Raw genomic sequence first — 138,072 nt, 5'->3', positions numbered from 1 at the left:
GTCAATTCAATTGTTTTCAAAACATTATCCAGGCATATTTTAGTCCTATAGTAGGTTGCGAGCATTTTGGCAGAAAATTAAGCATATTTGGACTCCGTGCTGATATTGTTTTGGTTAGTGCAAAACACAGCCTCACCCTGCCGGTATCCGGAATTTTCCTCCAGCTTTCTCGGTGATGGTGCTCCTCCAAACGGCCAGGCTGCCGTTTTAATTTTTGTAGTCCAAAAGTGCTCTGAAGCATTAGAAGGTCACGCGACGGAGCCTCGCCAAGCGGCTCCTTAATGCAGTCTGCTTCCCTGCTCATTCATTAATTCAATTGCCAACGCGTTTCGGGGAACAACCCCTTCTTCTCGGGCTGCCAGTAATGAAAAACACATTGAGCCTCGCACTCCTTTACTGTGCAACTTTATTCAGCTTGCCCCCAGTGGGCGTGTACTCAATGCAAAAGTCTTAGGTGTATGCTGGGACATAGAGTCCTGAGTGCGAGCGTTAGTGTTCTCTTGTTGTCAATTCAATCGTTTTCAAAACATTATCCAGGCATATTTTAGTCCTATAGTAGGTTGCGAGCATTTTGGCAGAAAATTAAGCATATTTGGACTCCGTGCTGATATTGTTTTGGTTAGTGCAAAACACAGCCTCACCCTGCCGGTATCCGGAATTTTCCTCCAGCTTTCTCGGTGATGGTGCTCCTCCAAACGGCCAGGCTGCCATTTTAATTTTTGTAGTGCAAAAGTGCCCTGAAGCTTTAGAAGGTCACGCGACGGAGCCTCGCCAAGCGGCTCCTTAATGCAGTCTGCTTCCCTGCTCATTCATTAATTCAATTGCCAACGCGTTTCGGGGAACAACCCCTTCTTCTCGGGCTGCCAGTAATGAAAAACACATTGAGCCTCGCACTCCTTTACTGTGCAACTTTATTCAGCTTGCCCCCAGTGGGCGTGTACTCAATGCAAAAGTCTTAGGTGTATGCTGGGACATAGAGTCCTGAGTGCGAGCGTTAGTGTTCTCTTGTTGTCAATTCAATTGTTTTCAAAACATTATCCAGGCATATTTTAGTCCTATAGTAGGTTGCGAGCATTTTGGCAGAAAATTAAGCATATTTGGACTCCGTGCTGATATTGTTTTGGTTAGTGCAAAACACAGCCTCACCCTGCCGGTATCCGGAATTTTCCTCCAGCTTTCTCTGTGATGGTGCTCCTCCAAACGGCCAGGCTGCCGTTTTAATTTTTGTAGTCCAAAAGTGCCCTGAAGCTTTAGAAGGTCACGCGACGGAGCCTCGCCAAGCGGCTCCTTCATGCAGTCTGCTTCCCTGCTCATTCATTAATTCAATTGCCAACGCGTTTCGGGGAACAACCCCTTCTTCTCGGGCTGCCAGTAATGAAAAACACATTGAGCCTCGCACTCCTTTACTGTGCAACTTTATTCAGCTTGCCCCCAGTGGGCGTGTACTCAATGCAAAAGTCTTAGGTGTATGCTGGGACATAGAGTCCTGAGTGCGAGCGTTAGTGTTCTCTTGTTGTCAATTCAATTGTTTTCAAAACATTATCCAGGCATATTTTAGTCCTATAGTAGGTTGCGAGCATTTTGGCAGAAAATTAAGCATATTTGGACTCTGTGCTGATATTGTTTTGGTTAGTGCAAAACACAGCCTCACCCTGCCGGTATCCGGAATTTTCCTCCAGCTTTCTCGGTGATGGTGCTCCTCCAAACGGCCAGGCTGCCGTTTTAATTTTTGTAGTCCAAAAGTGCCCTGAAGCTTTAGAAGGTCACGCGACGGAGCCTCGCCAAGCGGCTCCTTAATGCAGTCTGCTTCCCTGCTCATTCATTAATTCAATTGCCAACGCGTTTCGGGGAACAACCCCTTCTTCTCGGGCTGCCAGTAATGAAAAACACATTGAGCCTCGCACTCCTTTACTGTGCAACTTTATTCAGCTTGCCCCCAGTGGGCGTGTACTCAATGCAAAAGTCTTAGGTGTATGCTGGGACATAGAGTCCTGAGTGCGAGCGTTAGTGTTCTCTTGTTGTCAATTCAATTGTTTTCAAAACATTATCCAGGCATATTTTAGTCCTATAGTAGGTTGCGAGCATTTTGGCAGAAAATTAAGCATATTTGGACTCCGTGCTGATATTGTTTTGGTTAGTGCAAAACACAGCCTCACCCTGCCGGTATCCGGAATTTTCCTCCAGCTTTCTCGGTGATGGTGCTCCTCCAAACGGCCAGGCTGCCGTTTTAATTTTTGTAGTCCAAAAGTGCCCTGAAGCTTTAGAAGGTCACGCGACGGAGCCTCGCCAAGCGGCTCCTTAATGCAGTCTGCTTCCCTGCTCATTCATTAATTCAATTGCCAACGCGTTTCGGGGAACAACCCCTTCTTCTCGGGCTGCCAGTAATGAAAAACACATTGAGCCTCGCACTCCTTTACTGTGCAACTTTATTCAGCTTGCCCCCAGTGGGCGTGTACTCAATGCAAAAGTCTTAGGTGTATGCTGGGACATAGAGTCCTGAGTGCGAGCGTTAGTGTTCTCTTGTTGTCAATTCAATTGTTTTCAAAACATTATCCAGGCATATTTTAGTCCTATAGTAGGTTGCGAGCATTTTGGCAGAAAATTAAGCATATTTGGACTCCGTGCTGATATTGTTTTGGTTAGTGCAAAACACAGCCTCACCCTGCCGGTATCCGGAATTTTCCTCCAGCTTTCTCGGTGATGGTGCTCCTCCAAACGGCCAGGCTGCCGTTTTAATTTTTGTAGTCCAAAAGTGCCCTGAAGCTTTAGAAGGTCACGCGACGGAGCCTCGCCAAGCGGCTCCTTAATGCAGTCTGCTTCCCTGCTCATTCATTAATTCAATTGCCAACGCGTTTTGGGGAACAACCCCTTCTTCTCGGGCTGCCAGTAATGAAAAACACATTGAGCCTAGCACTCCTTTACTGTGCAACTTTATTCAGCTTGCCCCCAGTGGGCGTGTACTCAATGCAAAAGTCTTAGGTGTATGCTGGGACATAGAGTCCTGAGTGCGAGCGTTAGTGTTCTCTTGTTGTCAATTCAATTGTTTTCAAAACATTATCCAGGCATATTTTAGTCCTATAGTAGGTTGCGAGCATTTTGGCAGAAAATTAAGCATATTTGGACTCCGTGCTGATATTGTTTTGGTTAGTGCAAAACACAGCCTCACCCTGCCGGTATCCAAAATTTTCCTCCAGCTTTCTCGGTGATGGTGCTCCTCCAAACGGCCAGGCTGCCGTTTTAATTTTTGTAGTCCAAAAGTGCCCTGAAGCTTTAGAAGGTCACGCGACGGAGCCTCGCCAAGCGGCTCCTTAATGCAGTCTGCTTCCCTGCTCATTCATTAATTCAATTGCCAACGCGTTTCGGGGAACAACCCCTTCTTCTCGGGCTGCCAGTAATGAAAAACACATTGAGCCTCGCACTCCTTTACTGTGCAACTTTATTCAGCTTGCCCCCAGTGGGCGTGTACTCAATGCAAAAGTCTTAGGTGTATGCTGGGACATAGAGTCCTGAGTGCGAGCGTTAGTGTTCTCTTGTTGTCAATTCAATTGTTTTCAAAACATTATCCAGGCATATTTTAGTCCTATAGTAGGTTGCGAGCATTTTGGCAGAAAATTAAGCATATTTGGACTCTGTGCTGATATTGTTTTGGTTAGTGCAAAACACAGCCTCACCCTGCCGGTATCCGGAATTTTCCTCCAGCTTTCTCGGTGATGGTGCTCCTCCAAACGGCCAGGCTGCCGTTTTAATTTTTGTAGTCCAAAAGTGCCCTGAAGCTTTAGAAGGTCACGCGACGGAGCCTCGCCAAGCGGCTCCTTAATGCAGTCTGCTTCCCTGCTCATTCATTAATTCAATTGCCAACGCGTTTCGGGGAACAACCCCTTCTTCTCGGGCTGCCAGTAATGAAAAACACATTGAGCCTCGCACTCCTTTACTGTGCAACTTTATTCAGCTTGCCCCCAGTGGGCGTGTACTCAATGCAAAAGTCTTAGGTGTATGCTGGGACATAGAGTCCTGAGTGCGAGCGTTAGTGTTCTCTTGTTGTCAATTCAATTGTTTTCAAAACATTATCCAGGCATATTTTAGTCCTATAGTAGGTTGCGAGCATTTTGGCAGAAAATTAAGCATATTTGGACTCCGTGCTGATATTGTTTTGGTTAGTGCAAAACACAGCCTCACCCTGCCGGTATCCGGAATTTTCCTCCAGCTTTCTCGGTGATGGTGCTCCTCCAAACGGCCAGGCTGCCGTTTTAATTTTTGTAGTCCAAAAGTGCCCTGAAGCTTTAGAAGGTCACGCGACGGAGCCTCGCCAAGCGGCTCCTTAATGCAGTCTGCTTCCCTGCTCATTCATTAATTCAATTGCCAACGCGTTTCGGGGAACAACCCCTTCTTCTCGGGCTGCCAGTAATGAAAAACACATTGAGCCTCGCACTCCTTTACTGTGCAACTTTATTCAGCTTGCCCCCAGTGGGCGTGTACTCAATGCAAAAGTCTTAGGTGTATGCTGGGACATAGAGTCCTGAGTGCGAGCGTTAGTGTTCTCTTGTTGTCAATTCAATTGTTTTCAAAACATTATCCAGGCATATTTTAGTCCTATAGTAGGTTGCGAGCATTTTGGCAGAAAATTAAGCATATTTGGACTCCGTGCTGATATTGTTTTGGTTAGTGCAAAACACAGCCTCACCCTGCCGGTATCCGGAATTTTCCTCCAGCTTTCTCGGTGATGGTGCTCCTCCAAACGGCCAGGCTGCCGTTTTAATTTTTGTAGTCCAAAAGTGCCCTGAAGCTTTAGAAGGTCACGCGACGGAGCCTCGCCAAGCGGCTCCTTAATGCAGTCTGCTTCCCTGCTCATTCATTAATTCAATTGCCAACGCGTTTCGGGGAACAACCCCTTCTTCTCGGGCTGCCAGTAATGAAAAACACATTGAGCCTCGCACTCCTTTACTGTGCAACTTTATTCAGCTTGCCCCCAGTGGGCGTGTACTCAATGCAAAAGTCTTAGGTGTATGCTGGGACATAGAGTCCTGAGTGCGAGCGTTAGTGTTCTCTTGTTGTCAATTCAATTGTTTTCAAAACATTATCCAGGCATATTTTAGTCCTATAGTAGGTTGCGAGCATTTTGGCAGAAAATTAAGCATATTTGGACTCCGTGCTGATATTGTTTTGGTTAGTGCAAAACACAGCCTCACCCTGCCGGTATCCGGAATTTTCCTCCAGCTTTCTCGGTGATGGTGCTCCTCCAAACGGCCAGGCTGCCGTTTTAATTTTTGTAGTCCAAAAGTGCTCTGAAGCTTTAGAAGGTCACGCGACGGAGCCTCGCCAAGCGGCTCCTTAATGCAGTCTGCTTCCCTGCTCATTCATTAATTCAATTGCCAACGCGTTTCGGGGAACAACCCCTTCTTCTCGGGCTGCCAGTAATGAAAAACACATTGAGCCTCGCACTCCTTTACTGTGCAACTTTATTCAGCTTGCCCCCAGTGGGCGTGTACTCAATGCAAAAGTCTTAGGTGTATGCTGGGACATAGAGTCCTGAGTGCGAGCGTTAGTGTTCTCTTGTTGTCAATTCAATCGTTTTCAAAACATTATCCAGGCATATTTTAGTCCTATAGTAGGTTGCGAGCATTTTGGCAGAAAATTAAGCATATTTGGACTCCGTGCTGATATTGTTTTGGTTAGTGCAAAACACAGCCTCACCCTGCCGGTATCCGGAATTTTCCTCCAGCTTTCTCGGTGATGGTGCTCCTCCAAACGGCCAGGCTGCCGTTTTAATTTTTGTAGTGCAAAAGTGCCCTGAAGCTTTAGAAGGTCACGCGACGGAGCCTCGCCAAGCGGCTCCTTAATGCAGTCTGCTTCCCTGCTCATTCATTAATTCAATTGCCAACGCGTTTCGGGGAACAACCCCTTCTTCTCGGGCTGCCAGTAATGAAAAACACATTGAGCCTCGCACTCCTTTACTGTGCAACTTTATTCAGCTTGCCCCCAGTGGGCGTGTACTCAATGCAAAAGTCTTAGGTGTATGCTGGGACATAGAGTCCTGAGTGCGAGCGTTAGTGTTCTCTTGTTGTCAATTCAATCGTTTTCAAAACATTATCCAGGCATATTTTAGTCCTATAGTAGGTTGCGAGCATTTTGGCAGAAAATTAAGCATATTTGGACTCCGTGCTGATATTGTTTTGGTTAGTGCAAAACACAGCCTCACCCTGCCGGTATCCGGAATTTTCCTCCAGCTTTCTCGGTGATGGTGCTCCTCCAAACGGCCAGGCTGCCGTTTTAATTTTTGTAGTGCAAAAGTGCCCTGAAGCTTTAGAAGGTCACGCGACGGAGCCTCGCCAAGCGGCTCCTTAATGCAGTCTGCTTCCCTGCTCATTCATTAATTCAATTGCCAACGCGTTTCGGGGAACAACCCCTTCTTCTCGGGCTGCCAGTAATGAAAAACACATTGAGCCTCGCACTCCTTTACTGTGCAACTTTATTCAGCTTGCCCCCAGTGGGCGTGTACTCAATGCAAAAGTCTTAGGTGTATGCTGGGACATAGAGTCCTGAGTGCGAGCGTTAGTGTTCTCTTGTTGTCAATTCAATTGTTTTCAAAACATTATCCAGGCATATTTTAGTCCTATAGTAGGTTGCGAGCATTTTGGCAGAAAATTAAGCATATTTGGACTCCGTGCTGATATTGTTTTGGTTAGTGCAAAACACAGCCTCACCCTGCCGGTATCCGGAATTTTCCTCCAGCTTTCTCTGTGATGGTGCTCCTCCAAACGGCCAGGCTGCCGTTTTAATTTTTGTAGTCCAAAAGTGCCCTGAAGCTTTAGAAGGTCACGCGACGGAGCCTCGCCAAGCGGCTCCTTAATGCAGTCTGCTTCCCTGCTCATTCATTAATTCAATTGCCAACGCGTTTCGGGGAACAACCCCTTCTTCTCGGGCTGCCAGTAATGAAAAACACATTGAGCCTCGCACTCCTTTACTGTGCAACTTTATTCAGCTTGCCCCCAGTGGGCGTGTACTCAATGCAAAAGTCTTAGGTGTATGCTGGGACATAGAGTCCTGAGTGCGAGCGTTAGTGTTCTCTTGTTGTCAATTAAATTGTTTTCAAAACATTATCCAGGCATATTTTAGTCCTATAGTAGGTTGCGAGCATTTTGGCAGAAAATTAAGCATATTTGGACTCCGTGCTGATATTGTTTTGGTTAGTGCAAAACACAGCCTCACCCTGCCGGTATCCGGAATTTTCCTCCAGCTTTCTCTGTGATGGTGCTCCTCCAAACGGCCAGGCTGCCGTTTTAATTTTTGTAGTCCAAAAGTGCCCTGAAGCTTTAGAAGGTCACGCGACGGAGCCTCGCCAAGCGGCTCCTTAATGCAGTCTGCTTCCCTGCTCATTCATTAATTCAATTGCCAACGCGTTTCGGGGAACAACCCCTTCTTCTCGGGCTGCCAGTAATGAAAAACACATTGAGCCTCGCACTCCTTTACTGTGCAACTTTATTCAGCTTGCCCCCAGTGGGCGTGTACTCAATGCAAAAGTCTTAGGTGTATGCTGGGACATAGAGTCCTGAGTGCGAGCGTTAGTGTTCTCTTGTTGTCAATTCAATTGTTTTCAAAACATTATCCAGGCATATTTTAGTCCTATAGTAGGTTGCGAGCATTTTGGCAGAAAATTAAGCATATTTGGACTCCGTGCTGATATTGTTTTGGTTAGTGCAAAACACAGCCTCACCCTGCCGGTATCCGGAATTTTCCTCCAGCTTTCTCGGTGATGGTGCTCCTCCAAACGACCAGGCTGCCGTTTTAATTTTTGTAGTCCAAAAGTGCCCTGAAGCTTTAGAAGGTCACGCGACGGAGCCTCGCCAAGCGGCTCCTTAATGCAGTCTGCTTCCCTGCTCATTCATTAATTCAATTGCCAACGCGTTTCGGGGAACAACCCCTTCTTCTCGGGCTGCCAGTAATGAAAAACACATTGAGCCTCGCACTCCTTTACTGTGCAACTTTATTCAGCTTGCCCCCAGTGGGCGTGTACTCAATGCAAAAGTCTTAGGTGTATGCTGGGACATAGAGTCCTGAGTGCGAGCGTTAGTGTTCTCTTGTTGTCAATTCAATTGTTTTCAAAACATTATCCAGGCATATTTTAGTCCTATAGTAGGTTGCGAGCATTTTGGCAGAAAATTAAGCATATTTGGACTCCGTGCTGATATTGTTTTGGTTAGTGCAAAACACAGCCTCACCCTGCCGGTATCCGGAATTTTCCTCCAGCTTTCTCGGTGATGGTGCTCCTCCAAACGGCCAGGCTGCCGTTTTAATTTTTGTAGTCCAAAAGTGCCCTGAAGCTTTAGAAGGTCACGCGACGGAGCCTCGCCAAGCGGCTCCTTAATGCAGTCTGCTTCCCTGCTCATTCATTAATTCAATTGCCAACGCGTTTCGGGGAACAACCCCTTCTTCTCGGGCTGCCAGTAATGAAAAACACATTGAGCCTCGCACTCCTTTACTGTGCAACTTTATTCAGCTTGCCCCCAGTGGGCGTGTACTCAATGCAAAAGTCTTAGGTGTATGCTGGGACATAGAGTCCTGAGTGCGAGCGTTAGTGTTCTCTTGTTGTCAATTCAATCGTTTTCAAAACATTATCCAGGCATATTTTAGTCCTATAGTAGGTTGCGAGCATTTTGGCAGAAAATTAAGCATATTTGGACTCCGTGCTGATATTGTTTTGGTTAGTGCAAAACACAGCCTCACCCTGCCGGTATCCGGAATTTTCCTCCAGCTTTCTCGGTGATGGTGCTCCTCCAAACGGCCAGGCTGCCGTTTTAATTTTTGTAGTGCAAAAGTGCCCTGAAGCTTTAGAAGGTCACGCGACGGAGCCTCGCCAAGCGGCTCCTTAATGCAGTCTGCTTCCCTGCTCATTCATTAATTCAATTGCCAACGCGTTTCGGGGAACAACCCCTTCTTCTCGGGCTGCCAGTAATGAAAAACACATTGAGCCTCGCACTCCTTTACTGTGCAACTTTATTCAGCTTGCCCCCAGTGGGCGTGTACTCAATGCAAAAGTCTTAGGTGTATGCTGGGACATAGAGTCCTGAGTGCGAGCGTTAGTGTTCTCTTGTTGTCAATTCAATTGTTTTCAAAACATTATCCAGGCATATTTTAGTCCTATAGTAGGTTGCGAGCATTTTGGCAGAAAATTAAGCATATTTGGACTCTGTGCTGATATTGTTTTGGTTAGTGCAAAACACAGCCTCACCCTGCCGGTATCCGGAATTTTCCTCCAGCTTTCTCGGTGATGGTGCTCCTCCAAAAGGCCAGGCTGCCGTTTTAATTTTTGTAGTCCAAAAGTGCCCTGAAGCTTTAGAAGGTCACGCGACGGAGCCTCGCCAAGCGGCTCCTTAATGCAGTCTGCTTCCCTGCTCATTCATTAATTCAATTGCCAACGCGTTTCGGGGAACAACCCCTTCTTCTCGGGCTGCCAGTAATGAAAAACACATTGAGCCTCGCACTCCTTTACTGTGCAACTTTATTCAGCTTGCCCCCAGTGGGCGTGTACTCAATGCAAAAGTCTTAGGTGTATGCTGGGACATAGAGTCCTGAGTGCGAGCGTTAGTGTTCTCTTGTTGTCAATTCAATTGTTTTCAAAACATTATCCAGGCATATTTTAGTCCTATAGTAGGTTGCGAGCATTTTGGCAGAAAATTAAGCATATTTGGACTCCGTGCTGATATTGTTTTGGTTAGTGCAAAACACAGCCTCACCCTGCCGGTATCCGGAATTTTCCTCCAGCTTTCTCGGTGATGGTGCTCCTCCAAACGGCCAGGCTGCCGTTTTAATTTTTGTAGTCCAAAAGTGCCCTGAAGCTTTAGAAGGTCACGCGACGGAGCCTCGCCAAGCGGCTCCTTAATGCAGTCTGCTTCCCTGCTCATTCATTAATTCAATTGCCAACGCGTTTCGGGGAACAACCCCTTCTTCTCGGGCTGCCAGTAATGAAAAACACATTGAGCCTCGCACTCCTTTACTGTGCAACTTTATTCAGCTTGCCCCCAGTGGGCGTGTACTCAATGCAAAAGTCTTAGGTGTATGCTGGGACATAGAGTCCTGAGTGCGAGCGTTAGTGTTCTCTTGTTGTCAATTCAATTGTTTTCAAAACATTATCCAGGCATATTTTAGTCCTATAGTAGGTTGCGAGCATTTTGGCAGAAAATTAAGCATATTTGGACTCCGTGCTGATATTGTTTTGGTTAGTGCAAAACACAGCCTCACCCTGCCGGTATCCGGAATTTTCCTCCAGCTTTCTCGGTGATGGTGCTCCTCCAAACGGCCAGGCTGCCGTTTTAATTTTTGTAGTCCAAAAGTGCCCTGAAGCTTTAGAAGGTCACGCGACGGAGCCTCGCCAAGCGGCTCCTTAATGCAGTCTGCTTCCCTGCTCATTCATTAATTCAATTGCCAACGCGTTTCGGGGAACAACCCCTTCTTCTCGGGCTGCCAGTAATGAAAAACACATTGAGCCTCGCACTCCTTTACTGTGCAACTTTATTCAGCTTGCCCCCAGTGGGCGTGTACTCAATGCAAAAGTCTTAGGTGTATGCTGGGACATAGAGTCCTGAGTGCGAGCGTTAGTGTTCTCTTGTTGTCAATTCAATTGTTTTCAAAACATTATCCAGGCATATTTTAGTCCTATAGTAGGTTGCGAGCATTTTGGCAGAAAATTAAGCATATTTGGACTCCGTGCTGATATTGTTTTGGTTAGTGCAAAACACAGCCTCACCCTGCCGGTATCCGGAATTTTCCTCCAGCTTTCTCGGTGATGGTGCTCCTCCAAACGGCCAGGCTGCCGTTTTAATTTTTGTAGTCCAAAAGTGCTCTGAAGCTTTAGAAGGTCACGCGACGGAGCCTCGCCAAGCGGCTCCTTAATGCAGTCTGCTTCCCTGCTCATTCATTAATTCAATTGCCAACGCGTTTCGGGGAACAACCCCTTCTTCTCGGGCTGCCAGTAATGAAAAACACATTGAGCCTCGCACTCCTTTACTGTGCAACTTTATTCAGCTTGCCCCCAGTGGGCGTGTACTCAATGCAAAAGTCTTAGGTGTATGCTGGGACATAGAGTCCTGAGTGCGAGCGTTAGTGTTCTCTTGTTGTCAATTCAATCGTTTTCAAAACATTATCCAGGCATATTTTAGTCCTATAGTAGGTTGCGAGCATTTTGGCAGAAAATTAAGCATATTTGGACTCCGTGCTGATATTGTTTTGGTTAGTGCAAAACACAGCCTCACCCTGCCGGTATCCGGAATTTTCCTCCAGCTTTCTCGGTGATGGTGCTCCTCCAAACGGCCAGGCTGCCGTTTTAATTTTTGTAGTGCAAAAGTGCCCTGAAGCTTTAGAAGGTCACGCGACGGAGCCTCGCCAAGCGGCTCCTTAATGCAGTCTGCTTCCCTGCTCATTCATTAATTCAATTGCCAACGCGTTTCGGGGAACAACCCCTTCTTCTCGGGCTGCCAGTAATGAAAAACACATTGAGCCTCGCACTCCTTTACTGTGCAACTTTATTCAGCTTGCCCCCAGTGGGCGTGTACTCAATGCAAAAGTCTTAGGTGTATGCTGGGACATAGAGTCCTGAGTGCGAGCGTTAGTGTTCTCTTGTTGTCAATTCAATTGTTTTCAAAACATTATCCAGGCATATTTTAGTCCTATAGTAGGTTGCGAGCATTTTGGCAGAAAATTAAGCATATTTGGACTCCGTGCTGATATTGTTTTGGTTAGTGCAAAACACAGCCTCACCCTGCCGGTATCCGGAATTTTCCTCCAGCTTTCTCTGTGATGGTGCTCCTCCAAACGGCCAGGCTGCCGTTTTAATTTTTGTAGTCCAAAAGTGCCCTGAAGCTTTAGAAGGTCACGCGACGGAGCCTCGCCAAGCGGCTCCTTAATGCAGTCTGCTTCCCTGCTCATTCATTAATTCAATTGCCAACGCGTTTCGGGGAACAACCCCTTCTTCTCGGGCTGCCAGTAATGAAAAACACATTGAGCCTCGCACTCCTTTACTGTGCAACTTTATTCAGCTTGCCCCCAGTGGGCGTGTACTCAATGCAAAAGTCTTAGGTGTATGCTGGGACATAGAGTCCTGAGTGCGAGCGTTAGTGTTCTCTTGTTGTCAATTCAATTGTTTTCAAAACATTATCCAGGCATATTTTAGTCCTATAGTAGGTTGCGAGCATTTTGGCAGAAAATTAAGCATATTTGGACTCTGTGCTGATATTGTTTTGGTTAGTGCAAAACACAGCCTCACCCTGCCGGTATCCGGAATTTTCCTCCAGCTTTCTCGGTGATGGTGCTCCTCCAAACGGCCAGGCTGCCGTTTTAATTTTTGTAGTCCAAAAGTGCCCTGAAGCTTTAGAAGGTCACGCGACGGAGCCTCGCCAAGCGGCTCCTTAATGCAGTCTGCTTCCCTGCTCATTCATTAATTCAATTGCCAACGCGTTTCGGGGAACAACCCCTTCTTCTCGGGCTGCCAGTAATGAAAAACACATTGAGCCTCGCACTCCTTTACTGTGCAACTTTATTCAGCTTGCCCCCAGTGGGCGTGTACTCAATGCAAAAGTCTTAGGTGTATGCTGGGACATAGAGTCCTGAGTGCGAGCGTTAGTGTTCTCTTGTTGTCAATTCAATTGTTTTCAAAACATTATCCAGGCATATTTTAGTCCTATAGTAGGTTGCGAGCATTTTGGCAGAAAATTAAGCATATTTGGACTCCGTGCTGATATTGTTTTGGTTAGTGCAAAACACAGCCTCACCCTGCCGGTATCCGGAATTTTCCTCCAGCTTTCTCGGTGATGGTGCTCCTCCAAACGGCCAGGCTGCCGTTTTAATTTTTGTAGTCCAAAAGTGCCCTGAAGCTTTAGAAGGTCACGCGACGGAGCCTCGCCAAGCGGCTCCTTAATGCAGTCTGCTTCCCTGCTCATTCATTAATTCAATTGCCAACGCGTTTCGGGGAACAACCCCTTCTTCTCGGGCTGCCAGTAATGAAAAACACATTGAGCCTCGCACTCCTTTACTGTGCAACTTTATTCAGCTTGCCCCCAGTGGGCGTGTACTCAATGCAAAAGTCTTAGGTGTATGCTGGGACATAGAGTCCTGAGTGCGAGTGTTAGTGTTCTCTTGTTGTCAATTCAATTGTTTTCAAAACATTATCCAGGCATATTTTAGTCCTATAGTAGGTTGCGAGCATTTTGGCAGAAAATTAAGCATATTTGGACTCCGTGCTGATATTGTTTTGGTTAGTGCAAAACACAGCCTCACCCTGCCGGTATCCGGAATTTTCCTCCAGCTTTCTCGGTGATGGTGCTCCTCCAAACGGCCAGGCTGCCGTTTTAATTTTTGTAGTCCAAAAGTGCCCTGAAGCTTTAGAAGGTCACGCGACGGAGCCTCGCCAAGCGGCTCCTTAATGCAGTCTGCTTCCCTGCTCATTCATTAATTCAATTGCCAACGCGTTTCGGGGAACAACCCCTTCTTCTCGGGCTGCCAGTAATGAAAAACATATTGAGCCTCGCACTCCTTTACTGTGCAACTTTATTCAGCTTGCCCCCAGTGGGCGTGTACTCAATGCAAAAGTCTTAGGTGTATGCTGGGACATAGAGTCCTGAGTGCGAGCGTTAGTGTTCTCTTGTTGTCAATTCAATTGTTTTCAAAACATTATCCAGGCATATTTTAGTCCTATAGTAGGTTGCGAGCATTTTGGCAGAAAATTAAGCATATTTGGACTCCGTGCTGATATTGTTTTGGTTAGTGCAAAACACAGCCTCACCCTGCCGGTATCCGGAATTTTCCTCCAGCTTTCTCGGTGATGGTGCTCCTCCAAACGGCCAGGCTGCCGTTTTAATTTTTGTAGTCCAAAAGTGCCCTGAAGCTTTAGAAGGTCACGCGACGGAGCCTCGCCAAGCGGCTCCTTAATGCAGTCTGCTTCCCTGCTCATTCATTAATTCAATTGCCAACGCGTTTCGGGGAACAACCCCTTCTTCTCGGGCTGCCAGTAATGAAAAACACATTGAGCCTCGCACTCCTTTACTGTGCAACTTTATTCAGCTTGCCCCCAGTGGGCGTGTACTCAATGCAAAAGTCTTAGGTGTATGCTGGGACATAGAGTCCTGAGTGCGAGCGTTAGTGTTCTCTTGTTGTCAATTCAATTGTTTTCAAAACATTATCCAGGCATATTTTAGTCCTATAGTAGGTTGCGAGCATTTTGGCAGAAAATTAAGCATATTTGGACTCCGTGCTGATATTGTTTTGGTTAGTGCAAAACACAGCCTCACCCTGCCGGTATCCGGAATTTTCCTCCAGCTTTCTCGGTGATGGTGCTCCTCCAAACGGCCAGGCTGCCGTTTTAATTTTTGTAGTCCAAAAGTGCCCTGAAGCTTTAGAAGGTCACGCGACGGAGCCTCGCCAAGCGGCTCCTTAATGCAGTCTGCTTCCCTGCTCATTCATTAATTCAATTGCCAACGCGTTTCGGGGAACAACCCCTTCTTCTCGGGCTGCCAGTAATGAAAAACACATTGAGCCTCGCACTCCTTTACTGTGCAACTTTATTCAGCTTGCCCCCAGTGGGCGTGTACTCAATGCAAAAGTCTTAGGTGTATGCTGGGACATAGAGTCCTGAGTGCGAGCGTTAGTGTTCTCTTGTTGTCAATTCAATTGTTTTCAAAACATTATCCAGGCATATTTTAGTCCTATAGTAGGTTGCGAGCATTTTGGCAGAAAATTAAGCATATTTGGACTCCGTGCTGATATTGTTTTGGTTAGTGCAAAACACAGCCTCACCCTGCCGGTATCCGGAATTTTCCTCCAGCTTTCTCGGTGATTGTGCTCCTCCAAACGGCCAGGCTGCCGTTTTAATTTTTGTAGTCCAAAAGTGCCCTGAAGCTTTAGAAGGTCACGCGACGGAGCCTCGCCAAGCGGCTCCTTAATGCAGTCTGCTTCCCTGCTCATTCATTAATTCAATTGCCAACGCGTTTCGGGGAACAACCCCTTCTTCTCGGGCTGCCAGTAATGAAAAACACATTGAGCCTCGCACTCCTTTACTGTGCAACTTTATTCAGCTTGCCCCCAGTGGGCGTGTACTCAATGCAAAAGTCTTAGGTGTATGCTGGGACATAGAGTCCTGAGTGCGAGCGTTAGTGTTCTCTTGTTGTCAATTCAATTGTTTTCAAAACATTATCCAGGCATATTTTAGTCCTATAGTAGGTTGCGAGCATTTTGGCAGAAAATTAAGCATATTTGGACTCCGTGCTGATATTGTTTTGGTTAGTGCAAAACACAGCCTCACCCTGCCGGTATCCGGAATTTTCCTCCAGCTTTCTCGGTGATGGTGCTCCTCCAAACGGCCAGGCTGCCGTTTTAATTTTTGTAGTCCAAAAGTGCCCTGAAGCTTTAGAAGGTCACGCGACGGAGCCTCGCCAAGCGGCTCCTTAATGCAGTCTGCTTCCCTGCTCATTCATTAATTCAATTGCCAACGCGTTTCGGGGAACAACCCCTTCTTCTCGGGCTGCCAGTAATGAAAAACACATTGAGCCTCGCACTCCTTTACTGTGCAACTTTATTCAGCTTGCCCCCAGTGGGCGTGTACTCAATGCAAAAGTCTTAGGTGTATGCTGGGACATAGAGTCCTGAGTGCGAGCGTTAGTGTTCTCTTGTTGTCAATTCAATTGTTTTCAAAACATTATCCAGGCATATTTTAGTCCTATAGTAGGTTGCGAGCATTTTGGCAGAAAATTAAGCATATTTGGACTCCGTGCTGATATTGTTTTGGTTAGTGCAAAACACAGCCTCACCCTGCCGGTATCCGGAATTTTCCTCCAGCTTTCTCTGTGATGGTGCTCCTCCAAACGGCCAGGCTGCCGTTTTAATTTTTGTAGTCCAAAAGTGCCCTGAAGCTTTAGAAGGTCACGCGACGGAGCCTCGCCAAGCGGCTCCTTAATGCAGTCTGCTTCCCTGCTCATTCATTAATTCAATTGCCAACGCGTTTCGGGGAACAACCCCTTCTTCTCGGGCTGCCAGTAATGAAAAACACATTGAGCCTCGCACTCCTTTACTGTGCAACTTTATTCAGCTTGCCCCCAGTGGGCGTGTACTCAATGCAAAAGTCTTAGGTGTATGCTGGGACATAGAGTCCTGAGTGCGAGCGTTAGTGTTCTCTTGTTGTCAATTCAATTGTTTTCAAAACATTATCCAGGCATATTTTAGTCCTATAGTAGGTTGCGAGCATTTTGGCAGAAAAATTAAGCATATTTGGACTCCGTGCTGATATTGTTTTGGTTAGTGCAAAACACAGCCTCACCCTGCCGGTATCCGGAATTTTCCTCCAGCTTTCTCTGTGATGGTGCTCCTCCAAACGGCCAGGCTGCCGTTTTAATTTTTGTAGTCCAAAAGTGCCCTGAAGCTTTAGAAGGTCACGCGACGGAGCCTCGCCAAGCGGCTCCTTAATGCAGTCTGCTTCCCTGCTCATTCATTAATTCAATTGCCAACGCGTTTCGGGGAACAACCCCTTCTTCTCGGGCTGCCAGTAATGAAAAACACATTGAGCCTCGCACTCCTTTACTGTGCAACTTTATTCAGCTTGCCCCCAGTGGGCGTGTACTCAATGCAAAAGTCTTAGGTGTATGCTGGGACATAGAGTCCTGAGTGCGAGCGTTAGTGTTCTCTTGTTGTCAATTCAATTGTTTTCAAAACATTATCCAGGCATATTTTAGTCCTATAGTAGGTTGCGAGCATTTTGGCAGAAAATTAAGCATATTTGGACTCTGTGCTGATATTGTTTTGGTTAGTGCAAAACACAGCCTCACCCTGCCGGTAACCGGAATTTTCCTCCAGCTTTCTCGGTGATGGTGCTCCTCCAAACGGCCAGGCTGCCGTTTTAATTTTTGTAGTCCAAAAGTGCCCTGAAGCTTTAGAAGGTCACGCGACGGAGCCTCGCCAAGCGGCTCCTTAATGCAGTCTGCTTCCCTGCTCATTCATTAATTCAATTGCCAACGCGTTTCGGGGAACAACCCCTTCTTCTCGGGCTGCCAGTAATGAAAAACACATTGAGCCTCGCACTCCTTTACTGTGCAACTTTATTCAGCTTGCCCCCAGTGGGCGTGTACTCAATGCAAAAGTCTTAGGTGTATGCTGGGACATAGAGTCCTGAGTGCGAGCGTTAGTGTTCTCTTGTTGTCAATTCAATTGTTTTCAAAACATTATCCAGGCATATTTTAGTCCTATAGTAGGTTGCGAGCATTTTGGCAGAAAATTAAGCATATTTGGACTCCGTGCTGATATTGTTTTGGTTAGTGCAAAACACAGCCTCACCCTGCCGGTATCCGGAATTTTCCTCCAGCTTTCTCGGTGATGGTGCTCCTCCAAACGGCCAGGCTGCCGTTTTAATTTTTGTAGTCCAAAAGTGCCCTGAAGCTTTAGAAGGTCACGCGACGGAGCCTCGCCAAGCGGCTCCTTAATGCAGTCTGCTTCCCTGCTCATTCATTAATTCAATTGCCAACGCGTTTCGGGGAACAACCCCTTCTTCTCGGGCTGCCAGTAATGAAAAACACATTGAGCCTCGCACTCCTTTACTGTGCAACTTTATTCAGCTTGCCCCCAGTGGGCGTGTACTCAATGCAAAAGTCTTAGGTGTATGCTGGGACATAGAGTCCTGAGTGCGAGTGTTAGTGTTCTCTTGTTGTCAATTCAATTGTTTTCAAAACATTATCCAGGCATATTTTAGTCCTATAGTAGGTTGCGAGCATTTTGGCAGAAAATTAAGCATATTTGGACTCCGTGCTGATATTGTTTTGGTTAGTGCAAAACACAGCCTCACCCTGCCGGTATCCGGAATTTTCCTCCAGCTTTCTCGGTGATGGTGCTCCTCCAAACGGCCAGGCTGCCGTTTTAATTTTTGTAGTCCAAAAGTGCCCTGAAGCTTTAGAAGGTCACGCGACGGAGCCTCGCCAAGCGGCTCCTTAATGCAGTCTGCTTCCCTGCTCATTCATTAATTCAATTGCCAACGCGTTTCGGGGAACAACCCCTTCTTCTCGGGCTGCCAGTAATGAAAAACATATTGAGCCTCGCACTCCTTTACTGTGCAACTTTATTCAGCTTGCCCCCAGTGGGCGTGTACTCAATGCAAAAGTCTTAGGTGTATGCTGGGACATAGAGTCCTGAGTGCGAGCGTTAGTGTTCTCTTGTTGTCAATTCAATTGTTTTCAAAACATTATCCAGGCATATTTTAGTCCTATAGTAGGTTGCGAGCATTTTGGCAGAAAATTAAGCATATTTGGACTCCGTGCTGATATTGTTTTGGTTAGTGCAAAACACAGCCTCACCCTGCCGGTATCCGGAATTTTCCTCCAGCTTTCTCGGTGATGGTGCTCCTCCAAACGGCCAGGCTGCCGTTTTAATTTTTGTAGTCCAAAAGTGCCCTGAAGCTTTAGAAGGTCACGCGACGGAGCCTCGCCAAGCGGCTCCTTAATGCAGTCTGCTTCCCTGCTCATTCATTAATTCAATTGCCAACGCGTTTCGGGGAACAACCCCTTCTTCTCGGGCTGCCAGTAATGAAAAACACATTGAGCCTCGCACTCCTTTACTGTGCAACTTTATTCAGCTTGCCCCCAGTGGGCGTGTACTCAATGCAAAAGTCTTAGGTGTATGCTGGGACATAGAGTCCTGAGTGCGAGCGTTAGTGTTCTCTTGTTGTCAATTCAATTGTTTTCAAAACATTATCCAGGCATATTTTAGTCCTATAGTAGGTTGCGAGCATTTTGGCAGAAAATTAAGCATATTTGGACTCCGTGCTGATATTGTTTTGGTTAGTGCAAAACACAGCCTCACCCTGCCGGTATCCGGAATTTTCCTCCAGCTTTCTCGGTGATGGTGCTCCTCCAAACGGCCAGGCTGCCGTTTTAATTTTTGTAGTCCAAAAGTGCCCTGAAGCTTTAGAAGGTCACGCGACGGAGCCTCGCCAAGCGGCTCCTTAATGCAGTCTGCTTCCCTGCTCATTCATTAATTCAATTGCCAACGCGTTTCGGGGAACAACCCCTTCTTCTCGGGCTGCCAGTAATGAAAAACACATTGAGCCTCGCACTCCTTTACTGTGCAACTTTATTCAGCTTGCCCCCAGTGGGCGTGTACTCAATGCAAAAGTCTTAGGTGTATGCTGGGACATAGAGTCCTGAGTGCGAGCGTTAGTGTTCTCTTGTTGTCAATTCAATTGTTTTCAAAACATTATCCAGGCATATTTTAGTCCTATAGTAGGTTGCGAGCATTTTGGCAGAAAATTAAGCATATTTGGACTCCGTGCTGATATTGTTTTGGTTAGTGCAAAACACAGCCTCACCCTGCCGGTATCCGGAATTTTCCTCCAGCTTTCTCGGTGATTGTGCTCCTCCAAACGGCCAGGCTGCCGTTTTAATTTTTGTAGTCCAAAAGTGCCCTGAAGCTTTAGAAGGTCACGCGACGGAGCCTCGCCAAGCGGCTCCTTAATGCAGTCTGCTTCCCTGCTCATTCATTAATTCAATTGCCAACGCGTTTCGGGGAACAACCCCTTCTTCTCGGGCTGCCAGTAATGAAAAACACATTGAGCCTCGCACTCCTTTACTGTGCAACTTTATTCAGCTTGCCCCCAGTGGGCGTGTACTCAATGCAAAAGTCTTAGGTGTATGCTGGGACATAGAGTCCTGAGTGCGAGCGTTAGTGTTCTCTTGTTGTCAATTCAATTGTTTTCAAAACATTATCCAGGCATATTTTAGTCCTATAGTAGGTTGCGAGCATTTTGGCAGAAAATTAAGCATATTTGGACTCCGTGCTGATATTGTTTTGGTTAGTGCAAAACACAGCCTCACCCTGCCGGTATCCGGAATTTTCCTCCAGCTTTCTCGGTGATGGTGCTCCTCCAAACGGCCAGGCTGCCGTTTTAATTTTTGTAGTCCAAAAGTGCCCTGAAGCTTTAGAAGGTCACGCGACGGAGCCTCGCCAAGCGGCTCCTTAATGCAGTCTGCTTCCCTGCTCATTCATTAATTCAATTGCCAACGCGTTTCGGGGAACAACCCCTTCTTCTCGGGCTGCCAGTAATGAAAAACACATTGAGCCTCGCACTCCTTTACTGTGCAACTTTATTCAGCTTGCCCCCAGTGGGCGTGTACTCAATGCAAAAGTCTTAGGTGTATGCTGGGACATAGAGTCCTGAGTGCGAGCGTTAGTGTTCTCTTGTTGTCAATTCAATTGTTTTCAAAACATTATCCAGGCATATTTTAGTCCTATAGTAGGTTGCGAGCATTTTGGCAGAAAATTAAGCATATTTGGACTCCGTGCTGATATTGTTTTGGTTAGTGCAAAACACAGCCTCACCCTGCCGGTATCCGGAATTTTCCTCCAGCTTTCTCTGTGATGGTGCTCCTCCAAACGGCCAGGCTGCCGTTTTAATTTTTGTAGTCCAAAAGTGCCCTGAAGCTTTAGAAGGTCACGCGACGGAGCCTCGCCAAGCGGCTCCTTAATGCAGTCTGCTTCCCTGCTCATTCATTAATTCAATTGCCAACGCGTTTCGGGGAACAACCCCTTCTTCTCGGGCTGCCAGTAATGAAAAACACATTGAGCCTCGCACTCCTTTACTGTGCAACTTTATTCAGCTTGCCCCCAGTGGGCGTGTACTCAATGCAAAAGTCTTAGGTGTATGCTGGGACATAGAGTCCTGAGTGCGAGCGTTAGTGTTCTCTTGTTGTCAATTCAATTGTTTTCAAAACATTATCCAGGCATATTTTAGTCCTATAGTAGGTTGCGAGCATTTTGGCAGAAAAATTAAGCATATTTGGACTCCGTGCTGATATTGTTTTGGTTAGTGCAAAACACAGCCTCACCCTGCCGGTATCCGGAATTTTCCTCCAGCTTTCTCGGTGATGGTGCTCCTCCAAACGGCCAGGCTGCCGTTTTAATTTTTGTAGTCCAAAAGTGCCCTGAAGCTTTAGAAGGTCACGCGACGGAGCCTCGCCAAGCGGCTCCTTAATGCAGTCTGCTTCCCTGCTCATTCATTAATTCAATTGCCAACGCGTTTCGGGGAACAACCCCTGCTTCTCGGGCTGCCAGTAATGAAAAACACATTGAGCCTCGCACTCCTTTACTGTGCAACTTTATTCAGCTTGCCCCCAGTGGGCGTGTACTCAATGCAAAAGTCTTAGGTGTATGCTGGGACATAGAGTCCTGAGTGCGAGCGTTAGTGTTCTCTTGTTGTCAATTCAATTGTTTTCAAAACATTATCCAGGCATATTTTAGTCCTATAGTAGGTTGCGAGCATTTTGGCAGAAAATTAAGCATATTTGGACTCCGTGCTGATATTGTTTTGGTTAGTGCAAAACACAGCCTCACCCTGCCGGTATCCGGAATTTTCCTCCAGCTTTCTCGGTGATGGTGCTCCTCCAAACGGCCAGGCTGCCGTTTTAATTTTTGTAGTCCAAAAGTGCCCTGAAGCTTTAGAAGGTCACGCGACGGAGCCTCGCCAAGCGGCTCCTTAATGCAGTCTGCTTCCCTGCTCATTCATTAATTCAATTGCCAACGCGTTTCGGGGAACAACCCCTTCTTCTCGGGCTGCCAGTAATGAAAAACACATTGAGCCTCGCACTCCTTTACTGTGCAACTTTATTCAGCTTGCCCCCAGTGGGCGTGTACTCAATGCAAAAGTCTTAGGTGTATGCTGGGACATAGAGTCCTGAGTGCGAGCATTAGTGTTCTCTTGTTGTCAATTCAATTGTTTTCAAAACATTATCCAGGCATATTTTAGTCCTATAGTAGGTTGCGAGCATTTTGGCAGAAAATTAAGCATATTTGGACTCCGTGCTGATATTGTTTTGGTTAGTGCAAAACACAGCCTCACCCTGCCGGTATCCGGAATTTTCCTCCAGCTTTCTCGGTGATGGTGCTCCTCCAAACGGCCAGGCTGCCGTTTTAATTTTTGTAGTCCAAAAGTGCCCTGAAGCTTTAGAAGGTCACGCGACGGAGCCTCGCCAAGCGGCTCCTTAATGCAGTCTGCTTCCCTGCTCATTCATTAATTCAATTGCCAACGCGTTTCGGGGAACAACCCCTTCTTCTCGGGCTGCCAGTAATGAAAAACACATTGAGCCTCGCACTCCTTTACTGTGCAACTTTATTCAGCTTGCCCCCAGTGGGCGTGTACTCAATGCAAAAGTCTTAGGTGTATGCTGGGACATAGAGTCCTGAGTGCGAGCGTTAGTGTTCTCTTGTTGTCAATTCAATTGTTTTCAAAACATTATCCAGGCATATTTTAGTCCTATAGTAGGTTGCGAGCATTTTGGCAGAAAATTAAGCATATTTGGACTCCGTGCTGATATTGTTTTGGTTAGTGCAAAACACAGCCTCACCCTGCCGGTATCCAAAATTTTCCTCCAGCTTTCTCGGTGATGGTGCTCCTCCAAACGGCCAGGCTGCCGTTTTAATTTTTGTAGTCCAAAAGTGCCCTGAAGCTTTAGAAGGTCACGCGACGGAGCCTCGCCAAGCGGCTCCTTAATGCAGTCTGCTTCCCTGCTCATTCATTAATTCAATTGCCAACGCGTTTCGGCGAACAACCCCTTCTTCTCGGGCTGCCAGTAATGAAAAACACATTGAGCCTCGCACTCCTTTACTGTGCAACTTTATTCAGCTTGCCCCCAGTGGGCGTGTACTCAATGCAAAAGTCTTAGGTGTATGCTGGGACATAGAGTCCTGAGTGCGAGCGTTAGTGTTCTCTTGTTGTCAATTCAATTGTTTTCAAAACATTATCCAGGCATATTTTAGTCCTATAGTAAGTTGCGAGCATTTTGGCAGAAAATTAAGCATATTTGGACTCCGTGCTGATATTGTTTTGGTTAGTGCAAAACACAGCCTCACCCTGCCGGTATCCGGAATTTTCCTCCAGCTTTCTCGGCTTTCACGGAGTCCAAATATGCTTAATTTTCTGCCAAAATGCTCGCAACCTACTATAGGACTAAAATATGCCTGGATAATGTTTTGAAAACAATTGAATTGACAACAAGAGAACACTAACGCTCGCACTCAGGACTCTATGTCCCAGCATACACCTAAGACTTTTGCATTGAGTACACGCCCACTGGGGGCAAGCTGAATAAAGTTGCACAGTAAAGGAGTGCGAGGCTCAATGTGTTTTTCATTACTGGCAGCCCCAGAAGAAGGGGTTGTTCCCCGAAACGCGTTGGCAATTGAATTAATGAATGAGCAGGGAAGCAGACTGCATTAAGGAGCCGCTTGGCGAGGCTCCGTCGCGTGACCTTCTAAAGCTTCAGGGCACTTTTGGACTACAAAAATTAAAACGGCAGCCTGGCCGTTTGGAGGAGCACCATCACCGAGAAAGCTGGAGGAAAATTCCGGATACCGGCAGGGTGAGGCTGTGTTTTGCACTAACCAAAACAATATCAGCACGGAGTCCAAATATGCTTAATTTTCTGCCAAAATGCTCGCAACCTACTATAGGACTAAAATATGCCTGGATAATGTTTTGAAAACAATTGAATTGACAACAAGAGAACACTAACGCTCGCACTCAGGACTCTATGTCCCAGCATACACCTAAGACTTTTGCATTGAGTACACGCCCACTGGGGGCAAGCTGAATAAAGTTGCACAGTAAAGGAGTGCGAGGCTCAATGTGTTTTTCATTACTGGCAGCCCGAGAAGAAGGGGTTGTTCCCCGAAACGCGTTGGCAATTGAATTAATGAATGAGCAGGGAAGCAGACTGCATTAAGGAGCCGCTTGGCGAGGCTCCGTCGCGTGACCTTCTAAAGCTTCAGGGCACTTTTGGACTACAAAAATTAAAACGGCAGCCTGGCCGTTTGGAGGAGCACCATCACCGAGAAAGCTGGAGGAAAATTCCGGATACCGGCAGGGTGAGGCTGTGTTTTGCACTAACCAAAACAATATCAGCACGGAGTCCAAATATGCTTAATTTTCTGCCAAAATGCTCGCAACCTACTATAGGACTAAAATATGCCTGGATAATGTTTTGAAAACAATTGAATTGACAACAAGAGAACACTAACGCTCGCACTCAGGACTCTATGTCCCAGCATACACCTAAGACTTTTGCATTGAGTACACGCCCACTGGGGGCAAGCTGAATAAAGTTGCACAGTAAAGGAGTGCGAGGCTCAATGTGTTTTTCATTACTGGCAGCCCCAGAAGAAGGGGTTGTTCCCCGAAACGCGTTGGCAATTGAATTAATGAATGAGCAGGGAAGCAGACTGCATTAAGGAGCCGCTTGGCGAGGCTCCGTCGCGTGACCTTCTAAAGCTTCAGGGCACTTTTGGACTACAAAAATTAAAACGGCAGCCTGGCCGTTTGGAGGAGCACCATCACCGAGAAAGCTGGAGGAAAATTCCGGATACCGGCAGGGTGAGGCTGTGTTTTGCACTAACCAAAACAATATCAGCACGGAGTCCAAATATGCTTAATTTTCTGCCAAAATGCTCGCAACCTACTATAGGACTAAAATATGCCTGGATAATGTTTTGAAAACAATTGAATTGACAACAAGAGAACACTAACGCTCGCACTCAGGACTCTATGTCCCAGCATACACCTAAGACTTTTGCATTGAGTACACGCCCACTGGGGGCAAGCTGAATAAAGTTGCACAGTAAAGGAGTGCGAGGCTCAATGTGTTTTTCATTACTGGCAGCCCGAGAAGAAGGGGTTGTTCCCCGAAACGCGTTGGCAATTGAATTAATGAATGAGCAGGGAAGCAGACTGCATTAAGGAGCCGCTTGGCGAGGCTCCGTCGCGTGACCTTCTAAAGCTTCAGGGCACTTTTGGACTACAAAAATTAAAACGGCAGCCTGGCCGTTTGGAGGAGCACCATCACCGAGAAAGCTGGAGGAAAATTCCGGATACCGGCAGGGTGAGGCTGTGTTTTGCACTAACCAAAACAATATCAGCACGGAGTCCAAATATGCTTAATTTTCTGCCAAAATGCTCGCAACCTACTATAGGACTAAAATATGCCTGGATAATGTTTTGAAAACAATTGAATTGACAACAAGAGAACACTAACGCTCGCACTCAGGACTCTATGTCCCAGCATACACCTAAGACTTTTGCATTGAGTACACGCCCACTGGGGGCAAGCTGAATAAAGTTGCACAGTAAAGGAGTGCGAGGCTCAATGTGTTTTTCATTACTGGCAGCCCGAGAAGAAGGGGTTGTTCCCCGAAACGCGTTGGCAATTGAATTAATGAATGAGCAGGGAAGCAGACTGCATTAAGGAGACGCTTGGCGAGGCTCCGTCGCGTGACCTTCTAAAGCTTCAGGGCACTTTTGGACTACAAAAATTAAAACGGCAGCCTGGCCGTTTGGAGGAGCACCATCACCGAGAAAGCTGGAGGAAAATTCCGGATACCGGCAGGGTGAGGCTGTGTTTTGCACTAACCAAAACAATATCAGCACGGAGTCCAAATATGCTTAATTTTCTGCCAAAATGCTCGCAACCTACTATAGGACTAAAATATGCCTGGATAATGTTTTGAAAACAATTGAATTGACAACAAGAGAACACTAACGCTCGCACTCAGGACTCTATGTCCCAGCATACACCTAAGACTTTTGCATTGAGTACACGCCCACTGGGGGCAAGCTGAATAAAGTTGCACAGTAAAGGAGTGCGAGGCTCAATGTGTTTTTCATTACTGGCAGCCCGAGAAGAAGGGGTTGTTCCCCGAAACGCGTTGGCAATTGAATTAATGAATGAGCAGGGAAGCAGACTGCATTAAGGAGCCGCTTGGCGAGGCTCCGTCGCGTGACCTCCTAAAGCTTCAGGGCACTTTTGGACTACAAAAATTAAAACGGCAGCCTGGCCGTTTGGAGGAGCACCATCACCGAGAAAGCTGGAGGAAAATTCCGGATACCGGCAGGGTGAGGCTGTGTTTTGCACTAACCAAAACAATATCAGCACGGAGTCCAAATATGCTTAATTTTCTGCCAAAATGCTCGCAACCTACTATAGGACTAAAATATGCCTGGATAATGTTTTGAAAACAATTGAATTGACAACAAGAGAACACTAACGCTCGCACTCAGGACTCTATGTCCCAGCATACACCTAAGACTTTTGCATTGAGTACACGCCCACTGGGGGCAAGCTGAATAAAGTTGCACAGTAAAGGAGTGCGAGGCTCAATGTGTTTTTCATTACTGGCAGCCCGAGAAGAAGGGGTTGTTCCCCGAAACGCGTTGGCAATTGAATTAATGAATGAGCAGGGAAGCAGACTGCATTAAGGAGCCGCTTGGCGAGGCTCCGTCGCGTGACCTTCTAAAGCTTCAGGGCACTTTTGGACTACAAAAATTAAAACGGCAGCCTGGCCGTTTGGAGGAGCACCATCACCGAGAAAGCTGGAGGAAAATTCCGGATACCGGCAGGGTGAGGCTGTGTTTTGCACTAACCAAAACAATATCAGCACGGAGTCCAAATATGCTTAATTTTCTGCCAAAATGCTCGCAACCTACTATAGGACTAAAATATGCCTGGATAATGTTTTGAAAACAATTGAATTGACAACAAGAGAACACTAACGCTCGCACTCAGGACTCTATGTCCCAGCATACACCTAAGACTTTTGCATTGAGTACACGCCCACTGGGGGCAAGCTGAATAAAGTTGCACAGTAAAGGAGTGCGAGGCTCAATGTGTTTTTCATTACTGGCAGCCCGAGAAGAAGGGGTTGTTCGCCGAAACGCGTTGGCAATTGAATTAATGAATGAGCAGGGAAGCAGACTGCATTAAGGAGCCGCTTGGCGAGGCTCCGTCGCGTGACCTTCTAAAGCTTCAGGGCACTTTTGGACTACAAATATATATATATATATATAGATATACATATATTACCCGAGTGAAGCTCATGCATTTGTCAGACCCGTTTTGTACCAAGACGGGAGTGGTGGTAATGTTTAAATGCGGAGGTCGGCTCTGCATTACTGGCACGCCTCTTGTTCAGGAGCTCCGCATATGGCCGACAAAAACTGTGGTTTACGTGCACGGACTGCACAAATGCGGCGCCCCCCCAGCCTGGATGGAAGTGTAGGCACTGGGGAAAGAGCAACAGTCTGTCTGTTGGTGAGCTGAGCTCGGGTGAGGAATTCCGCCATGGATTGTGCCTCACGTAAGGAAACAGGGCGCTTGGATGGCTGACGAAGTCGGGGCATAACTATATGTTTGAGGAGATCACTGCATCAAACTCACGTGTCCTAAGCAAACTTTTCCTTTTTAAAGCACGATCTACGCACTGGAGAAACCTCGGCACCAGAGAGGGGAAAAGTACTTGTGCTGTGCGGAACTTTCCCTGTCCTCTCTCTGTGTGAACACCTGCCGTCCAATGAGGTCACTCACCTGGCTATTTGAACTGCCTGCGAAAGTCTTAGCAGATTTTCCCCGTCCAACTCGCAACCGGCACTGAGGAAAGCACAATGCTGAAACGCGTCTGCCAGAAGTTTGCCAGGAGATGGGGGACATGACTTCGTTAATGTGCTACAGTGCTTTAATGGTGGCAATAAATTTACCCTAGTGAAGCTCATGCATGTGTCAGACCCGTTTTGTACCAAGACGGGAGTGGTGGTAATGTTTAAATGCGGAGGTCTGCTCTGCATTACTGGCACGCCTCTTGTTCAGGAGCTCCGCATATGGCCGACAAAAACTGTGGTTTACGTGCACGGACTGCACAAATGCGGCGCCCCCCCAGCCTGGATGGAAGTGTAGGCACTGGGGAAAGAGCAACAGTCTGTCTGTTGGTGAGCTGAGCGCGGGTGAGGAATTCCGCCATGGATTGTGCCTCACGTAAGGAAACAGGGCGCTTGGATGTCTGACGAAGTCGGGGCATAACTATATGTTTGAGGAGATCACTGCATCAAACTCACGTGTCCTAAGCGAACTTTTCCTTTTTAAAGCACGATCTACGCACTGGAGAAACCTCGGCACCAGAGAGGGGAAAAGTACTTGTGCTGTGCGGAACTTTTCCTGTCCTCTCTCTGTGTGAACACCTGCCGTCCAATGAGGTCACTCACCTGGCTATTTGAACTGCCTGCGAAAGTCTTAGCAGATTTTCCCCGTCCAACTCGCAACTGGCACTGAGGAAAGCACAATGCTGAAACGCGTCTGCCAGAAGTTTGCCAGGAGATGGGGGACATGACTTCGTTAATGTGCTACAGTGCTTTAATGGTGGCAATAAATTTACCCGAGTGAAGCTCATGCATGTGTCAGACCCGTTTTGTACCAAGACGGAAGTGGTGGTAATGTTTAAATGCGGAGGTCGGCTCTGCATTACTGGCACGCCTCTTGTTCAGGAGCTCCGCATATGGCCGACAAAAACTGTGGTTTACGTGCACGGACTGCACAAATGCGGCGCCCCCCCAGCCTGGATGGAAGTGTAGGCACTGGGGAAAGAGCAACAGTCTGTCTGTTGGTGAGCTGAGCTCGGGTGAGGAATTCCGCCATGGATTGTGCCTCACGTAAGGAAACAGGGCGCTTGGATTGCTGACGAAGTCGGGGCATAACTATGTGTTTGAGGAGATCACTGCATCAAACTCACGTGTCCTAAGCGAACTTTTCCTTTTTAAAGCACATCTACGCACTGGAGAAACCTCGGCACCAGAGAGGGGAAAAGTACTTGTGCTGTGCGGAACTTTCCCTGTCCTCTCTCTGTGTGAACACCTGCCGTCCAATGAGGTCACTCACCTGGCTATTTGAACTGCCTGCGAAAGTCTTAGCAGATTTTCCCCGTCCAACTCGCAACCGGCACTGAGGAAAGCACAATGCTGAAACGCGTCTGCCAGAAGTTTGCCAGGAGATGGGGGACATGACTTCGTTAATGTGCTACAGTGCTTTAATGGTGGCAATACATTTACCCGAGTGAAGCTCATGCATGTGTCAGACCCGTTTTGTACCAAGACGGGAGTGGTGGTAATGTTTAAATGCGGAGGTCGGCTCTGCATTACTGGCACGCCTCTTGTTCAGGAGCTCCGCATATGGCCGACAAAAACTGTGGTTTACGTGCACGGACTGCAGAAATGCGGCGCCCCCCCAGCCTGGATGGAAGTGTAGGCACTGGGGAAAGAGCAACAGTCTGTCTGTTGGTGAGCTGAGCTCGGGTGAGGAATTCCGCCATGGATTGTGCCTCACGTAAGGAAACAGGGTGCTTGGATGGCTGACGAAGTCGGGGCATAACTATATGTTTGAGGAGATCACTGCATCAAACTCACGTGTCCTAAGCGAACTTTTCCTTTTTAAAGCACGATCTACGCACTGGAGAAACCTCGGCACCAGAGAGGGGAAAAGTACTTGTGCTGTGCGCAACTTTCCCTGTCCTCTCTCTGTGTGAACACCTGCCGTCCAATGAGGTCACTCACCTGGCTATTTGAACTGCCTGCGAAAGTCTTAGCAGATTTTCCCCGTCCAACTCGCAACCGGCACTGAGGAAAGCACAATGCTGAAACGCGTCTGCCAGAAGTTTGCCAGGAGATGGGGGACATGACTTCGTTAATGTGCTACAGTGCTTTAATGGTGGCAATAAATGTACCCGAGTGAAGCTCATGCATGTGTCAGACCCGTTTTGTACCAAGACGGGAGTGGTGGTAAAGATATACATATATATGTATATCGAATACCAGTCCAACTTTCGCTCCAAAGAAGGCGCTAACACCGTGAATAATGTCCAAAGCAAGATTACTTTATTCCGATCGCATGATCCAGACGCGTTTCGGCGGTATGCACCGCCTTGCTCACTACATATATATATGTATATATATATATATACATATCTTCTGGTGGTTACCAGTAGATAGTTGTAGCTAGGACCTAGTTTCCATAGGAATAGTGTAAGAAAGTGGCTCTATATATACTGGACCAAAGTAAGGTACAGTGTGTATAGAGTCCCCAATCTCCAGAGGTATAACAGAGGTTAAAGTCAGATCTGACCTTACTCTCTAAAGTGGTAGCTTGGTTGAGCAGTAAGGCAGTGTCAGAGGAGAGTGTAAGCATTTGTTGTACACATTCAGTCAGCAAAAGGTTTCACACACTCAAGAACTGAGCTCTAGGCCAATTATTTTTATATCAAAAGATATGGTTTTATTTTAGAACCAACAGGTATCAAAATATACTTTTCTCAATATGATTGAGTTTTGGAAATTACTTTGCAGTGAGGCAATAGACTTGGTAAGTACAATAGTTACTGGGGTTGCAATATGCCACACAGTTCTAAACACAATTTCATATTGAGCTCAATGGGTTTTTCTATAAAAATGCAATTGATTACTTTCAGGATTACTTTGCTAACCACAGGACTGGATCCTGGATTCAGTCCCGGGACCTAAGCAGTAAACAGTTAAGTAAAAGCGTTTTGGTTACAGTTGTAATTTCTAAAGGATATAAATGTATTTTCAAAGTTGACACTTAGAAACTTTTCAGAGAAAAACTAGCAATGTTATCCTATAGCAGGAAATTCAAGTCACAGGTAAAGTAGGTTCTCGTTACTTTTGTGATCCAGTACTGGTCTCCTAGGTCCAGCACTGGGACCTCTACCTAAGACAGGTAAGTATTTACGTTTCAGTAGTCGGTGCGATTTTTAAGGAATATTTGTAATTTGCAAAAATCGACACTAAAAAGACATTTCTGAGAAAATCAGTCAATGGTTTCCTATGGGAGAAAATGCAGGTAACTGGTAAGTACAGTTAAGATTACTTTTGCAGTTCAATACTGAACTAGAAAGTACAGCACTGGCTTCTCTCCTGATCCCAGGTGAGTATTTCGGAAATCGCTATTTGGCTGATTTTAGAAGAATATTTTAAAGTTTCAAAAATCGACACAGAAGAAATTTCAGTGAAAACCAGTCAATGTTAGCCTATGGAAGGAAAGTGAGTTATCGGCTTTCAAGTGAGTACTCGACTGGTGAGGTTAAGGTTCTGGACATAGACTCAGGGGTCTCCCAGGGTCAGAAAGGTACAGTTGTTACACCCTCAGCGGCACAGGGGCAGCCGGGTGCAGAGAGAGTAGGCCCAATGCAATCCAATGGAGGGTAGAGGGCCTTTGGTTGGTGGCTGCAAGCTGGCAGACCACGCGGCTGTGGGAGCGGAGCTCCTGGTCACTTACTCAGGGCAAGTGGGGAAGTAGAGTAGGGTTGTAGTGGCACTTCCAGCTGCACTAAGGTGGCTGGGTGCAGGGTGCTTTTGAGCCGTCAGGCACTCAATGTTATCCAATGGAAAAGTTACAAAGTGAACAAAGGCTGCAGGCTCGGGGACGGAGATTCTTCAGGTGCGACCACCACTTCGAGATGTAAGTTGGGTTCTTGGAGAAGAGGTAAGTACCCCAAAGGAGGGCACAGGGGGGCAGTGGGGCGCCGGGGTGTCTTTGGGTGTCGGGAAATCTTACCCTCGGCTGGTCGCGGTTGGAGGGGTCCCTGGTTCTGAGGCTGCAGGCGTCGTCTGGGTCATCGAGGAGGGTCTTTGGGCACTGGAATTCGGGTGCCTGTCGCCGGGGACATCCTCGTGGTCTTGGGTCACTCGGGCACAGGCCGGGCTCGGCAGGTGCAGAGTGGGCAGGATTCGCAGTTCCTGGCTGGCACCAGGGGTATGGTTGTTGGAGCAGAGCCTCTGCTCAGGGGAGTCCCAGTCTTTGAGAGGGTCAAGGCAGGCAGGTCCTCCGGGTTGTCCAAGGTTGCTGTCTGCAGGAGTCGCCGGGATTTAGCAGAGGCTGGTTCCAGGGTCGACAGGCCGGTAGGGCTGGGGCCAAGTCAGTTGGTGTCGTCCTGTTGTTAGCAGCTGCACGGCGGGTCTTCTTCTTCTAGATCTTCTTTCTTGTTTTCTTATCGGGATCTGAGGAAGGAAGGTTCAGGGTGCCCCTAAATACTGAATTTAGGGGCGTTACAGGTAGGGCAAGGGCAGGGATCAATAGGTCCCTGTCCAGGGGTGGATACACTCCTTAGTCTGCTCCTCTCCTGTGGGAGGGGGGCAGGAGCCTAGCTGTGATTGGGCAGGGCTCCCCATCTTCAAGATGGCCGGAGCCCGGGGTCGTGTTTCACCTCGCCTCCCCCACCTGCGGGGTGGAGTTGGCACAGGCTGGCACACCCCACTTCCTAATGTAGGGTTTCCCGCCAGTCTTCCAGCCAGAGTGGGGGTCAGAACTGGTGGGGGCCCGTTGCTGAGTACAGCAAGTGGTCTGGAGAAGCTCACAAGGGTGGCAGGCCTTTGAAGCTTCCTCCAGCCCATCCTGGGGGAGGAGACCTAGCACCTTGCCGAGGATGTGCATTGTTGCAGGCCCAGGAGAGCGCGGGCTCTCCATCCAGGGGTCCAGCAACATGTCTGCTGTGTGGCAGCCTAAGCAGCCTCTCAGTCCAGACGTGGATTGTAGGTTAGGTTTTCAGGGGGCATCTCTAAGATGCCCTCTGGTGCATTTTAAATTAAATCCCACACTGGCATCAGTTAGGGTTTAATGTGCTGAGATTTTTGATATCAAACTTGTCAGTCTTCAGTGTAGTCATTATGGTGCGGTGGAGTTCGTAATAACAACCTTTCAGTACCATGTACTTTTAATGGCATTACTGCACTTATAGTGCCCAGGAATGGCCATGGGTACTGTAGGGGCACAGGGCTTATGCACCTGTGCCCACACCGCTGGCATAGGGCACCCAGCTAGAGGGGTGACTGAGGTATGACAGGGCAGTGGGTTTTATGGGCATGGCACACAGGGATGTGTGCCATGTCTACTCTTTGTTTAGTTCTGTACTTAGACACTCAGCCTGCAAAGGCAGTGTGGGGATGTCATGGCACAGGGCCCCTAAGGGTGGCACAATAAGTGCTGCAGCCCTTTGGGGTCTTTTCTGGTCACCATGCTCTGGGTACCTAGGGTACCATTTACTAGGGGCTTACAGGTGGCCAGAGATGCCAATTGGGTTTTAGTTTTAACACAGTTTTAGGGAAGGAACACAGGCCCTGGGCACCTGGTTGGCAGGAGCCCAGGGCACACTCAGTCAAAGCACATCAGCAGTTCAGCAAAAAGTGAGGGCATACCAATGCAAGAAAGATGGCACTTTCTCACACAATCCCCCAAACAAAAGGTGATGAGACTAACCTTGACCTAGGGAGTCTTCATTGTCTAAGTGGAAGAACCTGGAAAGTCCATCTGCATTGGCATGGGCAGTCCATGGTCGGTGTTCCACTTCAAAGTCCATTCCTTGTAGGGAGATGGACCATCTTAGTAGTTTTGGATTTTTCCCTTTCATTTGCATTAGCCATCTGAGAGGTCTGTGGTCAGTGTGAACCAGGAAGTGGGTTCCAAACAAGTAGGGTCTCAACTTCTTCAGGGGCCAAACCACAGCAAAGGCCTCCCTCTCAATGGCACTCCAATGCTGCTCTCTGGGGAGTAGCCTCCTGCTTATAAAAGCAACAGGTTGGTCTTGGCCTTCCTCATTGATATGGGATAGGACCGCTCCTATCCCTTGTTCAGGGGCATCAGTCTGCACTATGAACTGCTTGGAGTAGTCTGGTGCTTTTAGAATTGGTGCTGAGCACATTGCTTCTTTCAGGGTGTCAAAAGCCTTTTGGCAGCTAACAGTCAAGTTTAATTTCTTGGGCATTTTCTTGGATGTGGGTTCTGTGAGGGGAGTCACAATGGACCCATATCCTTCCACAAACCTCCTGTAGTACCCAGTCAAGCCAAGGAATGTCCTGACTTAGGTCTGGGTTGTTGGAGCTGCCCACTCCATGATGCTCGGGATCTTGGGCTGTAAGGGGTCTACCTGGCCTCCACCCACAAGGTGGCCCAAGTACACCACAGTGCCCTGCCCTATCTGGCATTTGGATGCCTTGATAGTTAGCTCTGCAAATTGCAGGGCTTGTAAAACCTTCCCAGGGTGGATCAGGTGATCCTGCCAGGTGGAGCTAAAGACAGCAATATCATCAAGATAAGCTGCACTAAAGGACTCCAACCAAGTCAGGTCTTGATTCACGAACCTCTGGAAGGTGGCAGGGGCATTCTTTAACCGAAAATGCATAACAGTAAACTGATAGTGCCCATCAGGTGTGGAGAATGCTGTTTTCTCTTTTGCTCCTGGGGCTATGCCAATATGCCAGTACCCTACAGTTAAGTCAAAGGTACTGAGAAATTTTGCTGCCCCCAATTTGGCTATCAACTCATCTGCTCTTGGAATGGGGTGAGCATCTGTCTTGGTGACAGAGTTGAGCCCTCTATAGTCCACACAGAACCTCATCTCTCTCTTCCCACCCTGTGGATGAGGTTTGGGGACCAGAACCACTGGGCTAGCTTAGGGGCTCTCTGAGGGTTCAATAACCCCTAACTCCAGCATCTTGCTGACTTCAGCTCTGATACTTTCCTTGACTTGGTCTGATTGTCGATAGATTTTGTTTTTGACAGGGTTACTGTCACCAGTGTCCACATCATGGGTACACCAGTTGGTCAGACCAGGGGGTCAGTGAAAAGAGACTAGCATACTGTTGCAAATCTTGCTTGCAGTCAGTCTGCTGATGGGCATAGAGGGAGTCTGAAAAGACTACTCCATCCACTGACCCATCTTTTGGGCTGCAAGAGAGGAGATCAGGGAGAGGTTCACTCTCTGCTTTCTGTTCCTCATCAGTCACCATCAGCATGGTGATGTCAGCCCTGTCATGGTAGAGCTTAAGGCGGTTCACATGGATAACCCTTTTGGGTGTCCTGCTTGTGCCCAGGTCCACTAGGTAAGTAACCTCACTCTTTTTCTCCAGGATCGGATAAGGGCCAATCCATCTGTCCTGGAGAGCCCTTGGTGCCACTGGCTCCAAAACCCACACCTGTTTCCCTAGGTTGAAATTCAACCAGTGCAGCTTTTTGGTCATACCAGTGCTTCTGAAGCTCCTGGCTGGCCTCAAGATTCTTGAATGCCTTTTCCATATACTCAGCCATTCTGGACCTTAGGCCAAGCACATAATCAACAATGTCTTGCTTGGGTTCTTGGAGAGGCCTCTCCCAACTCTCTTTCACAAGACAAAGTGGTCCCCTTACAGGAAGGCCAAACAGAAGTTCAAAGGGGGAAAACCTTACTCCCTTCTGTGGCACTTCTATATAAGCGAAAAGCAGGCATGGCAACAGGACATCCCATCTCCTTTTGAGTTTTTAAGGGAGTCCCATGATCATACCTTTCAATGTCTTGTTATATCTCTCAACAAGGCCATTGGTTTGTGGGTGGTATGGGGTAGTAAACCTGTACTGCACACCACACTCCTTCCACATGTGCTTCAGGTAAGCAGACATGAATTTGGAACCTCTGTCTGAAAGCACCTCCTTAGGAAACCCTACCCTGGTGAAGACACCCAGGAGGGCCTTGGCTACTGCAGGAGCTGTAGTAACCCTAAGGGGAATTGCTTCAGGGTACCTAGTAGCATGATCCACTACTACTGGAATGTTTTTTCCCTGAGGCTATGGGAGGTTCAAGTGGACCCACAATGTCCACCCCTACCCTTTCAAAGGGGAGCCCCGCCACTGGCAGTGGTAGCCGGGGAACCTTTGGGTGGCCACCTGTCTTGCTACTGGCCTGACAGGTAACACAGGAGCTCACAAACTCCTTCACCTTTTGATTCATCTGGGGCCAGTAGAAGTGACTGACTAGCCTTCCCCAAGTTTTGTTTTGCCCCAGATGTCCAGCTAGGGGGCTGTCATGGGCCAAGGTTAGGAGGAACTCCCTGTATTTCTGTGGCACTACCACTCTACTGGGGGCTCCAGGAGTAGGAGTTCCTGCCTCAGGATACAGTAATCCCTCTTCCCAATAAGCTCTGTGGGTACCACTGCCATCTCCCTGTCCTTCTGAAACAGCTTCCTGCCTCAGGCTTTCAAGAGTGGGACAGTCTTGCTAACCCTGGCACAGCTCTTCCCTAGTGGGCCCCCCTGGGCCCAAGAGTTCAACCTGGTAAGGCTCAAGCTCCATGGGCTCAGTTCCCTCTAGGGTTTCCAAGTCCCACAGGCTGGCACACCCCCCTTCCTGACGTAGGGTTTCCCGCCAGTCTTCCCGCCAGAGTGGGGGTCAGAACTTGTAGGGATCAGTTGCTGAGTACAGCAAGTGGTCTGGGAAACCTCACAAGGGCGGCAGGCCTTTGAAGCTTCCCCCTTCCCGTCCTGGGGAGGAGACCTAGCACCTCGTCCAGGAATGTGCATTGTTGCAGGCCCAGGAGAGCGGGGGGCTCTCCACCCAGGGGTCCAGCAACATGTCTGCTGTGTGGCAGCATAGGCAGCCTCTCAGTCCAGATGTGGATTGTAGGTTAGGTTTTCAGGGGGCATCTCTAACATACCCTCTGGTGCATTTTACATTAAATCCCACACTGACATCAGTGCGGGTTTAATGTGCTGAGAAGTTTGATATCAAACTTGTCAGTCTTCAGTGTAGCCATTATGGTGCTGTGGAGTTCATAATGACAACCTCCCAGGACTATATACTCTTAATGGCATCATTGCACTTACAGTGCCCAGGAATCGCCCTGGGTACTGTAGGGGCACAGAGCGCATGCACCTGTGCCCACACTGCTGGCATAGGGCACCCAGCTAGAGGGGTGACTGAGGTATTCCAGGGCAGTGTGTTTTGTGGGCATGGCACACAGGGATGCCATGTCGACTCTTTGTTTAGTTCTGTACTTAGACACTCAGCCTGCAAAGGCAGTGTGGGGGTGTCAGGGTACAGGGCCCCTAAGGGTGGCACAATAAGTGCTGCAGCCCTTAGGGGTCTTCTCTGGTCACCATGCCCTGGGTACCTAGGGTACCATTTACTGGGGGCTGACAGGTGGCCAGAGATGCCAATTGGGTTTCAGTTTCAACACAGTTTTAGGGAAGGAGCACAGGCCCTGGGCACCTGGTTGGCAGGAGCCCAGGGCACACTCAGTCAGAGCACATCAGCAGTTCAGCAAAAAGTAGGGGCATACCAATGCAAGAAAGATGGCACTTTCTCACAAATGTTATGTTTTGTTTTGCTAATAAATTTGCCACAGTTTGACAAATGTTCGTTAATTTGTCAAAAATATTGTGCAACTCACTTCAGCTGCTGTGTAGAAAGTTAAGGGCTGATTCGTCAAGGGAGGGCCAAGAAATAGGGGGGAGAGGGGGGGGGGGCAAGCACCTTTTTCGCATGCAATTTCCAATATGGATTTTAAACATGACTACAGCCCAAACTGCTGAATGGAATTACACCAAATTTGGCAGAAAGCTAGATCTTGATCCAGAAAGAGTGCTTATTGTAATTTTATGTAAATCTTTTTAGTAGTTTTGGAGTTGTTAAAGAAAAAACATGTGTGTATATCTAGAGACACGGATCCACCACTGTGGACTGTGAATGCACGTGACAGCATCAATGTTTGACCGCCACCACTTCAACCAGGAAGTGATGGCCGACATCTTAGGACTCAGTTTACAAGGTTTGTCTGGTTTGCGCCTCAAGTATATATGTTGGGCCTCATTTATGAGGCTGTGAGTCACTTTTACGCCGCCGGTGCGTCACTTTTTGAGACGCACCAGCAGCTTAAAAAATGTTCCTTGCTGCACTGTATTTACAAAGTGACGCATCTAGGTAGATGCGTCACTTTGTAAACCCCTGTGCCACATTATACCGCGCCAGGTATAATGTATGCAGGGGGGGCGTTCTGACACAAGAAAGGGTCATAGAAGTGACGCAGGGAAATCTATGAGATTTCACTGCGCCACTTCTAGGACTCAAATGCGTCAAAATCTTACGCCTGCCTCACAGCAGGTGTAAGACTGATGCAGGCCCTTTCACATGGGGCTTGCCCCATGTGAAAGGATACATTGCCGGAGTTGCGTCACTTTTGTGACACACTCCAGCAATGCGTCACTTTTGCGCCATACAGATACGTCAGAAATACTGACGTATCTGTACCTCCTTGCGCAATGATGCGTCATACTGTAAATATGACGCATCATTGGTGTCGCAAGAAGGGCGCAGTGAAAAGTGAAGCATCGCTGTTTTCATGCAGCGATGCATCACTTTTCATAAATGAGGCCCGTAGTGTTTAATGCCTCGGAGAAAAGAATCCCGAAGTCTAATACGTTTCTTCAGTATCTTGGTTTGTATTTGTTTATTATCATAAGTACTGGAGCACGCATTTGTCCATATGGCCGGCATGCCGAGGGCTTCCATAAGGCTAATTCATTAAGATGAGAGAACATTGTATTTATATTGAGCAGATCACATACAAGTTATATAGGGAAACACAGTGAGTGGTAAGGTGATGTAAAGACATATTCAAAGTGAAATAAATTGAGCATAATAGAAGTAAAAAGTAGAGTAACCTGTGTTGGAGCCCAAATTGTAGAGTGGAAATAGAGAAAAGTCATGTGTCATAAGCCCAGTAGTCCAACACCACAGTAAAACAGGATGGGATCAGGAATAAAGGGTTACCTGAGTGTGGAAGGCTATAGGAAGTTAGGGGATGTGTAGATGCGAGTGGTGGACATAGTAGTGGTCAAAGAGGAGAGAAGCCGGACAAAAAATGAGTTGAAAAGGTAAGTCAACATGAACTAAAAGAATCTATATATTTCAGTTTAAGAGCTTCCAAAAAGAAACATTTTAAATCTAGACAAAAGTACATTATGCTGCAAGGTCATCAAAGTAGGTATTAATAATAGGCATAATGAGGGCAGGGAGACTCATGGCAAAAAGAAATCACATGTATGATACACAAAAAAGTATAGAAAGCGTCCTTGTTTCGGGCTAATTTAGGGTCCGAGGGTCTGGGTTTGTCAAGGAAGGGGTAAGACAATATAAAGCCTAATAATATATACATTAACAGATAAAATTTTCCAAAAGAAAGATTTGCATCTAAGCACAAGTATATTGCGCTGCAAGGTTGTGTAGTCATCAGATTAAAGGCCGAAAGACTCATGGCAGAAAGAGATCACTTATATATATATTACACAATAAGTATAGGGGGCGTCCCTTGTGTCGGGCCAATATAAGGCTCAAGGAATTGATTGTGTCAGGTAAGGGTGAATGGGATTAATGGAACCGAAATAGTGCTAAGGTTATGAAAAGATTCGAGGTCTGTGAAGGGAAGGGGGGGAGAGGTGGTAAGTCAAAGAAATTAAAGGAGAGGGTGAAAGTAGCCACAAGGGAGCTGCAGTTCGGAATACTCCTAACGGGTGTGAGATGGAAAATACTCTTGCCTGCTGGGAGCGGACATTTCATCTGTTTCCCTGCCTGCACTGAAGTGGGTAGGGAAACAGATGAAAACATTTCCCCTGCCCACAGGGAGCAGAATTTTTAGCTGCTCCTTGTGGGAAGGAGCAATGCCTCGCCTCGGCTGGAGGTTGGGAGATAGCTGGGGCCATTGGGGCCCTGGGGCTCCCCTCGTGGACCTCAACCATACTGTGGTGAGTGCCCTGGTTGGGCACCAGGGCACTCACCCTTTGTTGGCCAGGACATTGGGGATCGGGTCCCCAGATCCTGAACCGGCCCAAGATGGGGGCTGTGTGCCACTCTCCAACTTTTGTTCAAAAGGCTGGGCCCCGGGTGATGAGGTCTCAGGGGCCAACATATGCCATGGTGACATTGAATGGGGCCCAGGAAAAGGGTCACTGAGGCCGATATTGACCCTCCCCATTTAAATAGGTGCAGGGCTCCGGGGGATGAGGTCCCTGGTGCTAAAAGCGGTCAGGCAAGGGATATACGTGCCCCCCTCCTCCCATTAAACATGCCGGGCACAGAGGATGGGGAACCCGAAGCCAAAATCGGTCCAGGGAGGGGGCCATGTGGGGTGGGGGGTTGGCCACAGGGTTTGTTCGGAGGACAGGTCTTGTGGCCAACCTGCTGCTGCACACGGCTGCAGCATGGGGTTGGCTGCATGGGTGGTGTTGGCTACTGGTTCAGGCCACAGTCTAGACCGTGAGGACAACCACCGCTATGCACGGCTTAAGTCTGTGTGCAGTGTTGGATTGGTTGCATGCGGAGGGTTGGCTGCATGCGGGGGGTTACGTGCTTGGCCTGGTCGCACTATAACTCGTGCTGTAAGGCCACAATAACATGTGACCTCGCCATGCACTGCTAATTACACTACATAGTACATCAGTCATGTTGTCTTCTGTAGCACAATTGATAATATCACTGCAACATTTACAATAAAATTAGTTATGAGTTATAGTTTAATGAAATAACTATAACTGCTGAATTTCTAGCATTTTATGTGTGTAAAATCTGAAGCTTACTTTAACGTCCCTGTAACGTTTGGTTTCTTTGTGAATTTCTAAGGGTTTTTAAATCTATTTCTTAACTATAACATCCCTGTAACCTTTGTTTTTATATATAAATATATATAAATAACCTACTGGCGATAGTAGGTAGTTATAGACAGTTTCCATAGGAAACGCATTTTTTGTTTTGCCAATAACTTTGGTGCTGTTTAATGAATCTTCACAAAACATTCAATACACTTCCCCTTTTTGGCTCAGCTGTTGTGTTTGAAGTTTCAGAGTGATTCTTGAAGTGGGGGCTGAGAAAAAAGGGGATCCCAAAACACATTTTCCTAATGTTATGTTTCATTTTTTAAACAACTACAGCCCGAACCGCTGAACGCAATTACACCGAATTTGACAGAAAGCTAGATGTTGGTCCAGAAAGTGTGCTTTTTGTGATTTGATGTAAATCTGTTCAGTAGTTTCAGAGATATTTAAGTTAAAAAAATATAGATATCGGGGTACACAAGTCCTTTCAGTGGACTTGCCGGATCCTACTGAAATTTGATTGGCTGCCAACACTTCAACCAGGAAGTGTTAGCAGCCGTGTTGGGACTGGGCTTGAAACCTAGTCCCAAAAGAGTTGTAAAAATAAAGAAATGGGGCAGTTTAGGAATAACCTGACCGTCCTTATATGGTGGGGGTCCCTCAGGGACCACCAGCTCCCCCAGGCTTCTTTTTAAACAAATGCAGGGACGGCCCTTACGGCTTCCCTCACTGCCCTGGGGACTGCCACTTCACCAGGCCTTATTTTTTATAAATAGGGTACCTCCTGGACCCTCCCAGCCCCGGGGACCACTACCTCTCTGGGGCTTTACCTTTGGGCAAAGCGGGGGATGTGCGGAGCACCCAGCAGCCCTTGGGGAAGGCACCTACCCAGAGCTTCAATTTTAACTAATGCATGGGGCACACATGGACCCCTCGAAGGCTAGGAACCACCACCTCGCTGAGTCAACTTCTAAGAAACGGAAGGGGGCACCCAGCCCCACTCCTGGAGCCATACATGGCCCTGGGGACTGCCACCCCAGGGCCAGCTTTTGTTATGTCCCGGGGTGCCCACCCCTGTGTCATTGCTATTTGCTATGGCTTAGCAGGAGCATTACCGCTCCCGCCAAGCCATCGTAAACTGTGCTTGCATCGAGAAAGCGAGAGCATTTTTGCTTTTGCTTACTCTTACTTCCCCATACAATTGTAGGTCGTACTAATATTGTTCAAATATAACACTCCAGCAGTGTGCTGCATTTTCAGTCTCTTTTTTTCATACTATTTACAAATATTTTTTTAAAGATTTAGGGCCAGATGTAGGTGGCCAAATAGCGAGCACTAACGCTGAAATTAGCAGAATTTCAGCGTTTGCCATCGCTATTTGGCTGCGAGCAATGTAGGTGAGTTTAAACCTACTAGCAAAATAAGGAATCGCAAAATTGTGATTCCTTATTTTGCTCTTGCATTTAAGGAATCGGTAATTGCGTTTACTTAAATGCAATGTAAGTAGCACAAAAGAAAGTGCACTTTAGCCTTAAAGTTGGTGGTAATTAGCGATTTTCTTTAAAAAAACACTTTTTTTAAAGTGCCATGTGGCACACATTCATGCCCTTAGGGCATGTTTGTGTGCCACATGTGCACACATGCACATTTCAGGGGTGCAACAGGGTGTCCTTTTGACACCATGGCACCCTTGAAATAGCTCCCGCTATTTGGGATTCTTTAATAGCGAATCGCAAATAGTGAATATCTTCCCATTCATTCCTAAGAGCCTCCCAGCCCATAGGAATGAATTGGTAGGTATTCCTTATTAGCGAATCTCAATTTGTGATTCGTTATTAAGGAATATTAAGGAATCGCCAATATTTTAGCAATTCCTACCTACATTCAATTTTGCGAGTCCTTATTAGTGAATCGGTAAAATTCGCTATTAAGTATTCACAAATTTGATTTTACCTACATCTGACCCTTAATGAATTTGTGATTTTCTTCACTTGGGTGAGATAATCACACAGACTCAGTTGTTAGACATTAAGGGCCTCATTATGATGTTGGACGGAAAACCATCTGACAGTTCATCGGAGGCTTTCTGCTATACCTCAGAGGTTTCCTTTTGACCGCCTTGTTACGATATTGGCAGTCGGAGGGAATCCCGCAGGGTGATTCTGCTCCGCTTCCGATAGGCTCACGGAGCCCCTCAGGGCGTCTCTCAGACAGATTATCCCCAAATGCACCATCAGCAGGATTATGATGTCCATTTCTGGCAGCCTTTCCATGTTGGCCTTTCTGACATGGAAAGGCTATGGGAAAGTGACTTTGGGGACCCCTAGCAGGGCCCTGTACCCTTGCTGTCTTCCGTATAATTTCTGGGGGGCATTGGTGGTGCCTCCCAAACTTCAATGCCCCGTGAGACAGGCACCACAGGCATGCCACAAAAGGATAGATGTTTTAAAATTTTATTTTTTCTATTGAGGAATGTGCTGCCACCTGAAGCACATGCCACAATAGAAAATATTCACTCTCCGACCGATGTGGAGGCAGTCGCATCATAATATGGGAAGCGGGACCGCCAACTCCTTGTCGGGCAGTCCCATTTCCGCTATGTCGGACGAACGATCGTCAGGCCAACATTGTAATCACCAAGGAGACTTGTTCTGTTTGTAAGTCCGTGTCTGTGCAGCAGATATATATCCAGGCCTAAAGCCTGTGAAACAGAGACCTGAATAACACAAACAAGCCAATTTGTCAGATTTAGCTTGAGAAAGCTCTATACTTAATGAAGCATGGCAGGGGATTGATTGGGATACTCAGCACAACCACATTAGCTATATTTTAGGGCATATCCAGTCCTATTCTTTGTACCATCTCCAGCTCAAAAATGTTCCATCTTCCAAAAGTCTCCATACATTTGGTGTAAAATATTTATATTGGTATTTTTGTTAATCAGGATAGGGAATATACGTGTGGGGGTGCCTTATGGTCGTTAAGTGTTAGATGTATGTTTTCAGTTCATTAGTAAACTTGCATACTAAGACACTCTTAGTCAGATTGGTATCACATGGTCTTTTCTACTGCTTGGATATCATATTTTTAATAGCAATAAAAATTAAAATCTGAAACCCCCACTGAGCTCTGAATGCCTTAAGAAAAATATGTTCATAATGTGTATAGAACAAACTCATCACATATCATTTCTAGAGTTTTATACTCCATCATGGAAAATTTACAGAAAATGTCCAATAAAGACAAGGGAAATAAAGAAATTACTACTTTTTTTAAATTATTTGTGAAACTTCATAACATTTTCTTTTTTGATGTGTGGGAGTAATTTGATCAAATTATTGCATGGCAGAAATATGCATGTCATTCCTGTGGCTCGTATGAAGTTGTTGTTTTCAAGAGCTAGGTCTGCTTTGTCAAAAACAATAAGTTCCCTTCCTTATTTTCACTGCTTACCACATGTTCCATGCAAGTGTTTTTATTCCTCATTTTTTAATAATTCTTTTAATAGCACATCTAGCATATCCCTCATGTGGATTTTAGGTTTTACTATAAGAACAAAATAGTAGACAGCACTCAGCACAAATCACAGAGTTTCAGCCAATAAATATTCTGAAATCAAAATGTGTGTTTTGTTAAAGCTTTATTTAAGAAAATAACATATATAAAATCTGCTGAGCTATGACAAATGACCAATGCAGTATGTTGGCATAATGTGCTACCTAGAATCACTAAATAAAAAAAAGCGATAATGTTTAGAAATATTAGATGAGAACACTGATACTTAAATGTAAAATGGATATCAATAAAAAGACCAGCAACAAAAGAGGACCTAAGACAACATCACACTGAATTAAATACATGCACCGAAATTGCAGTAAGGAAACTGTGTGAGTGTTTGGGCTATTCCCAATACATTATGCCATAGGGCAGGACATTATTTTTTGTACGATCTGCTTGCAGCTAGAAAACACCAATTGCTCAACAAGAAAGTATACAATAATAAAACATTTTAAAATTCAAATAATGTAGACAAGGTCATCACTAAAACAATAGCCATTATCGCAGTAGAAAATGCTTAGTGTATAGGAAACATAGACCATGGGCCTTTTAAGTGCTCTTGTTTTCAATAAAATAACTTTCAACTGAACAACTGTGGGAGGCAGGGGAGGTTTACATCAGTGAAAATGGAGGGCGAATACTGAATTAAATCCAAAGACTTAGAACGGGGAAGGACTGGCAAGGCCTCACTGTGGAGAGACTGACTGTTAACATCTTTCAACTGCAATGCTGCTGCTGTTGTTTTTGGAAACAAAGCACAGCCCAGAAAGAGCTGATCCATCAGCTGTATTTGAGACAATTCTTATCTGTCTTCAGATGCTTGCCCAGCTTCCAATGGATGACATAAGAAAATATACCTCAATTTATGCCTTAAATGCGTATCGATCTCGGAGAACATAGGGGCTTATTTGCAAGCCCCTTGTGCTGCCAGAGCGTCACTTTTAATATGGGAAAAAGTGACACACTGGTGGCGCGAGTGGCTTGTAAATAAGCCCCATAGAGTACAAGGGAAACACTGCAACTGTGAGTCACAGAAAAATATCCAGTCTGATGCAGAAAGTGCTGTTATCCTGTGGTAAAAGACTATTCAGGGTAGAGGGTCAAGGATGCAAGGGTGAAGAGTCTTTAGAATCGGCATGCGAGTGCTATATGAAGGCCACTTTAGACAGCTGCCTTACAGTGCCTCCACATGAAGCCAAAAGTACATTACAACAAATGTATCAAAAAAGCAAAATACAATGTTTTCTTGTGCTTCGAAAATCCTTCAGCAAAGCAGGGGGACAGTGCTTAACGGAAATACCGTGTTTGTAGCTTTCGTCCCCTTTCGGCATATCTCACCAATGACTCCCCACGGTAACTGATTTAACCCTTTGGGTGCTGGTGACGGAACCACTCTGTCACCAGCCACGGACGGGCTGTGCTAATGATGGAGTGGTTCCGTCACGGCCCCGCCGCCACGCCTGTGCGGCAGCGATTTCGCGCCTGCGCTGAGCGTTCTATTGAGCGGGCGGAACTGTGACGGAACCACTCCGTCACAAGCACAGCGCGCCCGAGGCTCGTGACGGAGTGGTTCCGTCACGAGCATGGCGGCGCCGCGCGGCCCCGCTACCCCCTAGCGCTGCGGCGGAATTACCGCTGCAGCCAAGGGGTTAATTTATTTTGCAGCATTCAAGACAGGAGACTAACCAGTGCATCATTCTTACCAAGTAGCAGACTCCTCCCACTGCACACATGTAGACCTCCTTTAATCAAACCCTCTCTGCTGGGCCCTTGTTTATTTAAAGTGCATTTCAGGAAGCAAGGAGTTGTGACATTTGCACCTTTTGGAGGAATGTAACAGGGAGACAATCCTATTGCCCACAAGAAGTGATTTGTGGTTCCTGGGACTACAAAGACTTGGAAGTATTGTGAGTGGAGAGCAAAACCCAGTCAGGTTTTAATAACTTCCCCAAAAAATATGGCAGAGGAACATGTACGTATAATGAATTTTAGTGCACACTGTTTCATATTTGTTGGTCACTCTGAAACACCAGCAGGAGGTTACTATCATTGATTCATTGAACAAACCTCTAGTGACAAAATCATAACCTTGCAGTGGGTGCATTGTGGCTCTGGAGAGTTATAGAGTTTACAACCTTAAAGGTTGTAGATTTATATAGCGCAGCTTATCACCCATGAAGGTATCCAGGCGCTGTCCATGGGCACCTCAAGGTCCTCAATGATCAGTCAGTGAGTCTCACTGAGGATGCAGGGCGTGCTTTGGCGGTCCCTGTCTGAGGGATCCTACATCTCAGTCATGCAGGTTTCTATCACGCATGGAGCTGCGCCCAGGGATGAAAGAGGGCCTGCCTCTTTCAAGCGTCCTCGCATCCTTGGATACTGAACTGCCGGCAGCTCAATGTACACCATTGTCTTTTCAGCAGAGTCAGAGCAGCTGGTCAATGGCCCATATCTTGCTTTCTCATGGGCTTTGCAGCAGGCTGCCCAGCAGCCCGATGATTGGAGAAACTGGCTGCACAATGTCGTACTCAGCAAAGAGATGGCAGGTATTCTCCTTGGAATCTGTCTGGCTCTTCGCCACGAATCCGAAGATCCTAAGAAATCAAATAAAAAGAGTCAAACGTCTGAGCCTGGACCATGTTTTCCACAAAAGCAAAACTATAAGTGGGAAAACCACACTGACTGAATATTGAATTACATGTTATGCACACGGTAGCCAGCACAGTATCTCATGGTGCCTCTTTGGGATGGCTATCAGCTTTCTAAGAGTATCATGAACTTTGGGTACTAGAGCCTTAATGAAGAGTTTTACCAAAATGATGAAAGAAGGTTGCATGCTGACCTACATTACCTTCGTGCTTGACTATATCTGCCCACTGCCACCATCAGATCTCCTCTCGACTCCCTCTCTCTAACCTACTGACCCTCGATCTCCCTTAATGCCTCTTGCTACTTAATTTTTTCTTGAACCTCTTTTCTGAGTGACCTGATACCCATCTTCCTGCCTGCCTGACCTGCCCCTTCTGTGAATACTTCTTCTTGGATACGTCTTTCATTGCACACTGGCTGCTCTTTTTGCCAAATGTATCATCTGCCCAGCCAAAATAGATGTGAATGTATTCACGGTTTCGAGTAAGGCTGGCAAGACGGTGAGCCTCTGAATATAATTGTACGAGGCTACCTGTCTTTATCCTCTAATGACTTTCTTCGTGGAGAAGTGTGGCTCACTGGTTAGAGGCGGCAGACCCGTAAGCAGAGAACGGCCCGGGACCAGGGTTCGATTCCCGACGCGGCAGGGTCGTGGACCAGGGTCAGCGGACTCGATAATTCTCGCCTCGGTGCCTATTCTAGTCAGAAACCACACTCGGCAACTCTGGGCATCAGCTTGCCTCATCTTCACAACGGCCCCCCCAGACCGCCGGGGATGCTTGGTCGCACCTTAGAGATACCCATCAGGGACCATCTCTCAGGGTGAGCCAGGACGGGTTCCCCAGCGGTCGAAGCGTGGAGATACTCCTCCGGGAGTCGATTCCTAGCGCTATATAAACCCACAATTAAATTAAAATTAAATTAAATTTGTCTACTGACCATTCGATTATGTACTTGTATTTAAAAAGTAGACTCACTATATTTTGCGAGAAACAAACATTATTCTTGGCAAACATTATTCTTGCAGTTTACCATAAATATATTAACACTAAGCATCGGGTGGCATTGTGTACAGTAAAAACTCTACACACATTTCATAACTTTGATAAGTTTGAATTTAATAATGCACTTCATAAAAAATGAATGTAATGCTTAACTTAGTATAAAAAGTCTAAACTGTATTACAATTATTTATTACAACGAATTAAACACATTCTTAAGTGTATTGCAAATTAACTCAAAATATAAATATTAGTTAGGGTGAGTGTTGCTATAAATAATATCTAAAAAAAATAATATTTTTCAACTAATCAACAATTTAACAAAGTTCATTTTAGCATGCAGTGTATTGTATGTGTTCATTTATAATCTTTACTTAATATTTGTTTGAAAAAAAAGTCGTCTATTCTTCCATTAGTTAAATGCCATTTCGTTAAACAGCACTGAAACCTGTCCACACTTCCAAAAATAATTAATTGGAACGGGCATGGTCGAAGAAACGTATAAATCTGACAACCCATATTCATATTACATTTTTACATTAAAATAATGTTATTTAATTTAAGAAAAACAACTTTAATACATTTCCCAATGTTTACCTATATTTTCCTAAATGTAGACAGAGATATCCAAAAACAGGTGGAAAGTTACCAATTGCAAATCTACTATGGTAAATGCAGTTATAAAACTCTCCACCCTTTCAACTAAGTCCACATCTAGGTGTAAATCTCTGCCCACAAATTGTGAATAGCAAAAAAGTGGGGAATTAAACCTGGTTTAGAAATAAATCTACACGTATACACATCTACAAATGCAAACTAACTTTTGTAAATTGGGCCTTTTATTGGAAAGTTTGCAATCCTTTTATAATGAGGGGACATGTGTACATGGTGTTGCAGCTCTGGTAGCTTACCTGGAAGATCGACACTGTTTTTGCCATCTGAAAAAGAGACAAAAAAGTATTTTTAAGGACGTGCATTGTATTAGGAAGCATCTCGCAATGGTAGATGGAAACTTAAACTCGGGCATCATTGAAGGAAGAAGTACATTTCCAGTGTAAATCAATGCTCAAAATAACATTTATGTATGTAATAATGTAAGTTTAACAATAACAAAGATAAAACAGTACATTGCAGAGTGGAGTGCTTCTTCAGAAATAATCCTTGTGTAATTCTGAAGGATTTATTACTGAAGTATGCCAATCCCTAGCATGTTGAATTGAATTTTGAGAACATTTTAACATGACACACTGAAGTAGTTACTTCATACACAATTATAGATGGGCTAGTGAATAACTTGGATGTTTTTCACCAAGGGGTTTGGAGTGAAATCAGATAGACAAAAAGAACAAACTTCGATTTGTCTATGATGTCACCCAGAACCCTGAAATGTAAAACTTTCAGAGTATTCCTTTTTAGCTATCTGTAATTTCATATTATTAATGCAGTGAATAACCAGACTAAGAATCTGGTATTCACCCTCAGGGACAGCCCTACATACCATTTACATTTGTGTACTTTTTTATGGAGTTTGTTTTCTTGTTCTTTGTCCTGCTAAATATGTGATTTTTCATGTTGATGCACCAGAGGGTCCTTGGTCATTCTCACCTTCAGATCCATTTTGATTTTAATATTCAATAAATAGATTTATGTCATTGTTACTTAACATGTGCACTCCATTGGCTGGTTTGTATTGGGATAAATGTGAAGTCTTCATTTGAACCCACTTTAAGATTTGCCTTTGCACGGGTGACAAAGAATAAATTAAAGAAAGCTGCGTTACTAAGATAAAGAGTGAAAAGAGCAATCCTGATGTTTAGTCTTATAACACAATACACTTTTACGCGTTTGTTGGAATATTGAGAGTGGCCCAGACAATCAGGTTACTTGCTATGGCTTCGGAATATCATCTCCAAAATATCATTTCACATTAATATTGTGGTCAAAATACCATAAGTACCAAAATCTCGAGGGCGAAAATATTGAGGTTAGTATATAGCTTTTCATTTGTCAACAATAATATCGATGTTTCAAATATTGCTTTATATATTTTGGTAGTTATTCTAATTTTATGTATTTATTTGTATTGTGTTTTGTTTATATTTTTGTTGCAATTTATTGGGATATATAAATTAAATTATTGTTCTTTTATAATATTAAATGGTATGTATCAGTTATATATGTTATTTTTTCAGGGTCTGGGGTTTATTGTGGTAACAGATGGACATCGTTTTATTAAATAGCTGTACTAAATAATATTCAGTGATTTTTGGGTTTCGCCTGCCGAAGGCTGCGCTCTGCGCAGCTCTTCAGCGCAGGTGAAATCCTATGTCGTCAATAAGGACTCCTGGAACGTCCCCCGGCTCTCATTGGCTAGCTCCATAAATGGAGGCTAGCCATTGAGTGCCGGATCTGTCCATCAAGGCTGGACCAGATTCGGGGGCGTTCCGGAGATTTTTTCCCAGGGCGGAGTTACGTTTTTTCCCGTTCCCTCCCCTTTCACTGAAAGTGAATTCAGAAGCGCTGTCCTCTCCCGCCCCCTCCCGCCGTCCGTCCCGCTCCCTCCCTGTGCCTTTCCGCCCCCCCTCGCTGTCCTGGCAATGTTTCCGGCCGTTTCCGGCCGTCCGTGTCCTCTCCCGCCCCCTCCCTGTGCCTTTCCGCCCCCCCTCGCTGTCCTGGCAATGTTTCCGGCCGTTTCCGGCCGTCCGTGTCCTCTCCCGCCTCCTCCCTGTGCCTTTCCGCCCCCCCTCGCTGTCCTGGCAATGTTTCCGGCCGTCCGTGTCCTCTCCCGCCCCCTCCCTGTGCCTTTCCGCCCCCCCAGTACAGCTCAGAGTCCTGGCTGGTTCCGGTGCACATTGGCTTGAAGCGCCAAGGCAGGGTGAGAGCAGCGAATTCGCACTGCAAGTGGGACTGAAGCAGTGTAGCCACCTGCCGTCACTGCCTGTGTTCACTTCATGACTCTTAACACAAGACTTTTTTGTGTGCGCGAGAGTGTGTGAGAGGCAAGGGGGCGGACGGTCTGGCAGCTCGTTTCAGTGGGGGATGATTTATCTGGAGGAACATTGAGGAGGAAGAAAGGACGGCGACGCCAAGGAACGGACACCCCCCTTGTCAAGCCCCCCGACACTCAGCCGCCGCCTGGGGGCCGCAGTAGGGAGCATGCTGATCTTGCTCTTCTGGATTTTGACTCTCTCGGACACTCTGTCTCAAGGTAGGACCCGAACTTCTGCCATCTTTTGTGCGGGGCTGTGCTTTGTGCTCGAGTCTGGGCGACGTCCCCGCTGCCCGGCTGGGGGTAGAAAAGGCAGTGGGTGCCCCCGGTAAAGGGGGGGGTATGGAGTGTGGGGAGAGAGCCTGTGGTCTCTGAGTTCCTGTGTTTCCACTAGAAGTGCCCCGCATCATGTGCTCGGTGTTAGATACGAGCTGAGACAGCCACAGAAGTTCACACCGATGTCTGGGCGCACATCGCTTGGGGCCGCCTTCAGTGCGCTGAGAGTGTGTTTAGAGCCTAGAGGAGGGGGTAGGAGCAGCAACGTGTCTGACACCCAAGTCACTTATTTACAGATCTGTTGTTGGGGGAATTGTATCCGGGCTTAGGGGGGTATATATGGATTGGGGAGGTCAGAATGTTCCTAAAATGCAGCATTTCTGCTGTTAAGTTGTTTGATGGAGGGAGTGATGTTCCACTACCAGGAGACTTCAGTGTGTGCCCAGAATGATCGTCTCTGTGCGTTAGATCCGTTTGGTGGCGGGGGGTCACTCGGACCAATGGAACTCGAGAAAGGGGCATGTTGTGCCAGTTTTCAAGATTTCGTGCTTCCCTTATTGTGCGGGTGCCAGGCTCGGGCGGGCTCCCTAGAAGAGGCCCCATGAGGGTCCAGCGGTCAGTCCTGGTTCTCCGAGGCAGTTCGGGTCTTTGATATTGCCTCCCCGCTTCCTGTGTCTTTTGGGTGGGAGGAGGCGAGGTGGCAGGCCACGACAGGGTCTGAAACAGAGCGGTGTTGCCTTTACACGTGAAACTTTGCATCTCTTTTGCACGGCGATCACTGATGGGATAGGAGATGGAGTCAACGTTTGCTTTTGTAATTTGTTCACTTGTAATTTTCTCCTCATGTATCACTACTGTTGCTATTGTGAAGCGCTCGGACACCTTCGGGTAAAGTCCGCGCTATATAAAAACGCATAAAAAAAGGAAATAAAAAAACCCAGAAAGAAACACTGCTGATATTCCCCCACCGGTGTCGCCGGCACAGGTGTGGCGTCCTGCATGCGGCCTGCAAGGAGGAACGCTAGAAGCCAGCTGCGCTGCATTAAAGGTACATGCAGATCGGAGACCTCAGTCCGGCCTACTCCCTGGGTGCAGGCCGCTCCAGGTCCGTGCCCAAGCTGCACCCAGTCAGGAAGTGGCAACTGCCCCAGAGCAGCAAGCGGCCCCTCCCCTACCTAAAGGAGTGAGCAATCCCAGGAGTCTGGAGCAACTGCGGGAACAAGGTGTGGGAGAGTATCCTTAGCGTCCAGGGAGAGGTAGTGAATTTACCCACCGGAGTGCGCACAGCCCCCGGATACAAGCAGTTGCATATAGCCTTCCGCGCCCGGTAGGGGCACCTGCATCCCCAGCCAGCGCAGCCAAGGCGTCCGAAGCAGCAGTGGCCATAAACCGCAGCTTCAGCAGGTCGCAGAACCTGCGCTTCCTGGAGAGTAACAGCACCGTGGAGGTGAAGAGTAAGGTGAGTGGGTTCAGCTCTCAATTGCACTGAGGTACTGGTACTCTCTTTCCGTGCAGCTCCTGCAGTCTGGAGACTGGAGGCTGCGGTGTAAATTATACCTGGGAATCCCTGGAATGTCAGGTGCCGGGGCATCTAGTACCAGCTCTCTTTCCCCACTTTGGACCTAACCCCTTCCATATGCGCCTCTGTGACAGGACACAGCAGAGCTGGAGACTAAGATCTCAACATTCTGTATGTTTCTACATTGTTATTTGCAAAGTATCAGTTTGCTTGATAAAGTTCATTGAATAGTGGGGTCTGGCCATATTTGTTACTTGCTTGTGTTCCTGGAGTACACGGTTTCTCAATTTCATTTTGCACAACATAGGCTGTTGCTCAAACATGGAACAGAAGATTGATTGGTGGATATACTTGCCTTTTGTCCACAACCCATTTCTTTGTTAGTAGCTCCGGCCGCTTTACTAAGTCACTTTTTTTGGGTATACTAAGTCTACAGATTTACAATTCACTGTTGTTGCTGTAGGATGAGCGTGTGGGTGGCGGTGGTGTTACCAGTCTCAGTTCGCAAGTCACTGCTGTCTGTGCATCCTCTGCACTGTGAAACATTTGCATCGCTGTACTTGCATGTATGGGAATCTGCTGTTTGGTTCAGGTTTAAGTCTTATGTCCCTCACACAAAATTACCACAAACACAATCCATTTAAGATGGAATCGATCCTGTATTCTAACTTTTTTCACCGCCTCTCACGGCCCACATCAGTGTTAGTTTTCACACGCTGTATTCTTATGGCTCTGGCTATTACTTTCCCAAACAAATTTAATGCAATACTAGTGCATTGCCCGCCTTGTGTAACATGCTGGTGCATTGCAGGAAGGTGTCATATGTTCTCCATTCAGAGTAGGCACGTTTAATGTTTACTTTAGGGACGTCTGGTAGATGCACTTGTGTGTGTGTGTGTGACCCCGTGTGTGAGAAGGCTATGCACAAGGTATTGGATGGCATGGATACTTGTGGCATTGTCCCTTGTTTAGTGTGTGTATATGTGAGGGTGCGCACATGGCACCTGACTGTGTGAGTAGGACGTGCAAAGGGTTATGAGGGTTGCATCTGTTGTGTGCTATGTGAGAGGGTGTGCACATGGCACTAGACGGTGTGAGGAAGCGTGCAAAGTGTTGTTGGGGTTGTATCACTTATTTGATGTATTAGAGGATGTTTCACACAGCACTGGTTGGAGTGAGTAGGACATGCAGCTGGTTCTGGAGGCTCTATACCCAGTGCTTAATTTGATCCAGTGGTTTCCAGTGCTTGACATGGGCACTTAATTTATCAACACCGGCACATCTGACAGTCTGCAACATGGCAGCGCTCATTGTCTAATTTAGAGATGAGCACACGTTGTTTCTTATTTCAATAGAGCAGACCTTAGAAATAACTAATACCTGCCACCCAAGCCACTCTTACAGTTGTGGAGACCCGGAATAGTCCTAATTGTCTCACTTGTAAGAGCGGGGTGGTTAGTAATTGCGTTGGTACTGTCACTGAAAGAGCAGGCAGGGGCAATGGGAGGTGCAAGCTGCAGTGGCCTCCTGATGAAGGCCCTGGCACTTACTTATTTAACAAATTTAGCACCGTCTATCCCTCATCTGGCGCGTGAGAGGGTGTGCACAGGGTGCCCTATGGTGAGTTTTTGAGGCTTTGCCCCTCGTCTGGTGTGTGTGTGCGCAGGTCACTAGATGGAGTAGGTCAATGAAAGGGTTATGAGGGCTGTACCCCAGGTCTAGTGTGCGCGCAAAGTGCACTGGCTATTGTGAACTGGGCACGTATGGGGTTTTGAAGGCTGTATCCCTTGTTGGGTATGTAAGAGGGTGTGCACAGGGTACTGGAAGATGTGAGGGGCTGTACACAAGCTTCTGGGGGGCTGTACTCCTCCTCTGGTGATGGGGAGGGTGTGCACATGGCTTTAGATGGTGTGAGGAGGCTTTGCAGAGAGTTCTGGATGGCGTGTTGCTCACCTGTTGATTTGATTTGGGTATTAAGGTGGTACTGGGTGGTGTGAAGCCATGCATTGCAGACACATCTGGAGGATGTACGTAGAGCGTATCCATTGTGTAGGCTGCGAGAGTAAGCTATTGGCATTGTAAATGACAAAATGCCATTTATTTATCTGTTTTCAAAACCAACTCAAATAAAAATGTTGTCATTAACAATGCCAATAGCTCAGAAAGGGCAGAAAGGGGGCGGCAGGGGAGGGAAAGAAGGAAGGAGGAGGGCAGAAAGAAGGGGAGAGGAGGAGGCCACGAGAGGGAGACAGACAGGGGAGGTTGGAATGAATTGCTCGTCTTGCCAGCTGGAAGGCTCGGCTCCCTGAAAGTTTTCATGGTGTCCTTTCGCTTGTCTTCTATCGGAGCGGACCCTCAAGGTGACTTCTGGCCCGCCCCACCGGCTCCGCGGCAGTGCACACGCCCCTTAGCCCCGGCACCGACCTGCCAGTCGGGCTCCCCGGATGTGGCTCGAGCGCTGTGCCCGGCTTCCCACCTGCTCTCCCGGGTCCGAAGGCGCCTCAAAGCCTTGTTCATCTAGGCTGCATCACATTGTTGCCAGGCTTCAAACCTCCGATTGCCACAAGTCTTACTGTATTTAACCAGCTTGTCTTGCTTTTGCCCAGTTCTTCTCTTAGATACTTTATTCTCTGCGTGGGTTTATTTCGGGTGACGCGCGCTGCTGCGTATCTCCCCTCGTAGCTTGGACCAGCCCGTGGGTTGCAGGTTATATATTTTTTTAATAGAATTTCTATTCTGACTGCCACCGACCCTCCGTTTTTTTTAAACTGGATTTATTTCAAAGATTTCCGGTGGAATGCACGTTCGCTAATCGCCACCCTCAGCCCCTGGCACGGAGCGTCCCAGGGAGTGCCCGGACCTCCTCGTCGCTTCAGTGGCTATCAGTCTGGGGCGGGAAGGCTGGCTGCAGTGCTATGGAGTGCTAGAGAGTGCCTAGGGAGTGCTAGAGAGTGCAGAGTGCCTAGGGAGTGCTAGAGAGTGCAGAGTGACTAGGGAGTGCTAGAGAGTGCAGAGTGACTAGTGAGTGCTAGGGAGTGCTAGAGAGTGCAGAGTGACTAGGGAGTGCTAGAGAGTGCAGAGTGACTAGGGAGTGCTAGAGAATGCAGAGTGACTAGTGAGTGCTAGGGAGTGCTAGGGACTGCAGAGAGACTGCTAGGGAGTGCTAGGGAGTGCAGAGTGACTGCAGAATGCTAGGGAGTGCAGAGTGGCTGCCGAGATTAACCTAATGGCAATGTAAATGACAATGCCATTTATTTATCTGTTTTCAAAACCAACACATAAATACAAATTTTGTCATTTACAATGCCAATAGCTCTAACTTTTCCAAAGGCGAAACCATTGCATTGTAAATGCTTGTTTTAAATGGTAGTTAATTGTTTTAGTTGTTAATATTTTATGTATATATTTCAGGATTTGTACATATATATTCAGGTTTTGGAGTTTCTTGGTGGTTTGAGAGGGTAGTGTTTCATTTGTGTTTAATACTTTTTTGCATATATTTTAAGTTTTGGAGTTTTTGGTTATTTGGGTGGGTAGTGTTTCATTAATTTAAAATATGTAGTGATTACTATCTATATTTGCAAATATATTCTTATTTAAAATATTTTTTAATTATTGGGTTTTGTTAATTTGCAATTTATTGTGTATTAGTTGCACAGTTTTTCAGAAGGATGGTGATTTATTAACAAGTGTATTGGGTTTTTAAATGTTAAGTATAATAAATCTGCATTAACTATTTTAACATGTGTGCATTTTTATCAATAAAATTGAATATGCTACTTACCAGTATGCATCTGTTCTTGGCATGAAGGGCTGCTAACATTCATATCTATTGCATAGATCGCCGCCTAGTGTTGGGTCCGGATGATTGCACATTGTTGTCCTGGAAGAGTCTTCGAAGTATCACGAGATAGGTGGCTCCTCCCCTGGACTACAGTGCGCATGGGCATCGACTCCATCCCCAGATTGTTTTTAGCCATTGTGGCAGAGATGGAGTGAAATAGTGTAAAGGATGTCCATGCTAATGATTGAATGCAAGAGAGTATCTGCAGCCGCTACGGGCACCGGGGAGGAGGGTGGGCGATATGCATGTTAGCAGCCCTACATGCCAAGAACAGATGCATACTGGTAAGTAGCATATTCAGTTCGAGGCATGTGGGCTGCTAAATTCATATCTATTGTATAGAATACATAGCAGTCCCTCCATTAACGGCGGTTGCCCGTGCCAGCTGCAGAAGTCTGAAAAAGTGTCTTGAGAACAGCCTGTCCTACAGCTGCTTGCTGCTTGGAATGCACATCGACACAGTAATGTTTGGTAAATGTGTGCGGTGTAGCCCACGTGGCTGCTCTACAAATGTCTTCCAAAGGAATGTTCCCCAGGAAAGCCATGGAGGCCCCCAACTTGCTTGTGGAGTGCGCCCTTGGGGGTATTGTTAAGGTACGTTTAGCTTTTTGATAACAGATTTGAATGCACATAACAATCCATCTGGCTATTCCTGCTTTGGAAATAGGGTTGCCTTTGTGCTGTGCTGAGAAGGCAACAAAAAGTTGTTGTGTTTTCCTAAAGTGTTGTGTTCTGTCAATGTAGTACATCAACGCCCTCCTAACGTCCAATGTTTGGAGCATTCTTTCCGCTACTGTTTGTGGGTTTTGAAAGAATGCGGGCAGGTCAATAGTTTGGTTGATATGAAACTGTGACACCACCTTCGGAAGGAATTTTGGGTTAGTGCGTAGTACTACCCTGTTTGAATGAATTTGTATGAATGGCTCCTGGATTGTGAGCGCTTGCAGCTCACTAACGCGCCTGAGCGATGTAATAGCAATGAGAAAAGCCACTTTCCATGTTAGGAACTGAATTTCGCAGGAGTGCAGTGGCTCAAACGGTGGGCCCATCAGCCTAGTGAGGACCACATTGAGGTTCCACACTGGAGCTGGTGGTGTTCTTGGAGGAATGACTCGTTTCAGTCCCTCCAGGAAGGCTTTAATGGCAGGCACTCTGAAGACAGAGAGATGTTGCCTGTTCTGGAGATAAGCCGCTATGGCGGATAAGTGTATCCGAATGGAAGCGTACGCTAGATTGCATTTGTAAAGATGTAACAAATAGCAGATGATGTTAGGAATGGATGCATCTAGCGGGTTGATATTGTTATCTGTACAGTAAATGACAAACCGCTTCCATTTTGCTGCATAGCAAGCTCTGGTAGTGGGCTTCCTTGCCTCCCGTATGATATTCATGCATTCAGGAGGCAGGTTGAGGTAGCCAAACTCTAGGACCTCAGGAGCCAGATCGCCAGGTTGAGCTGTTGCGGATCTGGATGCTGAATGTCGCCATGGTTCTGCGTCAAGAGGCTTGGAGATAGATGCAGCCTTTGATGCGGTACCACGGAAAGTTCTAGAAACGTGGTGTACCATGGTTGGCGTGCCCACGTTGGAGCAACCAGGATGAGTGTCATCGAGTGTTGCTTTAGCTTTCTTGCCACCAGCGGGATGAGAGGCGCTGGGGGAAAAGCGTACGCAAATCTGCCTGACCAGTTCATCCATATCGCATTCCCCTGCGATTCCGGGTGAGGGAACCTGGCGGCAAAGCTTTGGCATTTTGCATTTTCCTTTGTGGCAAAGAGGTCTATCTCCGGATGACCCCACTGTTGGAAGTACGGGTGGAGTACTGATGGATGTATCTCCCACTCGTGCATTTGATGGCTGTACCTGCTGAGCAGATCCGCCATCTGATTGTCCTTGCCCAGGAGGTGTTCCGCCATGAGGAAGATGTTCCTCTGAATGGCCCACTTCCACATGCTCTGAGCCAGATGAGACAGCTGTGGAGAGTGAGTACCTCCCTGCTTCTGGATGTAGTACATGGCTCTCATGTTGTCCGTCCGGATCAACACGACCTTGTTGCACAGATGTACTTTGAAGGACTTGAGCGCCATGAAGATTGCCATCAATTCCAGGTAGTTGATGTGCAACCTCTGTTGCTGCGTTGACCACAGTCCCTGCACCGTGTAGTGGAGCACATGAGCTCCCCACCCTTGGAGAGATGCGTCCGTTGTTAGGGTAATCTGTGGCACAGGCTCCTGGAACGGTCGTCCCTTGCAAAGGTTGTGTGGAGTCCACCAATGCAGAGAGTTGTATGCCCGACCGGTCACCAACACTAGGTCTGTCAGTTGTCCCTGAGCATGTGTCCACTGATTTGCCAAGCATTCTTGGAGCGGGCGCATGTGCAACCTTGCGTGCGGGACTATGTAGATGCAGGAGGCCATCATGCCTATCAACTGCATGAACACTCTCGCTGGTAGTGAGTGTTGCGGCCTGAACCTCTAGATCAGCGACTGAATGTTGTCGATCCTGACCGGGTTTGGCTGAGCCATAGCGGTCAGGGTATTTATTGTCGCGCCCAGATACTGCCGCACATGGGCTGGTTGAAGGTGCGACTTTGGGTAGTTTAGCGAGAACCCCAGACTGTGAAGGAGGCGAATGGTGTGGGACATGTCTGCGGCGCACTGTTGTTCTGACTTTGCTTGAACGAGCCAGTCGTCTAGGTAAGGGTAGACATGTATGTTCTGCCTCCTGAGGTGCGCCGCAACTGTCGCCAGACACTTATTAAACACTCTGGGGGCAGTGGTCACTCCGAAGGGTAGGACTTTGAACTGATAGTGCCTGTTTTGGATGGTGAACCTGAGGTATTTTCTGTGGGATGGGTGGAGTGGTATGTGAAAATAAGCATCCTTGAGGTCCAAGGTTGCTAGGAAGTCCCCTTGGTTCAGCAGGGGAAGAATCTGCTGCAGTGTAAGCATGTGAAAGTGTTCTGACAGTATATACAGGTTGAGGGGGCGTAGATCCAGAATGGGTCTGAGGGATCTGTCCTTCTTTGGGATAAGGAAGTACAGGGAATAGACCCCTGTGCCTTCCTCCTCCACTGGTACGAGCTTGATTGCGCCTTTTTGCAGCATCACCACCACTTCCTGCTGCAATAAGTGCAAGTGCTCTGCCGACATAGGACGTTGTTTTGGGGGAATGTTGGGTGGAGTGGATGTTAACTCCAAACAATAACCGTACTGGATAAGCTGTCTTACCCACCTGTCTGTGGTGATGGATGTCCAGACTGGCAGGAACTGCTGGAGTCTCCCCCCGACAGGTGTTGTATGGTCGGGGGGCAGTGACAGAGAGTCACTGTTTGTTGGCGGCAGAGGAACGGGAGTTTCCTCTGCCTCTGCCCTTGGCACTATTACCTCTGTAAACCCCTCTACCCTGCTTGGGGTACGAGGATTGTGCTCCACCCTTTGTGAATTGTGTCTGTTGACCCAAGTGTCCTCTGGTAACACCACGTGCACCTGAGCGACGATAAGTGCTCCCCCTGAATTGTTGAGACTGAAGCGCCCCCATGGACTTAGCTGTCTCATTGTCTTTTTTAATTTTCTCGAGGGTGGTGTCAACATCTGGGCCAAACAGTCTGTCAGGATTAACGGGCTGGTTGAGTATCGTTGTCTGAATGTCAGGTTTAAACTCTGATATGCGAAGCCATGCTTGTCGCCTTAACATGACGCTAGTGTTAATCGCCCTAGCCGCTGTATCAGCCACATCAAGTGCACACTTTATTGCAGCGTTTGAGATGAGCTTTCCTTCTTGTATGAGCATTTCGGCTCCCTCCTTAAACTGATCAGGTAGGTGTTGAAGGAGCTGTTCTAGGGTGTCATAATGCGCCCTATCATATCGTGCCAATAGTGCCTGTGTGTTTGATATACGCCAGATATTGGCAGCCTGCGCAGCCACCCTTTTGCCCGATGCCTCAAGCACTTTCGACTCCTTGTCTGGGGGAGGAGCTTCACCCGTTGTTTGGGAGTTCGCCCTCTTTCGGGCATTGGCGACGACCAACGAGTCCAGAGGCAACTGTCCCCGAATATATGCAGGGTCCCCAGGTGCTGGTCTGTATTTTTTTTCGATACGTGGGTTCACCACTCTCGCCCTGGTAGGTTCCTTAAAGATCTCTGGGGCATGCTTAAGGACACCTTTCAGCGTAGGAAGTATCTTAACTGTTCTTTCTGAGACAGAGAAAGTGTCAAACAAGAAATCTTCTTCCACTGGGTCAGCATGCATGTCCACATCATGATTCGCAGCTGCCCGCTCTATTAAGGCATTGAATGCCGCAGAATCCTCAGTTGGGGATGTACGTGCACCAAAAACCTGTGGGTCCTGTACCCCCTGATGGCCTCCCTGGTCACCAGTGTCGTCATATGAGTCCTGTTGTACATCAGGGTCATTGTTGTCCGAGAAATTGTACTGGTCATCCTGGTCATCATCCTCTCCCCCTGACTGGTTGGGGGAAGGTGACGGACTCCTCCTTGGTGTAGGTTGAATAGGTTCCACAAGGGCAGGAATGTCATGTGCTGGCCTTTTCTTTTTTAGTGGAATGACATAGGATTGCAATGGTTGGGAAGTGATCTTTCTTTTATAGAGGGTCAATTTCCCTGTTTCTGCATCGATGTAATGCTCAGATTGTTCTTCTGAGGCTTGATGTCGATCCAATCGGCCACTTTGCGTCGAAGGTTCTGACGTTTCAGATCTCTTCGGCACCGATTTGGGTGCAAATGCCTTCGGTGCCACCTTCGGCGGCAGTGTGTACAGAAGCTTGGTCGAAGTCTTGGCAGGTGCGTCCAGTTGTTTTGGACCCAACGGCGTAAGAGTCGTCGACGTCGAAGCCTTCTCCCGAATACGCTTGAGGGAGTCAGCGACCTGCTTTGGGAAGGAAGCGGAGGGTTTGGTAACCGATGCCTCATGTCCGGTACTATCGGAGGCCTTTGGCGGTGAAGCGGAGGCCGCCACCGAATCTTCGGCAGCGTCCGTACCTCCATTATAGGCTTAGGCGCCGATGCCGTTGCTTTAGATTTGTTGTCTTTGTGCCGATGCGTAGTACCTCCGGACTCTGTGTCGTGGGCCTGTGCAGACTTTGGATCGACGGCTTTAGTGGATATTGCCGGTGTAACCGTGCCCGACCCATGATGGACGACCGTCTTCGAGGACGGGTCCTTGGGCACCTTCTGCGGCGCTGTTGACTTGACAGCCTTCTTCGACTTCGGAGGGCCTGAGGGCGACGGAGTCGATGGGGGAGCAGGTTTTGTGATTTTTGATGGGACGTCGGCCATTTTAGGTGTTGTCGAAGCCGTAGGTTTCGGTTTGGTTTTCGATGGGACGTCGGCCATCTTAGGTGTGGTCGATTCCGAAGGTTTCGGTTTCGATACGCGCAATGGCGTCTCCGCTGTTGTGTCCGTGGCCGGGCCAGAAGGCGGGGCCGGGGATAGCGGGGCAGGGTCGTGGGTAAGGCCGAGTGGCGATCCCGTGACCTGAGCCTGAATCATGTAACTTTCGGGGCATAGCTCTTCCTCCGAGCTATCTTCCGCGGCCCCATAAACTTCTTCGTCGTCCCCTACCTCCTCGACGTATTCAAGGTCTTGGCCCAGTCCTGCGACATCTTCCTCGGGATCGGCCTCGACCTCCATCGACGGTGGTGAAATCTGAAGATGATGGCTGCGGCCTTCTTCTGCGGGGTCGTCGAATATGTCGTCGGGTGCCGGAGCTGCTCGCCGGGCCTCGAGGCGCGCCGCGCGCCGAAGCTTGAGCGTTTTCTTGGACCTGAATTTTGAGCAGGGCATGCAGTTGTCCTTGTTGTGGTCCGGCGAGAGGCATTTGTTACAGACTGGATGCACGTCGATATGTGGGTACTTGGACCCACAGACGGGGCAGAACTTGAACGGACTCCGTTCCATGGTAAGATCGTCGGGGTCTTGCTGCGACGAGAGGGCCTCGATGTCCGAAGAGTTACTCGACTCCGCAGAATTCCGACTCGAAGAGTGGGATGATGCTCGAGACCGCACGCTAACAATACCGACGCAGGTAACGAAGGCCTTTTGGCCTTAAGAAGTAAGTTTTTTTCGATTCCGACAAGGAGACGTCGAAATCACATCCGAACCCAATGGCGCAAAAAAACAATCTGGGGATGGAGTCGATGCCCATGCGCACTGTAGTCCAGGGGAGGAGCCACCTATCTCGTGATACTTCGAAGACTCTTCCAGGACAACAATGTGCAATCATCCGGACCCAACACTAGGCGGCGATCTATGCAATAGATATGAATTTAGCAGCCCACATGCCTCGAACATAACTATTATATGGGGTTCAGAGTAGTTTAATTGTATTTGTTAGTCAATATGACCCATCCAATTAATTACCCATTCATAAGTTTTATGCTCGGTTTGAGTTAGAAAAGTAAATCTGCCCACAATTCCTTTTCCCCTGCCCACCTTCGAAATGGTATGCATTTTCCCCAGTGTTTGTGGGACTGGATTTACAATAGTAAATATGAACCCTCAAACAAGCACAAATATCACACACAAAAAACATTGTACTTTCACCAATGTTTGTGGGATTGGAGTTTGAACAATACATTTCCCAATGTTTGTGCGTCTGGGGTTAAAATATGAAATCTTCCCTACCCTCAAATGTATGGACTTTCCTGAATCTTTCAGTAATGAGAGTGAGAATAGAAAATCTACCTACCACTGGCACCACCATTCCTGAAACATTCCCTTTCTCGTACTTTTATGGGATTAGAGTTAGCAAAGTAAATCTCACCTCACCATATATATATATGCTCTTCCCCTGGTGTTGATTGGATTGGGGTCACAATAGTAAATCTGCCCCATCCACAATTAAATACACCCTCTCCAATGTTTGCGCAACTAGAATTAGAATATTTATTCTGGCCCACCCAAACATATGTACTTTCCTTCATGTGTGTAAGACTGAAGTTAGAATAGTAAATTGGACTCCCTCAATATAGGCCCTTTTCCCAATGCTTATGGGACCATAATTAGAATAATTAAAATTACCCATGCCCAGAAATATATGCACTTTTACCAATGTTTGTGGGACTGGAGTTAGAATAGTCCCCCCCCCCCAAATATATATTCACTTTCCCAAATTTTCGTGGGACTGAAATTGGTAATTATGACTCCCACAAATAAAAACACTTAACTATGATGTGGGACTGGAACTATAATAGTAATTTTGTACCTCTCAAAATGTATATGTTCCTCAGTTTGTTGCAAATATCACTTCCATATCCCATAAAATACTTTTTAATGGTTGTGGTATTGTAATTATTAAAGTATACTTTAGAAAAAATGTTAACTTCTTTTTTCCCGTTTGCCTTTAATAGTTTTTTTTTGTGTATGGTATTTATAAAACAATCTAATAAAATGTTTGATATTTAGGGGCCCATTAGAATGGTGGGCAGACTTCCGTCCGCCCACCACCCTAATAATAATAATAATCCCCATTTGTAAAGCGCACAATCACCCGTAAGGGTCTCTAGGCGCTGGGGGCCCTCGGGAAGATTAAGCGAGCTATTGCCCAGAGTCACATGGTGCTGGGCTCACCTGCCGCCAGAGCCGGGGATCGAACCCTGATCCCCAGATTCCAGCGTCAGTCGCCCTGGCCGCGGCGCCACCTCTCCCTAGCTGTGCTGGGACCGGCCGCCAGTGGTGCGGCGGTCCCGCCCCGGTGATTAGGATGCCACCGTGGCGGTGGCATTATCCATTCCCAGCATTGTGGCGAGCGGTGCTCACAGCACCGCCCGCCATAATGCTGGGAATGCACTGCGTGCATTGTCATGCACAAGGTGACAGGCACCGCGAGGTGCCTGCTACCATGTCCATGACAATGCAGGGTGGTAGGTACCATAGGTACCTCCCATGTGCACCCCTCACCCCCTCAAACCCTGTGGGCCTGCAACGGGCCCCCGAAAGCAGAATCCGCATGCCTTTGCCACCACGGAAAGGCAAGTTTCCCATACTAATATGGATGGCGGTGTCTAGCAGACACCGCCACCATATTAAACCCTTTCCGCCCGGTCGACATGTTGACCGGGCTGAAAAGCTGGCAGACGGTCTTCCCATCCGCCGCGGTACCCCCCGCCATACTAATATGGCAGGGGTAAATGGGTGGCGGGCGGAGAAGGATGTAGGGCGGATCGCCACCGCCTTGCGGGCGGTGGCGATCCGCCTACATCATAATGACCCCCTTAGTGTTTATACTTTTAATTGTTAAACAAGGCTAAAGTAATTTTGAGGATGTGTTTTTAGATCTATGCATTTATTATTTAATATTGCATTTATTAACATATTATTGGTTAACATAACTTGATTACATGTATTGTTGTTAATTTTAATATAGTATACATTATTCTAAAAAGAATGCATTATTTATATTATTAAATCAAATAAACTTGTTACGAAAATATTGAAACATTTGTGTTACTTATTTTGCTATTAATATAAATATCTTTTTTATGTTTAGATGCAAACTTAATTTAAAATATTTGACATATATATACTTTTGTGAGTTTTGTTAAGTCTATTACTATATTGTAGTCAATAGTTTTGCAGCATATATTTTTTTACTTTCTATATATTTTACTGTAGGTATTTTTGCAGTATGTACTTCTGTCACTTACATTTAGGTAAAGAAAAATATATATTTAGCTATATATATTAATCTTAATATTTTAGTGGCTATTTTTTTGTAGATATTAGGACTACAACTGGCTCCTTGTCCGTCCCTTAACTGCTGCCCTCACAAAAATTACATTCAGATGCACTGCAACGGGGGCCAATGGCAGGTTGTTTCATTTACTATTATGGACCTTTGATCCACGCAGTAATGCTTGTTGTTAACAGTGACACTCTTTTTGTATCCTCTGCTGTGAATCATGCCAGTTAGTCTAGTGAGGCCTAATAACTAGTGTTTAGACAAGCTCTGTGCTCAAAAGACCTACAGTAGACCTAAGAGATATAGACCTTAGGCAGTAACAGGCCTCATTTTTTAGAAATGTGGGTGTCTGCTATGTAATCCCATTGTTCCATTTCCGAAACATACTTTTGAAAAATTCTGATACACAATTTTTGCAGTATTAGGCTTTATTTGTGAAACACTATGCCTCTAAGCTGTTGAGCTTTATTATGCAGCTTCATGCCACATTCTGAACCAACAAAAGCCTCATTGAGATGCAAAGTTTAAATACTCAAGCATGGGCACCAGCCATAAAACACCAGTTCCCTAAAATGTGGGAGACATCAGAGTTGATGCATTTATCATTCTTCAGGCCCAACTTTGAAGGTTGAAATGCAAGGTTCTAAGGAGATTTTAATTAATTTATTTTGATCTTGGTGTCATTGCTGAAAGGCTGTAAAACGCATATCCTACATCCCTAGGCGATATAGTGCACTTGACTAATGCGCAGCCCTTGTTACAGTAAACACACCCTTCACAGACCCAAAGTCGTGCCTTTTTTTCCCATCTATTGGGAAAGTAGTGGATTACAGCTCAGACATCCCCATGGGTATGGAAAGAAATGGACAGTCCTAGCCCTCAAAGAGATATTTGCCTTTAAAAGAAGGGTTGATCTGAACATAGTAACATCAGCACAGCACTCACTGTCTGTTCTGTGGATCCAGGCAGCAGAAGCTTATTGTAGCCAGGGGATAGTGTCGGCGGAAAAAGACCCTGTGGGAAGTAAACAAGGAAAGGTGAGTTAGACACGAATATATGCACACCATCTCTATATGAATCTGCACCACTGAGGGATCTGCCAGATATGTTTTTATCAATACCCTAAAGAATAGATTAACTGAGGAACAAAGGTCTACAGTGTCAAGCCTCAAATCACACAAAGGGCCAGTTTGTGGGTTTAGCGGTGCCGCTCCCTGGCCCACCACACCGCCAAACCCATAGTGAGGCCGCCCGTCAGGTTAGGAGTTTCCTCCTGTCTGGCGGGCTTTGTTTGGGGGTTCCCACAGCGGTGCCTCTAAAAACAGGCACCGCAGTGCGAACGCCAAAAACAGTTCCTGTACAGCATGGGACACCAGGGGACCCTGTAGGGCCCCCATTGTTTGCTCTCCACCACGGTTTTTATGGAGGGTGACCCACCATAAAAACCCTGACAGAGAGGAAACTCCTAATATGCAAGGCGGGACCGCCACCTATGGATGCCGCTACATCGCCGCAACACCGCCAGGGAATGGCGGTTCCCTGGCTGCTGTGGTGGTGCTGTGGCAGTGCTACCATCCATCTCATTATAGGGCAGTGAGGAGACTGCCACGGCCACACAACAGGATTAACTCAAAGGCACAGAATTATGTCTAAGGTCCTAAAAGACAACGCGACTAGTGGGGTTAAACTGAGGCTCCTAGGAATGCTCTGGGGCTAGGTGGAATGATAAAGGACTGCAATGGGACTACTTGCCTGCTAGTTCCATGGTTACAGCTCTGCCAGACCTAGATTTTTATCCACCAGAACTTTATTTGCTTTGATTTTTAGTTCATACTTGCAATGTTGGAAAGTAAACTAAAATCTCCAAAATGTAACATGCTGATCAATAACCTGTCCGGACTTTCAGAATGTCTGACACACAGCATGGGGGTTGGAAAAGCCAATAAATTGATGGATGCATTCAGCTAGTGAAGCTTTGAGATTAGCTTGCCTCTGAGATGGCCACATTGTCTGCAATGACCCTTTAGAAATAGCCACTGCACAGATAATGAAGTGCAGACATTATTTTGACATTTGCAGATGTGTTGCAGTACCAGTGACTCTCCATGTATGCTCTTTGACATGCTCCAAGTGTTGGCTGAGCTAGACTTGAGCCTATTTTGTCAGTAGTACTACTGCAGTAGATTTAGGTGTGACTTTTATGAATAACAAGTGTCCTTCTCTCTCACTGCTGTATTTCATATTAGCATGAGCCTCCCTAAAACACTCATTACATTTTCCCAAATGCCACCCACTTAGTACTAATGGTTTCCCATTTCCCAACTACTCCACCTTGTCCGTGCCACATTTATCACACAAATGTGAACCTCTTTGCGTGGAAATCTCTGCATTCATTGCAGAGGTAGGTGCATAGGACAGGCATAGACAAAGATCTCTTGCTGAAGATTTATGAGTAGGGTTGCTACTGGACTGTTTATTTTCACTGAGCTGGTCTGTATTTTTAAATCCTGGCTGGTAAATTTTTTGGGAAAAGTAGTGAAACACTGTATTATTTTCTCTTTGGAAGCTTCAACCTAAAACAGCAAGGGCCTCATTTATGAGGCCTTGCGTCAGTTTTGCGCTTCCGATGCGTCACTTTTTGTGACGCATTGGCGGCGTAAAACATGCCTCCTGTTGCGCACTATTTACAAAGTGACGCATCTAAGCAGATGCGTCACTTTGTAAACCCCTGTGCTACATTATACCTGCGCCAGGTATAATGTATGCAGGGGGAAGCGTTCCCCCGCAAAAAGCTTCGTAGAAGTGGCGCAGTGAAATCTATGAGATTTCACTGCGTCGCTTCTAGGACGCCGTTGCGTCAAAATCTTGCGCCTGCCTCACAGCAGGCGTAAGACTGACGCAGCTCCTTTCACATGGGGCTTGCCCCATGTGAAAGGACGCATTGCTGGAGTTGCGTCACTTTTGTGACACACTCCAGCAATGCGTCACTTTTGCGCTTACAGATACGTCAGAAATACTGACGTATCTGTAACTCCTTGCGACATGATGCGTCATACATTAAATATGACGCATCAGGTATGTCGCAAGGAGTGTGCACTGATAAGTGACGCATCGCTGCTTTCACGCAGCGATGCGTCATTTCTCATAAATGAGGCCCCAAGCACATAAGTCAGTTAAAATGTACTTGACAGCTCTACTACTACTCTTTAGAGAATAGGCCCCCTTAGGGACTGTTTACAAGTGGGTTGGTGAACTACGACCTGTGCATAAACCCCTGTTTACATATGGGTCAGACTTACGAGTTTGAAGGTATTGAACGCATCCGATAATTACCAGATTCATTAAATAACTCTACCTTTGCTGCATTCCGGCAGGTCAAACATATTGAAATTTAACGGGGAAAAGCATATGTATTTACCATATCATGCAGACTTTTGTGCGTTAAACATGAAAAAAACCTCATGGTATGCGCAACAAGCTTGTAAAAGGCCCTCTTTATAGCACCCAATAGGGATGTAACCCATAGTATAGGTATTTATCAGCTGCAATAAATAGCATCGATACTCTTTAGCAGGCCTTTTGGCCTTTTAGACTGAATTTGAACTTGCACATTTGCGGTAAAATTTTCTGTGCTGAAGACGTGCAAACAGATTCGTGAGATTGGGTGGACTTGGAAGCACAAAAGAGCTCGAGCTGACCCATTAACTTCACTGTGTTCAAAAGTCTGTAGAAGCTCTCAAACCTCGGTTTGCGGTCAAACTATTACCAGTGTAACACTACCATCTAGTGGTCAATTGATGTATTTATAATTTTCCTCACATAAGGCATCTGCATTTACATAGGTGGTCGGGTACTGAAGGACATTGGCGAACAAAAAAAAATTGACATAGGCCCATGCAAGTGACTCATTCAACAGCTTTGTTTAATACAATTTCTAGTAAAACAATTACTTACTGTGCCAAGTTATTGTTATAATCATGTTGATGTGTTGAAAAAGCGCAAATAATGTGTAATTGTATTTTAAATAACAGTTTACTGTACAATTGCATGGATGTGTTTTATACTAGATTTTTTCATGTAATCTGACATATCTCACAGATATTCATTGGCTTTGAGCTTATCGGGATCCCCATGATGGTTTGGGGGCCTGTGAAGCATTAGCCCACCCCGTCCCTTCACCGCAGGAGCTTAGGGGCTGCATTACACCCTGAGTAGGGGCCCCAGTCTGCTCCATCAATACCCTATTGCAGTGGCGGCTCGCACAGGTTAAAGCATTAAGGTGGGGTTGGGCAGGGGTGGTGGAAGTCGACTAACTACAGGATAAGTAATATGAAATAAATAAAAACCACTTAACTTGTGCTCGCCGCATCTCCGACTCAGCGATGTGGCGAGGTCAAGGTAAGTGGTTTTATTTATTTATGTAATATTACTTATCGCTTCGTTTGTCGACTTCCAGCACCCTCAACCTTGCCAGGGTGGGGGAAAGTTGACAAGTGACGGGATAAGTAATAATAAATAAATAAAACCACTTACCTTACGCTCTCCGCAACGCTGAGTCGTTACCTTGGCGATGCGGTGAGCGCACGAAAAGTGGTTTTATTTATCTAATATTACTTATCCAGTCATCTGTCGACTTCCACCAACCCCGCCTCGCCGCACCGCACTTACCTGTGTGAGCCGCTACTGCCCTATTGGTATGTTCGGGCCCAGCAGCCACCATTCAGTGCCAGTTGTCTCCCAGCAGAACCCCATCATGAGGGAGTTCCCTCCCGTGAAATGGTGGCAGTATTAGCTTTTGGTTTCCAGGCTACACTAAGGAAGGAAAAAACAATTTTAGTCATAAATAGTAAAATGGTGGAGATGCCATTATTTCAAGAATTAAGGATTTGTGAGTCCTTTCATTATGGAACTTTATATTTTGTGCCTTCTCGTGCACATTTTTAGAAGATTCTGAACTCACCATTGTTGACTTCATATTTCTGATAGATGATGCTTTGGTTTAAGTTTTATAAAATATGGCTAACAAATGACAAAGCAAACCCATACGTAAATAAATAAAAACATAAAATCTTTCAAGACAAAAGAGTGGATGCAGCAGAGTAAAAAGTGTGCACGAGACCAGGAGTAAAGCTGGAGAAGGACAGGTGCTGTAAGGACTGAGTAAGATGGATGGTCTAAACGTATTCCTCACTGCCTATTCCCGATACTTCTAAATGTGTTTCACCTTATCTGTTACCTGGTGGTTGTTTTGTTGCAGCCTCCTGTGCAGCTACAGCAGGAATTTGTGCACCTACTTGCAGAGAGAGTCACTTTTATCTTTACTTAAAACGTTTTCAGAGCTTCCTGCCCATTTTCCCAATTAAAGATGTCACCCAGCGCCCACTTACTTCCTCTGTACGTCGGTCAGCGTTATCCCTTGATCTGTCGCTTTGAAGTGGACGATGGTTGGAATGGGCAGCGGCTCCATCTTTAAGGTGGTGGAGACGGCTTTCTGTATTGCCAGGCTGCCCGTCAGGGTCTCCATGCAAACAGAGGTCAGGTATAAAACATTGCAGGCTGCAAGCAGAAATCAATGAGAAGAAACCCATCAAACTTCGAAGTCTTCCTTTAGTCCACTAGAGGGCAGAGGGGTAAACTCTGCTGATCTACTGCTGATGCATGCAGAAGGTTAGTCAAGATGGGGCGAGATCAGTCAACACGAGAAATGCAACTGATCCTGCGCAGTCCTAGCCAGCCAGCCTTTCACGGACACCAACCTAAGGCTAACCCACTCTGATCACCTGCCTAAACTTTCAAACTAACTTCAATATTTTTTATAGTAGTAAATGACCTGATCCTAAGGTCTTATCGGTGCCATGTGACATAAACACTAGAGGAAGACATAAACCTATTGTTAGCACTCAATCAATCAATCAGGATTTATAAAGCACGGCTAATCACCCAATAGGGCATCCAGGCACTTGCAGGTCCCAGAGGCTTATTTAATCTGCCAGGCTTTGAGGGCTATTCGGAATTCCGAAAGTGAGGTGATGGTCCGGAGGTGTGGGGAGGCTGTTCCAGGTCTTTGCTACTGTATGGGACAAGGAGTGTCCTCCACTTCTTCTTTGGTAGATGCTGGGAGTATGGGCTAGTGAAAGACTGTTGGTGGAGGTTCAACACTGGGTATGCTATCCCTGGCAACTTTTGCTATTGTTTTCTTTATTAGGGCTCTCACGGAATGCTGCTGGATGCAGCACATCCTCTACCCCACTCAGCTTCTTCTCCAGCCCCTGCCACGCCCGCCATCCCCGCCCTAGAGATGGGTGGGATCTGGACCCTCTACTCACCTGCCGTTCTTTTCAGCTCATGCAGTGCGGATTCAGGGGAGGATTCAGAGCTGCTGTCACCTTCACAAAAGTCTGTGTAGACAACACGTAAAAAGGACAACTGGATTAGGCTATTTCTGGAGAGACTGGCTCAGAGATACAGCGTCTGTCCCTAGGACGTGGGAACTTACCCTTTGTGGGGATGGACAGTTTGCAGGGCAATGACAGAGGCATGATGGCATGTTGGTACACCAATGCAGACAGGCTCCCTAGGACAAGGAAGGGCATGTTACACTTCGGCAGTCAGTGGCATTACACATGGTTATGGTGAGGCATGAGGCTTGCAACCTCAAGATGTATACATTACTGCTTCCATTCTGCCCACGGCTGGATAATTATAGCCCAACAACATTTATTCTCTCAATTTTCCCACTAGCGGTAACACTTGACAATGTATCAAGTCACTAGCTCTATTTTCCTCGACTTCTCTACAATTCTCCACTTGCCTCTTCCCCTGGCTTTGTTGGTTCGTTCCTTGTTCTCGAAGCATGATACGGCCTATGATCGTAGTATTATACTTCTACCTATATTTTGAACATTGTATAGTGCAGATTGCTACCTCATATATGAAAGAATGTCTGCCTATTATTGCAGTATTACACTCCTAGCTTTATTTTGAACTTTTGTAATACACAGATTGCTACCTCATATATGAAAGAGAGTTTTGCCATCATAGCAGTATTACACTCCTAGCTTTATTTTGAACATTTGTAATGTACAGATTGCTACCTTATATATGAAAGAGTGTTTGCATATCATTGCAGTATTATACCTATAACGGTATTTTGAACATTTGTAATGCACAGATTACTACCTCATATATTTTGGTTCCTCACTAGTGGCATTTTTAACTGTATTTTGAACATTTGTAAATGCACAGATTGCTACCTCATATTTTTTGGTTTGACAACCAATGTCACTTTCGACTCTTGAGTTTTGACTCACGCAAATTGTTGTATCTGGATCCTATCTCTATATTCTATCAGTATTATACTTGCACTTGTATTCTGCACTACTACTACACATTTCCGTAACCTACTCCCCTTTCCTACCTTCTCTCTCATGTTATGCACAGACTGCTACCTCATACTTAATATACACCTAATGTAACCTACTCCTATTCCTACAGACTGCTACCTCATACTTAATATACACCTAATGTAACCTACTTCTATTCCTACTTTCTCTCTCCTGTTATGCACAGACTACTACCTCATACTTAATATACTTCTAATGTATCCTGCACTATTGCACAGTTATACAACCTGCATCCATTTTCACTCTTCTCTCTAAGGCACCGACTACTATCCCATATATCTTTGGTTGCACACGAGTTTCACCTCTGCCCCCTAGGGCCACTCTTGATCCATATATCTCTGGTTGATCACTAGTGTCACTTCTGCCCCTTAGGGTCACTTTTGATCCGTGTAACTTGATACTTGCATCTGTACCCTTTCCCAGTATTTTACTTCACTTTTGTACTTTGTAATGCCGTATATATTTGTTTTACTTTGTAATATCATATGTATTTGCTATACTGTAATAACGTATGTATTTGCTATACTGCACACTCGTATATCCTGGTTATGCTGATTGATCACTGAATAAAAGAGGCACCGAAACGCCGCGTCGACAGTTTGTTCCTATTAATAATTTGTGTTCTACTATTATGTATAAATATGTCTGTGGTAAACATTGCTTTATAAGCAGTTTTTAAACTTGAAATTGTTTTAGTGAATGTGTTATCAATATTATTTGTATTAATTGAATATATATTGTGCAATTGTTTTTTCATGTAACAGTCTTGTGGTACTATGATCCTTTTTACAAAATTTTATCAATAAATGTATGACAATTTTTAAACAAGTCTTTGATTCATATATGGTCCCCCATGACACCGAAGGGTTTGCTAGTTCACGTTGTAAATTTGGTAACCTAAATAATACTGCACAATCTTTTTACATATAGGTGGTCACCCCAATGGGGATAGGCACACCACACATAAGGTATAAAATCGGGAAAAGGTACTCTGTTTTTGTACAATTGTCGACCCAATCCTTTTCCTGACAGAAAGGGTAGCTCCCTACTCATAACTTTACTGATATCATAGTACAGTTCTTTAACTGGGGAGTTCTGTTCTCTCTTTTCCTCACGCAGCAGTGAGGTGTGATTCATCACACGGTGGTCCCAAATTGGATAAATGGACACCTTTAAAGTATTCAGTTTCTCAGAAGACCAATTTAACAAATTAGTTAACTGTCCAGACAAAAGTGTAAACACAATAACAACAACGAATACCGATTTAGAACAATGGAAAGAACTCTGGAACTATAAGAAAAAAATAATTAGAACTGAATTACACTCAGATTTTTTAATACAGTACTGTAAGAAGGGGATGATACCCAAAGGGTTACAGGTTAAGAATGAACCAAGCCTTTTTGTAAAAAACGAAAATTTTTTAGAAACTTGGACTTTCATAGCCAACAGATGCAGCAGAAATTGGCTTTTGCTAATTATTGAAACTGCACAAGCCACCCTGATTATAGAGAAAGTAGAACTAGACGAGATGGAAAGGAAACTAAAAGAGAACACCTCAGTAGAGGATGCAAAACAAAAACTGGAAGAGATCCAAAGGGATCTTGACGGGTATAAGGATTACCTAATTAACAAGAAAAGCAATAAATTTAGGAAAGATCTAAATCAATATAAGCAGGAGTTAGTGTATCCTTATATACAAAAAGATTATTTTGATAGGCCCAGGGAAGATTGGTCCAACAAAAGCAACTAGCAAGCCAACAAACGCCAGGGCCCCAGAAAGGGAGTAACATTCTCCGACACATCATACACGAGTAGTGATTCAGAGAATGAGACGACAACAGGGAACCAGACCGAGATAGAAGGGGATCGACCAAATAAACAAACAAAAGACAGTCTCGCTTTTTTAGACAGGCGCAAGGGAAATCAAAATCAAAACCCAACCCCGAGGGGACGGGGGAGAGGGAGAGGAAACTATCAGACCAACCAGGGCCAACAACGTCCCTACATGAGAACGAGGAGTCAAAAAACATGGGATTAAAACATGATACAAAAGCCCCAATAATAAATTTAGCCAATAGGGACATGACTAAGGAAGAAATCAGCCTACTAGAAAAGGGACTAGGCTATGCCATAGCAGGACCACCAGACAGATTTACCTTAGAAAGGGACCTACAGCAGTTAATAAGGAAAATCAGATTACAAAAATTTTTTGAGGGTAAAGAAAGAATGCCTACCGACAACAAATCTGGCTTACGCCCCAAGTCGCTATGGACCCCACTGAGTTCCATGGTAAATAAAAACGTAGACACTTTTGAAAGAGTCATAACAAGAGGACTTGAGCAGATACTGGACCAGAGGCTGTGGGTAAAAAACAATCTCAGCCTGGAAGAGAAAAAGGCATTAAATAATCTAGAAAAAGATGATAATATTACCATCAAACCCGGAGACAAGGGTGGTAGTATAGTGGTACTAGAGACAACAGATTATGATAAGAGGATGAACTATCTCTTAGACAACCCCAACCACTATACAAAATCGAATATGACAGAATGGCATGATCTAGGGAAACGTATAAAGAGCCTACTCCTACTAGCCAGAGAAGATGGCGTAATCAATCAGGAGGAATTTAACTTCCTCAATAATGAAAGCCCGACAATTCCAGCGATTTACGGGTTACCCAAAGTACATAAGGATATTAACAACCCACCCATGAGACCAATTGTCTCTAGTCTAAATTCCCTCACAGAACCACTAAGTAAATATGTGGACAAATTTATCCAACCGTTGGTTGTAATGCAACCAGCATATATAAAAGATACGACAGAAATGATTAAAAAAGTGGAAGGAACTGAATTTAACCCCTGCACCCAATGGATGGTTACGCTTGATATAGAAGCGCTCTATACAAACATCCCCCAAAATGACACCATTAAAGTAATCAAAAAGTTACTGTTAAATGGGGAAGATCTATCAGAGCACTCGACATTCATAATAGAATGTTTAGAACTTATCCTTAAAAACAACATCTTTCTATTTAAAGAGAACATGTATAAACAAACCAAGGGGACCAGCATGGGAGCCACCTGTGCTCCTAGTCTGGCGTGTTTATACGTAGCGGACTTTGAGACAAAACATATTTTTAATCCCATGGCGCCATTCTTTGAAAACATCCAAAAATGGTCAAGGTTCATTGATGATATTTTTTTTATCTGGCAAGGAGATAGAGAGGAACTAACAGAATTCATCACTTGGCTAAACTTGGGCGATGAAAACCTAAATTTCACCTCCACGTACAGTAACGAGGAGTGTGACTTTTTGGACATTAAAATAAAAAATGTGGAGGGGGTCCTAGCAGTGGAACTTTTTACAAAACCAACGGACCGCAACACAATGCTCCACTTTAATAGTCACCACCCAGCTACCCAAAAAAACAATATACCTTTTGGACAATTTTTAAGGGTTCGGCGTAACTGCACCACTATGAAAGAGTACGATACACATGCAAATGTCCTGACAAAAAAGTTTGTCGAAAGAGGTTATCCAAAGAAAATGATAAAACAAGCCTATAAACGGGCGAAATATTACAATAGAGAAAGTCTATTCGAACCAAAAACCAGACAGAGTAATGAAACAAAACCTATTGTATTTGTGACAAACTTCTCATGCGTATCGAACAAATTAAAGAACTGCATCAACAGCAATTGGAAGTTGATAAACGACCCAGGCGAAACACCAATACCAAAACCAATCTTTGCCTTCAGAAGAAATCGCACAATTAGAAACTGTCTAGTTGAAACATATCCCAATAAAATCAAAAGGAATTCGATCAGAACAATAGATGGGTCAACACCGACAGGCAATTATGCCTGCGGGAACTGCAAAAATTGCCCTTCCATAATACCAGGTCCTAATATAACCTATGGCAAAATCACACACATATACAAAGAACTATTCAATTGCAGAACTAACAACGTCATATATATGATTAATTGCCCCTGTGGCAAAGCATATATAGGAGAAACCCAACGTGAGATCAGGACAAGAATTACTGAACATAAGTCAGCCATCCGTACAAAAAAGATGGCAGCACCTCTGGTGGCCCACTGGACAGAGATGGGCCACACAGTAGAGGATGTACGGTGGTGCGTTGTGGAAAGAGTCAGCCTAAACAGGAGAGGAGGAGACTTAACTAAAAAACGTAGACAAAGAGAACAATACTATATGTCCAAATTCAATTCCTACAAAACAGGCCTGAATAATAAAGAAGAATGGGAAAAAATACTGTAATGCAACCCTGGAGTCAGAGTTAGGGAGAGGAGGTCCTGATAAAACATAAGTAATAAGAGTATGAGAGTAGTTAGCATGAGAATCGTCAAAGAGGAAGGGGTCTGGAACATGTATAGATCCCAGGCAGCTGTAAAAACACTAGTTGAAGTAGCAACAAGGTTGGGGCACTAACGATCAAAATAAGGCAACCTTCCCCCTTGTAATTAACCGGGGAATCGGGACCGTAAGAGTGTACAATGTCTAATATTAAAAAATGTTTATATATCGAATTTCATTATTTTTACGTGAGGTCATAAGTACCTAATAACGGCAAAGAAATGCGTAGGATGACACTACAGTGTTATAACTACATAATTAGGAGGTATAATTTTACATAATTTTACACAATATGTGAAAAACCTTTGTTGCAACCGAGATGACAACCCAAATAACATCAAAACGGAACAAATTCCGAGCGGTTTTGCCTCCCCAATCCAAGATGGCGCGCACTACCAGTGACGAGGGGATAGGAGACGCAAAACGGGAAAATACGGGCTCGTAAAAGTGATTTAACAAACATTAGGACCAGAGAGTAAAAAATAGTAGCATTGATAATAATCCACTGATATACGCAAGTATAAAACGGGGTTTTTAAACAACACACGGTCTCCTCATCCAAGATGGCGACCGCATAATGATCAGGGAACGACTATCGGTCGTTCCGAGAGGATAGCAAATAGCACATGAAACAAGGTATAGACACAAGGTGGGGCAACCATGAAAAACAAAAATAACAACAATTGACTAAGTATAGAGTGAAGCTATGGCGTTAAAATAAATAAAAAAGAATATACATTCTATAGCGATCACTGCCACAAAATTCGGTGGAATCCCGAAATGCGTCATAAATACGGAAAACAGTGGGGATATTTATTAAAAGGATGAGACAATTTGAGGGAACTCCAATATAAATAAATTCAGTATAAAGCGCTACAAGTGACTAAGGACTTGAACCCATTACAAGATGGCGGCCGGAGTTAGGTCACCAAACAATTGCACTAACTAACAGTGGCCAGGTGTAACTAATGAGCCAATCCCTGACGGTATAAATACCAGAGAGGAGCAAGCCTGATTAGATCGAGAAGACTCAAGAGGCAAGGAGGACGCCACGCAGTTCAGCTCCCACCACCAAGTAAGTAGAGATAGGGTAAACATTGCGCAGCAAGCAGAAAAATGCTAAGGACAGACTTTTCTGATATAGCTCCAACATTTGTTTTTCTTAGAAGTGCAAGCCAAGTCAAAAGGCTTCAACTTAAAGATTGCCAACCCCAGAGTGGATCTATACACACAAGAGTGAAGTAAATTAAAAGTAACTCTTATCATCCAGTGAGGTAAGAACTGAAAGAACAATGGGACATACTTGATTAAGCGTAGTGGAAGTAGAGTAACACTAACAAGATCATTCCATCCCTAGACGGAGCAGGGAGAAGAAGTATTAAAAGGGAGCTCCCAGAGGCGTCCTCCTTATGACCAAAAGATAAGTGGAAATAAGACCGGTAAGGAATCGATAGGCCTACCAGTTAACTACTGAAGCAAAGAGTGCTGAGTTAAAACAACAGATTGAGTACAAATAGAAAAAAATATATATGTTTTTCTTTGCCTTGTAGTACTGAAGTGGTTAAATTCCATAGACTCTGAGGAAAGACCGAGAGTATCGAGTTTGAAGGTAACTAACCAGGGGCATAATCATCAACCCACATTTAATATAACATAAAATGTAAGGAAAAACCAAAAACAAGCGGTTTGACTCCTTTTTGTTTGTCTCGTCCTAAAAACAGAAATCTCATAGAAACAAAGGGGATGAAAAATATGAGCAGATGCTAAACGGACTCATAAGACTAAAAAAGATCCAGGGAATATCACCTGGGTAAGTTGAGAAATAGATATGGGCGGACAGATACAGTTAAGTAAAAGAAATCTTAACCAAGTCCCCAGGGTCATAACAAAGGGACCCGTGATTAATGACCATGCAGATACAATAAAAAGATCTGAGAAAGGGGTATGGGACAGGACTGTCCAGTAGAGTAAATGAGAACTGAGTCAGTCACTAGTGTTGATGTAAGGAAACACACTCCCGTGCTATCATCCCGCCCATTAGTTAATCTGTCTATAAAAAATGATAACAGACAGTGAAGAAAGTTGAAGGAAGTCTTGAGTGAAGTTGTGCACAAGTCAATATATAGGTTACCAAATATTAGGGTTCAACTAATGATGTACAAAGTAAGTGTAATCGATGTTATAAGATGGGACCTAATGAGATGTATTATGATATATGTTTTGTAGATGTGACCAATCAGGGAACGAGTCCTGAAGAAGGTGCAAGAATAAAAGAGGCACCGAAACGCCGCGTCGACAGTTTGTTCCTATTAATAATTTGTGTTCTACTATTATGTATAAATATGTCTGTGGTAAACATTGCTTTATAAGCAGTTTTTAAACTTGAAATTGTTTTAGTGAATGTGTTATCAATATTATTTGTATTAATTGAATATATATCGTGCAATTGTTTTTTCATGTAACAGTCTTGTGGTACTATGATCCTTTTTACAAAATTTTATCAATAAATGTATGACAATTTTTAAACAAGTCTTTGATTCATATATGGTCCCCCATGACACCGAAGGGTTTGCTAGTTCACGTTGTAAATTTGGTAACCTAAATAATACTGCACAATCTTTTTACATATAGGTGGTCACCCCAATGGGGATAGGCACACCACACATAAGGTATAAAATCGGGAAAAGGTACTCTGTTTTTGTACGATTGATCACTAGTGCCACTTTTGTACTCTATAACCTACTGTATGTATATGTTTCTCTGCACACTCTTACATTTGGGCTATGCTGATTGATCACTAGTACTACTCTTGCACTGCGTAACCTACTGTATGTATTTGTTTCTCCTGCACATGTGTACCACTACACTGCACTCCCCCATTCCCTCCTAAACCATCATCGCAACATGGATCCGATCGGCAATCACACATATAAAATCAACTACCCACCGTCACTCACCAAAAAAGCCGCTAAACGCTTTAAACACAACTTCCTTAGGTCACACCCTGAACCCCCCTTTGCTGACACCTACTTCTCACCGGTCACTGGATCCCTGAACACTGATATCATATTCCATACCACACGCAGAGCTCAATGGAGAAAAGCGTTCCTCACCCTACTCACCGTCTCCTCCACCAGGAAATCCGCTCACAGCCTAACTCTCTCCATCACACCATCCCAACTCTTTCCAGGCAGAGCCACCATCACCATTTACAATAACGGGATTGTCCTAGCTCAATCCACAGACAGGAACCTGGAACTGCTAGACAACCTGTTCCCCACCTTCAAAAAGCACCTCTCCCACTCGCGGTCCAACACTCATATCCCCTCCAGTCCCACCAACCATGACCTCACAGCCACATACTCCTCAATCAGGGACACACCTACCACCCCTGATCGCCCATCTCCCACCCACAACCCCTCTAGCCCAGTTCAGCACCATGCAGTTGTAACACACGCCTCAAACACAGACACTGATTGCTCCCCCTCTTACACCACTCACACCCCCACCCCTTTTAACAACCCCCAGACCTCCACACATACCGTAAACACTCCTCTCACACCTACAGCGGGCATCATCACTCCGCTCACCCCTAACAGCACAGCTCTCACACACAACACACCTAACCTAGTCCAGCACCAGAACAACACGCACTGCGACAAATCCCCCCTTTCATCCCCCCCCATTCTCAGTCCCCATTACCCTCTAACTAACCATGCAGAACACACCTCCTCTCTTAATTTAACTCCCCCTCCCCACAACAGGACCATCCCCTATCCCATTTCCCCTCCTACTCTCAGCCCCCATTACCCTTCCTGCTCCCCCACCACGGCTATCAGTCTCCCAGCCTACACCCTGACCCCCCCGCCTACCACCAATGCCCTCACTCATTCCACCAACCTCCTCCCTACCTCATCCACACCCCTCCCGCCCAAAACATCTCTCCTCCCTAACACCTTCCCGTACACCAACACAACGCATACCTCCTCGAACACCAGCCCACGCTCCCACCTGCACACGAATTCCCTGGTCAGCCATTCACCTCTGACTGCCGCCCCCACCTCCACCACCTACCCCACGATGGACAACATCATGGCCACCCTTACTCAGATCAAAGAAGACATACACAACATCAAGGAACTACTCTCCACCCACCCCATACACCCTGCACCCACCTCCCCTCTCAAATTGTCCCCTACCCCTCCAGCTGACTCCCTCACTCAACACGCCCCAAACCGGGCGTCAATTACTGCCCATAGGCGCAGCAATTGCCCTCGTCCCCCTCGTCGTCCCTACAACCCCTCACACAACTACACCTCCCCGCCCAACGGGTCCCCTCGTCCCCCTCGTCGTCCCTACAACCCCTCACACAACTACACCTCCCCACCCAATGGGTCCCCCACCCTTCCGACTAACTCTCTCACTCAACTCTCCCCCAACCTGACCTCACTCCCAGCTAGCAATCGCAACAACCGCCCTCGTCGAACCCACAACTCTACTTCTGACCGCGACACACTCACCCTTCTCCGCTCCTATGACCCAGCCCCCCAAAATAACACAACCACCCCACACCTCAACATTCCCACGATACACTCAAATCCCCTTAGACCCCCCACACTAAACAGCAGATTCTCCATCCCCAATAACCTTAGAAAAGTCCCTCTCTCTCTAGAACCGTCTACCACTCTCAACACACCTCGTCTCAAATGCACTCTCCTCAACTGTAGATCGGCCTCGAAACACTCTGCCGCTATTGCTGATCTCCTCTTATCAATGGACCTTGACCTAATCATCTTGACCGAAACCTGGCTACCTGAATCTTCGACACCTATAATGGACATTCTGGTTCCTCCCAACTACCACATTATCAGGCTAGACAGAGCAGGCAAATTAGGTGGTGGAATCGCATGCATCTACAGGAATAACCTCTCTGTTCAGAAAGTCAATTCTACCTCCCTACCATCCCCAACAACCTGGGAATACATCTGCCTTGACATTATCAGTGAGGGCAAACCGACATGCTCTCTTCACAGCATCTACCACCCACCCAGGGACAACTTCACCTTTTCCCAACAAATCATGGATATGATCTCAACCAATTCCGGACGGCAGCTCACCCAAATATACCTTGGTGACTTCAACCTCCACTGGAATGATTGCAAGGACGCGGTGGTAAATAGTCTTAAAAACTTCCTCGATGCCCTCAACCTCACCCAAATATGCAACAGCCCGACCCACAAGAAAGGTTCTATCCTCGACCTGATCATCTCCAAAGAGGAATCTATCCAACTCGACTCCATCCAACCCTGTGACTGGTCAGATCATCATACTGTCACATTCTTTATCAATGAAAAAGTTAAAGTTAACCCGGCTCAAGTATCCAAACCCAAAGTCTGGAAAAGAGACATGAAAAAACTCAACCCAGGCTCTCTACCCCCTAACAGGTGCAATCTCTTACTGCCACCGACAGGCGATACGGACGTTCAGACACTGACTGACCATTATCTCAACGCTATGACCTCTATAATTAATGAGGCTGCTCCTATGCAGCTAAAAACAGCCTCTACTAAAATCTCTAATCCATGGTACGACGGGAGACTCAATGAAGATAGACGAGATGGCAGAGCGTACCTGGAGATCAGCTCCCGGAAGCTTGTTTCCTTTCCAGTAAAGAATTGGCTTGGTAGTTTGGTCTGCCCTGTTCCCATGATGCACTGGGCCAGGGACAGACTAATTTGCATATAGCCAGGTTCTGAACTGGGATGGTGCAGTGAGCTAAAAAACGGTGATGGATCAAGCCCTGATCTTTTGTCTGGGTAGGAGTGTTCTGCTTGATTCAGATACTCTGTCCATCACCACCCCCTTTTCTGAATCGTTTTGGCCACTATAGGAGTGGCAGGGTATGCTCAGACATGAGTCCCTTGCTCACTGCACCATCAGGATTCAAGCAAGCCGGGCCGAAGACGGCTGCAATGCCAGAAACCGGTCCCCGGAAGCTTGTTTCCTTTCCAGTAAAGAATTGGCTTGGTAGTTTGGTCTGCCCTGTTCCCATGATGCACTGGGCCAGGGACAGACTAATTTCCATATAGCCAGGTTCTGAACTGGGATGGTGCAGTGCGCTAAAAAACGTGATGGATCAAGCCCTGATCTTTTGACTGGGTAGGAGTGTTCTGCTTAATTCAGATACTCTGTCCATCAGCACCCCCTTTTCTGAATCGTTTTGGCCACTATAGGAGTGGTAGGGTATGCTCAGACATGAGTCCCCTGCTCACTGCACCATCAGGATTCAAGCAAGCCGGGCCGAAGACGGCTGCAATGCCAGAAACCAGTCCCCGGAAGCTTGTTTCCTTTCCAGTAAAGAATTGGCTTGGTAGTTTGGTCTGCCCTGTTCCCATGATGCACTGGGCCAGGGACAGACTAATTTGCATATAGCCAGGTTCTGAACTGGGATGGTGCAGTGAGCTAAAAAACGGTGATGGATCAAGCCCTGATCTTTTGACTGGGTAGGAGTGTTCTGCTTAATTCAGATCACTCTGTCCATCACCACCCCCTTTTCTGAATCGTTATGGTTGATGAGGCTTCACCATGTGCATTAACTATGAGTGGTACAGATATAGCTTTCCCATGCAAGCGCTATCCTCTCACCGAAATAGGGCTCTTCGGAGGCGCCTTTCAGGTGAACACCTTTTGGCGAGGACTCAATCAGAAAATGCCGTATATGATCACTGGACTCTTCGCCTTAAGAAACAAAATAATAATGTAAGATAAATTAGTTTGGTGATAACATGACATTTGTGCAGAACGTCGTCGTACAGCCCTACTACTTACAGACACTAGAAAGAAAACATCATTAATAGAAACAAACTTTTAATGGAGCAAGTAACTGAACACAGATAGTTTTCAACTATTGCTCCATGCTAACACTATTTTACCCAAAAAGCAAGAATAAACTTAAGGTATATTATTTCATCACCGAACAGAATTCAAATGTAAATTTTGCGTTGCGTGTCAAAACGATAATTCATATAATCGTTTGTATGTATTGCAGTGAGAATCTTATACATCTTAAAATAGTATGTTTTTTCAAATAGGATGTTTGAACATTTTTAAAGCTGGGAATTGCCTAGAAGTGAGCCCTATAGAAAGGATCCACGTGAATAAATAACATTTAGAGCATTGTTAACCTGAAGGAAAGTATAAACAGGCAGTGTACAGCCACTGATACGCAGTCATAAAATTATCACAATTTCTTAACCAAAAGTCTGAAATTGTGAATTAACATAGCGAGTCCAAAAATTCGAATTAGATTTAAATGTTGAGATGCTCCAAGCACCTCGTCCGCCGAATTGCTTGGTTAAAGTGAAATTCGGGTAATAACTATCAGGAGGACCAAACACAGACTCTAGGAAGCTAGTCTCACCTGAGGCACAGGTTGAGGGTGGCACAGCTTACCAAAACAACCCTCTATCTGAGCCAGAGCTCTAGCCTTCATCATCGCAAATCTTACTGTAAAAGGCTAGAGCGCAGATGGAGGTCGTCAAAAACTAGTACAGATAAACACATATTGAAATGTGCACTATGTGCGTACCACAGTAAAATAAGGATAGCACGCAGGCAACAAATTGACAACAAAATAGATCAGGCAGGCACCTCCTTGAAGGAATTATGCAGAATTCTAAACACCTTTGTCAAACCAATGCATGTTCCTTTGTTATTCCTGCCTCCAAGACTCTTTGTGACACCTTGGACAGCCACTTTCAAATTAAAATTAATATCTACCGCAGTTTTCATCCCACATTTAATTTTTCAACTGATCCCGGCACAGTTGATCTACCATGAAACACTGATTTGGCGGTACTCGATAAGCTTGAGCCTTTGTCTCTAATTCAGATGCTTGACTTACTAGCTAAAGCAAAATATGGCTCCCCTTCCAATCTCTGTCTGCCTCAGATCATTGTAACTCTTTCTCCTCTTCTTGCACCTGTTAATAAAGCATTGTGTAACCAGTCCCTGACTCAAGCTACTGTTCCACGGTTCTGAAAAGCAGCTCATGTTACACCTACCGTAAAAAAAACTAATGTAGACCTCAAGGATCCAACTAGTTATCGTCCTTTTCCCTCCTCCCTCTGTTAGGGACGTTTTTGGAGGCTCAGGTCAACAAACAGCTCTCCTCCTATTTGGAGAGCAATAGTTTGTTGGACATCTCTCAATCGTACAGCAGACCTTCACACAGTAAGGAGACTGCTCTACTTGCAGTAGTAGGCACTATTAGGTTATCCCTGGATACCCGAATCCCTGCCATGTTGGTCTTGCTTGACTTATTGGTGGCGTTCAATACCATCTACCTTTCCATTTTGGTGCAGGGTCTTCATCAGAAAGGCACCCGGGGAGCCGACTTCGACTGGCTAAAGGATTTCCTTATGGATAGGATCCATAAAGTTTCCATGTGTACATTCCACTCCAAGACTATTGCCTTGGACAAGAGGGTTCCTCAGGGTCCCTCCTTGAGACCTATGCTTTTCAACATCTACGTAGCCCCCTAGCCCAAGTAGTGAAGTCCTATGGGTTTGAAGCTTATTCCTATGCACAGAGCCGGACTGGCTACTAGGCGTTTTGGTGTGCTGCCGAGCTGCGGGCTGATTTCACTGCGGTGGAGGCTGATTTTGTTGTTGGGGACCTGCGTGTGCTTCTAAATAAACAAAGCAAAACAAATGGTTTTAAGCACAAGCAGGTCCCCATCAACGAAATCAGCCCCCAGCTTGGCAGCACATCAAAACGCCCGGTAGCCAGTCCGACCCTGCTTATGCAGACAACACTCCGTTGGTCATCTCATTTGGGAATGACACTGAGAATATCAAACAGTGATTTGTCACCTGCTTGATAAAATTTACCATCTGGATGTCCCTCAGTTGTCTCCAACCGAATAAGGGCAAAACAGAGATTCCTCAGTTTGGCAAAGCCCAGCTCAGTTGGGTGGAGGATTGGTGGCCAGCGGAACTTGGTCCCGCCCCATTGCCCAGTGGAACTGCCAGGAACCTGGGTATACTTTTAGATGAAAATCTTTTGGCGGTTTCCTTTGAGCTGCAGGAAGACACTCACTCAGGCATTAATCATCAGTCGCCTGGATTATGGCAACACCCTGATCCTCTTTCTAAGGAATCCCTTCTATCGAAATTGCAGGTTGTCCAAAACACTGCTGCCCATATGGTAAACAACCTGCCTCCATGAACACCGTCAGCCCTACACATGCTCCCCATTCGAAAGAGAGCATTGTTTAAACTGCTATGTCTGACCTACAAATCTTTGTCAGGCTCCGACTAAAAGTACCTTCAGGTCAGACTCACTCTGTACCTCGCGAACAAGAATCTAAGATCTAGTAACCAATTTATTTATGTCCCCGGCATATCCACACAGTTAATCAAGGTGGCCGAGCCTTTTCCTGCCTCGACCTGTACCACTGGAACAAGCTTCTCTGGTACATCCGTGCTTCAGAAAATACCTTAAAACCTGGTTGTTTTAATCCTGCCTCTATCTCATCTAACCTGCCAGTTACAGTGCAGAGATAACCCTTAGGGATGAGTCCTGCACTATACCAAGACCCGAATAACATAACATAACATAGCAATAGCAGCATGGTACCTGATTTGCTGTTGATCACTGTGGGTGAGAATGGAACCCTCATGGCCAGTCCAAAGGATCCCCGGTAGGATGTGCTGTCACGGATAATGAAGGCACCTGGTTCCTTGCGTGTCAAGAGCTCCACAACTGCAAAGCAAGAGCAATCGGTTTCATGAATAAACAGGTCCTTCAAAAGGGGCGCAAAGCTGAGGATCCTTGCCCTCATTTTGGGGGCTGGCTCTGCTGTTATTACATTTTAAAATAATAAAACTGAAGGCCTGCCTACTTCTCAATTTAGCTAATGCAGCAACACCACTAGGTGGAGCCAAGTAATGGGTTTCACTTTCCCTATTGTACAAATCTTACTAATGCCAGCTGCTTCTTGGACCACACACCGAAGAAAGGCCGCACAAATGTTTTAGCCCAGGCATCACCAAAGATTCTGACATCCCTGTAAATAAAACAGAGACTACTAGCTCAGATGAGCTGACTGCATACAAGGAATGCCAGGGTCATCAAGCTTGTTGTGTGCACACATCTGTCCATTTGGCAGCAATGATGACTTAACTTAGTATTCAGCTCTCAGCTAGGGTGACCAGTTTTGGGAAATAAAAACCAGGTCATTTCACAAGCACAGATGCATCACTACAATTTTTCATCCACTGAGGGGCACAGAGTCGCTCAGTAACATAGAAAACACAGACAGTGAGAAACCAAGTGCTTTCTGCCAGACCCTGTTAACTTATTATGCACTGGAAGACAAGACAACTTCCTTCCCTTTGTGTTCAATCAAACATCTATTAAGATCGGGACATATGATACATTTATTGAGTTTTGCAGGGATCAAATGTTCAAAAACCAGGACTGTCCAGGCGAATCTGAGATGCATGATAATCCCACGTGTTAGCTTTTCCACTAGAATCATGTCACTGTGATGGACACAGAATGTTTTGCCCCAATCTAGGAGTGATCCTGTAGTATGAAAGCACCTTCCATATATTTTCGGAAAAGGAGAGTACTAGAGTGACATGGGAATACCAAGACAGAGAAGCTTAGGAGGAAGATGGGTTTCTGATAAGACAAGCCGCATGTCACACCATTCTTTACCTTGATCACGGTTCAGGTGGGGCTTGAACCAATATTTTGAGGTGTCGGTCACAAACTTCATGGTTGGCTCGCCATTTGAGTGAGGATCTGTAACATTCAGAAGAGCAGTTAGATTTTTCTTCTTTAAGCAAACCAACAAGCACAGTGAGGACATGCAGTGGACCTCTAAGTGGGGGCTGAGCAATGTGGATTTAACGATGATGAAACAATAAGATGTATCTTATGGAGACAAATCCTCTACATCCGGTTTTCCATCTTCTAGTGATAATAGCAATAAACTTATTTTAACATATTCTAGCTTTTTTAGGTCAACAATAAGGGCGATATGTATCAACATTCCGTTTTGCGATTCCTAAATAGCGATTTTTAAGGAATCGCTATTTAGAAATCGCAAAATTGTATGTATCTAGAAATCAGCTTCTTTTTAGCGATTTCTTAAAATTCCTTAATTGCGATTAGCAAATTGCTAATCGCAATTAAGGAATAATTTCCCATTCATTTCTATGGGCCAGGAGGCCCATAGGAATGAAGGGGAAATGTGCGATTAGCAATTAGCTAATCGCAAATTGAGAATATTTTTAAGGGTGCAGGGGTGTCCAAAGGACATCCTGCTGCACCCCTGAAAATGACATGTGTGCGCATATGGCGCATGTTTGAGCGTCACATGGCACCTTTTGTTTTTAAAAAAAAATGCTTTTTTAAAGGAATTCGCATTCCTTAGGGACCATTAGCAAAAAATGTTTGCATCATACATTACATTAAAGGAATCGCAAATATTGCGATTCCTTAAATGCAATCGCAAAATAAGGAATCGCAAATTGTGCTATTCCTTATTTTGAACCACATTTGCTTAATACATACCGAATTTCGGCCTTTGCGAATGCGAATTTCAATGATACATATCGCCCTAAATCTCAAAGTGTTTGTTTTTTACTTGGGTACTCATCAGCCAATGGTCAGCCTCTTTACAAAAGATACAGGAGTAGGAAATAGAGGACACCAGTAAGATACAAGAAAAAAATGTTGCAAGGTAGCCCGTCAAACTTAAGCAGAGAGCCCTTTACCTAGAGACAGGGACAGACTCCCTCATTGCAGTGCTGATCATTCAATGTATATCCATTGTGCCTCAAAAAAACAGAAAAACCTTTGAGGCATTACACCAAGCCACATTATACTAGCAAGCCCTAGAAAAATGACTTTCTCTGGATGACACCACGTGTCAGTTGTTCCTTCTGAAACATGATGAACGTTCACCAGCGCAATTTTGAGTCCCAAGGGGTGTATGCAATTATAGGACTTTGCATCTATAAATTGTGGAATCCGCTTTACAACTCTGGAAATCTCTAGGGGTGGGCGGAATTTGGGTAACCGCGTTACGCAAATCTCCGCGAAACGGTAAAAATCACCACGAACACGCAGAAATTCGGCAAACACGCGGAAGTGCTTGTTCATGATGGTTTTTAACTGTTCGTTATCGCTGTTTGCATGCTCGGGGGGAATATCTTGTGAACACGCATTTCAGAACGCAAACAAGCAAAAAATTTGGCGAAGTCACGGAACTCAGAATTTTGGGCAATTTTGCGTTCTCCGGGGAACGCACCATAGTGTGCAGAAAAAATACAGCAGTATATTAAACTTGCAAAATTGTTACTGAGAAAAAAAATCATGCTAAATCTATTTCACAGGCAGTTCTGTCTGCAAACATGTCTGTGACATTCTTAATGTACATTTTTTACAGTAAAAGAATTCCACAGTTAAAGTAACAGAAGGTAAACTTTACAATGTCACCATAAGTGATATTGGAAAAAGTAATTGCCACAATCATAGCAGACACCAACAACAAGGAAAAAAGGAAAATTTGTTTCTTAAACTTTAAAAAAAACAAAAAAATCTTACTGTCTGCGGAGAAGAGCAATGAGTCTGAAGAGGTCTTGCTTATGCGCCCTATTCCCGAGCTGGAGCTGGAAGAGACTCTTCTTTTGATTGTACCGTGGCTGCTCCTCGATGAGGTAGGGTTACCATTGCCGTGCTCCGAACAACCGTTGACCAGCAGAATGGGAATGTCCACTGTGGAGTTGGCGATTGATGGTGGGCAGCTGCTAGCATGGCCCTTCTTGGAGAACAGGAGGTTTGATTTGGGAGGGCAGTGTGGGAGCTGCTGTCCTGAGCCGTGTACTCCATTTGCCAGGTCACCGAAGAAGGACTTCTGCATCATCGGAGAGGACACATATGGACTGTTCAGGTTGGAAAAGGTTCCCCCTGCTCCAAAAGGACTTTCTGCAGACCTGCAGGCAGGCTGATCGGGGCTATTGCTGAGCAGCGAATGGGTGCTATAAAATAAAATGGGGGAAAAAGATATCAAGAAAAGAACCATTGAAACCTTACTGGACTAAAGTCATTTATTGCTGCAGCAGTGCTTTCTCCATACTCCATGATTCAGGGTTTGTGTTGTCTCTATGATAAATCACTCCCAAACTCGAGAAGGAAACAGGAGTTGAATTGTAGGCAAACTGAACACCAGGGAGAACAGGTAGTGAAACAGCAAACATAAAGAAGCCATTCAAAAGAAAGATTTATTGAGGCGGTGGGGTGGAAGGGAAATATGACTCCTCTCTGCATATATCTAAAATCTGTCACCACATTTTTTCTCAAAACCCAACCAGACGTCATCAAAGGACAATTCTGCAGGGGCGGACCCTCCAATAGGGCGTTGGTGCGTTGTCCCACTGTTTTCTTGCAATGCGAGAAGCAGAAACATAAAATGGTAATAACTTTCATTTATTACCATTTTATGTTTGGTTGGAGGCGGGCGGGTGGGCGGGGCTGCTCTGCAATAAGGGTAGGGGAGGAGTGGGGTGTCCACTCCTGAGTGCGCAAGGACTGTTTGTTTGGGCCCTCTGGGGCCGCCCAAACCAGTCATGCGCACTTTGCCCTTCTCAATACAGGCTGCATTGCAGCCTGCATGGAGAACATGGCCTCACCATCAGCCACTGGCTGGGCAGCGTCCTGACCAATCACAACGCTGCTTGCAGCATTGTGATTGGCTTAGGGGAGAGAGCGTAGCTCTCTGCTTCCTCTTCCTGGCGGAGGCAGGAGAGCAGGAGCAGAGAAGACATGGGACCTGGACGGCGGAAAGGTACGTTTATTTTTTTATTTGTATTATTATTATAACATTAAACACCCACCCGGGAGTCATGCTGGCTGCAACTGCGGTTCTAGAACATTCAATACTGATAGTTAGGTAATGGAGGATCGTGGCTAGATTGGGGACCTGGGTACTAATCACAGCTTTGAAACTTCAGTGAAAAGCATGTGACTAACAGCAAATCAATTAATCTCTTGGTGCTTAAACATTGTGCATACCTGAAATATCAAGCAACTGCTGATATGTGATATATAGAATCATATGTCTATTCACCACTTGATGCACATAGTCTTGTGTTGTTTCTAAACTCCCTCATTAATGTACAATCCACCAGTAGGTGTGTACTCAATAAATATGAACATTGTTGGTGCTGCAGGATTAGGTAAAACTATTTTCTGTTTTAGCTAAATGGTCATTTAAGTGCACTAATAAGTGCACATAAGTAACACAAGTACATGCTCTATTTTTTCTAGCTAATAGGTTTTAATATTATCAAGCCAATCTCATATTCTGACCAGTACACAGAGCTAGGAGGCAATACCAACGAGCGATGAGCACTAGAGAAAGGGCAATGACATAGTATTGTATTAATCTCATACAGAGATTAATCTCAGCACCTGGATACCCTCTCAGGTGATTAGCTGCGATATACAAATCCAGATTGAGTGATGATTGAGTGTACAAATTGGGATTCAGACCTGTGGTCATCTGGTCATGTTAGCCTTCTCCGATGTTTTCCAGTCAACTGGTCACAGGAATTACTTGCAGTAGTGATGTTTCAAACTTTAAATGTATCTACTTAAAACTTATTATACATTGACAATATATCAAATTGTGTTTCTGTACTGATCAATGGTGATGATACTACTTAACAAATGGAATGCATTTTTTCAACATCGAAATGATGAGAGGCCGGATTGGACCTGCTAGGACATTAATCTGTTACCGTCTGATTGCAAAAAAACTTTTAATCTATTGAGTTATTTACCTCTGCTCTACTTAGTGAGGTCATTATTATAGTGCATGCTATAAACTGAGCCAACTCTAGGGTCTTCATGACTTAACGGATGGAAGCATGGGGGTAAGTGGCGGCACTATAGGCCACATGTTCAAATCTTTTTGCCTGACGCAAACGGTTCGATTTGCAGAATCGAGCAGTTTGCGGCCGCAAAAAAAGCCTTTTCACTATTACCAAACGCTATTCTGTGTTTCTGTAACTTATCACCAAATCGCAAAATGGGTTAGGAGTTTGGGATTAGGAAGGGGCATGTTAAGGGCATTCCTTCCTAATAGCAACTCGCAGTGGTATATACAAATGTTTTGCGATCAGAATGTGGTACCAATAATTCGCATTTTGCCACCACCTCCAAGTTGGTGGTAACCCATTCGCAAATAAGAAGGGGTCCAAAAGGGACCCCTTCCTCTTTCTGAATGTATGCGAAAAGATTACAAAATTAAATGAAAATCTTTCATTTTTGTTTGTGAGGCACATCCTGTTTTCCCTTAAGGGAAACGGGCTGCATTAAAAAAAATTTGCTTTATTTAAAAGGAAACACATTTATAGTGGCCTGCTGTCCTTAGCAGGCCACCATGCCTGTGTTTTTAGCGTTTCTCAATGGGTTGCAAATTACGACCTACCTAATGAATATTAATGAGGTAGGTCAATTGCAACCCATTAGGAATCACAAAGAGTGTTAAAGAGATTGATGTACATAGCTGTTTGCCATTTCCTAATAGCGAATCGCAAAAATTTGCTATTAGGAAATCACAAACGGGAATCTTTGTACATGTGGCCCTCTATCAGCTTTTCCCCGAACGTTGGTAGATATATGGCTGTTTGCATCGGGACCCAGTTAAGACGACTGCTATCTCTTTTTACGATGCACCTTAGTGTAGAACCTAAAATCTTCAACCAAGAGGTGGTTTGAGTTTGAAGAACTCCCACTAGGCGCGCACGGTGACTCACTAGTAAAGAATATTTTTCCAACAGGAAGGTATAAAAGGTGTAGTCATGCCGGTGAAGTTGCACCTTACGTTTTTTGGGGCCACAGTAAACTCCACTGCTACACTGGTCTAATATTCTCTACCTAGAGAACCGAGATACTCTACCAAGGACACCTCTAAACCCAAGCCACAGAGTATGGAAAGAGAAAGATGTGAGATAATAAGCAGTGGCGACTGGTAGGGAATGAAGGTGAAGCGGGAGCGGGGGATTGAAAGATATCAAATAAAAGCCCATATACCTTTTCCACCGCCTCTCCTCCATCTCCGGAAGAAGCTGCAGGAAGCACCTGGGCACACAGACTCCCCTGATCCAATCACAACGCTGCAATGCAGCATTGTGATTGGTCTCATCATCGTGGTTCGGCGTTCAGATGGGGACAAGGAACCTGTGCATATTCCCCACCAGGCTGTGCATTACAGCCTGATGGGGAATATGCAAACTGCGCATGACTGTTTGGCCTGTGCACAAACCACTCATCCTCCCTGTGCCACCAGCCCCGCCCCACCCTAAACCTAATTATATTTTTCCCTTTTTCACTACTCTAAGAGCAATGAGGTAGTTGGGGAGAGGGGTTGGCCTAACGGCTAAGGCGCTCGACCTCGGACCTGGGGAACTTGGTTCGAGTCTCGGTAACGACGCCAAAAAACCCCTGTGATTCTGGGCAAATCACTTAATCTCCCCGTGCCTAAAAAAAAAATAAAAAAAAAAAAAAATGAAAGTGTGTCCTCATGTAACGTAACTGGTGCTATGTAAAGCACTCTGATAACTGATTCGGTTCGGTTCAAGTTCGCGCTATATAAAACTCCCCCAAAAAAAAAATCAAAAAAAAATTAGGTGACGCTCCTCCACCTTAACGGTGAAGCCGCCACTGGTAATAAGACCATATCACTGATGCTAGGAAGCCACTCCATTTGCTCCCAATAGGAGAAAGATGAATAAATGAGGAGTTTTATAGAGCACACAGCTGCTCCTAGGAGTGTGCCAGTGCTAAAAACGAAAAGTCCTAGGGCTACAATCACTACAAAGCAAATAACCAAATCTACAGGTTTGTTGAGATTGACATTTTCACCTAGGTATATAGAGTGTAAAATCTTGTAGTATGGTGCCAAAGTGACATTGAGTTAATTGGATAGACTACGGAATTGCCAGGCGCTGTACACAATGGGGCTCCTAGGATTTGTAAATAACGGGGATGCCAGGCTCTGTAAACAACAGGGCTGTCAGGCTGTTTAACCCCTCCCACGCTCATGACGAGCTCAGCTCGTCATGAGCCACGGTTCTCGTGTGCTCATGACGAGCTGAGCTCGTCATGACCGTTAGAACGCTCGCACTTGGGAAAATTCCCCTGCTGTGCGAGCGTTCTAATGAAACGGGTGTGGTCATGACGAGCTCAGCTCGTCATGAGCACACGAGAACCGTGGCTCATGACGAGCTCGTCATGAGCACCGGGGCACTGTGCACGCCCCCCCTCCCGCCAGCACGGCAGGGGAATAACCCCAGCAGCCAAGGGGTTAAACAGTGGGGCTATCAGGCTCTGTAAACAATGTGGCAGCCAGGCTCTGTAAACAACGGGGCTGCCAGGCTCTGTAAACAACAGGGTTGTCAGGCTCTGTAAACTACGGGGCTGCCAGGCTCTGTAAACAACAGGGTTGTCAGGCTCTGTAAACTACGGGGCTGCCAGGCTCTGTAAACAACAAGGCTGCCAAGCTCAGTAAACAACGGGGCTGTGACTCTCAGTAAACAAAGGAGCTGTTAAACTCTGTAAACAACAGGGCTGGCAGGCTCTGTAAACAACGGGGCTGCCAGGCTCTGTAAACAACAGGGTTGTCAGTCTCTGTAAACAACGGGCTGCCAGGTTCTGTAAACAACAGGGTTGTCAGGCTCTGTAAACAACGGGGCTGCCAGGCTCTGTAAACAACAGGGCTGCCAGGCTCAGTAACCAACGGGGCTGTTAAGCTCAGTAAACAACGGGGCTGCCAGGCTCTGTAAACAACAGGGCTGCCAGGCTCAGTAACCAACGGGGCTGTTAAGCTCAGTAAACAACGGGGCTGCTAAGCTCTGCAAACAACAGGGCTGCCAGGCTCTGTATAGGCTAAGATAAATGAGAGGACCTACACTGATGCACCTGGGTGTTAAGCCATGGAATGCTTTCTAAGAGACCCTAAGGAGTGACAAGAGCGCACCTAAAAAATACTGGAAACCCATGCCTAGTTCAGGGAGCAATCACTTCACAAAAACTCACATAAAAACGATTATCAATATAGATGTGAAATAAAAATGTACCTAAAAGGCCAGGGTACCTAAATTGGAAAGCACAGTCCAGCACTTGTGCTACAGCTTGGCCTCTTGAGGTGAAGCAGATGTGGGTTGGTGGAGTCACCATCCTGTTTTCTCATATTACTGATAGAGTACTTAGGGGCTGATTGTGAGTGCAATATAGCAGGAGGCAGAGGGGTTAGGCACGATTCTGGTGCCTTTCTGTATACATATATGTTGTAACGTATGTATCGCTCACCATAATACAAGCTACATAATGTCAAGGCTGTCTGTGTCACCAGATGCCAGACCTAATCATGCCGGTTCTTGGCACCGGCCAGGAACAGATGGACGGACAACAGCAGCTTGAGACCAGCATCTAGCAAGAGTGATCAAGGCCGTGGAGACGCAGCCGAAACGCGTCATGCTGACTGCAATGCAATAAAGCACTTTAATTTGAAAAGCACGTTGTGGTCCGTACCTGTTTGTTCCAAAGACTTGGATTTCGGGACTGTGGTTTGATATATTATATATATATATATATATATATATATATGTATATATATATATATATATATATATATATATATATATATATATATATATTCCTATGCAAGACATTATTGGAGGACCATTCAAACAAACAAGGTCAATTTTACAAGAGGAATGGAATATGCAGGGATTTGGGGAGAGGTAGTATTAGAACGCCACACTTCAGGTTACTGTGACTTGACCACTTTTCCTTATAGTTGAATGTTCATGGCTGAAGCGTGCTGAATCATGCACCCAAAGGGTTCTGTTAGTAGTGATTATGTGTGTGTTATGGTATTGACAGGATGATAACATGAGGTTTGGACTTACCTGCCAAGCATGTAACTGGTGTCGGACCCTGGACTGTTAGACATTATGGATACACCACTGAATCTGTCATGGTTCCCGGGGATGTGAAGAGGCACTGACACCCCTTTGTGCCTCAGAGAGAAGAGCAAGGGCTGGGGCTGACGCTCCTGTTGATTGGTAGACGGGCTCTGTGTGGACGGTTGGCATGTAGAGGAAGTGCTATTGGAGGAGGAGGCGTGGCGAGTGCTTTGTCGTCCAGTGCTGACTTCATGGTTGCCATGACTGTTACTGTCAGAGAAGATGACGCTGCCATTGGACGCACAGTTCCCGCCTGCAGTTCCTCGCGACAGAAGGATACACTCGTTTCGGGATGTGATGAACTGTGGGACAGCGGCTGGACTGTTGGGGCGCCTACTGGCGGCCTCACACCAAACACGGGATGACTTCTCAACATCATCGTTCACACCTAAAAACGAACACACTTAATACAATTAAAAACAACAGCCTGCTTAAAAGGAAATACAAATTAGCCTGTTATCCACAAGTTTGTTAATCAGGAATTTGCAATGAAAAATAATTTTTAAACACTCAATAATTTAGAGAAATGTACTCATCTAAAAATTGTTGTGCAGCATTGTATTGTGTTACATCATTCACCTTTTATTTCAAAGTATTTTATTCGTTTTTTATACAAACAAATACAATGGCATTCTGTCACGGGGTTAGCCAAACAACAAGTTATAAATTTCGGGGACCATGCCTACAGGAGTTTCTTAATTTTTTCAAGCTGTGGCATCTCCTGTGGGCTAGTGTGCTCATGTGGTCGTTGCCAAAGTGTATGCCTAGATATTTGATAAATCCTATTTGCTAGGTCAGGCCTGACCCCCCTAGGGTGTCCCTAGTGAAGTGGATGTTCAGGGGTTTGCATTCTGATTTGTCCCTGTTGAGCTTGTATCCTGAGTGGCCTGAGTATATCTCTATGGTGTCTATCAGGGCCTCAATTGAGGTCTTTGGTTGCTCCATGACTATTAGGATGTCGTCTGCATATGCTGCCAGTTTTATTTCAACATCATTGATGTTGATTCCTTTTATCGACAATCGACCAGATGCATATATGAAGGCTGCATCATGGCACATGCTCATAGATCCACTGGATTGTCACTACTTTGTTAATACAACAAAAGCAAAATTCTTATAAAGACCAAAGAGTGCTAATAAAAGTGTTCCCTAAACTTGAATGTCTTTTGGGCCAGTCTAAAGTGAGCATGTTTTCTAATGAATGAATGAATGAATGAATGAATGAATAACTTTATTGTGTGGTTACTTAAAACCATTACATTAAGACCAAGGTATTAAATTTACAAAAGTTAAAACCACAAAATTTCTGTAGACAAGCGTTTGTAAGAAGTTCCCAAAGTTCATAAGGACACACGCGGTCGGGGACCTGTGAGGGCCACCAGGTGTCCCGCGACGAAGTCTCTATTCCTGCGTGGCCTTGGCAGCTATCAGCTCGAGCCGAGTCTGTTGTATAAATTTTCCGAATGAGGCCATCTGTTTTACTATGCTCAAGGTGTATAGATGATGGATTGCTTCCTTAGCTGTGCGTGTCCCGGCTGCCCTAAGAATGGGCCTATGGTAGAGGGTGCGGGGTGCACGTAGGGCAGGGCAGCAAAATAGTAAGTGGGCCAATGACTCTTGTTTATAATTGCAGAGTCTGCAATCCCGAGCTCCTGTGCCTGCATTTTCCGGATTATATAGTTCTTTGAGCGGGAGGGGGTGCTGCCGGGAGGCCCACGGCCTGCGTGAGATGGTTTCGAGGATTTGGCGCGGTATGTGGCAAGCATAGGGACTCATGGAAGGCTCTTTTCGTGAGGGACTCCAAGTCCATGTCCCGAGAGCATGCGCGCACTTGCTTTTTTATCGCATGTTTGATGGTCGTGTAGTTGACAAGGTCTGGGTTCCACGACTCGATCGCCAGATTCAATTGCGTCATGGCTGCTTCGATGGTAGCTGACCAGGGGTTCCCTGGTTCAATGAAAATGTGTTTCAGGGCGGCCTTCAGTGTGTTTTCACGTGCCGCTGTTGTGAGGTAATAATATTTACTTAGGGCTGCCATCTCTTCCAGAGTTTGTTGATTAAGGGAGATTTCCAGGCGGATTAGAGTGTTTCTTGTACATTTTGGTAGATGGTACAGTCTCTTGTATGCCCCACAATGAATTTTTTCCAGCTTCCTATTCAGTTTGCCTGGGTACGCCTGTTGTGCGTAATTAAGGGCCGGCATTAACTTGGCCTTGAGGACTCTTTGGATGGCCGTTGCTGATGGGCTGTGTATGAGGGCTTGTAGTTTACATAGGGCAAAGGTGATGGACTTACCTTTACCCTGTATTTTCTTTAAATGGGTACCGCACAACCCCGATTCATGGAAGGAGACCCCTAAGTATATGTATTTCTGGATACTGTCCAAAGTTAAATGGCCGAGGCTCCATTTTGCTCTTTTTTTGGGGGGGTAATGCCCAAAAATGACTATTTTTGATTTAGTTGGATTTGCTACCAGCCTGTTTATGTTGTTATATATTGCCAGGGCGGTGAGTGCCTTTTGGAGTCCTATTTTTGTATGATCCAGAATTACGAGATCATCCGCATACTGCATGAAATGTATTTTGGTTGCCCCGATCTTTGGCGTTGCTAGGGCAGCCCCCAGCAGGGCTGTCTCCATATCTGCTGTGTATAGATTGAACAGTAGGGGCGCCAACACGCACCCTTGTTTTAAACAGCGATTCGTGTCTATCTTGTCAGTTGCAGAATCGTTTGAAAGTTTGATTCTTACCCAGGTGTTTTGGTACAGAGATTGTATCGCTCTTAACAGGGAGGGATCGATGTTCCAATGGACCAGCTTTCTCCATAAGATGGTGCGGTCTACTCCGTCGAACGCAGCAGAATAGTCGATGAAGCAGGCGAACAAAGGGAGACTTTTGCGCCGGAGTGCTTGATTGACTAGGTAAGAGAGTGCTGTGATGTTGTCTACAGTCGAGGACCCTGGTCTGAAGCCAGTTTGACAGAATGGCAGGAGGTTTACTTCGCTTGCGCAGTCTGTGAGGTCTTTCAAGATGGCGCTTGCGTAGGCTTTACCCTCGATGTCCAACAGGGCGATCATGCGATAGTTTTCTTGGGTCTGATTTGGTCCCTTTCTTATGAATTGGGTGCAGGAGCGAGCCTCGCCATGAGTCAGGCACAGCCCCCGACAGCCAGCAGTCAGAGAATAGGTAGGTCAAGTTTTCGGACCAGAATTCGATGTTTGATTTAAACAAGTGGCCTGGTAGACCGTTGGGGCCCGGTGCGCCGTTTGCTCTGATTTTTTTTAGTATTTTGGACACTAGAGCTTTTCCGGGAGGGGGTGTCGTATTAGTAATTAAGGCCGGGTTCACTTTTTGTGGGGTCGTGTTGTGTGGCTGGGTAGTTAGTCCTTCTTCCTTGTAAAGCGCTTTTACATGACAGACCCAGACAGATGCCTCAAGGGAGTTTTCTCTATGGTTTGTGCCTCGACCAAGATGACTAATGTAACTCCAGAACTCTTGTGATTTCCCAGGGCTCAACAGATCGAAAATTTTCAGCCACTGAGCCTTTCAGTGATTACGCTTAGGAGCCCACACTTTTCTGGAGTGGCTCTTTGCGACCTCTTGCAGTTGGATTTTGTTTTTGGTTTTCTAATGCTACGCATGTCACTCGTAAGGAGTCCAGCTCCGACGGCCAATGAATGAGCTTCGTGTTAGAGTCTTCTTCAGCCTGGGTATGTGGGCAGATCAGGTCAGAGTTCAGACTTTCCGCAGTCTAAACTTTAGTCTTATCCTCGGCCTTATGCTCTCAATGACTCGAATAGCCACTCTGAAGTCCTTCAACTTCATGCTTGCTTAAGGTGACCAGGCGTCCCGGATTTCCCGGGTCAGTACCAGTTTTCCACCAGCTTTCCCAGCAGATTTCAGGAAATTTAGCCCATGTCCCGGTTTTTAGAGAGGGTCAACTGAAAAGAGAGGGGTGCCTTTTTATGTTTTCCAAAGCAGGGATAGTTAGCAGCTGTTATAAGGAAGCAATTTAATTAACAATCAAAATACTGGTTTCAAAAATGCCATTGTATTTATGTTATTACTGTCTCTTCTGTCATTCTCTGGTGAACAGCGCTGTCATTCTGTGCCCTAAGTTAAAGTAAAATTGTAGTCCTTCTTCTATTATAGTGAAATGCCCTGGTTTTTGGCTTTAAAATTCTGGTCACCATACGCTTCGGCAGCGAGCAACCAATGAAGGTGATGGTCTCAAGTCTCAAACGGCAAACCCCTCGAACGGCTGATTCTGCACAAACTGCAGGTGGGCAACGGTCAAATCTGAGAACCTGATTGAAAGGGAATTGCAGCGATCAATCCCACATAGTGAAGTCCAAAAGGTGGAGTGTCCAAAAAACAGGAGATTCTGGCCAGCTACTGATAAAAACTGCAAGCCCTAAAAACTTCCCTCTGCTACTCTTCTGAGGGCTTCATTATGAGTGTCATTGTATGGGATCATTATTTTTTTAATCTGCTAAATGAAAACACAGTGGGGGGTCTTTTTTATCGGATGTCAACAATTCCACCAATTGGGAGTTTCATTCATGAAAATATAGTTCAATATGCGAATTTTAGAGCTTACTGCATCAAAATCTGCATATCCCGGTATTTTTCAGGACTTGTTGCCCCAGGCATACCTACCAATAATTAACTTTGGGAAAACTCTGTTGCTGTTGTATTTGCCACCAAATTACTATTGGCGATATGTGCAGCAACGGAGAGTCTTTGCATCATTCAAGGGGGTTGTGCAGTGTCTCATACGGCCTTGTATGTTCCCAGATAGTCTGTGACTCTGCCTTCCATCTCAGTTCCTACCTGTATCACTAGCTGGATACATCTGAAAATGCATTTATGTGGATTAAATTAGTCGGCTGCTGCATATAGATGTTAAACAGCTGAGGGAAGATGTTTAATCCAAGAGGCAATCCAGAATTAAAGAGAAATGCAAGCCAGGGTGGAAACCAGTTTTCTGTTCTCCAAGAAAGTTCCCAAACAAGCTGTTGCAATTATGGTGAAATGAAAAAGATCAATTCCTTCCAAATGCTCTGGTAACAGGAAATAGTCTACAAGACCAAAGGCAGCTGACACGTCCATTGAAATCAACAGTGCTGACGGACAGTGGACTATAAGTGCTGTCCTTCGATATCTAAAAGGTCCAGCTCGGCCTGCACTACCCCGTCGGAAGCCATTCTAACAGTCTAGTATCCAGTAAATTTTAAGGTGGAAGGTTAGAAATAGTCTCAGGACTATAAGGGTCAAAATGGGCCAATTTTGGGTTGAGGGAAGGGCACAATAGTTAATTCATGGATGTTGGGACATCACAAATAATTGATTGATTATAAGTGCCATGGTGAGGGCCAGCCTGCAAAAAAGAGCTTCAGAACGTCTTCTAGATACAATGCCCTATTCAAGGGAGCGCATGGGGTCCAATTTAAAGAACAGCCATGTCCCTTGCTCCTCAGTCACTTAAGTTCAAGTTCAAGTTCGAGAATTTATATAGCGCACTACTCAGCCAGAGGGTCTCAAGGCGCTTGGGGAGGGGGTTCATTATTTGTCGAATAGCCAGGTTTTAAGTTCTTTTCTGAAGGGGATGTGGTTCTGTGTAAGGCGGAGGTGAGTAGGGAGTGAGTTCCAGGTCTTGGCTGCCAAGTAGGAGAAGGAAATACCTCCCATGGTGGATCTTTGGATACGCGGAACTGTGGCGAGGCCTTGATTGGAGGATCTCAGTTGGCGGGGGGGTGTGTAGAAGGATAGTCGAGTGTTGAGGCATTCGGGACCTAGTTTGTAGAGGGCCTTGTGTGCGTGGGTGAGGAGACGGAATGTTATTCTCTTGTTGACGGGAAGCCAGTGGAGGTCTTTCAGGTGGCCGGTAATGTGATCTTGGCGAGGGATGTCCAAAATGAGTCTCGCTGATGCATTTTGGATGCGTTGGAGTTTTTCTGTAATTTGGCTGTAATTCCGGCGTAGAGGGTGTTTCCGTAGTCTAGTCGACTCATAACCAGTGCGTGGGTGACAGTCTTTCTTGTCTCGGCGGGGATCCAGTGGAAGATTTTTTTGAGCATACGAAGTACATTGAAGCAGGAGGATGAGACGGCGTTGACTTGATTGGTCATCGAGAGTGAAGAGTCTAGGATGAATCCAAGGTTACGTGCGTGGTCCGTGGGTATGGGTGCTGAGCCCAGATCCGAAGGCCACCATGAGTTGTCCCAGGCAGAGGGGGTTGAACCTAGGATGAGCACTTCCGTTTTGTCGGAGTTAAGTTTAAGGCGGCTGTCTTTCATCCATACGGCTACATCTTTCATGCCATCGTGAAGATTGGTTTTGGCGGTGTTGGGGTCTTTGGTGAGGGAGAGGATCAGCTGGGTGTCGTCTGCGTAGGAGATGATGTTGAGGTTGTGTTGACGCGCGATGGAAGCGAGTGGACTCATGTAAACGTTGAAGAGGGTGGGACTGAGTGATGATCCTTGTGGTACACCGCAGATGACTTCGGTGGCCTCTGATTTGAACGGGGGAAGTCGGACTCTCTGAGTTCTCCCAGCTAGGAACGAGATGATGCAGTCCAAGGCTTTTCCTTTTATGCCGATGTTGCTGAGGCGTTGTATGAGTGTGCTGTGACAGACAGTGTCGAAGGCGGCGGAGAGGTCGAGTAGAATGAGGGCCACTGTTTCTCCATTGTCCATTAGTGTTCGGATGTCGTCTGTTGCTGCGATGAGGGCGGTTTCAGTGCTGTGTTTGGCTCGAAAGCCGGACTGTGAGGGGTCGAGGGAGTTTTTGGATTCGAGGAAGGCAGCGAGTTGGCTATTGACGGCTTTCTCAATGACTTTGGCTGGGAATGGGAGGAGGGATATGGGGCGGTAGTTTTTAAGTTCGGAGGGGTCTGCTGTGGGTTTCTTCAGGAGGGCGCTGACTTCGGCATGTTTCCAGCTTTTTGGGAAGGTGGCAGAGCTGAAGGAGCAGTTGATGACATCACGGAGATGGGGTGCGATGATGGAGTCTGCTTTGTTGAAGATGTGGTGGGGACAGGGGTCGGTTGGTGAGCCAGAGTGGATGGAGTTCATTAGGCGGATGGTGTCTTCGGTGGTAATTGGGTTCTTGGCGCTGAGGTTGTTAGAGGGCGGTTTAGGTTCTGAGGGGGGTGGAGAGGATTGTTTGTTGGAACTGTTTTCGAAGCTGTTATGTATGTCGGCAATTTTGTTGTAGAAGAAGGAGGATAACGAGTCGCAGAGGTCTTGGGAGGGAGTGATGTCGTTTGAGGCTGCGGTGGGGTTGGTGAATTCTTTGACGATGTTGAATAGTTCCTTGCTGTTATGGGCGTTGTTGTCGAGTCGAATCTTGAGTGCTGATTTCTTGGTGGCTCGGATTAGCTGGTGGTGTTTGCGGGTGGCTGCCTTGAAGGTGGTCATGTTGTCGGTGGTTGGGTTTTTTCTCCATGTTTTCTCGAGAGTGCGGCATAGCTTTTTGGATTTCTTAAGGTCATCGTTGAACCAGGGGGCCTTTTTACTGTCTTGTTTGGTGTGGTGGTTTTTCAGGGGTGCTAATTCATCAGCGCTGTGAGTTATCCATTGTTTGAATTTGATGGCAGCTTGGTTTGGGTCCGATGAGAGGGCGGGTGGGTTTTGGTTGAGCGATGTGAGGAGTTGGTCGGTGGTGATTTTGTTCCATTTTCTTCGGGGGATAGGTTGTGGGGGGTTGTGGGTCGAGGTGGTTTTGTAGCTGAAGTGAACACAACTGTGGTCCGTCCAGTGGAGAGCTGTGGTGCGATCGAAGGAGATGTGTTTGCTGGAGGTGAAGATTGGGTTGAGCGTATGTCCGGCTGCATGGGTGGGGGTGTCGACAAGTTATAGACTTAGTGTTACATTAAGTTTAGACTTATAGTGTTACATTAAATGCAATTCTATGCTTAGCACTACCCCATGGCTCCTATGGTGAGTTCCTCATCGGCTACTTAGGAAATCCAAAATCGTTCATGAACTGGTAGGTCTTCATGGCTTTTCTAAACTACAGGTACACTTCAATCCACTGGATCGAAGTGGTATGACGTTCCAGAAGGGGGCGACAGAGGAGAGCATCATGCCACTTTGATTCATTGGGGGAAAATAAGCCTAATAGATCAGTATTTTGAGGTTTCTGCTCCGGCTTCTCATATTTCTTTTTGGGCAAGTCAGAGTATAATACCACTACGTGTGTTAGTGAACTTCATGCAAATAAGTTTACAAGAGTTATGTGCACATTTTCTTCCTTCTATAGATGAGTTGCACAGGTCTAGTTGCACTGCTCTCAGGCTACAGTGTTAAAAGAGGCAAAAAGACCATTTGCATAACCCAACACAGACAGATAAAGTGTCTTGGATGAGAAGAGCACTGTCTGTTGAATCTAGAAAAGAGAGCATGTGTTGTTCTTTGGAGCTAGAAAATACAACTTTTCACTACAGGTGTTATCTGATGGTGGTGATCCAGGTGAGTGTCGTGTAGATGTCTTGTTTTAGGTCCTGAAGCATCGCCTTGTGGTCTCTATTTGACATATTTCGGCCAGAAACAGGTTGACCTATATAGACCAATGGGATGTACGACATTACAACGCATGCTTTTACATCGCATGCTTTTACAACGTGGTTTTTACATTGCATACCATTACAACGCATAGCGCTTTTGGGTGTTGGATAGTGAATAGTTTCATTTACTATTCCAACTCCAGTCCCCGTGGATAGTAGGGAAGGTTATTGGATAGTAAATTAACCTATTCCCTATCCTAGAGCGCCCCCCAGCGCAATGCGTTGTAATGGTATGCGTTGTAACAGTTGCGATGTAAAGGCACTGCGTGGTAAAAGTTGCGTTGTAAGTGATGTTTCCCAGACCAATGTATTCACTAGGCTAACTAGGACCATTATATCTTAAGTGAGCACCAACATTTTTTTAACTAGGCTACTGAGCTCATTCATTAAATGAATTGATTGTGAGTATCACAATACCTATTTGAACTCACATTCCACCACCACTCTACACAGGCTTCTTGAGCCCACTCACCCTTACTTCACCAGACAGCTAAAAAAAGATCTCCGGCAAAGAGCACCGTAGCCTGAAGCAAAGCTAGCCCAATGATGAAGCATGACACCCATTTGGGTGTATGAGGGCCCGTGCTGTTATTGGAGCACATTCCGTCTTCTGCAACTGTAGACTTCAATTTTTTTTGTGGGGAAAAGCACACCCTTTTTCTTATAGATCCAGGTAAAGACCCAGGTTCTTAACATGTTCTACCCAATGAGGGCTAGCTGCATTTGTCGGATGCACTGGTAAATCTTCAGGACTGCACCCAAATAAAAAAATATACTGCTGGACCATTCACAGATTGACTCTTCATTTTTTGAGAAAGTGTTATTCTTAATGTCCATTATTTTTTCATGGAAAAATGTATCTGGGCGTTAGGCACCTGGGCTGGGGGCTGAAGGTACATTATTTCACAAACACTGCTAGTTAACAGCATCTCTCAAATGGCTTAGCTATTCCCGACCTTCTCAAAATTCTTGGAATTAAATCTTTTTTTCTCACTTGAAAGGCTATTTACAAAAACCCCATGCAGGCATCCCTATCTGACCATCTTTATCCAGCTTCTTTCTACCCATCCTTTCTACATTCTTCGGTGAACTGTTACTTACCGCCTCAGCAGGTGTTTCCCTTCCACATTCTTTCTGGGGAGCGAATGCATTCTTTTTGGGAACACACCAACTCTGGGTAGAAGTTGTGTTATTTCTTTGCAGAAATTAGGCGAAATGCCCAGACTGAACGAGACATTATGCGTTATTACACAAAATACTGTTTGGGCATTTTGCACTTATTTTAGTGCAAAATGCATCCATGCCAGAAATTAGGCGAGATTACACTACCATAAATTAAATTTCACTTGGGTTTAGCCTAGAGCATACTCTTTCGCAGGAACTTCCCAAAGACCCTGGCTCTGGTTATGTTAGCACCAAGCCTGCACACAATGAAAAATCTTTTTAAATATAAAAAAGACAGTGTGCCTAGCAGTATGCTTTTATCTGTAGCAGAGATTGCCTTCTTATTTAATCAACTGCATACGAAAATACATATTTTTTTCTGTTTTGGGTCGATGTTTCTTTAACACACAGAAGACTTGAGTTGGGAAGGGGTCAGTATCTTCAATATGCAAAGATCTCAGCGGTGGCTTGCGAATTATGGATGGCATTTCCAGAGGAACCGCCCACTGCCGCCACTCTTCAGGCTCTCGTGACATTGGCGGGGGGGTGTAGGCTAGTATCTCACATTTACAGGGCGCAAAGGAGGTATCTCGCTAAATACCCGCTCCCAGTTCAGGCCAAATGGGATGCGGTATTGGAGGAACGCCTAACGGATTCGGAATGGTAAACGGAACATGAAGGGATTAAGCAAATCAGCTCCAACACCAGATTTAAACTTACTTCATTCAATATCCTTCATCAAACTTATCTGACTCCAAGTGTACTTCATAAAATATACCCCCATGCTCGCTGTCCTAAGTGCGGTCATAACGAAGCCCAGTTCCAGCATATGATTTGGGAATGCCCGGAGCTGCGGCTCTTCTGGGGTCGATATTGGAGTGACTGCGACAGATAACGGGGTGGACCCTGCCCCAATCTATCAGAGAGGTATTGTTGGGTCTTATCCTCAGACCAAAAGGGAAAAACCTCACACGTAGGTTCCTCCAGCTGGGACTGGTGTTGGCGAAAAGAAGAATTGCAATTAGTTGGGTGGGTTTGGTGCCCGCAAGGTAGAAAATTGGTCCAGGGACTTGCAGGAATGGGCGACAGCAGAGCTAATTTGGCTAAGGCGGGTCCGGAGGGATGAGAAGGTGGAAGAGGATGCAAGGGCCTGGTATACCATGATCTCGGAGATCCCCATAGGAGAAGGCCTCGACCCATAGATGTCGGGGGTAACGCAGGTTGACCGTCACGGTTCAGAAGGGGAGGTGCAATCAGAGAGTAATCTCAGCCAGAGTACAATGTAGAAACGCCCGTGAAGGGACGTGGTTTGCCCTGGGTACCATGACTAAGGGACAGGTTTTTCCTTGTGTGACCCAGGGAAGGGGTGGGGGTGGATTAGCTAAGAGTTAACACGTTATGATCTGCTTGTCTTAGAAACATTTGTCTAGATCTGAATACAGTGTTGGGAGTTGTAAACAAATGTATCCTATTCACACAAAAAAAACACAGAAGTCTGTCGGCAAGGTACAAGTCCAAAAAAAAGAAGTGGAAGGACTAACCATGTAGGTAGTATGCATGAGACATTATAATGTGTGAGATGACGGCACGTGACATCGCACATGGTATCACAGGAAGTGGCATCACAAGAAGTGACATCAGATCTTAAGACCTAACACATATCTTTAGCAGGTCCATCATGAGCACATTTGAGCGCATTATAGTATTTAACAAATATCTACAAAGGCGGTTCAGCACTCAGCTTTCAAATCAATTGTATATGTAGCGGAATGTTTTAGTCCATAGTGCACATATAGTAACAATTGGACAATGTTATCCCAATGAACAAATGTAGGAATTGTTTCTTTATTCTTCAGTTTTTCTTAAAATCACAGCATGCGAGTAATAGCTACTATTCGCATGCTGTGATTTTAAGAAAAACTGACGAATAAAGAATGTTTAAAGGAAGAAACGATTCCTACATTTGTTCATGGGATAACATTGTCCAATTGTTTCTATATGTGTACTTTGGTCTAAAAAACTCCACTACATATACAAGTGATTTGCAAGCTGAGTGCTGAACCACCTTTGTGGATGTTTGCTTTGGGAATTGATTCCTTTATAGAGGTGTAGGAGGGTAACATCTCTGGTTCGTTGTACTGCTACAAAATTAGTATTTAACAAATTAAATTTTGCATCGGGGTAGTGCCAAAAAAGTAACACAACCCCAACACACAATGTATGCCTCAACTTATACATTTATTTTTTGTAATCCTGCCAGGAAGAAATTGCTAGCAAGCAGAAACATGGCAGCACACCTGTTATGCTTAATTGGTGGCAAAGTCTGCATTTTAAAGTATCGTATGGGGCTAAACATGTCATTTGGGATAGTCAGGGGTCGCAGCTGTGACCTCTAGCTTGCTCCTTCTGGCACTTCCTTTGCGACCCCTTGTCCCAGAGGAGGCCAGGGGTCGCACAGGAAGTGCCGGGAGTAGCAGGGAGCAAGCTAAAGGTCACAGCTACGACCCCTGGCAACCCCAAATGAGTCCATGGAGTTAAGGCACCTGCTTCAGAAATCTTTGTATGGGGATGAAATCTCAGGAAATAATAATAATGGTAAGATAACTCTGGAAGTTAATATATTTGCTGTAAAGATCTATGTTTTGTATCAAAGTAGTACAGAGGGTTCATATATCTCCTGCAAATCACATTAGGTGACAAGCAGATGACAGATTTTTATTTTATGTAAATGGGTCACTGCTTTTAACATGAGATCCTTTTGTTACTTACAGTTTATGAATTCCTAACATGCACTTTGCTGCTGGCAATGAAAAGAAGACAACGTGCAGGCACTGCTGAATGTGTCAAGCTGCCTGAAAACAACACAGGGACAAGTTTACGGTATTTCTGTAGGGCCCAAGCTCTTGGCAGGGTAGACGGCGTGCACCCTGTGCAAAGGTCCCTCAGACGCCGTCTACCCTCGTCTTATTCGTTTAGAACCATTTGAGAATAGTTTACTTTCAGTTTCCAAACATGTTTTGTAAGCCTCGCAGGTAACCTCAGCCGTAACTGCAGGGTTTTCATTTTAAAGGCATGTCGACCGTTTCAGACGATGTCTTCTTATCGACAACCAAGGAAGCCCAGAGTAGGCGTGCCACGTTTTTAGTCAATAAACAGAAGGGCAGGGTGAATTTGGGTGGTCTACTCCATTAAGCAGAATAATAAAAACTAAAAAAGCAAAAAGGCGGGAAAGGAGGTAAACGATAAAGCCAATTAGCTTCCACAGTGAAAAGCAAGAAAACATGGTAAGTTAAACTAAAAGCTGCGTAATAATATATTAAATAAAGGCGTGGCAGCGAGTACTAGTCGCCCTAGGTTGTGGGAAAGTAGAAGGAAAGATGGAGATAGTCTTGAGTTCCCAAAAACCGTACTATTACATAATCACGCCTAAGTCGCGTGAGAAAAAAAAATGCATGTCCTGGTGTTAAGCCTTGTTTTGCACAAGTGTTTCACCCCGTGTGGTAAACAGTAAAGAACAAGTCTATGTAACCTTCGGGCTTTGACGAAGCAGCGTGTGGACGCGATGCTCGCGCTGGGACTGTTGGCGCCCTTGGCACGGGCGGGCTCCCCCTTCTTCAAGCCCCTGCCTGCCCGACCAAGCCCAAATATTTCAGCAGCCTCGAGTGACGCGAGCGTGCGAGGCTTGGACGAGCGAGGGAAACACAGAGGTGCGATTCCCGCCCAAACTTGAGAAATGCTACTACTGCCTGTCTCGATTCCTGCCGAAGTGAAGAACAACGGATGTGACGTGCAGCCCCCCCCCCCTGAGGGTCAGGAGAATTTCAAAGCGACAAAATGAAGGCCCCCGTCCAGTATCTGACATGATCTCGGCCCCACCGTTTGGATATTTGGAATTCCAATGCTCAGTGGACCGCACAGGCTCAGTGCAGAGAACAGAAGTCTCTTTGCCCCGCCTGCTTCTGTACCAATCACCAACGAAAGGCGCTCTACCATGTTGCTTTGTTCAATGACGTTTGCTGGGGCTTTGGGATGTACTGTGACATCATGAACACTTTGCCTCTATTACTTCATGAGAATCACACAGATACACAACTCTTCCAGCTGGGATGGCTAATGAGTGAATGACAGGTGTTGTCTGCCTTAGTCCATCCCTACAGCACAGAAAGCTTGAGTACCACAAAGGATGCTGCGCGTGAGGATGGTGGCTCAATCGGGAGGGTGAAGTGAGGAAGAGAAAACAGACAAAGGGATTAGCCCAACCATACCACCAAGTGCACTGATGTCTAACAAGGGTTAGCGAGAGACGCCTTGAATACTGCTTGGTCCCGGATCAGTCGTGTCAGGCATACACTGGTGACTATACTTCCACGCGGCATAGACGAGAGATCGCAGATGGTGGAAAGTAAACAGGAACCAAGTGCATTGCTGGTATATCTACAGTCAAATCATTTCATTTTCCCATTTAAAGTGTGCCCATCAATAGGTACATTGGAAATTAACACTCTTTGAAGCTACTGGTTCTACTTGTGTGCCCAATGATGACGCAGGCAGTATCTAAACTAGAATCTGCTTTGTCTGGGCCACCCCCCTGCCAGCAGCCTCCTATGTCCTTCCTCTGCCCTGCCACAGTCCCACTGCTTGTATTACACCTTTAACAAGGTCTTTGACCCCATCTCTATCTTAAGTCTGCATGACAACATGTCTGTGTCCTCACCCTGCTGAGACCTGACTACACCTTTCTTGAAGTACCTCATATTCTCTACTGAGACGAAGTGTGTAGCCTCCAGCTACAAAACAGGCAACTCCACCCTGTTGAATTCCTCCTCCATCCTGCTGGAGCCCCAGCTTCAGTGTATTATCCCGCCTCCACGAATACTCCCCTGAACTCCACTGATGCCCCCCAGAACACCACTGTTTTGATCGGCCTGCACTCTCGTTTTCCAGCTCCACTCTGATGTTCCAGTCACCACTCCCTTGCTCCCACCTCCAGTTCTATTTCCCACCTCCACCCTCATACCCTATCTCACTCTGATGGGACACTTCTTTCCCACCTCATCTCTGATGCGCCTCACTTCTACATTGAATTCCCAGCTCCAAGCTTATACCTCAACTCCACTCAGATGCCCCAACTCTGCTCTCATGTCTACTCTGGTGGTCCACCTCTGCTCGGATTCTCCACAATGATGCCCCACCCCAAACCTACTGACCCTAGATCCTCACCATCCTGAGCACCTACCTACACCATGTCCAGATCCAGCCACCACCCTCAATAAAGCCGCACTTCCTGCTTCACATGGTCACGTGTACACCCCACCAAGCATCAGCATCCACCCTGCTAAACTCCCCAATCAGCCTTCTGCGCCCAAACTTTAACTTAGACCAAGATGTACTGCTATCATGCAAGAACTCAACCAATCAAAGAGGAGCCACTTATCATGCCAGCTAATTTCACACACCGACCTCAGCCAAACACCATCCTACAACTGACTAAACCTCGCCACCACCAGCCAAACAATTGCCCCATCCAAAGCCAAGCCTCACGGCCACCCTCAATCGAGCTAGTTTCTAACCTATAGTTCTCGCCACCACCCTCAGTCAAGCTTGGCCCCACCTAAAGCCTTGTCCCTCCTCCACCCTACTATGCCTTAACCCCGCCCTGTTATTTTATCCCTCACACCTGCCCAGTTCGTTAAACATGTGGAAATGAATAAACACAGCCTTAGCCAACAGTGGCAGCAGCTTTTATCAGTGCGAACAAAGGGGCTTTGAAGACATCAGCTCCCAGGAGGAGGGCAGGTCCTAGCATGACTCAAGCATTTCAGGGCCTTGTGCGAGGCTTGGAGGTGGAGCTGCGCATCACATGAAAACGAACCCTGAGAACTTCTGGTAATTCTAGAGACCCGTCGAATGGTAGGGTTCCTTAAAAAAAGGCATGCATGCTCACTAACGCGCTTACATCCCTCGCCTCCTTTGCCTTGTCAGAATTGAATTATTTTCCTATCTTCTTTTGTGCTTTCAGTGTTCAAATTTCCACTGCACCGTGTTGCTCGGCTGAATATAACCATCTGGAATTATGCAGCAGGAGAGGACCAAATTATATGGCAGGATTGACTAAATTATGCTTCAGGAAAAGGCAAATTATGAGGCCAAATGCAGCACATTTTGTGTCGGTATTACCTCCTTATTTTGGCATTTTTTCTCACAAAGGCAATAGCTGGACAAAGGTTTTGCCTTATTAGTACCACTTTGACATCCATTTACAGAAATAAGCCACAGAAAGTTGACCCTTTGCAAAGATTCTTCCACTCCGTGGCAACACGTTTCAGTGCTGTTAGTAACTTTTGATCTGTTTGAACTAGAAACTATTTTTAATTTGTGAAATCTGCAGAGTATGCAGCAGATGATGGACTGAGTGGCATATGCGGCAAATCCATAACTATGTGGAAAACATTGCAGCTGCAAAATCGCATAAATCCAGTGGCCCTCAATATACTTTTGGAGTGTGCCTAGCTCATCTTGTTCTAGGGCCAATCTAGGGAAAATTTGAGCCCGTGGTTTCCGTTGCTCGGCACCGGCACTCAATCATCAACACTGGCACGTTTAGTGCGAACTCGACCCAAAAGTACTGGAGCTCTTTTCATGAGCCCCTTTTCCAAAATCGGTTTTATCCACACTATGTGTGGGAGGGTATACTCAGACGTGAGTCCCTTGCTCATTGCACCATCAGGATTCAAGCAAGCCGGGCCGAAGAAGGCTGTGATGCCAGAAACCGGTCCCCGGAAGCTTGTTTCCTTCCCAGTATAAGAATTGGCTTGGTAGTTTGGTTTGCCCTGTTCCCATCATGCACTGGGACAGGAACAGACTAATTTGCATATAGCCAATTTCTGAGCTGGGATGGTGCAGTGAGCTAAAAAACGGTGATGGATTAAAACCATGATCTCTTGACTTGGTAAGAGTATTCTGCATCATTCAGAAGCTCTGTCCATCACCACCCCCCTTTTCCAAAATCGCTCTTTTCATGAGCACCAGTTAAGGAAACATTCATTTTTGGTAGGCACAGGGAGATTAAGAGGCACATGCACCAAGGTAATCATTTGCGATTACCAAATAGTGAATGTTAAGGATTCGCTATTTGGTGATCGCTAAAGCCTATGCATGAAGGATTTGCAATGAATCTTGCGAATCCTTAACATTCCCTAATATCGATTTGCAAATTGCAAATTGCTGGTAAGGTATGCATTCTCATTCCTTCCTATGGGCCTGCAGCCCACAGGAATGAATGGGAATATATTCGCAAATTGGGATTACTAAATTGGTAATCGCCAATTGTGAATGCAATTCCAAAAGAATGGGCAAATTATCATCAACTTGAAGTTGATGGTAATTAGCGTTTCCTAAATGCACAGTTTGCATTCAGGAAAGGCTCGTTGCATCGCCTTTAGGGAATAGCAAATTGCAATTCCTTAAATGCATTGGCAATTTAGGTAATCGCAAAAAATTGCGATTACCTAATTTGTGGATGAAAATGGGTTCATGCATCAGAAAAGGCCCTTTTCCATTCGCAAACGGTCATATTCTGCGAATCAGCCCGTTCGCGACTGGAAAAAGGTTGTTGCATGTGACCCTAAGTGATTTGCCCAGAATCTAAGGATGTTGAGCCAACACAGAGACTCGAACCTGGTCCCCCAGCTCCAAAGTCGGTAGCTCTGGCCATTACGCCACATCCCTCCCCACTTGTAAGGTTTCATGGTTAGTAGTTGTTTCTGTTATAGGCGGCGCTAATAGGAGTAATGGACTGGTGCATGCTGCCTTCTGACGAGAGCCACAGCCCTTATTTTTCAACAAATTAACTACTGGGGAAATACAATGTACAGGGGCATGCCCACCATTCCAGGGGCTGATCCTGCCAATGCTTGGCTTCTCAGCTGAATTAGCAACTGTACCATACGTTTTTTAGTGAAGAGAATGGGACCTAGACCAAGATAGCACAGTTCAAACCATTCACTGATATCAACATCATGCAGAAATTGGCTTCACTTTCCACTGAACCGTAGCTTCAGTGGTGGACAACTTCATCCCTCTGCGCCCAGGGACCAGTTCATCAAAAACTACCCTTTTTAATGTCTCACATGATTGCTACACAGATTGTGGTTTTTACTCTCTTTTCTACAGGGCTCACTTTATGATAATGTGAAACAAGGTAGAAGCCTGGTGACACATCTTAGTGCTGTCAAATTTCCAAAGACCCTCTGCTCCAGAGAGAGAGAACCTCCATCCAAAGGAGGTGGAACGGCAAGCCAGAGGGAGCAAACTCGGTAAATAAACCAAAAGCAACAGGTACAGATGTGAATTGGATGACCACTTGTTTTAATGTTCATAACGTTTTACATTTGTGTTTCAACTGTGCATTTTATATCCAATCCAAGAATTGTATTGTTGTATCAAATTGTTCTTTTAAATTGTATATCTTGGATTCATTTGTATACTTTGTTGGTTTCAAGTAAACAACAACCAAATAAAGTTATACATTCATTCATTCAACAGGTCCTCACAATGGAGACGCCGTTCACTCAAGATAGTAGAGGTTGCAAAATCCAAGATTTAATGGTGGCAAAATCCCATCTTCATGACGCATTTCGGCCTTACGGCCTTGATGTTATTACCACAGTGCTCCTTACACAAACGTGTTAAATACTACTAAACGGCAGTAAACATAGACAAAGGCCCAAGAGACATCATGAATATAGTAACTGTGGGTGCCATCTTGGAAGTGCCTCACGGGAAATACGTCATCAGGGAAGTAGCTGATTTTCCAGGAAGAAAATGAATAAATAATGACATTTACATGTGTACATTCTAACATACCAAACCTTAAGAATATCTTCCTAAAATATAAAGAGAAAATCTAGCCCTAATGGGCATATAATAACCAACATCTCATCCAGAGAAGGGCGAATAGAAAGTGTTCTGAACCTCGCATAGATGAAAGAGGTACTAACACCCCACCCCTACTATCCTAAAAAGGGGAAAGCATAATGATGAAATGTTTAGACAAAAAACACTGCAAACATATCTTGCCACCCACAGAGACAATCACAGCTCATTAAGGGGCTGATTACGATGTGCCGGACCGCCCGCTAGACATGCGGTGGTCCCACCACTGCTATTAGGATGAGCTCATCATACTGGCGGGCGCATCTATGGCTTTTAACATTGTGGGTGGTGCTGCTGGCTGCAGCACTGTACGCAAAGTTAAAACTGCTTGCACTGTATTTCCCTGCACTACGTGGCAGGCACCACGCGGTGCCTGCCACCTGGTGCATGGAAATGCAGGGGGGTACCCCCAGTGCAATGGTCCCCCAACCAACGGGGGCCCGCAACGGGCCTCCAGCCCAATCCCGTCAACCTTGCCATGGTGGCATCGCCGCCATGGAAAGGCGTTTCTAAACCCACATCCTGATTTTGTGGACGGTGCCTGTTAAGCACCGCCACCATTTCAGGGGCTCTGAACCATCCGCCAGGCAATCGATGCGATTGGCTTTGGCAGTGAAGAGGTGGACAGACTTTACGTCCCCCGCGGTACCCACCGCCATCCTAATTTGGCGGTGGGTGATAGGCTTGGGGATGGCAGATGGACTGCCACTGCAGGCCCGGTTGTGGCGGTCCTTCCGCCATCATAATGACCCCCATTCTCAAAGTAACCAAGAGGTTTCTTATCTGTATGTGTGTGTGTATATATATATATATATATATATATATATATATATATATATATATATATATATATATAAATTGATGGCTCTGAGGAATACAAATCCCACAATGCAGCACGAACTAAGTGCCGCCCTACAAAGGGCGTTGCTAACCAATAGCAGCATGTAATATAAAGAATAAATAGGGCTACCTGCATTCACTCGTGAACAGCCTATGATTAAGGGGCGCCAAGCCCTGAAACGCGTCAGGCATCTGTAACTTACTGGGATGTGAAGGCGAGTGACATCAGTGGAAGCCTTTGGCTGGCCTGCAGCTGCGTGCGTCCTGGAAGGCTCCAGGGCATTTGTTTAGAGAATATATATATATATATATATATATATATATATATATATATATATATATATACATACATACATGCCCACTACTGCATACATCATGGCGTAATGGATCAATACTTTAGCCATTGTCTCTCTTGATGTGTGACACCTTTAACCTGATAACATATGTGCACATCCACATATGAAGTAGTGCACTTCAGTGCTGAGGTTAGTGGGCTGATCTCCTTTCATCTCTTCTTTTGTATGTTCTATTTTTATAACTTTTAAACTTTTAATTTCTATTGTATACGCTTGCAAAAATAGATAAATAAGAACACGCTGCATGCTTGCATACGACAGAACTATTTGCATTGCCATATCTTGTTTAGTGTATGTATTCCTTTCCAGCTGTGACATTTCTTTTCTGTCTAGAGTGTCGTTCCTGCCTGTCTGTATGACTTGGCTCGCACAGAAGTTTAGAGTATTGGGGAAATACACAGGAAACAGACTAAAGCTGGAAAATGGCAGATCAAACTTTAAGGCGCAGGAGGCGGCGCATTAATCGCAAAGCCTGCAATCGGCCCCTGTCTGGCGACTGTCTGCGGCTAGTCCCAGCCTGTTTCCCCTAATCCTGCCAATACCTTCACGGTGCGCGCATGTCTAATGCTCACCACCAAGGAGCGCCGTTTTGGGCGTACCTGGTACCTAGGCATCCCTTCCAGGCACACTCCCTTGTGCCAGGTTGTGAGTCAAGGCTACCTCACCTTCAGGACAATAGGCATGACACATACATTCTCGGCTACATGAGTAGTTCACCCATAGCTGCTATCAAGGCAGCATTAAAAGCTTTCTATGTCTTTCAAATCTGGCACTTTGCTCTTCTAGCGAATCTCGGATGTCGGATGTTTCGTGGGTGGGAAGGAACGGACCAAAAATTACTCATTTGCCTTATTTATTCCATTTGGGGTTTTTTCATATCAATCACACAGTCATTCAAGTATATTTAAAATACACAAAGATAACCTTAACTGGTTCCTTGCTGCGAATATCCTACGTGTAACCTTTTGGTTACTTCAGATCGCAGAATGTGGTGTAAGCACTGTACAATCTGAATAAAAGTTGACTTTGCTGTCGAACCCACCTGATTAGATAGGGCAGGTCCCCATGGCTGAAGTTTGCTGCTAGCAGCCTCTTGTGCAAGGTTCATGTAGAAAGACAGTCTTAACCCAATTTTCAGGAATTTCTTAAATCGAGTACAATTGAAAGGGACCGTGGTAGAAAAAACTGACTTGTTCATTTTACAGCATAACCAGAGACTAGCATTATGCACAACTCTTTATTCTGCTACACCCCAGCAGTACCTAAGAACAGAGCTAAGAATTAATTAGAACATTGGAATGTTGAGTGCTCCATTGAAAACGAGTGCTCCGGGCTTCTAATGGCTGGTAGAAGCCTGGAGCTCCAACATTCCAATGTTTGTTCACAGCTGTTGCTGTGAACAAAGGCCTCTAACAGCAGATGGGATTTCAACCCCCTCAGGCTCTGTGAGGACTTTGTTTTACGAATTAGAATATTTTGCCTTCTAGGCGTGAAATGTTCTAATCGCCTTAGAGCTCTCTGTAGTGGGCTCTACCGGCCATTAAAGGCCCGCTCCCGTGTTAAAGGCATTCGCCTTCGGCTCACGCCTTTAACGCTGGAGCGGGCCTTTAATGGCCGGTAGAGCATGCTACAGCTGGCTCTTAGGCTATCATAAACTTCCAATACTAGAATGTTCCTTCTGTCTAGATCCCCTTCCTTCCAAATTGTCTTCCTCTTTGAAAGCTGCTCTTCATTTTCTCTGACTAGTGTCTTTTAAGGTTATGTGCGGCCGGTAGTGGGAGTACCGGCCGGGCGGTGACGTGGGGAGTGGGAGGGACAGGGTGGGGTATAGTAATCTATGGATTACGGACCTTAACAGGTAAGTAAACATATAAATATATAAAACGAAATTCGTTTTGCGCACTGCATCGCATTTGGTGATGCAGTGCACCCAACGAAATTCGTTTTATTTATTTATATGTTTACTTACCTGTTAAGGTCCATAATCCATGCATTACCCCCCCCCCCACCCCTCCTCCTTCCCATGTCACTGCCCGGCCGGTACTCCCACTACCGGCCACTGTTGGTTATGTGTAGTTTTAGTCGAGCACTGAAGAGTTTTATGTTTGCCCGGATTGGTAGTAGCTCGAATTTAAGGCTAACTGCCAGGTGCATTGAGAATCCTACCAGGTATGTAATTACAGCAGCTCAATCCCTATTATGGTTATTCCTCTTTTATGTCGGAAGCCGGCTGCTACTGTCACACATAGTGTGAGTCAGCATGATAGTTTTTTCTTATTGCTACCTCTGACTATGCACTTTTATCCACATCTTGAAGATTATGAGGCAGCAGTTTAACAACTCCCAGCTTCCAATCAGTACATTAGGATTTCAGTAGATCAAGAAAATTGCAATGAACTTTGATATCATGCACACTGTCTCAGGTATTTATTGTTAGATGTATTAACAATAGTAGGTATTTTAAGAAGCTTGGCCACAAAAGTGTTCGGGTTGGCCCATGTGTATAGCCCCCACAGGGACTGTTTTGGTTATTTTGAGTAGTTGTGGCTGGAATTGCAAGCGTTTCTTGATGGGTATATTTACACTGATTGAAATATTGCACGGCACATTTTGCTTACGGACGAGGCATACAGAGCGGTTCGGACCCGGAAACGATTCGGTCGGCGATTTTGCGTTTCTCACATCGTACTTGCTCGCTCGTACAGCTGTACGAGTCTGGCGGAGAACACACGGACGGCTCGTACTTTTTACGGTCGGGGACCTTCCGAGCGAGATCGGAATCGGCCCTTTAATAGAGAAGTTACCCTTTCTAACACCGTATTGTGCTCATCCCTAGGCTAGTGATTAGTTAAGGAGAACAATGTACAGAAGATAGAAGAAAAGAAACAGAAGAAAAGGAAGAAAATATTGGCTGCCCTGCTAGTATCAACTTTCATCAGACAGCCGACCTCAGCTGATCAAAAAGGGCATCAAAAGGAGATTGGGGCATTACTGAAGAATCTGTAACTGCTAGTGAATCTTGCCTAAATAAACCCAGTAATGGCAAAACCAATAGGTCTCCCTTTTGGCTGCCAACGCAGGCCTATGGGCTTTGCGAATGCTTTTTGCAGATGCTGTGCACCCTTATAAAAAGAGTGTTTAGGCATCTCAACACATGTGCGTGTACAAGCGTCGAGATGCTAAGGACCAGCGTGATGACCTAATCACACTTCAGCAGAAATGTTGTTTCTTTTTTTACTTACCATTACAAGAGGGTGGACGTCAATGTAAAACTAGTTTAAATATGTGCAAGATTGCACCTGCAAATCTACCTAATCATTTTTCAAAAACTATTTTTGAAAAATGACTAAGACAGGAGGGGCGAAGGAGTAATGGTGAGGGAGTAATGAAGGAGTGAGCAGGGGACGGAGAAGTCAATATGAAGTTGAGCAATGGGAAGAAGGGGTGGCGGAAAGCAATAGAGGAGATTGAGACTGGGGGAATTAAAAAAAAAGCTAATTGAAAGCCAGGTGAGGAAAGCAACACATAGCTGGAGGACGGAGCATGCAGGAGGGCGTGTATTTCAAGGAGAATGCAGCACAAGGGAGTAAGCAAGAAAGCACATGCACTGCCATGGATTGCTGAAAGAAAAATGAAAAAGTAGTTCCCTGAATGTGAGCAGTGGAAGGATACAAATCATCCATCCAGAATGGAAATTCAGTTTTGTTCTCGATGACTGACAAATACAAGAAGAGGAAGGAAAGCTATTGAATGACAAGCAAGTGAACAAAATCAACAAGAAAGCCAACAAGCACTGCGCTGTCCCAGAGCTCACCTATTCCATTGGAATTCTCCACAATAGGTGTTTGTGGGCGAGGCCAAAAAACAGGGTGGTTCATAGCCTACTAGGTCACTTAGAGTCACTACATCTGACTGCCTGTCTCTTGTGATTAAAATGTCTCTGGAAGCAGATCACAGATGTAGTCGAGCCTGATAAACACATGTCCAGTGGTATTCTAGGAGCTGATATGCTGTGGCTTGGCAGTGCAGAAATCAGACATATGAAGAAGAGACTAGTAATATGAAGGGTGATTTAATGCTTTCAATCGCTGACATTTGCAGAAACTGTTTGGAAGTGGAAAAAATTTCCAGTGGGGGTTTTGGTAGCTGGTGGACAACTGGGATACCTTCCCAGTTACTACTGCTGATTGGGAAGAATGCTTTCACCCAAGATTCAATTTTCACATTGTTATACATATTGGTCCTAGGAAGTCACTGCCATGTTTACTCATGCAAATACATCACATGTTGTTTTAGAGTGAAATAGTTGAAATGTAATGTTTGTGCTCCTTTGTGATGTCTTCATTCATGTTGAGACAAACACCATCATGAGCAGCTGGACAGCCAACATGTGAGGGTGAAAGTGAGAAGTGCCCTTTTACCGCACCACATTCATGCAAAGTGGAATGGCAAAGGTGATGTAAATGTGGCACTTTCCTGGTTTGTGCTGAAGATACAAATTGAATCTCTTTGTTAAAAGAAAACCCATTTGGTCTCATGATTGCTGTTTTTTTAAAGATACAGTTTAGGTTGTAGATACATCCACAATCAGGCACAAGCAGCTATGGATGGGATGGCTATCAGCAGAATAGTCTAAGGCACACACCGGCCTCTGTTTGGTCTATAGTGTATTCTTAACATAGCAAACCTGGTGCATCGGCTAGGGAGTGAGTCTAGGGTAGTCCCTAGTTCTGGGAATCAGTGGACGGACCTAGAAAGACTCATTCCACATCTAGGGCTTTTTTCTTTTAACTTTAGCCACTTTGCACAACATGCATATGCTGTGCAGAGTGGCTACATACCATTGACAAAGTGAGACCTATTGGATTTGCCAATGCTTGGTGCAACTAGTCTTTTCGTACATTGGACATTTTTCTCCCCTGTGTGTCCACTATGTGATACGGCTCATCCTGGTTGCCCGTTCTATAATGTTCTGCAAGTCATTCTTTGTCTTTGTGGGCGTAGTGTTAGATCTCCTTGAAGAGACGGCTGAGCTTCTAGAGGGGCAGCAGCAGTACCTTACAACATATTAAATAAGCTACCAAAGTGAGCACCAGAGTCTGTGCCTCTTTACACACACACATGCTTATTTAAACATGTGTGTTGAACTTTCCTGCACAAATAGCTTTGTAAAAAGAGCCCTAAAAACTTTGCCAGAAAACTTTTTGTTGCTTTTTTTATTATAACTAGGGCCTCCGGTTTTATGGTAATTATTTTTTGACATTTCCATCTGTAGTTATACATGTTTATTTTTTGATAATTTTCTCTGGATTCATCCATATTTATTTTTGGTTTTGTGAAAATGTAAGCTGAAACTAGTATATTTCCATATTTATTTAACCAATAAATGTACACTCATACTTGAACTCATGGAGATTTCAAAGATATGAATACACATAAATAATACATTGATACACTGGTATATAAATTGATATTTTAGTATCAATCTTGTACACATCTACTGCTGTTTAAGTCTCATTAGGAAACTTTCTCTCGTTTTTTACCTCCCATATCTTGCATTCCACACAGTTATTCCCCTTGCAGTCCAAACAAACGGATCACTGACATAATATCGAATACACAAATATAGAATTACCATAATATCGAAGAAAAAATATAGAATGCAAAAATATTGAATTTCTATCTACAAACAGGTAAGTACAAAAATATCAAATCAAAAATATAGTTTAAAAAAATATAGTCAGTCAAAATATCGAATTTTTTTAAATGTCTTAAAAGTAATTTAAAATTAATGAAATAGTAAATAAAGCATTCACGATTGCCACTCCAGTGAGTGCAACAGTTGGGAAAGCGTTGGATAGCGTAGGGGTAAAAATTACTATTCCCACTCCAGAGAGTCCAACAGTAGGGAAAGCGTTGGATAGCGTAGGGGTAAAAATTACTATTCCCACTCCAGAGAGTGCAACAGTAGGGAAAGCGTTGGATAGCGTAAGGGTAAAAATTACTATTCGATATTAAATTACTTACCTTCAATTCGATATTTTTCACCACTATGTTCTGGCCACTCGATATTTTGTCCATTCTACATTTTGACTTCGATATTTTGGTAATTCTATATTTTGAATTCGATATTTTGTCAGACAGCCTTTAAAATCACTCAAAAAACAAACAAATTTCCGTTTATTTCCATGTTTAAAAGTAAATACAGACAGAAAATTAGATGTTTTTTCTGTCTGTATCTATCTGTAAAAATCAGTAAAAACTGAAACTGAGAGCCTTATTTCTAACCTGTGGAAAGGGGAAAACCTGATCAAGTCTGTGGCTAGAGATCACCAGGCTATCTTAGCAGCATTGAGCTCTACTTCCAGTCAATCTGCTATACAACATATACATTACCAATACCAAAAAATAATGATTCCAAAATGGAATTCAATTTGCTCAAAGCCTAAAACAACAAACAAAAAATGATACATTGCTATTTTCCCATTTTATCATCATACACATTGCAAAAAATGTTTAAAACCTAAATGGAATGTTCTTCTTAATAATAATTTTCTCAAACCTAAAACAACAAACAAAAAATAATGCATTGATATTTTGCCTCACCTGTTACATCGTGAGTGTGTCTGCCTGGCTCGGCTGTCCAGCCGGGAGAATTTGCCGGGGGTGTCTTGACAGGTAATGGTTGAAAAGTGGGGTCCAGTTCTCGAATCAGCTGATTCAAATAATCAATGGATATATCCAGTGTAGGAGATGTGGCGTGTGTGCTCTCATCGGCTTCAGGCTCAGGATTTTTCATTTTCATTGGGCTGGTCTTCTCCATTGTCAAGTATGGGTGCCCACTCTCTTGGACATGTGGCAGATTGCCAGTTTCTTGGAAAACCAGATTGGGACTGGGTGGGAGTTGCGTTGTACTTGAGCTGTGCAGTCCTGCATGGGCTGTGACATGGCTGGTTCCATAGGACTGCCCCTTCAATGGCTGCTCAACCCACCTCTCTGTCGTAAAGTATGTGCATTTTGGAGATCTCGAAAGGTTGCTTGGGCTTCCAGATGGGTGCAAGCCACCATGTTCATCTTGAGATGTAATGCGGACTGACTGCCCAACGTGAAGTACATGACTTGGTATCACTCTGGACATTGTTTATGTGGCTTGTTGGAATAGTCTGTTGTATTTGCGGTGTATTGTATTTTTTCCTGTAGACTACGTGGAGACTTCCAGGCAGCCGATTCAACTACAGACTGCTGCCAACCACCGATTCCTGAAGGATACACTGCAAAGGACGAGATAAGAAGAAATTGAGTTAAAAGTTGATGTTTTGCATATTAAGGTCCAGATTTACAATGACTTTGCACTGCGACAAAGTCACAAAAAGCTACACTAAGACTTGCAAGGGTATTTACTTTCCAGAGCAGAAAGTATTTGTGCTGAATAAGTTTCTTTTTTTCAGTGCAACTAGTGTGTTGTGCTTCTTTGTGCCACTTTTCATCAAGGGTGGATGAATTGGGTGTTACTGGGTAAAGATCTGCACAAGCATCCATAGTTTTAGATGCAAAGTCTGCTCTAAAAAGATAGCCACGCCAGTTGAAGCAGGCACCAACAAGGAGCAATGTTTTCATTTCTCGAAACATTCCACACATTGCACGCACACTTCACTGCAGTGTTTCAGAATTTGTCTAGGCATAAGATTTTGTACTGGAAGGGTATGCTTTTCCTACCCAGCATGCACACACCTCCGTCCCATGGCACAGAGATTAGGCCTGGCACTAAGCAGCCTTATAGTGTGCCAGAGCAGCTGATGACATTTTTTAATAAATACACTAATATCTTCCTCTTGCACAGTACTGCCTGAACTGTGTTGAGGGGAAAAAATTAATCTGTTCGTAAGTTACTGAGCAGACTCGGCTTGACCTCTTGTGAAAAACTCAGCTGTGGCTCCTCCGTGGGGCACTGCTGGGCAGAAAGCGTCAAAAATGAAACAGTAATAGAATAATTTTATTACCAATTCATATTTGACATTTTCGGTTAGCAAATAGAGGGGCAGGGCGGAGCAAGTGCGTCACTGCTGCCAATGATTGGCAGCAGTGAGAAGTGGACACTTAAATTTGTATTGCGCATGTTGTTTTGGCTGGCTACCTTGCTATGGCCAAACCGACATGCGCAATCCAACCCTCTCAAACCCTGTCTTGGACAGCAGGCACAGGCCTACAGTGCCTTTTGGAGCGTGGAGCCAGCCCGCTCCAGCCAATCAAGACATTTTAGAACAGCATCTTGATTGGATGAGAGAGTTGGCTGTAGGCTTTGTGCTCGGAGGACGTGCTGCAGAAAAACCAGGACGTACTGCAGAACATCGAACGGCAGTGTAAGGTGATTTTATTATACGTATATTTATGTTAATGTGTATATTATTGTGCATTGGTTATCTGTATTATGTGTTATATGCATTTGTATATGTGTATGTGTATGTTATATGTATTTGTTATGTGGCTTATTTGCCCCACCCCCAATGGGATTTGCTACCAACCGCCACTTGAAAAACTGCTAATATTTCTCTAGAAGAACCTATCCCCTAACCTCTTGGCCACCCTGAATCAGTAGTGATGAGTACACAACCTTTGAGCCTTTGCTTTCAGGGAAATTGACATCCTGTTCGCAGGAAGAACCACAGAGTACACACTTCCATTCCACATGCAGAGACCGAGATTCAACGCAACACAGGAAATGAATACAACAGAGACCGAAAGAGAGTGCTTATTGGCTGTGCTTGCACAACAGTGCTATGTATGTACTTTAGAGAAAACACAAATACACAGTCAACAAGGACAGTATCCAAATGAGGTTCAGGACCCCTAACATATGTAGCAGAGCGTATGAGTCCTCCCTTCTTGCGCCTAACCCAACTTTAGCACTTTTAAAAAATATATCATTGGTGTGCTTTTAGGTGCCATCTTAACCCGTTTACCGCGGCGGCAATTCCGCTGCGGTGCGGACGTTCTCCTGCGCGGGCGGGGCCGCGTCGACCAACGGGCGTGTACAACACTACCAAGGTAGTGCTCGTGACGGCTGTTGGCCGACGATAGCACTTAAGGGGTTGAGTGTCCCCTAAGACTGTAAAAATCCTTAAATAGAACTCAAGGAATTTCTTTTCACACCTTATTTGTCACCTAAGTGAAAGGCGCAGAAGAAACGGTATAAGATTTGACCCACTGTATCTAATGTTTCTTGTGGGCTTTACACCGTTTTTTTTGTTTGTTTAGAATCTTATATAGCGCGAACTAGACTCGAGAAATCGTGTATCAGAACGCTTTACAAGAGCACCAGTTTCGTTACAGATGGACACATTCATTTTTGTTAGGCACGGTGAGACAAACCCCCAGATGCATCAAGCATCCATTTTGCGATTCCTTATTAGCGAAAAATAAGGATTCTCTAATAAGGAATCGCAAAATGCTATGCATGAAGAAATCGCTAAAAAACTTGCCATTTCTTAATATTCCTTAATTGCGACTCGCAAATTGCGACTCGCAATTAAGGAATACCTACCCATTCATTCCTATGGGCCTAGAGGCCCATAGGAATGAATGGGAAGACATTCTCAATTTGCGATTCGCAATTAGCGAATCGCAAATTGAGAATGCAATTTCAAGGGTGCAGGGGTGTCCAAAGGACACCCTGTTGCACCCCTGAAATTAATCTGTGCACATATGTTGCGCACACACATGCCCTGAGGGCATGTGTGTGCGCAACATGAACCTTTGAAAAATGCACAGAAGTGCATTTTTCAAAGTTTTTGCAAATTACCATGAAGGTCAACTTCATGGTAATTTGCTCCTCCTATTAGCGAAATCGCAATTTTTTTTGCGTTTTTGCATTGCATGTAAGGAATCTCAATTTGGGATTGCTTAAATGCAGTCGCAATTTAAGGAATCTCAATTTAGAGATTCCTTAAATTGCGATTTTTGCATTTGAGATGATGCATCCCAAATGCAAAAATACAGGGCGCAAAGGGGCAGATTCTGAGAATCTGCCCCTTTGCGACCAGATTTTCCTTTCATGCATCTGGGCCTTAGTGATTTCCCCAGAATCACAAGATGTTGAGCGTCATTGCCGAGACTCGAACCTGGTTCCCCAACTTCAAAGTTGACCTCTCTAGCAGTAAGGTTACATCCTGGTTATTTTTAATCCGCTGAATGCATTCATTAGATGAAGTTATTTCTAAGGGAAAGAAGCATTGGCTTATTGTGTGTAAGGGAGGTTGATTTACAAAAAGCACCAATGCTGAGTTAGCTTGCCATGATTTTTAATATGAGAGTAGCGGTACTTTGCATTGACAAAGAGGTACTCTAAAATACGGAGTACTTGCACTTTTATATTTCCATTTCGAATAGTGACACACACAAACAAAAAATGGGAGGTGGGATCTGTTGCATAAATTATCGATCTTTAGATTGAAGTGACACTCGACCACACTGAGTGATCCTGTATAGAATACTATGGCCCTCACTTATGGGGATTTGGCCTAGGACAGTGAAGCAAGTCAGCCAAAGTGAAAGGACAGGAATGTACTGTATTTATGTAATATGGTGCATTCCTGTCCTTTCCCCATACGCTGATGCAGTTTTGGCAGCCTTGCCCCAACGTAGACATCCTTGCACCATGGTGCCGGAAGAATTGTTCTTATGCAGGAAGGGGCACCTTTCAGCACAGAAACAATCCTAAGAGGCGTTTTCCTCTTTCTATGTGTGCTGCAGACTGCAACACACATAGAAAGATGAAAAAAAAACGAGGAGAAAGAAAGTAATTTCTCCACAATACGCCTCACCTCGTAGGCCTAAGGTTTTGGCACTTCCCCATGTTTACATGGTCTTTCTTGTAAATCTGGGGAAATGTTGAAATCCATGGGTGTTGCGTGGGAAAACCCACTGCAATGCCCATGGAATGCCTCCCAAGTGCAGATTGAGGCAACACAATGATTTGCCTCACTCCATATCTATGAGGGCATTCAAAGCTATGCATAGTAGCTTTGCGTGGCCTCATAGAGAAGATTCTGTGATTTGCACCGCCGAATCGTAACAAAAAGAAACGTTCCGGTGGCGCAAAGGGCTCTTAAATATGCCCCTATATCTGTCTAATTTCCCTCTTCTAGCAATGGGCAGTGCTTAGAAACAGGCGAATACACGTAGGAAGCGTTGGAGAAATGGCTGCTCTAGGAATAGAAGGTTGCCATTCTAACAAGAGCAGTGTGCACAGCCTAACTAGACGAGTGGAGAAAGGGAGGGAGAGTGATATGCTGGGGTGGGGCTGGTTAATGAAATCATGTCTAGAAATGACTAACTCACACACCTGTGGGCTGGGTACTGACAGATGTGGCTCTCTGGGAGCTAGAGGCGACAGCTGCAGAAGAGGCGAAGCGCTGCCCTTAAGGGCGCAGGAACATAGCTCACTACTCACTGCACCTACAGACTCGGTGCTGCAGAAATTGCTGCAACACTGAACACTCTGATTGGTCTCCAGTTCTGCATTTGTTCTCATGCCACAGTTACTCAAGGCTACTGAGTGTGTCATTTAACTATTTCTCTTGCGAGACCTCAAATGGTTAATCTCTCAGCCCTTGCAGTGATATGATCTCAAGTGTAGCCCTAATCTAGGTTGTGTCACAAACGAGGCTGCAACTTCTCATCCCAGGATCCCAAGTTCTGGAACGCCTGCCCAGCTCTGCAAATCATGGCCTAAGCCTGTATCTGTAATGACGACTCTGATAACCAACGTCTGAGAAGAAGGCCTGGACATCGTGGGGCCACGGTCCAGAAGCATCGAACACAGTTATTGTAGATGTCAAGCAGGAAGTGCGGAAGTAGGTAGAGAAACATGTGCATACGTTAAGATGCGATCTTTTCTCCATTCGGGACACGGCGAATTATTCGAACGGGCGGCCAAGACCTATGGTGGGACCCTCCTCAAGTTATCAAGCTTTTGGGAATAAGCCAGTTATTCTGTTGTAGAGAGAACGGAAATAGACTTGATTACTAATAACGATAATAACGACTGGTTATTATACGGTCTATATTTGGAACTGCCAACTGTGATACCATTGTGACAACATTGGGACAAGTTAAATACAGCGGATCTGTTTTCTCACTTCAATAGCCCTGACGAAGTTCAATGTGAACGAAACGCGTTGGCTGAGGAGTCTGTTTTTATGAGAAGCAATAAAATAAAATAAGTTTTTGAAATAATATCTGGAGCTTTCGAGTACTCTTTTTGGTGCACCATCCCTATATACATGTACGTTAAGACAGTACTTCACACGAGAATAGCAAGATGGCGGCGTATTATTCTCGAGTAGATAGTGGAGTGGGAATATGGGGTTATAAGGTCACCTTAATTTGTAGGAGGTGGTTCTTGAGTTCTTTAGAAGATGTGCATGAAGGTGACCTCTGAGATCCAGAGGAGGGTGTGTGAGTGGGCAAGAGGGCCAGGAGGCAAAACACCATAACCAGGACTTTCCCAGTGGTCGCTTTGGGGTCCACTGCACAGGTGGTAGGTGGAATGGGAGGAGGTTTGTGGAAGGCATGATAAGGAAAGGTGATTATTGGATTTATAAATAAGGAGGGGGAACCTGTAGCCAGGCATCCTGGGTTCAGTATGAGCTCATGAGAGTGTTCTTAAGAGGCTGAAGATGCTGCTGAAGGCACAGGTTAAGACCTTTTTGGATCTACCTGAATATCCTGGGAACTCAATGAGTAGGCTGACAGAGTACTGAGGTCTGCAGAGGAATAGCGTACTAATGTGTGTCCTGTGGTGTGAGTGGAAGTGGATCAGCCACATTCTAAAGGCAACTGAAGACAGACTCCAGGTGAGGTGAGGCAAGAGTGGATCTTCTGAATTCTAACAACAATAAAAGACATACTCCTTTTAATGTGAGGCAAGAGTGAATCTGCTGGATAATAATGACTAATGAATACTTCAAAATTGAGCGAAGAGTGGATAATCCACATTCTAAAGACAACTGAAGACATACACCTTCTAGGTGGAGTCAACGGTAGAGACTCCTGGTTCTAAAGATTACTTAAGTCGTGCCCCTTCTAATGCGAGGCAATAATGGGTCTTCCTGAGTTTAAAGACAACTGAAGACATACTCCTAAATTGTTAACAGAGCAGATTGTCCAAGTTCTAAAAACAACTGAAGAAATACTCCTATGAAGTTGTTGCAAGAGTGGGTCTTCCGGATTCTGAAAACAACTGGCCTCATACTCTTTTTCAGTCAGCTACATGGAACCTACCAACCACCAAACAGTGCCCAAAGGCAGTTTGTTTGGCTGTGAAGCACTATGTAAATTTGGACGAATAACCTACTTATATGCGGCTACATAGTCATCATCTTTATGATGTCTCCCTAAAGTTACACAGATACATAAATGAATTAAACTATGATGAACACAGGAGAGAGAAACTCCAAGAACAGAACATCTTCTGAGCCTAAGTAGTTGCTCCCAGGGTGTACCAGGCATGGTACAAGCTAACACAACAAACTGTTGCCATGATTACCTTAATACAAAACACCCAAAGCAAGACACAGCATGGACAAAAAAGAGCAAGTTATTAAAAAGTACAGAACAGACATCTGCAACTAAACTGAATGGAATGAGGGTGGAGGCCTGGGGGAAAAAGGGGAGTGTGTTGCAGCTGTACTTGAAGTCTACGAGCTATAAAAACAGTAATAGTGCAAGGTATGGGATCTCTGGTCCAATGGGAGCGTAGTCCATTCTCGGAATTACAGAGAAGGTTTTAATGGCAACTACGGAGACCTTCTGCTATTTGCAAGTTCGACACAGTCTTCGGGCAGTGATCCACCAGGGGGAGGTCCTTCTAGAGTCATCGCCATTAGAGGATAGACTGTTACGCAGCAACATGAGGTGCAACGCGATCTCCCTCATTAAAAAAAAGTTGATTAATAATTTCTCAGATCCGCTCCTTCCCTTGGGATACAGATCTGGCTGGCCTGGCTGATGAAGACTGGCCTGAGGATTTAGCCTCCCCCAGAGAGGTGGGGCCAGAGTAGACTCTCGACTCGTCCAGCTTATAATACTGCACAGGTTTTATTAATCTCGCAATTCCTTGGTTAAGATGGGCAGAGTGCCTGATCCAACTTGTAGGCAGGGTGGGCAAGAAGGATCCTTTTTCCATATCATCTAGGAGTGTGCCGCAATCCAGACTGACTGGGGATCTGTGGTAGCGTGTTTGAGTAGTGTTTGTGGCGTCTTCTTAATGTTTAGGACGGCAGCGATTTAAGTCATATGGAGCAAATCTGAGTAGCCCTGAGCATGGTCATCGCTAAACATAATTTAGCCCGTCTACGGGGGGCGGAAACCGCACCACGCCTCAGAGACTGGAAAAGAGACATGCACTGGTGTATGGTGGCGGAGAGGGTGATTTATGAAAGCGATGGCTGCCCCAATGAGTGGGAAAGGAGCTGGGATAAATGGAATGTCTACCGGGGAAGTCCGTGTGCCACCCCCCTAGTGATATCTAGGGCCGAGAATACCAGCTATACGGCCTTTGACTTACACAAGGATGAGACCATTATAACATCGGAAGGGAGCCTGTTCAGGGATGGATTACACCTTATGCACTTACTATACTGATGCATAATTCTTGTGACGTACCTGCCTGCTTTTGTTTGAATGTGTGCCCAATAAAAAGATGTTATAAAAAAATAAGAATAAAATTAGTGAGCTGTTAACTGCACTTTCTTACCTGCTGTGTCTCTCTCCCACCCCATGCCATATAAAATATGTATCGCACTACAAAACACCTCATGCTACTTACTACCTGTTGAAACTTAAATCATGTCCTAAACGTTCTTTGTGTCACGCTAGTGACCCCTTGTACACGAAAGATTCGTAAGAAACCCCACCACGACAACTTTATTTTGCATTTTTGTTTGTGTTTTTGTAATGCTGTTGGGTTTTATTGGCTCCACTGGCAACCACATGTTCCACCATCCTCCCCCAAGGACAATCCCTGGCTGTCATTCCATCACAGTAAGGACTGTTCGTAGCCTGACGTCACCAGGAAGCATGGAGAGAGCTCACATGGGAGCAGAAGTGACGTCACACTGGGTAGCTGCACTCATCGCAGCGACATCACACTGATGGGTCCACTTTCATTACCGCGACTTAACAATGGGGAGAGGCCATTATGATAGTGACGCAGACAACATGGTCACCCAGACGTATGGTGCCGCATACGTAGAACTGCCCTTGTGACATCACACCGAGGGAACTGAGCGCGCATGTGACGTCAGACGAGATGTGCGTAATCGGCTTTTCCGCAGTAATGCCCACACACACAGGGGCCCTGTGTGTGCTACTCTGATAGCACCACAAGGGGTTGTATTTGTGATACCATAGCTACACCAGCGCTGCTGTCGTGCCGCAGTGACAACCGTCACTTAACGCCTCGTCATGGGCAGCACGCGAAACCCCCGGGAGGCTGCGACTGGCACGGAGACCTGGGTGGGAGTTCCACGCGCAACTGTGACGTCAAAACAGGGGAGGTGAGCTTCCAAGATAAGATCAGCAGACAGATATATTACACTCAAGGAGCATTCCTCGCATACTCCTGTGGGTAAAATACATATTTGGGAGTCGATGCTATGAAAAACTATTTACGCTAACTTTCAAAATAATAGTCGAGGTATGTCAAACATGACTGCAGTGCATAGCACTAAACTTTCTGCTGCCCTTGTCTGGCTGAGAGAGAAGATGGGGCCTCCCCTGCGTCCCGGACCCCAGCCGCAGGGCAGATTATCCAGTCTCCGTGTGCAGTGCGCGCGCGTCTCCTTCATACAAAGCTGCTGCAGTGTCAAGTGTGGTTAGGTCATGGTCGTCTGAAGAGTGCGTGGCCGAGTCAGAACATGCCCACCGGGTGTTGCTTTGATTAAAACACCTTGAGTTAGAAGCGACACGTTATTTGTAGTGCTTAGAAACGGCAGGCGCGCAGTACGAAGTACTATGTGAATTTTTTTATGTTATATTTGTAGTAGTTGACCATCAGATAGAAATATTAGGCACAGAAAATGCGCTAAGGTTTGCTAATAAGCAACTGGGTTATAAAATGCCCGCATGGCACTCGTCCAGGATAAGTCTGTTAATCAGACATTGTCCCATGAAATGACCATGAAATGCACAGAAGCATGAAATCACCTTTTGCCCCTGTGCCAAGATAGTCATGAGGCGACATGCCCGTCAGACTCCAGGATATGGCGTTCCCATCATATACATAACAATTAACAGCCATTCCCATCAGATATACAGCCTTGGAATATACTATGAAACGCCCATCTTGAGCTGTGGGCTCGTATTTGGGAAAACAGGCGGGAGGCGCCGGTGCAGACAGGCAGGTGGACTTCTCTGACGCAACACACCCTCGAAAATAGATCTGTTCGTGCCTCCTCTTCGGGCCATGGTCCAGGTGCACTGTGCAAGGAGTAAACATGCCAAGGGATACTGTGCACCGAGGTAAGCAAACTTTTGGGTAACATTTAGGGCCACATTTGGATGGCGGGCGGGCTTTGCCCGGCCGCCACCCTATCGGAAAACGGGACCGCCCGCCTTAAGGGCGGGGGTCCCGGGGGTGCTATTAGGATGTGCCCGCCACAGTGGCGAGCACATCCTGTATTTTCAGCATTGTGGCGGGCGGTGCTCTCTGCACCGCCCGCCATAATGCTGAAAATGCATTGCAGCATTTGTGCCTGCCACTTTCATTATGCAAATGCAGGGGGGTACCATAGGTACCCCCGTGTGCACCCCCCAACTGTGCTTCACTCTGGGGGCCCGCAGCTTCACTCTGGGGGCCCGCAGGGGGCCCCCAGAGTGAAGTTCGCCTGCCTTTCCGTGGCGGCATTGCCGCCACGGAAAGGCATTGAAAAATGGCCATTATAATATGGCTGGCGGTGTCTGATAGACACCGCCACCATGTTACCCTTTTTCCGCCCCGTCCGCAAGGCGACCGGGGCGGAAAACAGGCGGGCGGTGTTTCCCACCGCTGCGGTCCCCTCCGCCATCGTAATATGGTGGGGGGGAATGCAGGGAAGGATGTCGGGCGGATTGCCTCCGCCAGGCTGGCGGTAGCCACCTCCAACCTGGCGGAGGCAATCCACCCGACATCCTAATGACCCCCCTTAATGTTCAACCGCTGTCAAGCAAAATGTAACTGCACCCATAACTGCACAGTGCATTGCCACTTCAGAAACACCAGCGGGGCCGAGGTAGGGGACGAGTAGTTAAATAGATGGGACGGAGAGAGTAACTTTATGAAGGGGAGACATAGTAAAACTAAGAATTTGCAGAGGGTAACACAGAGCAGGGGACCTAGGCCAACACCGAGGAATGCAAATACAGTAAAACTGAGAAAGAGCAGGTAGGGTAACATTGAGGTGGACAAAGAGAGTAACAATGAGATGGAGCAGACAGAGTAACATTGAGGTGGGCAGAGAAGAGTAGCATAGAGAAGAGACAAATAGAGTAACAATGAAAAGGGGCAGATAGAGTAACACTAATAATTTGCAGAGAGGGTAACACATTGTAGTGTGGACAGGACAACAGTGAAGAGACAAAATATAGTAACGCTGAGAAAGGGGGCTAGAGTAATAAAGGGAGAAGCCGATAGAGTAACATTGAGAAGCAGAAAGAATAGCATAAAGAAGGGACGCAGAGAGTGACATAAAGAAGGGGCAGATAGAGTAACTAGAGAATGAGCAGATAGAGTAAAAATAATAAGTGGCAGATGGAGTACCAACCTGTGAGTGGATAGGGTAACACTGAGGAAAGAACACAGAGTAACACTGGAAAAGGGCAGATATGATAACACTGTGGAGAGGCAGGCAGTGGCAATGTACCGAGGCGGATATGACGCAGTGAGTAGGGCAGAAATGGTAACAATGAGTTGGGGAAGATATTGTAAGAGTGAGCTGGGGCAGTTATTGCAAGAGTGTGCAGGGCAGATATGGTGACACATGGGACGGGCAGGCAGCGTAGCAATGAGCAGGGCAGGTATGGTAAAACAGAGCAGGGCAGGTAAGGTATGGTTACAGTGATCAGGAACTGGCAAGATAACCATGATTCATCGACAGTGAGAAGCAAATAGAGTAACCCTGCAAAGGGGTAAATAGAGTAACACTGAAAAGGGTAGATAGAGTGACTTTGAGAAGGGGCAGATAGAGTAGCACAGAGATTGAGCACCAGATGTAACACCGAGATGGGGAGATAATATCACTGAACTGTAGCCTATGCACATTCCTGGTTGTCGCATATACTTAGAATACAACCTCTGGATGTGCTTTAATGTTTTCAAACACACACTTACCTCGCACCCACGTACATATGACACAAATCTACACTTTCACAAATACACGTATGAAATACACGGTAAACTACTACATGGTGTGCACGTGCGTACATATATACACTTTGCACCAGTGTTCCAACGATCAAGCTGAACATGCCCAATGATGAATAAAGCAGTTACAGCTGCGCAAACATACACACATGCACTAAAGAGAACGGAAGATAAACTCACCCCTGGTAGATACAGGATGTCTTCTCACCTCTGCTTGCTGTCTTACTAGCTGACTGGTTTCTGGCTGCCTGCAGCTGTCTTTGGAACCTTCAGTGTGCATGGGGAGGCTAAAACAGGCGCGAGCAAGGTGAGCTGGGACGTTTAGGCCACGCCCCTCCGAATGGAGCTGCGCCCTCCGCCCTAGAGCCTCGCCCCCTCTCTTCCCACGCGCCAGTGACGCGAGGCACGCATCGGACCCTGCAGTCACGGAGATCCCAGACAAGCCCCTTCCTCTGCCCTCAGGGCTGGGTTTCCCGGACATTGGGGGCGTGTCTTGGATACAGGTGGTGGGAGTAGGTTGGAAACGGAAGTTATCTGACAACATTTAAAAGTGGCAACATTTGCCGCCTGGCAACGTGCAGGAAACACCTCGTGTAAAAGTCTGGTATAGACCCGCCTTGCTATGCCAAAACTCGACTGATCTCTCGTCTAGGTACGGTTGTCACTTTTTGGTTGTTGTGAAAAACATATATTTGCTTACGTTTCCCTGTTCTGAAACAAATTGAAGCTGGTAGATGAAAAACAATTCATGTAAAATGATCTGAATTTTATAGTAGCAATTATCCCTGTTTAAAAATCATTCTGAAACGAGTTAGAGAGCTTTCTTATACTTTTTAAATTATATCTTATGTGTTTTTTAACATTTAAGTTTCAGAAGGGAAAAACACTAGATTACACTGCCTTTAAATATTTTTATCAGCCTGGACTTAAAAATACTGGCATGGCTGGTACAAATAGGCAAGTGGCAATGGCAAGTTTTGTGCTAGGTTTGGTAAGGGTGACCAACCGTCCGTAAATTTTACAGACCGTCCGTTATTTTAGTTTATTTATTTATGCAATTTTATATAGCGCTGAATTTACCCAAAGGTGTCAGAGCGCTTTACAATAGAACCGAGTACGTTACATGAGGAGATTTACGAACATACATGTTACTGATACAAACGGGATAGTTGAAAAAGTAAATTAAAATAAGAGGTGGCAGTCACAGCAACAAAACAAAACAAAAAAACATTGGTGTTAGGTTAGTACAGGCATAGAAAACATATTTACAGCATTGTAAGAACTTAGAACATCGGGAAAATGCCAAGCGCCCTTGAGGGACATGAAAAGGGATGTATTAATTTTGGACGTGTCTTTGGAAGAGAATAGATTTGAGGTCTGTTTTGAAAGTTTGGGTAGACGTGGTGGTACGGAGAAATGGAGGAAGCAAGTTCCAGATTCTAACTGCGTTGCCTGAGAAGGATTGAGCCGTCGATCTTTCTATTTTGAACATAGGGAGCTCAAGCAGTAAGTGTTCAGCATTACGTGAAGGTCTAGAGCCTCCAGAGATTTTAAGTTTATTCACCAGTTATCAAGGGGAGGAAGTGTGTAAAGCTTTGTGGGTGATACATACAGTCTTGTAGATTGACCTTGCTTCAATGGAGAACCATTGAAGAGAAAACAACAGTAGGGGTGTGGTGTGATAATTTTTTTGCAAAAAGAACATTTGATGGACAGAATGCAGAACAATGTCATACATTCACCCCAGTACAGAGACCTGGGCCTAAATCCATCGTTTTTTTGCTCACCATGCCATTCCAGTTTGGACTCAGCCATATGCAAAGCAGTCTAGACCCTGCGCCCAATGGGAAAAGTCCAGCCCGAACTGCCAGGCCAGGTCGTCCCTGGACTGGAAACAAGCATCCTAGGACGGGTTTCAGGCTTTCAGCCATCATCAGCAAGGATAGCTTGGTTCCAGTGGCATGGAGAGCACCGGACCCACGTCTGGGCATACGCGTCCCACTCAGGGTGATAAATGCAAAAAGAACAATTGATGGACGGAATGCAGAACAATGTCATATATTCACCCCAGTACAGAGATCTGGGCCTAAATCCATCGTTTTTTTGCTCACCATGCCATTCCAGTTTGGACCCAGCCATATGCAAATCAGTATTGACCCTGCGCCCGATGGGAACAGTCAAACCCGAACTGCCAGGCCAGGTCCTCCCTGGACTGGAAACAAACATCCTAGGACCGGTTTCGGGTTTTCAGCCCTCAACAGCCAGGATAGCTTGAATCCAGTGACATGGAGAGCACGGGACCCACGTCTGGGCATACCCGTCCCACTCGGGATGACAAATGCAAAAAGAACAATTGATGGACAGAATACAGAACAATGTCATACATTCACCCCAGTACAGAGATCTGGGTCTAAATCCATTGTTTTTTTGATCACAATGCCATTCCAGTTGGACCCAGCCATATGCAAATCAGTCTTGACCCTGCGCCCATTGGGAACAGTCCCGTCTGAACTGCCAGGCCAGGTCCTCCCTGGACTGGAAAATAAGCATCCTAGGACCGGTTTGGGGCTTTCAGCCCTCATCAGCCAGGATAGCTTGAATCCAGTGGCATGGAGAGCACAGGACCAACGTCTGGCCCAAAAAAATACGAGCCGCTGAATGGAGTACGGATTTTAGAGTGGAGAGGTGGGATTTGGGGAGGCCAGCAAGGAGATAATTGCAATAGTCAAATCTAGAGAGAACCAGATTGGACCAAGGTTTCTAGGTCTTTCTCCGTAAAGAAACATCAAATCCCAGAGAGACAGTGCAGTTGGTAACCTGCATTCTTTGCAATGGAATTGATGTGGGAGTGTAGACTTGGACGTATTAATTGGTGTATTTGGGCGCACTGCAGTGTAGTAAATGATTAAAGTCTATGTGGGGCTCCAGGGTATCGCCCTCCGACTGGGGGCGTAACAAATGCACAAGGTCGCACTGCTCGGATAGTGAGAAGTGTCCCCCGGGCTCCTTCAATGTCCTTATATTAAGGTTTCACCAGTAAATATAATGAAGAAAATGCGAAGATTTGATGCGGAAATGCTTATGTTTTAATCCATCTTGTTATATTCACAAGAGTATCTTTAGTTTAAACAAGATCCTTCGATTGTACAATGTGCACTCAAACAATCCCAATGCATTTCGGCATATCACAAAAATGCCTTCATCTGGGGAATTGGTTTTCTGTCAATAAAGAGAAACAAAATGTGTATAAGAAGTAATGTATGCAAACGCGATCGTTATTAGACTGACAGAAGTGACAAGAAATGGAAAGGTGCTTGAAGATGTACCTTTGGTAAAAGGTCCGTGAAAGGCAGTGAAAAGTTGAACTTTTAAAACGGGTGCTTGAATTTCAGTGCTTGAGTTCGTGGCTAGTTAGAAAAGCGGCAGTGAAATAATGGCGGCTGGGGGACCGAGAAAAAATGTAAGCACAACTCTGAAAAGATTGTCAAAAAGTGATGGGTGCGTTAGTTAGGGCTTTTAGAGGTGATAGGGATAACGTTCCTGAATGAGGGTGTCAGGGTAGAATATGACTGATGTTTAGTTTGGGAAGAGGAGATGGTCCAATTGTGCAAATATTAGACTTAATTGTAGAGGAGAGGGGGATGGTGTTAGGAGTCTGGTAACTACCCAATACATTAGAGATGTCTGAAGGTGACAGATTGTGTGAGGCTATTTTGGGGCACGGGAGCAAGGTACCCCTCTAGAGGTTGGGGAAGAGAGTACCTGCCAGGGGGATTTGGTTGTAGGGAAAGGTGGATATCTTAGTACTTAGGAGTGAGATGGTATCTCCAAGCTGGGAGATAGAGGAGATGAGAAATCCTAGTTTGTTTTCTAAGGAGAGAAGGGCTGAACACGGAATGTTAGGTGGCTCAATAGGTTCCGGAGGGAGTGCAATTGGCGAGGGAGGGTAAGGAGAGGTGGGGGTGAGTAAGGAGTATTGGGGTGTAGGAGTAAAAGGTGGAGGTAGATGGTGGTTGGTGGAAGTTATTGGTGCATCTGAGGTGGAAAATGTAATGTGAGGGCGGAATGTAGGGAAGGGAAAGAGGGAAGTCATAGAAGGGCAGGAGGTTAGGGGAGAAGAGAGGAGAAGGGGGCTGGACAGGTCACGTGGGCCTGGAGAGGTGAGTGTATGAGGACTGGCAACAGGCAGAGTGGGGACGATTGAGCTAGAG

At 45.6% G+C, this 138,072-nt stretch overlaps 1 protein-coding gene across 2 annotated transcripts; it reads right to left on the bottom strand.

The window, feature by feature from the left end:
- Positions 1-43,852: 43,852 nt before the first annotated feature.
- On the bottom strand, positions 43,853-134,164 carry TNS4 (tensin 4). 2 transcript variants are annotated; one of them, XR_013595006.1, is made up of 14 exons: positions 134,042-134,164; positions 122,068-122,732; positions 95,543-95,987; positions 89,172-89,605; positions 87,276-87,362; positions 86,190-86,315; positions 83,196-83,288; positions 71,261-71,338; positions 71,091-71,162; positions 70,152-70,320; positions 65,710-65,778; positions 48,349-48,375; positions 44,793-46,381; positions 43,853-44,690 (listed from the first exon to the last, which is right to left on the bottom strand). XR_013595006.1 is itself a non-coding variant. In XM_078645511.1 (13 exons), exons 2-13 carry the CDS (start codon positions 122,597-122,599, stop codon positions 46,249-46,251), a joined length of 2,265 nt encoding a protein of 754 aa, XP_078501637.1. In that variant the 5' UTR covers positions 122,600-122,732; positions 134,042-134,164; the 3' UTR covers positions 43,853-46,248. The 2 variants fall into 2 exon arrangements, 1 of the variants encoding a protein (XP_078501637.1); XM_078645511.1 differs by having other exon boundaries at positions 43,853-46,381.
- Between the last annotated feature and the right edge of the window lie 3,908 nt (positions 134,165-138,072).

Source organism: Lissotriton helveticus, chromosome 5_1 (assembly GCF_964261635.1).
Source record: "Lissotriton helveticus chromosome 5_1, aLisHel1.1, whole genome shotgun sequence".
Classification (NCBI taxonomy): domain Eukaryota; kingdom Metazoa; phylum Chordata; class Amphibia; order Caudata; family Salamandridae; genus Lissotriton; species Lissotriton helveticus.
Note: the sequence above shows the minus strand (reverse complement) of the source record. Positions and strands in the feature narration are given on the sequence as shown.

Coding starts and splice junctions, on each gene's coding strand:
- TNS4 (XM_078645511.1), bottom strand. CDS start 122,599: ATGTCCAGAGTGATACCAAGTCATGTACTTCACGTTGGGCAGTCAGTC. Junction 83,289..86,189: donor AGTGATCAACAGCAAATCAG/GTACCATGCTGC, acceptor TTGTTTCTTAAG/GCGAAGAGTCCAGTGATCAT. Junction 48,376..65,709: donor CTGGATCCACAGAACAGACA/GTGAGTGCTGTG, acceptor TCTCTTTTTCAG/ATGGCAAAAACAGTGTCGAT.